The sequence below is a fragment of the Chenopodium album genome, chromosome 5 (genome assembly GCF_948465745.1).
Source record: "Chenopodium album chromosome 5, dcCheAlbu1.1, whole genome shotgun sequence".
In the NCBI taxonomy this organism is placed as follows: domain Eukaryota; kingdom Viridiplantae; phylum Streptophyta; class Magnoliopsida; order Caryophyllales; family Amaranthaceae; genus Chenopodium; species Chenopodium album.
Window position 1 is genome coordinate 27,542,603 of NC_137838.1, and position 144,179 is coordinate 27,686,781.

Consider the following 144,179-nt stretch of genomic DNA (forward strand, 5'->3'; position numbering starts at 1 on the left):
TGTGTGAAAAAATATATTGAAAAAAGTCAAATGGTGGTGACTCTTAGGCTAGGTAAGCTAATAATATAGGGATCAAGCCCCCAAGGTCTAGCTCTAAATGAATAGGGATGAGCATAGGGAATCTCTTGATATGATCATGGTGTAAGTGTGTGAATGTGAATATAAATGCATGTTTATTACGGCCGCACCTCGATGTGAGGTTGCCTACGTATCCGTTAAGAATCAGGCCGAACGTAGCTCTAGCCAAACCTCGCACAAGTGTGTATACCTCAAAAAGGTCTTTTTAAGGGTTGTAACGTGGTTAGGCTAAAGGTTTAAAGAAGAAGGGGATAAAGGCTCAAGACCCTAGATAAGCCCTCAAGGTGTGCTACCTTGCTTTTGAATCTTTATAATTTTATGCTTGAGTTTATACTCTTTTTAGCTCTTTTTGCTTTAGCATTTATTTTATTTTTATAAGTGTGAGCAATCTCGATCATGCGGTCTATCACTCACTTGGCATTCATGTTTCTCAGGCACGGTACCGAGCACTCGATAAAAGACGCAATCTGAGACGTGCTCATATCGAAGATATTTTCATATCAAAGACATTGGAACACTTGCCCTTTTGTACACTTTTATTTATTTTTTTTGCTTATTTTTGCTATTTTTTTAATTACTCAAGCTTTTTATGAAATTGAAAATTGCATAAGTTGCACACCATCCCATCCCAAGGTTAGATAGATGTAGGTTGAAAAAAGAAAGGTTTATCGTTAGACGAGGCTCAAAGGGTTTATGAAGAAAGGATCGTATAATTGAAGGGCAAAAGGAGATATGATGTGGCTACAAGAGGTGCCTCAAATCATTGGTATACCTTGTGCTTAATTCGACATGGATTTTTTTTTTTTTTTAATGAAATGATCATATGCAAGGAAATAAATGCTCATTTTATTAAAAAGGGAAAAGAAAAGAAAAACTACAAAATAATCTAAAGGAAAAGAAAAGGTGTCTATGCTAGACTTATTGGGGAAAGGAAAAAAAAGAAAAAAAAATAGACAAAAGAGGTCATGAAATCTTGTCATTGAAGCTCGCCTCTTGTGTTGTGTTGTTTGCTCCGACATCATCCAGTCTTCTCGCTAGCTAGAGGCAATGGGATCTTATTTGCTTCTATAAGATCTTGAATGAGATTTTGAAACCTGTAGCATTGATCGGTGGTATGACCGTTTCCTCGATGGTACTTGCAATAGGAATTTAGATTCCATCTCGAAGATCGATTTTCTGGTGTTGGATCCTCGGTAGGGCCAATAGGTTTGATTAATCCTCGATCATAGAGATGATTGAAAGCAACATCGTAGGTCATTCCAATGGATGTGAACTCTTGCCTGGGTTTCCTTTTAGATCCTTGATTGTCCACGGCTAAGACATCATTATGGTCAAAGGTACTAACATTATTACTAGAGTGGGCGCTTTCGGAAGAAGAAGGATTGTCGCTCTTCTTTCCTTTCCAGCCACCGTGGTTGCTATTGTTAGTAGCTTTTTGCTTTGCGAGGTCATCTTCGATCTCGATACCTACGTCATAGACGGCCTTGAAAGTATTCAGGTTGTGTTGATATTTTAAGTGCTTTGAATACTTTTCTTGGAGATTCTTGATAAACATCCTCACGGATTCTTTTTCAGTGGGGACCTCAATCATCTTGGCGGAAGTTTCCCTCCACTTATTAAAGAAAGAAGTAAAGTCTTCATTCTCTTTTTGTCTTAGCATCTCAAGTTGTCTATGGTCGGTTTCAACTTGGGTATTGCACTTGTACCTACCGACGAAAGCGTTCACTATCAATTCCCAGGTAGAGGTTTTCTCCTTGTCAAGGGAGAAGAACCATTGTTGGCAAACGGTTTCAAGAGATAGTGGGAACAGAGAGGGGAAATCCTTCTTATCGATACCCTTAATGCTCATTATAGTTTCAAAAGCTCTTAGATGGAAGTAAGGGTTATTTGTTGCCTTGAATTTAGGGATGTCAATGGCGTTGAACTTATGCGGAATAAGTTCTTTGTCCAGCGAGACCCCTTGCGAACTCATGCCCTGAAATTTATAGTCACTAGATAGCTTGCTTAGACTCTCTTGCATGAGATCCATCTGTTGTTGCTTCACGGGATTATCAACTTTGAGGGTGAGTAGTTTCAGTGTTTCAGTCATGGTAACCAATTGGTTCCTAAGCTCATTGACTTCTTCTTGAGTTGCCATTATCTTCTTAGCCTTCCTCTTTTGACAAATCGGTTTATCAAAAAGCGAGACTTGAATAAAGAAGTTGTCCTTGATTAATCGCCCTTCTCTCCTCGACCAAGTACTGTGGGAAAGGAATTTGGGGATACTTATCATTAATTATTTAACTCAAACTTTATTCAACATGCAATGGATGGAGGAATGAAGGAAAATTGGAATAAAATGTGAAAGAAGATTTAGATGGAGGGATATGAAGAATTAGGAATAGAATGTACCCCCCAACTCAAATGACGGAAAGATTGACTCATGCATGGACCTACGACATGGTCATGGTGACGTGTACTCAAAGTGTGTGCTAAGATTAGTGAGTGTAGATGACATGTTAAGGCTCGTGTCATGACCATGTGGCTAGACTATGTGACTAGACTCAAGCAAAGACTAAGTTAAGACTTCACGTATATGCATTAAACTGGACAAACTGTGGTATTTTAGTCATAACTTTTGATCTGCGACTCTGATTGGGATGAAACCAACGCCAAATTAAAGATAAAACTCGGGGCTACAGATCCATAGGTTGTACGACTCCAGCTATGACCGAAAAAAGTTGACGTTTGTGCAGTATACGGGAATAAAAATCCGGGTTGACTTAAAGGAACTTTGACTCGATTTTATGTTTATTTATTAGCTCAAATTAATTAATTAATTAATTAAACGAAGTCCTTTTGTCATTAATCAGTTTATTTAGTCTTAACACAAGTCAAACAAACGGTTAGGAAAAATCACATAGAGTATGCACAACAAATAATGCACAATTAGTCAAGTAGGCACAATATGATGCAATGAGTTTGCAACCTAACCATGGCTCTAGTTCTCTAAAGTTCGGGATATGGTTTAGTCAAATAGGGTCCATGGTTAATTGTCCAGATGCACCGCATAGAAGCCTAACCGTGAAGGGTTAACGCGTGTGGATAGGACACCGCGAGTTTTTAGAAAAAACTCACTTCCATGGTTTGGTGAATTCAACATCTCAGATGTACCCTTTGTTGCCAGGAGCGTTCAATCAGGTAGATAGAGCATGAATTCCCAGAGGGTTATGTCCATATGTAGAACACATATGGGTTTCAGAAAAGTGAGAAAAAAATTCAATCAGGAAGTAGGATCGAGCAAACAATACGAAAAACCGGTCGAAATTAGAACGCATATTTCTGGCTCGGTATTGGGGGAAATTGGCGCCAGCAAACAGAGACTGGCGCCAACTTTTAACTGTAGCGCCTGGCGCCAATACTGGCGTCTGGCGCTACGGCTAAAAGTATGGCGCCAAGCTCTGGCCCCTGACGCTACTTCCCACATGCCTCAGCAGCTTTCTGTCCTCAATAAAATCATCCAGTTTCGCGCGGTGTTAATTCAGTCCTAGTTGTGAAAGACATTTCTCAAATTTCCTACGTGTAAAATCCTTATGTTTTTGACTCATTACGGATGGTCTTTCCAATGAGAACCTTTTTATGCGTATGCCACAATGTTAATAAAAATTACGCACATGAAATACTTAGAACTTTTCGAGTCTCATCCACTCATTCTAAATCATTGCCGAAACAAATTCAGGAATTAAAATAGAAATCCTCCCCAGTGGAGTCGCCAAAAACTGTAGGGAATAGTTTCAAGCCTTTAAAATCCCACTAGCTTGAACCCCACTGTGATCATACACTAAAGTACGGTGGCGTCCAAAAGGGAAGAAGATAGAGCAACAGAGTCGCCAACAAGTTTTTAAGGAACTTGTAAACCGTTCACGAGGTGAAGGTTACACCCCTTAACGATCCAAGAGATCGTCAACTCCATAAGGTCATGAACCAAAATAGGGTTCGGGGATGATGGTACAAATCCAACCTAAAAGAGATTGAACCTGCCCTAATAATAGGCCTCTACTTTATTCTGCTCGTATTCATGTGCGCTTTCCTACTAACATGCAATCAATAGGATTAACCCTAAACCTGTTTAATCTATGTTGGTTGAATTTAATGCACAAATAAACTATTATTGAAGATCACTTGAATTATAATCACAATTAACCCTAAACAAGATTATTAATTATCTTATTAAGCGTGATTACAAGTACCAATTCCCTTTAACATACAATAAAGGTGATCAAGCAATAACAATATAAAAATATGCATATCAAGCAACATAATAAATAAATAATCAACATCATTAATAAAAAATAATATCAATCATAAATATAATAATCATAATCATGTTAAAGCATAGCAAGATCCTAAGCATGATACTAACAAGATTAATAACAAACCCTAGCATGTCACTAAGCAATAAAAATCAAATCTTTAACCCTAACATGATACTAACAATGAATAAATATAAGGAAGAGAATAAAAGGCATCATAGCAATCATATTTAATATTAAAAATACCCTAGACATGATACTAGGAATCATAACAACAATATAAACATGATTTCTACATCATAATATCAATAAATCAATTAAAGCACTTACTTGGATGCCTCGTACCTCTTTCTAATAACAAAATACACACGTTAGTAACTTCAAGGAAAATAATAAACAAAATAATTAAATTAAATAATTGAAAGAGAGATTTGGGACCAAACCCTCAGAAATTAAAACCTTTCACGTCTAGGGCGAAGGCAACTTCGAATATGGCTAGGTGTATCAAGATCTAATGAATGCGGAATTATTTATTTGAGAAAAGGCTAGTTTTAGAAAAAGAAAGAGAGAGAATAATCAAGAAAATCTTGATTAGAGTTGGTTAATGAATGAAGAAAGTTGATGATTGAAAACGGAGTTTATTAAAACTTAAGAATAAAGAGAATTGGTGAATCGATAGATGTAGATGAATGAATGGTGAATGAATATTGACAATCCGTGAATGAAAACGGAGTTTTTGATACGATATTTATAGAGAAAATCATCCAAAAAAGATAATTTATCAAAACAGAGTCTGAAGACCACAAATACACTTTGGCGCCAGCCCTGGCTCATTGGCGCCAGAACCAGTGGCTAGCGCCAGGCGCCAATGCTGGCGTCTGGCGCCAATCCCGATTCCAGGCGCCAAGGCCTGGGGTTGGACGCCAAACCGGCTTTTAACACGTTTTCAAAAATCTGATAATTTTACCGTACTGGAAGATAAAATAATATAATTTCAGTCGAAAATGCTATTTGATCTAATTAAAACTCTAAAGAACCCTAATTGAATTAAGAATGATAAGACCTTCTAGAATGTTCTAGAAGACCAAAACCATTCCTAATTACATTAGGAATGATAAATCATATTAGGCCCTCCCCTAGATCATTGGGCCGTACTTAAAACTCAAACCGGGCCCAGTCTAGTAAATTGGCCATAGCTTCCTCAATATTCATTGGAATTGGGCTTATAATATATCGTTGGAAAGGTCTTTGCAAGCCCCATGCAACTACACCATTATTGGACCCATATCATGGACCAACCAAACTGGATCGGCTGTTTTCCTAAAATGAAGTTTTCAAAAACAGAAAGAAGAGAAAAGAAAAGAAATAAAACTTTCCGCAACACTAGACCTTTCCACACTTTCGTTTCATTCGATTATGATTCGACGTGAAAGGTACTCATCACCGGGTTTGGTTTTGGGGAGACACAAATGGGTGTCTACAGAAGCCCCCACTTTGACTGAGTTTGGAGAAACGCAAGTTTCGAAAACGAAAGTCAAAGTATCGTTAGGGACGGAGAATGATTCAGAACGTTCTGCGATCCTAAATCAATCTTGTAACGCCGATACCTGCAAAACTAGCATTATTTAAACAAATAAAAGAGTTAAGAAACGCGTATCTTGCACTGTCGAGCAAACGTCTCTGAAAGTAACCGATTTGTTGTTGTATTGTTGTTTTGATGACCTCCTGCAAGCTAGAGAATGTCATCCCGCTTGAAAACCGCTACGCCCGTAACTGCTTCTAAATTAGAAGATTGCTTCGCCTGAAACTATCCTCCTTCGCTGTGATAGTCTTCGAAAAGATCACTGCTTTTTAATATTTGCTATGCCAGTACGTCGGCGCTTTGCTGCTTGTGAACCAGTATGTCGGTGCTTTTACTGTGATAACAATCCTCTTTTCTTTGGGAATAGTTGCCAACAATACTCTTGTATGATGTATGACAATCCGATTTAGGGAAAGTTGTCAATGCTTCGTAACAATCCATCCTTGGAAATGTTTCCACGATGAAGCGACAATCCGTATCTCAAAAAATTTGTCAAAATCCAATTTTTGGAAAAGTTACCAATGCTTCGTAACAATCTTTCATAAGAACTTTGCTACGATCGACAATCCACATCTTGGAATATAACTCTTGAAAGCAATCCACCTTGGAAATTTGCCAACGCTATGCGACAATCCTTTTAGGAAAATATTGCCACAATTGACAATCCGCGTCTTGGAACATTTGCAAAAAAGAGTCGACCGACAATCCAATTCGGGAAAATTTGCCACTTACTGAAATAAATGACAATCCACGTTGAGGAACTTTTGCCGATATTTATGATGAGTAGAAACCTACAACAATCCTTTGGGAAATTTTGCCATAGGGAACTGGGTGTATGACAATCCAATCTCGAAAAACTTGCCAGCGATGACAATCCGAACTTGGAAAAAATTGCCAAACAAAGAAGGAGCACGAAAATCCACGCTTGGAAACTTTGCCAGAGATGACAATCCAATCTTGGAAAAATTGTCATTAAAGAAGATGCACGACAATCCATTTTTGGAAATATTGTCAGTTGGGGATGACAATCCAATTTTTGGAAAACTTTGTCGTTTAATAAGAATGCGCGACAATCCATATTTATTCACTTTGCCACGACATGTTAGGACTCCATCACTCATATCGTTGAGTACAACCAAAACCAACTTGCATACCCGGTATGCCTTACTTCCTAGGAGAGGTAGTGATGCCTCGCTTTGACGTAGCCCACCACTACCCTCGTTTGGCCGGTAAGTGTTGTTTTGGAATGGCAAGTTTTTACTCAATATTTAGGGACCTAGGGTTTCTATGTTGGTTGATTTAAGTGAACTTAATTAATCATCACAACATTCAAAATCCTAAACATGCATCTAACATATAATTCATATACATAAACACACACACACACACACACACACACACACACACACATATATATATATATATATATATATATATATATATAGATATATATATATATCGAAAAACATAAATATAGATGCATTTGGAAACTAGCATGACCCCTTGAGATCTTCAAAAGGTCTTCATTTGCAACTTCATGGCTACATCTTCCAAGAAACTCCATCTTCAAGAATTCACCATAATTAAATGCAACTACTAGTATCTACGATTAGGACTAATCTAAATATTAAGGTACAAAAATACTCAACGGTACGCAGAGCGTATTTAGATTTACAAAAATACATAATGGATCGCAGTCCGTATTTTCTATCCTATTAGGGCCCCACTAGTTGCCATTTCATAAAACCTGTGAGAGAATATACATTCCATTCATCCATTCACTATTTGTGAATGGACCATGCATTTTACAATGATAAACAAATAACAATGCATAAACACGCGTGAACTAGTAACCAATCTGGGTGGTTAATCCAATTAACATGCCTAATTAAAACTAGTCAAAGTTGTTTTAACCGGTTATGTAAATAAGCACAATTTAATATTTGAAGCTCCCAATAAATTCCGCATCCAACTTAATTAATCCAATTAATTAAGCCGGTAAATCCCAAAATTTGTCAAAATAAATTTTGCCAATGCTGCTCATAACCGAGGCCTAGCCTCCAAAATTTATTAAAATAATTAAAACAAATTAGAATAATAAAATAATTAAAACGACAAATATTAAGCAAAAATACGTAGTCCAAAATGTCTAAGTGTCTAGTACTAAGACATGGAGTGCTCATATTTCGCACAACTGTTAGATGCTCAATGAACGTGGGAGTGGGCCCGATGTCGCTAAGCGTTATAACGCCCACATCAGCAAACTTTCACACGTCAAAACGTGGCCCTTGATGGCCATGTTGAACGAATTCATTGCACTACATTGCTTCGCAAGCAACGTCTACGCATACCCCTAATTACACAATGCATGAACCAAGTCCAAACGATGCACCATATCATGCCCCACATCACCGCACCACAACAGCCCCAAGTGCACGTAACACAGCACACACGCACGCACATGGCAACGTGCTGCTACTGTGCTACGTTTCTTGTGCTGCTGCTGCTTGCGGTACGCACCAGCCACACAATGGCTGCACGCACAGGGCATGGCAGCCCCTTGGCAGCCACATGCGGGCTGCTATGCAGCCCAGCTAACCAAGGGTGTTCATGCCTTGTTTTGCGTGCCATTAGCCTTGGGATTTGATCCCCAAAATTTTACGTGACTTTCAAAATTAATTCTAAATTAATTTTAGAACTAATTTAATGAGCAAATTAAAATATAAACAAGTCTAACTCAAATAAAAAATTTAAAGTGCATGCAACCAAAATAATTCCCAAGAACCATTCTTTAATTAAATTGGTTTAACTTGGTGCAACAAAAATAATTGGGCAAATACTCACTATTAATTTAATAAATATAAATTTACTTTGAGTTTTTGACAAAATAAAAGGAAGTTGGAAAAATGGACATAAATACAATAAAGATTCCAATTTTAATACTTGTGAATCCTTGAAAAATTATATCTTCCAATATGAAGATAAAAAAATTTTCTATCACAAAGTTTCAAACTTTATGATTCCAATCAACTAAAAAATGATTAAATCAATAAAGTTTAACAAAAATTCATGGATTACTACAAAGTTTAAAGTTTCAATCACTTAACATAATTAAAGATTAAATCTTTAATACTTAGAAGCCTCAAAGAACAACAATTTCACACTTAATGCAATTAGTTTGCAATTAAAATAAAACCAAACATTCAAGCACAAATTACTACAAAGTAACCATGCTTAAAGAGGTTTAAAATTGCATATAAAATATGTTTTGAACCAATTACATAACCACCATAAATATGCAATTAATTTTCAAGGTTAGAAAGACTTAAATTTTTTCGTAAAAACGAAAAAACCCTCAAAAATAGCATTTCTAGTCGTTTTTTGGCTAAAAACCGTTTCCTGGAAGGTCAAACCCTTTTCTTAAACACATTTTCCACCCAAAATTCACTTATTTTGGGTCGAAATCTGGGTTCGGGGCTGAAGGTAGCTTAAATACGAGGTTAAAATAGATAATATGAGCTACTAATATAATTAGCAACTTAAACCAAAAAAATTAAGCCATAAAAATCACCTTGAAAAATATTATGATTTTAAAAATAAATGAGCGTGGCTCCGATACCGCTGTTGGGGTTTGGTAAGTCCAACTTACCGTGGAAACGACCCCGACCCAAAGAACCACTCACTATTAATAAAACCATAAAGCATAACAAATAAATATAAAAGGATAGAATCGTAATTTACCTTTGATGCGTGCTTCGCCAGACCTAATGGGCTCTTACTTGAAAGCTTTAGCTCTGAAAATACCGAGCCTCCAACGGTTTCCACCCACAAAGGACGATCACCGACTTTTTAGGTCTGCTACCTTGGAGTTAGTAAGGTACGACCAAAACCCGAGTGATTAAATGAGTTCAAAGGTTTTCACAATGGTGATGCCTTTTTCAACTCTCACTCAAGTGATTTTCCCAATACCCCAACTTGGATATTTATAGGGAAAACAAGAGAGTGAAAAGGCTCTCCCATCAATGTGGGAGAATTTGATTTTTTTTTCATTTTATTTTAAAGCTAAAATAAAATAAATAATCAAACTAGTAATAAATCAACAAGTGGCAAACTCATGAAAGAGGTTAGGTGAGGACCATTTGGAGGAGGTGAACCAAACTTGCTCCCCACTCCCTCTCCAAAAATCGGCCACCTCATTCCTCAAGCCTCCCCTTACAATGCTCCACATGGCACCACACTTGGGCACCAAGGCACCCCAAGGTGGGCTGCCATGTGCGACTGCTAGCAGGCCCAGCACAAGCGTGCGAGCTGCTTGGCGCTGCTGGCCAGCAAGCCCAGCACAGCTTGTGCGGGCTGCTTGTGCACTCGGCCAGCAAGCCCCACATCAATGATGCGGGCTGCTGCTGAGTGTCGATGCTCCTTACACGCGTTGGCCAGCGTTGCTAGCATGCGATGCTAGAATTGGTGCGCTAGCACGCACCATCCAGCCTAGGCTCGGCTTGGTGCGCATGCTAGCCACAAATGCTATACCAAATGCCCCTAGCACTCGGTTTGCTCGGGGCATTCTGATGCTAGGGGTATTTTGGTCTTGTTGATTTATTATTTTCGTGTCTCGTCTTTTATTATTTTGACTCGACTTCCGACGCTCGGTTTTGATGCTCTAAGCTCAAATTTTTGACGTCTAAATATTTAATACTCGGGCGACGAATTAATTCGTCGATTCGGTTCGTATATTTGCTTGGGTGTGACCCGAAGGGTTCAGTCAAGATTAAGCTGTAATATTGATTATACATTAATATTATTGATCAGAAGCGGCCTCCACCCAGGCATTCCGATCACTTAACCTTGCTGAATATATTAGCTTTCTAATAATTCTGAACCCGCTATCAGAATAATACACTTGTTGGAAGGACACCATTCCTTTCATACCGCTCGCTTTGCCCGAGCAACATACTCCCCTTGCCCCTTGGCTACAAGACAACTTCGAGGGGCACTATGGTTGGCCACACGGTTACACCAGGATATGGGTTCTTTATGGTCCCCCATCTGGGTTTTCCTATGACAAGGATGACTATGATAGTGTCAGGCTAAGTGGTAGCTAGTTCCCCAATTTTGTGCCTTTTTCCACCATCCCTTATTTTTTGTGATACTTGCTTTGTATTGATGGGATGTTGGGATGTATTCATGTTTAGCTTGGGGGAACTTTATTTTATTAGGGGTTTGTCTCGGTGGCCAATACTGTTGTTGTGCATTGCCTTGTCTACTTTTTCCCTTGATGTTGGTAATTGCATGCCTTAGTCGATTATTGATGCTGTTTGATTGTTGTTTCTATGAGCTTTCCATGTCTTTTCTTTCTCTCTTGATAATGTTGTTGTTGTGATGATTTCTATGATGATGATGATGCATGTTGTTTGCTCCCATGAATCCAAAGCCCTATTATCCAAAACCCTTGAATTCAAATCCCTTAAATCAAAATCTTGTAGTTTAAGTGATTAGTATCTAGTTTAGTGTATAGTTCCTTTAGTTTTCTTTGCTTATTCTTACTTTTTGGTAGTTTAACTTGATTTTTTCTTTGTAGTTTATTTTTATTTAGTTTCGCTTTCTTTTATTTTGTTCTGAAGTTACTAACCATTTCATTTGCTCTATTTTATATTTTTCTTCTCACTTGGCTTTGATGATGATGCTATTGATTCTTGGAGCTTGATGAAGGTGGTTGATCTTTTGCCTTATTTTTATTAGCATTGCTTGGAAACTTGGTGAGATCCTTCTTATTTTCTTTCTTTTATTTCTTTACTTTTCTTGGATGCATAGACTAGGATTAGTTTTAAGAGAATTTGAACGGTTCGAGGATGTATGCTTGTAACACCTTAGAGTGTTTGGGATCATTAACGATGTTGTCAATTGATTTCTTGTATGACAATTGGGAATTACGTGTTATACTTGCATCTTTGTTCCTTTCTTTATTTTCCTACTATTCCTTTATCTTTGCTTTCATCTTTTCTTTATTTTTATTTTCTTTTCTTTCTTTACTTTTCTTTTCTTTTCTTCGTTTTCTTTTTATTTTTGGTTTGTATAAAGTTTTTGAGGCTTTATTTTTCTTTTTGAAATCTTTTTTGTGATTTGGACTACATACAAACGACTTTTTCCTTTGAATGAACATCTTCCTAAGTGGTAGTGGTATGTACGGTTTAGGAATATGCTTGGTTGATTGTAGGATGACGTATTCTAAGGTAGCGTGTCTAAGAACTAGGGGGTCATGAAATCCGATTCTTCTTTTTTGTGGCATGTTTGGTAGTTGCTTTCTATAGTCGATTTGACACCAATAGTGAGTTTTTGCTACATCCATGTGACGTTTACAATTTTTCAAGCCTTCTACACTTACTTACATGAGCAGCATGTATCCTTGACTATTATGGACCTAATCTAGAATCTTGACTCATAAATCTCAAGACTGAGACCGAACCATCTAGGGAGGACGAAGGCATCTTTTCGAGGTGGTAATTTTTCTTTTCGAGGATAGTCTTCATTATTTTTGGGTCGTAGGTTTACATTTGCCTTCTTGCTAACCATTTGAGCCTTTTCCCTTTCTTTTCAAGCCACATCTTTAGAATTTTGAGCCTTTTGTTTCATTTTTGTTCCATTTTTGGTTTTTGTGAAGCAAATGATCATGTTATTGGAGATTGTTGTATATGAGTTTGGGTATTGGTTCTTATTTGTAAGTGTAGACACTTAAAAATGTCTCCCCAAAACCAAACCCGATGATGAACAACCTTTCACCGCCACTATTGGTCGGGTTTAGTATTTAATCCCGAGAGTGCTTAAAAAATCGTATTTTATTAAATTCATATTTTTGAACAGTCCATGGATTAGTCTTGATGTTTGGTAAAAGCATAGTTTTAATTTCAGCCCAAACTTATTAATTAATTCTAGCCCAAACCTTTTTTATTTTATTGTTTTATTATTTATTTTTGGCCCAAACCCTTTATTTATTTTTATTTAATTATTTTCTTATTTTAGCCCGAATAATAAAAGTCAGAAAAGGCCCGAAATTATCAATCGGCACTTAAAAAGCCGAAGGAAATTAGGGTTAAAAATGTATTTAGACGGAAAATGGACTGGAAATTCCCGCGCCACGGCAGACTGCCACCGTGACACGGGAATCCTTCCCGTCTGACGGTGGGATTTCCCGTGACACGGGAGGTCTGCCGTGACACGGGACGTTCCGTGTCTTTTCCGCGTAAACCCTTGATGCGTTTTCTATCCCGTTTTCTGAATATTTCCCGCGTCACGCCAAAAGTGTACCGTGTCACGGGAAAGTGTACCGTCTGACGGTAGAGCTTCCCGTGTCACGGTACAGTCTGACCGTGTCACGGGATACGTTTTTAGGGTTTTTATCATTTTAGGGTTCCGTGTGCTCCCTTAGCACATTTTACCTATAAATACCCCCATCATTTCTGATGAACGGGGCACCGAGTAATTTTATTTATTTTATTTTCTCTCTTCTATGCTATTAGCCTAAACACTAGCCTACCCTTTTCACTTCAAAATTCCTTCTTCAAGCTCTCAAAGGAGTCCATATTTTACTCGAGGTTCTGTCCTTAAACCAAGGCGTGAAAGGTAGAATTGTTTGAGGGTTTCGTCCCAAAATCAACTTTGTTTTATTTAAATTAATTTAGTTATTGTTTTATTTATTTCCTTGAAGTTACTAACTCGTTTATTATTTTGTAGTTGCAAACAAACAGAATCAAAGTAAGAGTCATGCTCCTTTTATTTTTATTATTTTTCTAACGATTTTATGTTGTTGGAATTGTGATTAAATTGGTTTTAATATTAATGTTGTTTTATTATATTTATGATCACCATATTGCATGTTTAAAGGGAATATGTAATTGAAAATCACGCCTAATAAGATAATTTGGACAACCGGTTTAGGATCCTTTTTAATCTTATTATTAATTGAAGTGATCACTAATATTTTAGAATTATGTGTGCATTAATCTTAAACCAATTTAGTTAAATAATAGTTTGGAGCGAATTGAATTATTGTTTGTATGCCTTTGAGATCACAGGAATACTTTTTACTATAAGAATCGAGTAGAGGCCAATACGGGCGAATGTGACTCCATGACTCACTTCGTACCATCATCCCCGATCCTCCTTTCGTGGTTCTGAACCATATGGAGTTAGTAATCTCATGGATTATGAATGGGGTGTAACCTTCACGGGTCAATCGTTGTTGCCTATCGTTGTCCCTTTATCGTGGTTGCCTTTTTATGATCCGTGAACGGTTTACAAGTTCCTTAAAAACTTGTTGGCGGCTCCCTACTTTATTTGTCCCTAATCGTATTATGTCAATTCCCACTTCCTATGAGTGCCAAGCATATTCACAACATGCTTTAATATAGGCGCACTTCGAGCGACGCCTACAGTAAGCAAGCTTATATTTTGTATATTTTGTGAATAATGGCAAGTGAATAAATGAAAAAGGCGTCCATAGTTAAAAAAAAAGGCAAGGACATTCAAGTGCAAAATTGAAAAAGTCGTCCATAGTTGAAAAATGCAAGGACACGGTGCGCAGTTCCATGACCGAGGGATTTAATTCTCACATAGTTATTAGTACGGACCTAAAATCGATTAAAATCTGAAAAAATCACAAAACTGACCTGGAACTGCGCACCGTGTCACGGCATGTTCTGCCGCGCCACGGTGAACAGTGCCGTGACACGGGGAAGTCTACCGTCTGACGGTAGACTGCACCGTGTCACGATAGTCTGCACCGTGACACGGTGCCTAGGAAAGTGTCCTGACAGTCTTTTTCTCGATTTTTGTGCGAATGATGTGTCCAGTTTTGTGTCGTGTCTAGCTATACGGTCAAAACACGCGTCTATAACCTCACCTAATCACTCACATATCATGTTCACACACTTTATTTTTAGTCGTGCACCACTTTTTTACCGTATTGTAGAGAAGTCTCGTTTTTGTGTCGTTTTTTTTTCGGAGTAAGTCGGATGGTATCCTCCCATGTTTTTTTTTAAATAATAAGTAGAGTTTCAAAATTATAGATTTTTAATAAAAAAAAATTTCTTTTTAATCCGAATAGGTTAAGGTTAAGTTTGGTCATTAAAGGTGTGTTTGTTTCGGTGTCACAGCACTTGGACAAGAAGCAGGGGTAGATTGTTACGGTTCGAGTCCATACCTCAACAACCTCTTATACCAAAGAGGCGTACAAGGAAACAACCTCAATCATCTCCACAAGATCCATCTCCAGTCTACTTTCAACCAATGGCCACTAAGGAAGACATTGAGAACCTCAACAGGACAATCGAAAGATTGTCTGACATGATGCAGACACTCACCACTAGAGTCAGCACTGTAGAGAAAGACACTCAAAACAATGTCACTACTGTTGCAATGGACAAGATTAAGGAATAGATGAGCAAGATTTCTGAAGAGTTCACTTATGTGGAACAACCTGTCACCTCTTCGTCCATAAGAGAGAAGCTTCCTGAGAAGTTTTCCACTGCTGACATTCCCAAATTCAAGCCTACTGATAATCCGCTTTTCCATTTGAAGGCTTTTTCTGCAACTATGGCTCTTAAGGGAGTAGATGTGACACTTTTCCCTACTGTGTTTCCTCTTTCCTTAGAGCATGCCTATCAAGAGTGGTTCTATTATTTGGAATCCAAACATGTCGCGACCTGGGAGGATGTTGCTGAAAGATTTATGAATCGGTACAAGTGTAATATCCAGGCCAAGACTTCTGAACGTGAACTCTCCATTCTCAAACAGAAAGAGAATGAAGGCTTCACCACTTACTTAAGCAGGTGGAGAGAAACAGCTGCGCTCCTGGTGGATCCTCCCAAGGAGAAGGAAATGGTTCGCTTGTTCATTGCCAATCTGGCTCATAAGTACAAGCAACACTTGAAGTTTCTGCCTCTAAGTACCTTTGAAGCTGTATACGATATTGGAATCAATATCGAAGATGAACTGATGAAGTCTGTTGGTAGCAACAATAACAACAACACTTGAAAAAACAAGAAGAACGACACTCCTTCTTCTTCGTCTTCTAAGCCCAACAATGCTACCAACAATATCAACATCAATGATGTGCTGGCCCTTAATGCTCCTCCTCAAAGATTCCAAAGGCAAAGGACGGTTTATACGCCTTTGGGAATGACTTATGATGCTGCTTATGACCGTTTGCATGGTCAGGGACTGATTATGCCAATCGGACCATTTCCAGAACCTCGACCTGAGAATAGGACCGCTAGCTATGACCCCAATTCTTATTGCAAGTTTCATCAAGGCAAGGGTCATAACACTGAGAAGTGTTGGAGGCTGAAAGATGCAATCCAAGACCTGATTGATGCTAACCAACTTCCTGTCCCTCCAGGGGGCAAGAAGCCTAACATTCAAACAGGTGCTCTTTCTGATTCTTTGGCTATCATGGGAGATGAAGTCTCCTTTGATCCGTCAATACTCATTCAACCTGTGAATGAACCTCTGCCGGAAGTTGTATTTATCTCAAGTACTGAAGAAGTGAATGGGATTTGGGATAGTGATGATGAAGACGTCTATCTCAAAGACATAGCCTGTTCATCTCTTGGCACCAGTGAAGATGTTTGGGGGGACTTTGAGGTCAAGGTTCTCACCAGAAGTGGACGGTTACAACAACCTAACCCACTTTCACCTCCACCTCCACCACAATCACATCCAATAGTTGATCCCATCGACCCTGTGAACATCGATGTGGTCAAACAACTGCAAAAGACCAAGGTGGAGATGAATGTATGGAAGCTTTTGGCCACTTCCCAAGAGCATCGAAAGGCTGTGATGAATGCTCTGGTGAAAATAGGAGTCGATGATGACATGACTCCTCAAGGATTGGTCAACTTTCTTACTACTGAGTTGCCAAGTACTAGCAATCTGATTTCCTTTTCTGATAAGGATCTACCCCCGGAAGGGAACCAACATAATAAGGCCTTACACCTCACTGTAATGTGTAGGTAGATGAATGTTCCCATGAGCCTGGTTGATAATGGCTCTGCAATCAATGTGTGCCCACTCCGTACTGCAAAGAAGTTGGATATAAAGAATGAAGAATTGACTCCCTCCACTCAAGGGATTCGAGCTTATGATAATACTCGTCGTCAAGCCGTGGGTACTATCATACTGAATATAACTACTGGGGCAATTGAACGTTGCACCAAATTTCAGGTGGTGGACATTAAGGCCTCTTTCAATCTGTTGTTAGGACGCCCTTGGCTTCATGAGCTAAAGGCGATTCTGTCATCACTTCACCAGAAAGTGAAAGCCATAGTTGGAGGGGTTCCGATTACTATCGATGCTTCTCCTATGCGCATTCAAGTTATTGATACTCCTATCGTCCATGTTGAACATGACGAAGAAGATGAAGATCTTTGGGGGTTTTCACTAGATGATGTTCTCGTGATCGAAGAGGAGGAAAAGTGCCATCTCGACTTCGATCCCTATTCAAACACCAGTATCAATGCCATTCTGAAGAAGCAAGGTCATTTCCCTGGAAATGACCCTTGGACTCAAGAAGAAAATGGCTGAATCTTGGGGCCATCCTGGTGCGCTCAAGAAGGATACTTTTGGCTTGGGATTCAATCCAACAAAAGAAGATCTGAAACGAGCTGCATTGAAGATGAAGGCTCGCAATAACGCTCGAATCACGAAGACGGAAATGGCCATGGATCCGTATCCGTTCACCCTCAATGGCCAGTACATCAAAGAAGGGGAAGACTTCCCATGCTATGAATTCCCTGAGCCATTCGTCCATGATGGGATCCGTGAACCAGGATTCGAGGTGTTCCTCGATTGTGACTTCTTTGACGAAAACGAAGAGCTCTTCACAACCGAGAAGCCAGCTAGCCTGAACTCTGATGATCTAGGAATCAACCTTCTTTTTGGAATGGAGAAAAATGAGTCCAAGACGGTTCGCAATGATAACTCCGAGCTCGTTCAAGATGTCATCGCGAACAAGGATTTTGACCCCTCCGGGTTGTTCGTCCAAGCTGACAACATTTCAAGAGGATGGCGCAAGACATTGAGGATCACTACGCCGAGTGGAGAAAAGTTGGAAATAACCACTGGCGAGGGTCCTATGTTTGATGAGTCTGAGTCGTCTGGGTCCGAGTCTGAGTCTGAGTCTAAGTCTGTAGACGAGTCCTTAGAGTCTGAGGCCGACCCTCTTTCTGCTATAGAGTTCAACCCTAAGTTTCTTGTTGAGTCCTCTCTTTCTAGTCCTAATAATTCTTGTGAGGTCGCAGCCGACCTTGCCTCTCTTGATGTATTAGCCAGTGAATTCAATAAAATGAGTACCTTTGCTTACGATGCGTGCCATTCCCCTAGCCCTGATCAATATTGCTTTGCAATTGATAAAAATGACAAAGAAATAATAAAAGCAATGGAAGAACACGAAAATAAAACATCAGTTATTGAAGATACAGAAACAGTTAACATTTCCAATGATACGACTGTTAAAGAAGTAAAAATTGGATTAACATTAAGTCAAGATGAACGCAAAGAGCTAATTAACTTTCTTAGTGAATTTGTTGATGTATTTGCTTGGTTATACCAAGATATTCCAGGAATTGACAGGGATATAGCTCAGCATACGATACCACTCATTCCAGGTATGAAGCCTGTCAAACAAAAGTTGCGCCGAATGAAACCAGATGTGGCTCTCAAAATCAAGGAAGAAATCAGGAAGCAATTGGCCGCAGGTTTCATCAGAGTATCCAAGTATCCGGAATGGATAGCAAATGTGGTTCCAGTTCCAAAGAAGGATGGAAGGGTCATAATGTGTGTTGATTATAGGGATCTCAATAAAGCAAGCCCAAAAAATGGGTTCCCTCTACCTCACATTGACATTCTGGTCGATAATACAGCAAACCATGCACTCCTGTCATTCATGGATGGTTACGCCGGATATAATCAGGTATTGATGGCCGAAGAAGACATGGAGAAAACCACATTCATCACGCAATGGGGTACATATTGCTATACGGTAATGCCATTCGGGTTGAAAAACGCGGGTGCCACCTACCAAAGAGCAGCTACAGCATTGTTACATGACATGATGCACAAAGAGGTGGAGGTCTATGTCGATGATATGATCGTTAAGTCTAAAGATCGCCCAGGCCATATTATTGCCCTTCGCAAGTTTTTTGAAAGACTCCGCACGTACAGCATGAGATTAAATCCAGCAAAATGTGCATTCGGAGTCACGTCAGGCAAATTACTTGGATACGTAATCAGTTCTCGAGGGATTGAAATAGATCTTACAAAAGTAAAAGCGATCATGGCCATGCCACCACTTAAAAATGAGAAGGAGATTCGAGGCTTCATTGGAAGGTTGCAGTATATAAGTAGGTTCATATCAAAGCTCACAGCGATATGTGAACCTATATTCAAGAAGCTTAGAAAGAATGTCCCAGTCACATGAGATGATGACTGCCAAAAGGCTTTCGACAAGATCAAAGAGTATTTAGCAAACCCACCCGTGCTAGCGCCAGCAATACCTGACTTTCCTCTTCGACTCTACCTTACGGTCACAAGAGAAACGATGGGGGCAATGCTAGCTTAAGAAATCGAAAGCAAGGAGAATGCAATCTATTACTTGAGCAAGAAACTTCAAGGATATGAGACGCGATACACACCACTTGAGAAGTTGTGTCTCGCACTTGTATGGGCCGCACATAAACTAAGACATTACATGCTCACTCATACAGTGCATGTCGTGTCCAAGATGGACCCTCTCAAATACTTGTTCGAGAAAGCAACGCTCAATGGCAGATTATCAAGGTGGATAGTCAATCTGGCTCAATTTGACTTGAGATTTGTGCCACAAAAAGCCATCAAAGGTTCTGCAGTTTCTGACTTCTTAGCAGACTTTCCGCTAGAAGAAGCTGAAAAAGAAGAAGATGAGTACGATTTCCCTGACGAAGATTTACTCATGACCGAAGATGATAGCTGGACGCTCTATTTCAGTGGAGCTTCAAACCAAAAGGGATGTGGTGTAGGAGTCTTGCTCGTATCACCCAATGAAGAGCATATCCCAATTTCCATGAAGCTCGACTTTGATGTCACCAACAATGCCGCAGAATATGAAGCATGCATTTTAGGGTTAGAAACAGCTGTCGCCTTGGGAATTAAGAAACTCATAATCTACGGTGATTCTTCACTAATCATTAACCAAATCTCCAAGAGATGGAAAGTGAGAAGTGAAAGTCTCGCTACGTATCAAGCTCATTTAGAAACTCTCACGAAGCAACTAGATGAAGTGGAGTATACGTATTTGCCAAGAGAAGAAAACCAATTCGTCGACGCACTAGCTAAATTAGCATCAATGGTGCGAATTCCAACTGATACAATCAGAATGCCACTGACCATAGAAAGAAGATATGAGCCGGCTTATGTTCATGCACTTGACGATGAACAAGAACCACAAGAAGAAGATGAAGAGCCATGGTATATGGACATCTTTAATTATGTGACAAGAGGAGAATACCCTCCTAATACTGATAAAAGGGCACGCCGTGCTTTGAGGCTCCTGGCCTCACAGTATGTGCTCATCAGGGGAGAACTCCACAAGAGAACTGCAATGGGAAGAAATATCTTATGCATAGCCAAGAAAGAAGCACATAAAACCATGGAAAACCTTCATGCTGGTATATGTGGAACACACATGAATGCAAAGATGTTAGCCCAAAAGATTCAACGACAAGGTTACTATTGGACTACCATGGAGAGAGATTGTCACGAATACGTCAAGAAATGTATGAAGTGTCAAGTCTATGCAAACTTACAGCATGTTCCACCTTCGCTTCTTTACACGTATACTTCTCCATGGCCTTTCTCCACTTGGGGCATTGACATCATTGGAAAAATAACACCACCAGGACAAGGTGGGCATGAATTCATTCTTGTAGCAATCGACTACTTCACCAAATGGGTCGAGGCTGCCTCATATGCCAAGCTGACGGCAAAACACGTAGCTCAATTCATTGAGAAAAATATCATATGCCGCTATGGGGTACCACATGAGATGATCAGTGATAATGGAACACATTTCCAAGCCGAATGCGCGGAATTATTACAAAAATATCATATCAAGCATCACCGATCATCACCTTAAAGACCACAAACAAACAAAGCAGTCGAATCTGCCAACAAAAATGTGAAAACTATCATCGAAAAGATGACAGAAAATTACAAGGATTGGCCAAGTAAGCTACATTTTGCCTTTTGGGGTTATCGAACCTCTGTTCGTACATCAACAGGGGCTACCCCTTTCTCTTTGGTCTATGGAGTTGAAGCTGTACAACCAATCGAGCTCGAAATCCCTTCTCTTCGAATCGCATTGGAAAGCCGACTAGATTAAGTCGACTGGATTAGAGCAAGATACGACGAACTGGTCTTGCTTGATGAAAAACGCTTGGCAGCTTTGCATCATGTCCAAACCTACCAACATCGTATGGCACGACATTTTAATAAAAAAGTCAAGACCAGAAATATCAAAGAGGGTGACCTAGTGCTTAAGGCACTTCGTAAAAATGTGATAGATCCAAGAGGAAAATTCAGACCGAACTGGTCAGGCCCGTACATTGTTAAAGCCATCCTGTCTGGCGGAGCGGCACAATTGGTAGACATGGACGGTAACGGCTTCCATAATTTAACCAACTTGGATCAACTCAAGAAATTCTATGCCTAGTCACATGGGTTCATGACCCAATAGAGCTACGTTTGGCCTGATTCCTTTTCAGGATACGTAGGCAACCCCTCAAGGGGGCCCGGCCACTTTAAAATAAAAAATCCTCCCTGTGTTGATCAAATATGCGCGTCGGTTCAGCATTGCGTCACGACCACCAAAAAAAAAAGGAAAATTGTCGCGACACGGGACATCCCACCGTGTCACGGTACTGTTCACCGTGACACGGTGGGCCTGAACAAAAAAAAGGGGGGAGGGAAATTCCCGTGACACGGGATTTTATCCCGTCTGACGGGAGACGTTCCCGTGCCACGTCACATTTTGTCGGCCACAAAAAAAAAAAAAAAAAAGGAAAAATTGTCGTGACGCTGGAATTTGTACCGTGTCACGGGACCCTTTCACCGTGACACGGTGGAATTTCAGTTTTTCCGTTTTATTTTTAGAATAGTAGAGCATTCGTTGCGAATTCATTGTTCGAGTTTTTATTTTCGTTCTTCCATTGCGTCCGACTCCTTGACTCGGATAAATAAATAATAAATAAAAGTCATTGTAATTTTTATTTTTAAGGCTGAAATAAATGTGCTATTATTAAAATAAATGCGACTACAAGTATTGGCATCATATGCCTTATTTTAAATAAAAATTATAAATCATAAAAAGCAAAGCACTATTGATCTAATCTCTCTTCTCTTTAGGAACATCCTTCTCTTGGTCAATTAGGTCGGCCTTCACCATTAATGTGTCTTTCGTAGCCCGAACCGTCACACCCCTAGTCGAACTTTCACCCCTTTCACCTTTCTTGAATTTTTTCGGTTGTTTCTCCCTATAGACCATCTTTTCTTTACCCTTCCCTTTCACATAATTCTTCTTTCTTGGCATTATAGGAGTCTTAAACTCAATCCCTTGTGTTCTCGGACCTAGACGATCTTTAGGAGGAGCTTTCTTATTTCTAAGACGACTCTTCACATCAGACTTGCGTGATCCGAATCGTTCCCTCCTACTTCTAGGGTTCAACCATGCCTTGTATTCACTAGATAAAGGAGGAGGAGCTTGGTCACTTGCAGAAACGGTCCACAAAGGTCTTCCAATCCAATAAGCCTCGTACTTGTGAACGTTACTTTCATGCAACGATACTTCACGAGGACTATCGTTATAGCGTGGATTACTTGTTCAAGTCCATACTGCCGCATCAGTCGAGAGGGACAATAAAAGGTCAGTTTGGAGATACTAGGAATATATACGGCAATATGGAGTTTCATTCGTGCCAACCATCCTAGTAAGCCTCCACCAAGGCACCACCCAACGAATGGAAAATTCCCTTTTTGCAAAGAAATTTTTCCAATCTTCATACGACATGTTCGCAGAGTAATTCTTTATCCTGCGGACTAGGTCGTTAGGGCCATATTCCCGTGTCACGGCAGCAAAAAAAAATAAAAAATAAATAAAAAATAAATAAAATAAATAAAATTATCAAGCAGATTCCCGTGACACGGCAGGTTTTTCCGTGTCACGGCAGACACCCACCGTGACACGGTGCCTGTTTTGTGTCACGGGGGCTACTCGGAGCGTATTTTTACCTGCAGTAGTACCAAAGAGCCCTTCTTGATGGCTTTCCGGTCAGCTTTTGCCTCGTCAAGGCCACGAAATGTCTCTCCAAGGCACGTCGGCATAGGAGATCTTCCATATTCGACATGTTCAAGCACAGACGCTAGACAAGCATGTCCTACCCTACCGTTTGCAAATAGAAGCTTGCTAAACATGCAAAAAATATATGCCCTTCTACGATATACATGATAAGACTTAGAGATAGGGCGATTAAAATATAAATTAGCATGTTTTTCTAAGTCTACTTCATTACCACAAACAATTCTATTCAAATTTGGATCTGTTAGATTCAGATGGCGTTCAAAATCTTGGTAATAATATTCACGTAGGGTAGGCATGGAAATAAGATTTCTAGCAGGAAATCCAAAGATTGCGCCGAATTCCTCCGGCAAGGGACAGATTTCATCATAATCAAATTTGAAACAGTGTGTTTATGGACTCCAATAATTTAATGCTGCCCTAAAAAAATCATGTTCAATAGCTACGTGTCGCAGGGCTAGCAAACCCCTGACATGAAATAATTCTAACTCTCTTTTTTCAGCATTGGTCAAAGAATAAGACCAATCGCGCAATGTATTATCAAAATTATGAGACATGATTATTGAAATATGAAATTCTAAATTATTTTGTGTTTCGTAATTATGCATATCATGAATAAACTGGTCTTATTTTATAGTAAAAGCGCTCGAAACTGCCCAGAATTTATCTCTTCATACACGTAAAACACACCGCTGAGTAATACGCGTCCCGTGACACGAGAAGTTCCACCGCGTCACGGGAACTTTTGCCGTAACACGGCAAGTTCTGCCGTGACACGGTACACAGTGCCGTGTCACGGCACTTCACGCGTTTTCTTTTTTCATCTTTTCCGGTATCTACCTGGATTTTTATAGTATTTTATCTTCACCTCTATTTTTCAGTTTTTCTGAGAGTTCTATTTCTAATAAAATTCTCACTTTTTTTTTTATCTATATTCTTGTTATTATTATTATATTTATTTTATTTATTTATTTATTCATCACTTTAAGATTTTATTTCTTTATCACTTTATTTATTTTTTGTCTTTTTATTTATTTTTATTTTGGGGAAGGTAATTTCACTTATTTTATTTCTTTATCATTTTATTTTTTGTCTTGGGGAAGGTAATTTCATTTATTTTATTTCTTTATCATTTTATTTTTATTTCTTTTTCTTTTGGGGAAGGTAATTTTATTTTGCTTGTCTTTTTATTTCTTTTTCTTTTGGGGAAGGTCGGTACCCTCCATTACTCCACTTATGTTTTTTCGTCGCGTCATTAATAAATACACAATCACACACAAGGAGTCTCAAACACACACTAACACACAATAATAAATACATAAACCGTAAATAATGTACAAAGAGTCGTAATAAATAAACATGTCAAGTGTCTAGTATGTACAAATAAAAACCCTCGGTCAAAAGTCTCTAGAGCCAGAATCAGTATCATCTCCACCCTGCGCATATGGGAACTGTGAGCCGAAGAGTCCCTCCACCATCCGAGTACGGGAGTAGTGTCCCTACTAGTCCCTGTAACCCCAGCAGTAGTCAAGCTCAAGGCAGGACCCGTCCAGCCGGAAAACGGTGTAGACTGGCCCAAAGACACTGGAATCGTCGGTGAAGGCATCGTCCCATACATCGGAACTGAGAACAAGCCCGACACCAGTGGAGGAATCCCGGACAATGGAGCTGAAAATGAACCAGGATCCAAGGGAGTCAAAACAGACCCAAGCTCAGGCTGCGGAGGCTGTGAAAACAGTTGTCGCTGCCCCTGACTCTGGCCTGGAAAGCGCTGGGAAGACTGAGGCTGCTGCCACTGAGCCTCCTGAAATGGCTGAGTAGTATGAGGCTCTCGCTGAGAATGAGAACGCTGGCGAATCTCAGGAGATCATCTACCACGACCAAGCTCCTCCTCGTCCGAGCCTCTAGGCCTCGAGCGCGAGCGGGACCTCCTTTGCTCCTGAAAGATACAAAATCAAAAGGTGTCAATAATACAAAATAAAACAAATGGTAGAAGTAAAAAATGAATGATACCTCAAGAACGTCGCTAGAGCTCCGATAACTCGCACCACGCCGAAGCTTGATGATGCAATACTTCAGGGCGTCAACCAGCTTCATGAGTCCCATCATCTCCGGGCGGTTAGGCTGAGGATAAAACAAAGAAAAGTCAGTAACAAGTAGTGTTAAAAGGGTGAATAATGCATCGAATAAAACTCACCGGCTCGAAGACCTCGGGCAGAGACTCCTGCGCCTGTCTGTAACCCTCTGGCGCGTCAGCAATATGGTCCTCGGTGATACCAATCAGCCCGGGATAGCGGACAGACTGAGGAGGAATCTCGATCCTCCCCACAGGGAGAATAGTCGTCTGAAAATATGATCGAATAATCAAGTTATTCGACTAGTTAAAATAGAGACTAATAAAGAAGATCCTCAAAAGAAATCATACCTTAGGAAGAGGGGGTGGAGGAGCCAGAGAGGGAAGCAAATCCCGCGCATAGTCACTCTCCATGTGTACAAGCTCCTGCCATGGAAAAGTATAGCGCTCTCCCCTGTTGATCAACTCTCTGATCAAGCGTGAGTCCAGCATCGACTCTGGTGGAGATGAGGGCACCACAAAACGATCGCCGCTATGCTGACGAACAACTCGCTCCCCCAAATACAAGACAAAGCGTCCGGTACCAACCAAAATGGTGCGGTGCGCAGAAAGACGCAAGGCCTCAGGTAGATCAGTCATCTCGGCCCAAGGACGATACTGGACATCAATGGCAACCTGAAAACCATAAAAAGTCGGCATGAAACAACGGAAACAACGTTAGAGGGAAAATAACGGCAACAAAACTGAGTCTTACGCCGACAGAAGAGGTGCCTCGGCGTAGCAGCCCACGCAGTGCAGGGATCGACTCCACCCGCGACTCTCCTCGATCACGCCAGCTGGCCCCGACAGGGAAATCATGGACCGCTCCATGACGCCGGCGAGGGGCCAAGCCTGGGAAGTACTCGTAGAACCATAGCTGCGATGAAAAGTAATCTTTAGCACATGAGTCGAACAAGTTAAAGTGAAATAAAAAGGGAAAAGATCATCACCTCTACGACTCTCCACAGACCATAGACGGTGATGGGAGACTCGTCATTCAGCTGCCGACAGCCATGACGTAGCGATAAGAGGAGATCGGCGTATCCAAGACTGGCCCAGCTATAGGATCCTATCTCATGGATCCTGACCAGAGCGGGGAGCTAGCAAAGGAGTACACGTGAACTCATATCGGGAGAAAGGGTCATAGAGATCAGGATCAGGATGAAGATCCGCACTCGCTGCTCAGCCGTCGTATCCTCCATGTCGAAGTCACGAGCTAAAACTGAAGCCAGCTCCGATCGTCCGCTCCTAGGACCACCTCGAGACACTGGTCGGGTCCTGATGTGCTGAACGATCGGACCCAACAAATCAGCTGTCTCAGCCGATCCCCATGACAGATCAGACATCTGAGCTACAGCCCGGTCGGTGAAGCGCAACCCGCTGATCATACTGAAGTCTAGGGGGGTCACCGTCATCTCCCCCCAAGCAAAATGAAAAGTGTTGGTAGTATCCCAGAAATACTCCAACAATGCGCGAACGACCGTCGCACCGCAACCCCGGGGGCTGCAAAACCCTAAAACCGCCGCATAGAAGTCTACTAAACCAGCTGACTCCCATAGGGAGTTCGTAGCAGGATCCCTCGTAATGATCTGGTGAAGTTGAGGGATCAAATCGCCGGCTCCAGAACCGTGATGGCGAAGCGTGCCATCAACTATGCCGGAGAGTGGGCGATGAGAGACATGGTTTTCACGGCAGAAAACTGGAACCCACCTACCCCTACTCGTAGAAGTCCGAGGCTCGGACTCTAAGATATCGTCGTCCATGCCCTCAGGAATGGTGGGAGTGTCCTCCCGAAAAGCCCGACGCCGGCCGTGGGTAGAAAGATCGCAATCTCGTCGTCTAGGCATGCTATTATAAAAAATCTAAATGATTAGCATCATTTCCTAAGACATTTAATTCAAGTTGCATATTTATAAAAATAAAAATCTAAATACTTAGCATCATTTCCTAAGTTATTTAGTTATTTATTGAATTATATGCTAAATTTTTACCTCCAGGCTAAAAATTAGCAAAATTATGGTATTTAGTTTCTTCATGACAAACTAATACTACAGTTCGTTATTTATTGAATTACATGCTAAATTTTTACCTCCAGGCTAAAAATTGGCAAAATTATGGTATCTAGTTTCTTCATGACAAACTAATACTACAGTTCTCCTAGCCGCATGATACTATGTTCTCCATGACAATATAGTACATATGCAAAACATGAATCAATACATCGTTTCACAAGGTTCACCACCATTTTTTTCACCATGAACATCCTTTCACAAAGTAGTACCCAAAAATGGTGATTTACTCAATTCTCCATCAAATCATGCAATTTTTGTCTCAAATTTCTCACAAACACACATACATACATATACAAGTAAAATCATGGCAAGAATTTCAACATAAAACCTCAAAATCAAAAATCCCCAAATTGATTTTTAAGGGTTTTTCATGAAATTACTTATGTGAAGCAAAATTCAAGACAAAAATCAAAGGAAACTTACATGAATGCTTGTAGAGGGTCAAAAATGAGGAAGATAGCAAGAAATTACAGCAAAATTAGTGAAAATTCGAACTCCAAAAGCTCGAAAAAAGCTCCGGCCACCAACAGACCGCCGCGACACGGCCAGCAGAATCCGTGACACGGAAAGGCTGTCCCGTGTCACGGTAAGCTCAAAAGGCGACGGAGCTCCGGTGACCCCGACGGCAGCTCCGGCGGAAGACAGCAACAGCAGCAGCAAAAATTAGCAGCAGCAACCCGCAACAAAAAGCAAGAAAATTAAAAAAAGAAAAAGAGGAGAGAGAGAGAATGCAGGAAGATCGCGACACGGTGGTGGAAACCGGCCGACGGGAAGACAAACCGAGCACCGATAAGCACTCGACGAAACACGGCAACCCAAGGAAAATTTTTGAACTTTTTAGAGTGAGAATCAGATGAGAAATGGCGAAATGGTGAAGACAAAACGTGAATATAAAGCAAAAAAGTAGCCGTTACAAACCCCGTTCACCGTGCCACAGTTACCGTTATTGTGTAACGGTACACTGCCGACGTGGCGCGCTGATTCACGTTGACCAATTCAAACAACAACAAAAAAAAAACAAAAAAAGCAGAAAAAAATATTCCTGTCACACGGGATTTTACCCCGTCTGACGGGAGGAGTTCCCGTGTCACGGCAAAGTGGTGACGTGGCACGGCAGACTCTGTGCATTGTCAGCGAATATTCATGACATTTTTTACCAGTTTGAATGATTTTTCGAGCTTATTGGGCGATTATTTTTTGCTAGAATTACGCGGAAAATTCTAACTGATATTTAAGGGGGACTAAAATTACCATTTTGCCCCTAGCAAACATCAAAGTCTATTTTTCGGCATTTTAAGCACTTAATATGGTCGGATAAATGGCTTAAAATTGTGAAACATCTGCGGCCCACATTCGGGGATAATCGAACCATCATAGACTTACAAATTTCAGCAATACTCGGCTTTCCTCAGGTTTGGAAAGCGTTATCGGTGGATTTTTCTTCAAGTATAGAAAACCGCCAAGTCGGCTTTCCTCAGGCTTGGAAAGCGTTATCGGTGGATTTTTCTTCAAGTATAGAAAACCGCCAAGTCGGCTTTCCTCAGGCTTGGAAAGCGTTATCGGTGGATTTTTCTTTAAGTATAGAAAACCGCCAAGTCGGCTTGGAAAACGTTATCGGTGGATTTTTCTTCAAGTATAGAAAACCGCCAAGTCGGCTTGGAAAGCGTTATCGATGGATTTTTCTTCGAGTATAGAAAACCGCCAAGTCGGCTTTCCTCAGGCTTGGAAAGCGTTATCGGTGGATTTTTCTTCGAGTATAGAAAACCGCCAAATTCTTTTGTCGGCTTTCCTCGAGCATGGAAGGCATTATCGGTGGATTTCTTCAAGCATAGAATGACACCAAATTCGTTCGTCGACTTTCCTCAGGCATGGAAAGTATTATCCGGTAACTTTCTTCAGGCTTAGAAAGGTACCAAACTCTTCAGTCGGCTTTCCTCAAGCGTGGAAAGCATTTCAACGAATGTCACTTGGTGAATTCCTTCAAGCTTAGGAAGCTGCCAAATTCGTTTGTCACCGATACACTGGTGCCAGATACGTATTCTATCCCTTTACTCTTTTATCTGTGGAATTAACATCTTTCTACAGGTATCGGCATATGCAAAGTGATTTAGGATCGCAGAACGTCTTAAATCATTCTCCGTTCCTATCGGCTACTTTGACTATCGTTTTCGAAACTGACGTTTCTACAAACTCAGTCAAAGTGGGGGCTTCTGTAGACACCTAAAAATGTCTCCCCAAAACCAAACCCGATGATGAACAACCTTTCACCGCCACTATTGGTCGGGTTTAGTATTTAATCCCGAGAGTGCTTAAAAAATCGTATTTTATTAAATTCATATTTTTGAACAGTCCATGGATTAGTCTTAATGTTTGGTAAAAGCATAGTTTTAATTTTAGCCCAAACTTATTAATTAATTCTAGCCCAAACCTTTTTTATTTTATTGTTTTATTATTTATTTTTGGCCCAAACCCTTTATTTATTTTTATTTAATTATTTTCTTATTTTAGCCCGAATAATAAAAGTCAAAAAGGCTCGAAATTATCAATCGGCACTTAAAAAGCCGAAGGAAATTAGGGTTAAAAATGTATTTAGACGAAAAATGGACTGGAAATTCCCGCACCACGGCAGACTGCCACCGTCTCACGGGAATCCTTCCCGTCTGAGGGTGGGATTTCCCGTGACACGGGAGGTCTGCCGTGACACAGGACGTTCCGTGTCTTTTCTGCGTAAACCCTTGACGCGTTTTCTATCCCGTTTTCTGAATATTTCCCGCGTCACGCCAAAAATGTACCGTGTCACGGGAAAGTGTACCGTTTGACGGTAGAGCTTCCCGTGTCACGGTACAGTCTGACCGTGTCACGGGATACATTTTTAGGGATTTTATCATTTTAGGGTTCTGTGTGCTCCCTCAGCACATTTTCCCTATAAATACCCCCTCATTTATGATGAACGGGGCACCGAGTAATTTTATTTATTTTATTTTCTCTCTTCTATGCTATTAGCCTAAACACTAGCCTACCCTTTTCACTTCAAAATTCCTTCTTCAAGCTCTCAAAGGAGTCCATATTTTACTCGAGGTTCTGTCCTTAAACCAAGGCGTGAAAGGTAGAATTGTTTGAGGGTTTCGTCCCAAAATCAACTTTATTTTATTTAAATTAATTTAGTTATTGTTTTATTTATTTCCTTGAAGTTACTAACTCGTTTATTATTTTGTAGTTGCAAACAAACAGAATCAAAGTAAGAGTCATGCTCCTTTTATTTTTATTATTTTTCTAACGATTTTATGTTGTTGGAATTGTGATTAAATTGGTTTTAATATTAATGTTGTTTTATTATATTTATGATCACCATATTGCATGTTTAAAGGGAATATGTAATTGAAAATCACGCCTAATAAGATAATTTGGACAACCGGTTTAGGATCCTTTTTAATCTTATTATTAATTGAAGTGATCACTAATATTTTAGAATTATGTGTGCATTAATCTTAAACCAAATTAGTTAAATAATAGTTTGGAGCGAATTGAATTATTGTTTTTATGCCTTTGAGATCACAGGAATACTTTTCACTATAAGAATCGAGTAGAGGCCAATACGGGTGAATGTGACTCCATGACTCACTTCGTACCATCATCCCCGATCCTCCTTTTGTGGTTCCGAACCATATGGAGTTAGTAATCTCATTGATTATGAATGGGGTGTAACCTTCACGGGTCAATCGTTGTTGCCTATCGTTGTCCCTTTATCGTGGTTGCCTTTTTATGATCCGTGAACGGTTTACAAGTTCCTTAAAAACTTGTTGGCGGCTCCCTACTTTATTTGTCCCTAATTGTATTATGTCAATTCCCACTTCCTATGAGTGCCAAGCATATTCACAACATGCTTTAATGTAGGCGCACTTCGAGCGACGCCTACAGTAAGCAAGCTTATATTTTGTATATTTTGTGAATAATGGCAAGTGAATAAATGAAAAAGGCGTCCATAGTTAAAAAAAAGGCAAGGACATTCAAGTGCAAAATTGAAAAAGTCGTCCATAGTTGAAAGAGGCAAGGACAATTGTTGTGAATTTGAAAAATGCAAAAATATAAAAGTAAAAAAATGAGAAACTGCAAAAACATTTTGATGTGAATCTTTTCTCCCTTTTAAGCATTGAGGACAATGCCTACCCTCACCCTTTTTGCCCTTACGTTGCAATCTTGGAAAGTCCTTTTGACGTAGAGGTTGAGTCACATATTGGGGGAGAGAATTATGAGTTATAGCCTATGGAGAGGGAATGCATAGTCAAGACGTCGAGTAGTCTAAAATATGTTCTTTTCCGGCTCTTTCGAAGAACTATTAAGATGTTCACTAGAGAGAGATTTGAGACTAGTAGAGAGAACGCGGTAAGATTAAATGGGATGAAGGTGGATTGTGATTACTAGTTCTCTACGCTTAGCATATTCTATGTTTCAATCAACCTCGGATATCTTGGAACGTGCATACCCTTATTTGCTTAAGAAAGTTGTTTATTCATTTGAAGTGTAGTCATTTTGTAAAGTCCAATTTGTAAAGGTTATGATTTTACTTTTCTTTTATTTTCTTTTACTTTTGTGATTTTCCTCATCATTGTTTGTTGAGAGTTGTGAGTTCATCTCTTAGGAAACCTTTACGAGACCTCACTCGTCCTCATAGGCGACTTTAGGGTTTAAAGGGCTTGTTGTAGCTAACAACAACCGTGATTCCTACGATAGTGAGTCTTAGTGTATATTTTCATCTCATGTCTTTCTTTTTCCTTTTTGAATAAGTCTTTCATCCTTTTCTTGCTTGGTTGGTTTTGCTCGAGGACGAAAAAAAATTTAGCTTGGGGGAATTTGATTATTGTATATTTTCATCTCATGATTTTAGATTGCTTTTATAGCTCTTTTTATTCCTTTTTCCTTTAGTTTTTCTCTTTATTTCTGTAGTTTGCACTTTCCTTAGTTGATTTTCCATTTTCGTGTATTTCTTACTTTATTTTGTCTTTTTCCCTTTTATTTGTTCGCTTTCTTTCATTTTCAGGTTAAGATTGTTGTCCAAGGATTCCCGAGGTTTCTTCCCCGGTATTACATTAATTGGGATACTTAGTGTCTTCCATTTGAAGCCCAGGTATTGATATGTGCAAGTTCCAAGTTTCCTAGGCCTTGCATTCAAGTCGTGGGGGCATCAATTTTGGTTTTGAACCCACCGTCAACGTGTTTAGAATCTGCCATGTTCCGTGTTCATCAAGCACACCAAGTGGAGCGCACAAGGAGCGTCAAGTTGAAGGGGAAGAGAGATACCCTGCTCTCAGGCGCGACTGCGCCCGTTGCTCCCCCTGCTCCGTACCCTCTTTTACGCAGCCGCGCATCTTCTTGAAGAAGGTCGCGCCTTTACAAGTCTATTTTGGACGATTTAACTAACTTCTCTTTGTTAGTTTTACTATATATAGTTTTTTCTTGTATTTTTAGAGAGAGAATTTTTAGATTACAGATTTTCAGAGAGAGAATTGATTGAAGAATTTTTCATTAGATAATTCATTAAAGAAGAATTAGAGAATACTTTAGATAGAAAAACTCATGATTGATGATTGATTCTAAGCACATTTCTTTTGATTTCATCAAAGTTTGTAAGGATTTCTTTTACTTTAATGCAATCTTTAGCTTTTGATTTCAATTGTTTTGTTGATTGTTCAAGTTTAGTGATTAGTTGATTGAATTTGTTTGGTTGAAATGATGATGGTGAATTTTTTAAATTCCTTAGTTTTGATCTTGATTTCTTCCATAGATAGTGAGTAGTTTATTTGCTATGGATGTGGTGAAGCATGTTTGATTGATGGATCATAGCTAATTGGGGGTTTTTTTATTGATTTAGCATTGTGATTAAATTGGTTGATTGATTATGTGCATGTGTGTGATTAGTTAAAGAGTAGCTAACTTTATTTGTCATACTAGATTGCATTGTACTGTGTGCCTACATTGATACGGACAATTGATTTGTAACTCGCATTTGTCGATTGAGCTTGGTTAGTGTTGTTCCTAGTTAGAATCTTTAGTAGTTGGCGCTAGCGAGACCTCTAGGAGATATCTTGTCGAGCTCTTTTGATTGCATTGTCTATCTTCCCTCGCAATACTCGAATTAATCAATCTCCAACCCGATTATTGTGTGTCCATTGCAAGTACATATGGATCCTATATCCCTAGTTTCTTGATATATTGATTTAATTGGTTTGATTAGTTGAATTAGATAACGTAGACTACCATCTTACCTTTCGAAGTAGCTTGACATTGGCCGTAGAAAACTTCTCCCCGTTCCTAGTGGTTCGACCCAAGCTTGTCCTGTAATACCCCATATTTTCATACGTATTTTCTAATTAATTAATTCATAATTATTTTATAAAAAGGGTATTTTGGTAAATTCATTATTTGGAGCCAAAATAATATTTGAATTTTGGCGTCAAATATAAGTATTTAATCATTTGAATAATTAATTATTTTTGGATTTCTAAATATCTAATATACATTATGTATTTAACTAATTTTGATATTATCTAAATATTTATTTATTCAATTATTTTATTATGATTTTCGTTTTTATTAAAAAAAAATGAACGTGAGCTTATCATGTTTTTAAGAGTGATTTTATCACCTTAGTTTGTTAATAATTATTTACCTTAACCTCTAATTCTCTATCTCATTTTGTTCCTTTCTTCCTTCTCCCAACCATATGTGTATCCATTTAATTTTTCTTATCTTTTAACCAACCTACTAATCTAGACCAAATGTTACTCAAATTCATTCAACAAACTTAAACTTATCATGTTCTTATTCTAATCTCATTCCACCTTAAGCTCTATCCTTTCTACACCCTCAACACCTATAAATAGACCCTAAATTCTTCCCACTTATTCACACCAATTCTCTACTTTTCTTCTCCTCTTTTTACACAAATTATCCCGTTTATCTTTGAACCCAATTTTCGGGCACTTCTGGTCAGTTAGGGAGTATTGAAGTTTCACAAAATATTGTTCCTCTCGAAAAATGCTTGAGGTTAGGCTCAAGAATCACCCAATTCGAAGTTATATCAAAGGAGTTATAACCTATGCAAGTTCTGCCTATTCTTTCCAACACAAATCCAATTCTTCTCTTTTCCTTGGTTTCTTATCTTTTCTTATTCTCTTCTCTTATTCAATTATTATTATTATTATTATTATTATTATTATTATTATTATTATTATTATTATTATTATTATTATTATTATTATTATTATTATTATTATTATTATTATTATTATTATTATTATGGGGGATTTATAAATAATTATTATGAGTAGTTTTAATTATATAAAATCAGATTTTTAATAATATTTATGTTGAAAGGTTCATGTACATATAGCTGGGAGGTTTTAATTTAATTATTTGTGAACCTTATATTGATTAAGGTTATATTTATTTGTAGGGAGTGTTCAATCAAGGTTCTTGAGGTTCTTTTTGTGTGGTTTTTCTAACAAGGATCAAGGTACGTGTAGGTGGATAGATACCTTTGAAAGTAATTGGTTTGAATAACATGTTTTACATGATTTAATTGGTGATTGAATTAAATTGATTTTGAAATAAATTATGTTTGAAGGTAATTATTTTAATAAAAGTATTTGTATAATTGATTTTTAAATCATGTTTTGAATGGTTTGGATTACTTATCGTGTTTAAAAAATATTGGGAACTATTGGATATTAAAAGGATTTATTGAACCATTGAATTATTATTATTATTAATGCTTTATAAGCATGTTATTAATCCCACTATGCGGATTTGGTTTATTGATAAGGCCTTGGACTTTGTATGACCGGGTCTTTCCTCAAGAATAGTCTTGTAATATAAGGAGACTAGCTTGGGGGGTGTGCACACTTGGGTGAGGAATTGGATTAAAAGGAATTGGTTCTTAATAAAGGTTTTATTAACAATTATTTTGAATATTGAATCATTGGAATCGGTTTGGAATAATGAGTTTTGAATTTATTGGATTAATTATTGGAATTGATTTTAAAAGCATGTTTGCGAATAAATTGAGTTTACACTTATCGTACTTAGCATATTTTGCTAATCCATATTTCTTATTTGTTTTGGTTCGCCCTGTTTACCGTAATGGTAAGTAGTGTTGACTATTTTCAGGTGGAGTCATGGATGAGCATATGGGAGTCTAGGGATTTGCTTCACCTAGTTTAGGAATGTTGATCTTGTCTTTGATTTAAAGCACTCATAACAATGTTACTATTTTTTTTATAAGTATTAATAAAAGAAAGTTGAGTTTCCACTGCAAGTTTTGTTGTTGAGTTAAGTATTTTGAGTAGCCTTGCGTAATTGCGCGGTGGTAATACGCCCAAGTCTATCTCTACGATATAATTATACGTATTATAATGGTATTTCCGTAGAGAGAGATTTAGGGGTGTTACAAAGTTGTATCAGTTTCAACGGTCCTAAAAAGATTAAAATTGGAGTAATAATAAAAATTGTGGGTAGACTTAAGAAGGGCATATATGATAGATAGAGTTTCGCATTTGTGTGAGAGTCAAAATCATTATTTTTATATAAAACTATTTTCCTATTTGTGGAAAGATGAATGAGAAAGGTATGCTCGAGTTCTCTACGGAGGCCTATAATGGGTACGACTCTCTGTCTAGGAAAGGCTCAACTCAACGTCGTAGGTAACTATAGGCACCCATTTGTGTCTCCCCAAAACCAAACCCGGTGATAAGTACCTTTCACGTCGAATCATCATCGAATGAAGTGAAAGTGTGGAAAGTCTAGTGTTGCGGATAGTTTTAATTTCTTTTCTTTTCTCTCCGTTTTTGAAAATCTATTTTAAGAAAACAGTCAATCCAGTTTGTTTGGTCCATGATATGGGTCCAATAGTAGTGTAGTTGGATGGGGCTTGAAAAGAGCTTTCCAACGATATATTATAAGCCCAATTCCAATGAATATTGAGGAAGTTATGGCCAGATTACTAAACTGGGCCCAGTTTGAACATTATATGCGGCCCAATGATCTAGAGGAGGGCCTAATATGGATTTATCATTCCTAATGCAATTAGGAATGGTTTTAGTCTTCTAGATTCTTCTAGAAGGTTCTTTTCATTCCTAATTCAATTAGCATTGATAAATTGACTTTTGTTGACTTTTTAGAGTTTTAATCAGAATAAAAGAGTGTTTTTGAGGAAAATACGATTTTATCCTCCTGTACGGTTAATTTCTATCTGATTTTAGAAAACACGTCAAAAACCTGATTAGCGCCTGGCGCTAAGCTTGGCGCCTGGCGCTAAAATTAGCGTCCGGCGCTAATGACAGCGTCTGGCACTAACTCTGTTTTTTCACGTCAGGACTCTGGTTCTATTTTTTATCTTTTTGGCTGATTTTTGTCTATAAATAGCCTCCTAAAAACTCCGTTTTGAATCATCTAGAATCATCAACTCTCTAATTCTTTCTCTCTCTAAGTTAAAGCTTCTCTCTCTCTCTTTTCTAAACTTACCCCTCTTTTTTACAAAATTCCGCATTCACAAGACCTAGATACACCTAGCATTATTCGAAGTTGTCTTCGCCCTAGACGTGAAAGGTTTTAATTTCTGAGGGTTTGGTCCCGAATCTCTCTTTCAATTATTTAATTTAATTGTTGTTTAATACTTTCCTTGAAGTTACTAACGTGTGTATTTTGTTATTAGAAAGAGGTACGAGGCATCCAAGTAAGTGCTTTAATTGTTTAATTGATATTATGATGTAGAAATCATGCTTAGATTGTTATTATGATTCCTAGTATCATGTTAGGATGTTTTTCTTAATTTGATGTTTAGGGTGACAACAATAAATTCTTAGTATCATGTTTAGGGTAAAGAATATAATGTCAATTATGATTTCTATGATGCTTCCTATTTTCTTTCCTAATATTCATGTTAGTATCATGTTAGGGCTATATATTTGATCTTTATAGTTTAGTGACATGCTAGAGTTTGTTATTAATCTTGTTGGTATCTCGCCTAGGATCTTGCTATTATTATTATGCTTTAACATGATTATGACTATTTTTATGATTTATGATTATAATTGTTATAATTATTATTATGATATGATGATTATTATTATGATATGATTATTATTATTATGATTATTGTTGCGATTATTATTATGTTGCTTGATATTTATTGTTATTGCTTTATCACACCTTTTATGCATCTTTAAAGGGAATTTGATACTTGTAATCACTCTTAATAAGATAATTAATAATCTTGTTTAGGGTTAATATGATTATAATTCAAGTGATCACCAATAATAGTTTTATTTGTGCATTAACATTCAACCAATATAGATTAAACAGGTTTAGGGTTAATCCTACTGATTGCATGTTAGTTAGAAAGCGCACATGAATACGATCAGAATAAAGTAGAGGCCTATTATTAGGGCAGGTCCAATCTCTTTTAGGTTGGATTTGTACCTTCTTTCCCGAACTACCAGTCATGGTTCAAGACCTATTGGAGTTGACGATCTCCTGGATCATTAAGGGGTGTAACCTTCACCCTGTGAACGGTTTACAAGTTCCTAAAACTTGTTGGCGACTCTTTTGCTCTATCTTCTTTCTCTTTGGACGCTACCTTAGTTTAGTGTATGATCACAGTGGGGTTCAAGCTAGGGATAATGCTTGGAATATTCCCTACAGTAACTTTCCTGGGAGACGAGGGCTCCACCGTCCTATAATCATGATTCAAGTACATATCTATTATTTTCGAAAATTAAAAGAATTGAAATTATTTGAAACTTTAGTATGCGATTATGTGTGCATTAAAGTTGGTGTTAAAACACCTTAGGGAATGGTCAAGGGATCCAAAAATTTTGAGTTATTACCCATGGTTGGGTGATCTCGAGTTATGCTTGGTTTATTGAGTTATGAATTGCTTATTGCAAATATATTTTTGAATTTAATTGTTTGTGTGATTCGAAATTGAATTAATTGTTTTGCATGTGTGTGTGAAACAAATGGAAATAATTAATAAAATGAGACAGAATTACTTTAACTTGCATAACTTGAAAGATAATGGAGTCACAGTTAGTGAGTTCATAACTGGAATTGTCACTCTGGCCTTAACCCTATATGAGAAGTATAATTTGGATATGTGATATGTGGCAAGTATTTGGATCATACTAGTGTTACATGTGGTCAATATGGTTGATTTGTTATTTTGTGATTAAAGGATTTGATGACTTCTATGGGATAAATGGGGAGTTATTTTGGATTGTTATTTGGAGGATTTGTGTTATCAAGTCTTTCCTAATTTTTGGAATATGATTTATGTTAATCAAGGAAATATTATTTGTGGTATTGATGAGTTGAACTAGTCCTGAATAAGTGTTGGAGTAAGGTATGTATTTTTTTTTTTGGGATATACAAATTGGATATTAGCATTAATTTATGATAGTTTGTATCTAATGGTGGAAAGTATCCATATGGTGTGAGGTGAGTATTGTGGTTACTATTCAAAGCAAAATGGATGATGGTTGAATCTTTGAAGAAACTTAATACAAAAGTTAGAGGGTTTTGAGTCAATTCAAGTGAAAGGATGTATTTGAGATAAAAGGTATTTGTTTTAAATCGAAGTTTATTTTGAAGAAATAATATCTTGTGAAGGGATTTATTGAAGTTAGTTAAAAGAATTATTGTTTGGATGGTTACTTAAAGGATTTTACTCTAAGGGATTGACGACAAAGTTAATTGATATAGAGAAGTTATTAATGATGGAATAAGCAATGATTGCATTGAGATATTAATGAATTGCCTTAAAGATGAGTTATGGATTATAGCAACAAAATTAAGGAATTTGAAGTTATGAGAAAAGATGATCGAGCTTTTAAATGTTTAAAACGAAGTATTATGAAGTAACCAAGAGTTAATGACTACGATTTAAGGATGTAGTACCAGGATTTATGAATGTGTTTGGGAAGTTGTTAATACGTTTGGAGGATACCTTGAGACAAGTTGCTAATCTACGAGCAATAAGAGGTTCAAGATAAGATGTGTTCCTTTTATGCTTAGTACCCATAACAGTGTTTGCTATGATTTTGAATATGTGATTATTGAGTTTCTTTATGAAAAAGTAAGACTTTTATTTAAACAAGTATTTTATTACAAGTATGCAAAATGAATTTTCAAATACACAATTTTCAAAATAAAGTTTTGTATTATTTGTTTCTAAAGAGTTGTTTGGATTAAAAACTTTCATAGATCTTTTAAAATCTTTTATTAAATAATTTTATTTCAATTCATACTTTGTAATTATACGAGACTTTTACAATAATTTCTCCTAATGTAAGTATTTTAAATTATTTTTCGAATGACTTATAAAAATATTTTTCGAGTTTACTCACTACATGTAATCGTATTCAAATCATTTTAACTTAAGCTCTTTGGATGTTTGAAACTTTCTGGTTTTCCTTATTTTGATTGTTGATTGTTGATAAATTGTTAATATAGTTGATTTATTTAGTGAGTTACAGTGTTAATCGAGTTACGGGGGCGTAACTCTTTTTAAGGGGGGTAGGGGGCGATAGAATTTCGCGCGTTTGCTATTTGAGTCATTTTTGATGATTTTGAGTCTTACTTGAGTTTGGTTGGAGTCTTGAGTCAAGTTAGGATTGTGCATTAACCAATAATTACAAAATGATTTTCGTTTCTTCTGGCTAAGTTTCGGGTCGAAACTTATTTTAAGGGGGGTAGACTGTAATACCCCATATTTTCATACGTATTTTCTAATTAATTAATTAAGAATTATTTTATAAAAAGGGTATTTTGGTAAATTCATTATTTGGAGCCAAAATAATATTTGAACTTTGGCGTCAAATATAAGTATTTAATCATTTGAATAATTAATTATTTTTGGATTTCTAAATATCTAATATACATTATGTATTTAACTAATTTTGATATTATCTAAAATATTTATTTATTCAATTATTTTATTATGATTTTCGTTTTTATTTTTTTAAAAAAAATGAACGTGAGCTTATCATGTTTTTAAGAGTGATTTTATCACCTTAGTTTGTTAATAATTATTTAACTTAACCTCTAATTCTCTTTCTCATTTTGTTCCTATCTTTCTTCTCCCAACCATATGTGTATCCATTTAATTTTTCTTATCTTTTAACCAACCTACTAATCTAGACCAAATGTTACTCAAATTCATTCAACAAACTTAAACTTATCATGTTCTTATTCTAATCTCATTCCACCTTAAGCTCTATCCTTTCTACACCCTCAACACTATAAATAGACCCTAAATTCTTCCCACTTATTCACACCAATTCTCTACTTTTCTTCTCCTCTTTTTACACAAATCATCCTGTTTATTTTTGAAGCCAATTTTCAGGCACTTATGGTCAGTTTTGGGGTATTGACGTTTCACAAAATATTGTTCCTCTCAAAAAATTCTTGAGGTTAGGCTCAAGAATCACCCAATTCGGAGTTATATCAAAGTTATGCCTATTCTTTCCAACGCAAATCCAATTCTTCTGTTTTCCTTGGTTTCTTATCTTTTCTTGTTCTCTTCTCTTATTCAATTATTATTATTATTATTATTATTATTATTATTATTATTATTATTATTATTATTATTATTATTATTATTATTATTATTATTATTATTATTATTATTATTATTATTATTATTATTATTATTATTATTATTATTATTATTATTATTATTATTATTATTATTATTATTATTATTATTATTATTATTATTATTATTATTATGGGGGATTTATAAATAATTATTATGAGTATTTTTAATTATATAAAATCAGATTTTTAATAATATTTATGTTGAAAGGTTCATGTACATATAGTTGAGAGGTTTTAATTTAATTATTTGTGAACCTTATATTGATTAAGGTTATATTTATTTGTAGGGTGTGTTCAATCAAGGTTCTTGAGGTTCTTTTTGTGTGGTTTTTCTAGCAAGGATCAAGGTACGTGTAGGTGGCTAGATACCTTTGAAAGTAATTGGTTTGAATAACATGTTTTACATGATTTAATTGGTGATTGAATTAAATTGATTTTGAAATAAATTATGTTTGAAGGTAATTATTTTAATAAAAGTATTTGATTAATTGATTTTAAAATCATGTTTTGAATAGTTTGGATTACTTATCGTGTTTAAAAAATATTGGGAACTATTGGATATTAAAAGGATTTATTGGATTAATTATTGGAATCGGTTTTAAAAGCATGTTTGCAAATTAATTGAGTTTACACTATCTTGCACTTATCGTACTTAGCATATTTTGCTAATCCGTATTTCTTATTTGTTTTGGTTCGCTCTGTTTACCGTAATGGTAAGCAGTGTTGACTATTTTCAGGTGGAGTCATGGATGAGCATATGTGAGTTTAGGGATTTGTTTCACCTAGTGTAGGAATGTTGGTCTTGTATTTATTTTTGAGCACTCATAACAATGTTACTATTTTTTTTTAATAAGTATTAATAAAAGAAAGTTGAGTTTCCGCTGCAAGTTTTTTTGTTGAGTTAAGTATTTTGAGTAGCCTTGCGTAATCGCGCGGCGGTAATACGCCCAAGTCTATCTCTATGATATAATTATACGTATTATAATGGTATTTCCATAGAGGGAGATTTGGGGGTGTTACATGCCCTATTACTAGGTGTGGGTTTTGTTATAAAATTTGTTTGATTGGAGGAATTTTAATTTCCAACAACCTAGAATCCACCTTCCGTCAAGTTTGCAAAGGGGAGTTTCATCTATAGACCATCTCTAATGGTGAGACATATTGAAGTTCTTTTTTTCAAGAGAGAGTGTTTTATGTAAAGAATATCAATAAGTTACTAGCAAAGACAAACCTAATAACTAAAGAGCTCTACAACCTTATCATAATGTTTTTGGACCAACAATTAACACCTGATTGTAAAATTTAAACTCAATTGTTTACGAATATCGTTTGAAAATTTATTATGACAAAATTAAAGTCATCTTACTCAGTAGCTACCACAATGGTACAGAGTAAACTTCATGCTTCAATGGAGAAATCTCATTGTTCTTTAAGGGCAAAAAGAGGGGTGAGAAATTAGGATGAAAATGGTGAAAATTGTTAAGGGGAAAAGAGAAATAAAATTACATCATTATCCCAAACTAAATTGATTGAAAAGAGAATTTTAACCCTTGAGTAACTTTTATTGTTACTCTTATTGAGTAACTTGGATTTTCCCCAACTAATATGATCCCAAGTGTTGAGCTTTACTTTTTTGACAAATACAAGTTTATCTGTAAGACAAACAAAAATTTTTGTTAATCTGATGACAATGCTGTAAATATATTGAAAAAGTGTGGTAATTTGTTCAGTACTTTTGGTGAGGTGTCCAATTACTTTTTTCAACTTGATTTTACTATTTGGTGAAAAAATTACACATGTACCCCTCAATTAGTACATGAAAAGATGCATGAACCCCACCCCCCAAGTGGTACTTGAAAAGACGATTATACCCCTAAATAAACAAATTTTGTTTATTTGGAGAATTAACTGGCCACATCTCTTACTTTCATCTTCCCCAAATATAAGTCAGCTATGAGTAAAACATAAGTTGTAGCTACACAAATTATACTAGTATTTGGTATCAACAAACATGTAGTATCACCTTTTTTTCCCCTCAACAACAAATGAATTATGTAACCCAAAATAATAAAACAAATAAATTCATAAAAAATAATGCATAAATGATGTTTCACCATATTTATTAATTCATTGAATGAATTCTGCTCTCAAGTGAGATAAAAGAAATTAGGCTTTTTTTTTTTTTTTTTTTTTTGAACTATATTGAATTTTGCCATTTTTCTCAATTAATCAAGTATTAGTTCCACAATTGCTTAAGGCATTGTACCAATTTAATGATCCAACCAAAGCAAAATGCAAACAATTCTAGTTATATCAATACATACAACATTGCATGGAGATTGGCAAGAAATTTTTTGTGTTGAAAACTATTTTGTTACAGCTTTAACATTGCATTAATCAAAATTAGTAACACCTAGGTTTTAACTTGCCAGTAGATATTTGGTTTCCATTGGCAAATCATAAAAAAATGAAATTAATAAAACTTAGAGTCAAAGTTGGATGTGGTTCATTGAAGGAAAAAATGGGACATTCTATCTAAATTAAGTGGAGATTAATGTTTGTGCAAAATTGATCCTGTGTTTTAAAGTTTAGTCTTTAAAATTTTCATGCATATTTTGTTTAGAGCCTATATTTAATGTTTTTTTATGTAGCAAATTTAGCATTTTTTGGTAGTAAGTTCAATCAACATGAAAGAAATTACGAAAGTTAACATATTATCTTTCTCATATTAAACAATTCAATGTTAAATATATTATTATTTATTCATCTGTTAAATATTTGTAATCAAAATGTTTTTTAAAAAATAAACAGGATCAATTGGCCTCATCACCTTAAATTTTATTTGCCCCAATTATTTAAAAGAGTTGAGAGTTAAGTATAACATTAGGTCTAAATTTTTGTATTTTTTTTACCTTTTGGGACTTCATAGTTTTTTTTTTCATTTTTTGGGATGCGTGGTTAACAATCTGGCCAAATAACTAAATTTTATCCCATGGAATCAAAATTTAGGTCCTTCAATTAATAAATTGTGCAAAAAACATAGATTCTTCAATTAGTATCATGTTAATTAACAAAAACATAAGTCTCAAATTAATAATATTCTTACCTTTTTCATTTTTTTCACTAACTCACAACTATTTTTTTTTTTTTTTGAAACTCTTCATACTGTTAAATGACGAATTGGATTAGCAACAACGATGAATTAATATAGTGGAGAGGAAAATGGTGTCTCCTAGTTGTCATCATCTACTTTCTTGTATTGTTAGGGATTTTATAACAATGGCATATGCTCAAATTTCAACCTATTTTGAGTTTTGTTTTTGAACCAGCAAATTTTAAGCAACCTTTAAATTTTCTCTTCTATTTGTGAATTAATCCACATTGTCTATTCGCATTAAGAATATAATTTATATCCTAGTTATAAATGGCATCTTTCTAACAATCTGATGTATATGCGCCATTAATTTGATTTTTGTGTAATGATTCCTTAATGTATCTATAATTATTGCTCCATATTAATTTTTTTTTTTTTTTTTTTTTTTTTTTTTTTTTTTTTGTGTGTGTGTAATAATCCTAACGAAGCTTCTACTGTAGTCGTCAACTACGGTCGACTACGAACGACTATGGTTGACTACGATAAGATATAAAATCTGAATCGTTGATTTTGATAATTAATTAATCTTAGAAGTTTATCATTATAATTTTAAAAAAATGAAATTTTTTATTACACCTCACAAAATGTCATAGCAAAGTCCAATTTGTTTTTCTTTCTTTTATAGGATAAATTTTTTTTCTCAAAACATTCCCCCATATAAATTATAATACTATCAACATTAATCCAAATTATAATTAAAAAAAAAACACATTTGTATAGCTCCATCTCCATCCTATTTTGATAGATTCAACCATCTGCAATAGCGTACTTTCTATTATTCATCCAAAACACAATCATAAATTACTAAAATTTATATGAAATCAATGGATTATCACTTACACGCTTCCATTTTTTTCATTAATTTAGAATTTTGTAATCAATTTAATTATTTGTATAAAAGTTCATTTGATTACGGTTTTTTTAATTATTATTATTATTATTTCCAGCTTCAACCTTCTTCAATGGTTCACTTCATTTTCAACTTTCATTCTTCTTCCAAAGTTAATCCATAAATTACCAAAGTATATATGAAATCAATAAAGTATGCTTCAATTTAAATTTTTTTCAAATATTGTAATTTATATCATGATACTTTAGTTTAATTATTCATACGATTTCATGAGTAAACCAGTCATTGTTGAAGGTGAGCGTGATTTCAGGTTGAAGATGAATATTAGATATATTTTTTTGTAAAAAAAAATAAAGTGAACTAAGTGCAGCTATTTTCAGTACCCTCAAGAAAAAAAGAAAAAACTGCAGTGATTATAGGCGTGTAATTTTTTTTAATGTTTTTTATTTTTTTAATTTTTTTTTTGAAAAATAAAATTAGAGAGCATTATTCTTTAAAAAAAAAACTAAATAAGAGCGTTATTATTTAGGGTGTAATATCCCTCAAAAAAAAAATTAGGGTGTAATATATATCTTTTCCTAAATTTAATTATTCAAAAAAAAAAATCAGAAATAATAAAAAATAAAATTTAATGTATAATTACCGTGAATTAAGGACCAATTTGTGACAAAACTTATCTTCAATTATCTTAGACTACCTCTTGTCAAAAAAAAAAAAATAATAAAAAAAAAATTATCTTAGACTAAAATAGATAAGCCTAAAGGCTTGAAGCATGCCTTTGATTTGCATTCACTATATTTATAATACAAGATCATATAAAAAAGATATGGAAAATCTAAATATGTCAAATATACTACTCTGTATTATATGAATCTTCTATATAATTTTGTTGTCAAAAATAATTACTTCAATATAAAGCACTAAATTTAAAGTTTATTTTGGTCACATGTAGTACAGTTCCATTAGACTACTTTGTATTCTTTTTTTTTTTTCTACAAGTATTAATTACTAGAAAAAGAAAATGTCAATGTCAACAAACAATATATTGTCTCAACTTAAACCTACAATAAAATTAACAATGACAATGTCGACAATCACTTTAATACGTATTTTAAAAAAAAAATAAATAAAAAAATTAAGGCATGTTCACATTTACAGAATTAAGCTGAACTAAACTGAACTGAACTGATTGGAGCTGAACTGAACTGAGCTGAATTAAATATTTGATGAGAGAGGGAAATTAGGAACTGAACTGAACTGAACTGATTGGAGCTTAATTGAACCGAACTCAACAAGTACATCTTTAAAATCCATTATAGGATCAAAATCGGCCAAGTCAGAGCAGCTACATTCTCTCCATAGGTCCCTAACAGTAGGGAAAGCAAAGAAGACATGATGGAAGGTCTCAGGCACATTCGGACACCAAGGACAGGAGATAGTATCCGTCATATGCCTATGATGCAACAAGGTCCTGGTGGCCAGAGTGTTGGTACAAGCATGCCAGAGAAAAAGCTTTACCTTAGGTATTGTGGCTATATTACAAACATCCACCCACGCTTGATGAAAGGCATCAAAATTGCATGACATTCCAAGTATATAAGTAGACTTAACTGAGTAATGTCCATTCGAGGAGAACGCCCAAGTGAGCAGATCATTTGCACTTCTATCGCCCCGATGAACAACAAGGATGCATTTCACATCTCGCTCAACAAAATTGGCAGATATCAACTCATAATTCCAGTCATTCGTACTGTCATCTATAAGGTCACAGACACGGTTAAGACCATCGATCTTAGCCGTGTGCATAAATCTGCCCCCTTCATCAGAAAGCCACGGGCCTTCAAAAATGTCAATGGTCTTGCCATCCCCAACTCGCCAAATTAATCCTTCTTTCACTAGAGCCTTCGATCCCCAAATGCTACTCCATGAGTAACTTCCATTAAGACCAAGCGTAGCATTGAGAAAATCAGTATGGGGAAAGTATTTTGCTTTCATAACCTTCCCAAAGAGTGAATTTGGTGCTGAGATGAGCCTCCAAGATTGCTTGCCGAGAAGGGCTTCATTGAAGACCTTTAAGTCGCGAAAACCAAGCCCACCCAGACACTTTGGTTTGCACATTTTATCCCAACTCAACTAATGGACCTTCCTCTTTGATTCAGCGTTGCCCCACCATAATTTTGCTGTCAACGAACGAATCTCTTCAAGCACACTATTAGGCAGCCTAAAGACCCCCATTAAATAGGTGGGAATTGCTTGTATAACTGATTTAACAAGAATTTCCTTCCTCACTCTTGAAAGCAACTTCTTTTTCAAACCTTGTAGTTTCTTCCAAATTCTCTCCTTAAGAGCCGTAAAGACCACCCTCTTGGACCTACCAAGCACATTGGGAATACCAAGGTATTTATCATGTTCCCCAACTGCTCGCATTTTCAACAAATCAATCAACTCTCCCTGCTTCGACAAACAAACGCCTTTGCTAAAAGAAACCTCCGATTTTTCATAGTTAATTTTCTGTACGGAAGCTGATTCGTATATGCTGAGAATTTCAACAAATTTTGAGCATTCTTCACGGTTGGCTCTTGCAAAGAGCAAACTGTCATCTGCAAAGAAAAGATGAGTGATTTTTGGCCCTCTCCGACTAGCTCCCGCCCCATGTATAAGGCGGTCATCCGACGCTTTCCTGATCAAAGCTGAGAAAGCATCTGCAACCATAATAAACAAATACGGGGATAAAGGATCCCCTTGCCTCAAACCCCTAAAAGGAGTCACATAGCCCTGGACACACCGATTAATTATGAAAGAGTAAGAAACAGTTGAAACACAACTCATAACAACTTTGACCCAATTGGCAGCAAACCCCATTTTCAACAACAGTTTCTCTAAGAAGCACCATTCTACTCTATCATAGGCCTTACTCATATCAAGTTTCATGGCAATAGTCCCTTTCCTACCTTTTCTTCTCTTTTTCATAGTATGAAATAGTTCCATAGCTATCAAGGCATTGTCAGTAATAAGTCTCCCTGGGACAAAAGCACTCTGATTTTCGGAAATAACATCCGGGAGGATAGATTTTAGGCGCATCACAATAGCCTTTTGAAGCAATTTTATGTAGCACATTACATAAAGCAATAGGACGAAATTCTTACATAGAAGTGGGAGATTTAACCTTCGGGATCAGTGCTATGTTGGTGTTATTGATCGACTCTGGAGAGCAAACTCCGGTAAGGATGCCGCTAACATATGCAAAGACGTCATCACCAACTATGTGCCAAAATTTCTGGTAGAAGATAGCATGGAGACCATCAGGACCCGGTGCCTTGCAAGGGTGTAGTGCACTAATTGCATCGAAAATTTCATCTTTGCTAAACGGCCTCATGAGCAGTTCATTATCCTCCCTCGAAATGCATGGAGCTACGACCTCTAAGACCTTGTCACAGTAAAAATTTGAAGGACCCAAGGAGGTAAAAAGATTCTCATAAAAATTTTGCACAATGACTTCGAAGTCTTCTTCCTCCTCCCTCCAAATACCATCCGCATCAAACAACCCCCGAATCTCATTGCGCTTCCGTCTTTGAAAGGCCTTATGGTGAAAATATTTGGTATTTTTGTCACCATCTTTTATTTCTGACACCCTAGACCGAAGATAACAATACGCCTCCTGTTTGTCACAAAGATCATCAAATTTTGCCTCAAGAGATGAACAAAGCTCAAGATTTTCCTTCGACGCTGCTCCACTTTGTGCCAACTTGAGGTTTTTCTCAGTTTCATCAATCTGCCTATCTAAGTCCTTGAACTTATCACCACTCCATCCTCTAAGAACTCCAAGCAAAATTTCGAGCCTCATAACAGTTGGGCTCCCAGCAGTTGCAGACCACACATCTCAAACAACTTTCTCACAAGCTATGTCCAACAACCAAGCTGTCTCAAATTTAAAATTTTTCTTCCTGCTCTTGCGCTTCTTCTTAGGTCTTTTGAGACGAGCCAAAATCGGGGCATGGTCCGATTTAATGCGAACTAAGTGCTCCACCATTGCGCCTGGGAAAGTACGCAGCCACTCCTCATTACCACAATATCTATCCAAACGCTCACGGATCATCGTCTCTTCGGTTAACCCCTTTTCCCAAGTGAACCATGGACCCACATAGCCCAAGTCTCTTAGGTGACAGTCATCTAAAGCCTCTCTAAACTCCACGATCCCCCTTCTCTCAACATCAGCCCCCATTGCTTCTCTTTATAACTCAAAATTTTGTTATAATCTCCACCAATCAGAAGAGGTCCATCAAAGGAAGAACATAAGTCACGAAGAAGCATCCACGTTTTCCACTTGTTCCCCAACTCCGGCCATCCATACAACCCAACAAATCTCCAAGAAATACCTCCCATGACAACGTCACCACAAATATGATTTTGTGATAACGAAAGAAGCAAAAAAGAAAGAGCATCACTCTTCCAAAATAAACACAAACCACCTACTAGTCCAACACTACTTACTCCAATAGCACAGTCAAAGCCGAATTTATTTAAAGTTTTTTGGATTCAATTTTATTTATTTTAGTTTTCGAGATGAATAATAAATCCGGGGCAAAGGAAAGACACCACCTTCGAAGTGTCCTAACTGCTCGGGGGTTGCCAATCCCCCGACAGTTCCAACATAAGAGACTCATGGTTGTTCGCGGGGTTGGGTTACACCAACTCCCGCTACTTCATCATTGTAAAAAGACACAAACAGACGAGCATGCTTTGAAACCTCATCCACTTCCATGTCATCCCCTGCTGCTAACTCCTTTATTTTCCCCCCAATGCTACACTTACTGCCCCCTCCTCCCTTCTCTCTACCAACTCCCTCTTTTTTTAATTTCACTCCTTTTCTGACTTGCCCTTTATTTGACTCCAAAGATGATGAGAAAACAAGAGTTCCCAAACTATCTAAAGCATTCCCTCCCCCCTTCACCTTTTCTATAGCTCCAATATTATTCCCTTCCAAGACTGGAACTTTTTTCGTCAGATTATTATCATTTATGAGTCCGACTGAATCTTGTGATTGAACCTCCATCTCCCTCACATCAATCCCCTTCCCTCCTTCCTTCTCAGTCTCACAAAGTTGAGTACTCACAGAATGATCACTAGTGTGCTCCTTCACCTCTACTGTCTTTTTGCTCACAAACAAAACTTTCCTACATAACTTCACTTCTTCAACTTCCTCCATAAGTTTTTGTCTCCCTTTGCGAGGAGTAGCTCTGAGACGCAAACTCCATCCTAGTCCCTGATTTTGATCATCATCCGCAACATTTAAACATCCCTTCTCAATATGGCCAATGACACCACATGATCCGTGCCATTTATGGCACCTTTAGGCTATGTTTTCTTTTTATTTCTATGCTCCTTTGTAGTCGTTTATGTTGTGTTTTTAGAGAATAATGCTGGATTCGCGTGTTTTTGTGTTAGTTTAGAGAAATGCATGCTTTTAATGGCTTTCTTATCATTTTATTCATTTCTCGGCTATTTCTCTTGCTTTTCCGTTTCTTTGTCTTTTTTTGTAGGTACGTCGCGGGATATATGCATGAGAATTGAAAATAGCACCCACTAGGATCAATATGCACTTTTCGGAATTGAATTTGAGTTTGAAACAAAGGAAAACGAAGGATTGCAAAGTATCAAATAGAAACTTTGTGCATTGTTTTAGTCATAACTCAAGTTCTACATATCTGATTAGGGTGATTCAAGTTGGGTTGGAAACTACACTTGAAGATATTTCCAATGATAGGTCGCACGCCTTCATAAGATTCTTAGATCGAAAGTTACAGCCTTCTGAAGTTGGCCCTGGAAAACTGCCGCGGGCGCGGGCTATAGTACCCGCGGGCACGGGGTTGCTACAGCTCCAAAACTGCCGTATTTGGGCAGTAAGCACCCGCGGTTGTCCCGAGGGCTCCCCGAGGGCGCGGGCCTTGGCCTTGCGGGCGCAGGCTTGGGCCGCGGGTGCGGCTATCGGGGTGTCCGTTCCCCTCCGCGGGCGCGGCCGATTTCTCCGCGGGCGCGGGTTTCTGGGTCTTTTACGATTTTAAGCTTCTTTTCTCCTTTTGTTTATATAGTTTTTGGTTTTCTTTATTCTTCATCTATGTATTTATTTAGTTTTAGAATAGTTTTCTCTCTCTTAGGTTGAGAGCTTCTCTCTCTAGATTAGGCTAGATTAGGAGTAGTTTTAGAGAGAGAAAGTGAGGAATTTCAATGGTGATTGAGAGATTGAAGATGCAAGTGTGACAATTGTGTTCAAGATCTTCTCTATTATCAATGAGCATTCTTAACTCTATCTCACCTTATTTCTTTGTTTAATTTCATGTTTGTTTGGTTTAATTTTGATGTTTGATGCTTGATTAGTGTAATTGTTCTTGGTATTTTGTTGATTCTTGATTTCCATAGTTGTTAGTTGATAGATGATGATTCTTGAATAGTTTTTTGGCTAGGAATTGGGTGAAACTTGTATGATTGATTAATTGTGATTAATTTGGGTATTGTGTTGATTGATTGTTGAGATTAAAGTGATTAGTGAAGGTTTGCATGTGTGTAATTCAATTTGGCCTTGAGAATTATGCTAGATTGCATTGTAATTGCTAATGACATGAACAATTGATTTAGGAATTGCAATTATCAATTGGTTTTGATTGTGATTCTCTTAGTTTGTTATTCATAGTGAACCCTAGCTTAACAATTAGGAGATAGCTCTTTGATTCATATTGATTGCTCTTATCATTAGTCCTCACAACCTTTGATTGGCATGCTCTTCCCATGTTGTTGCAATTGAGATGATTACTTGTTGATCCCCGTTCCTAGTGTTTTATTTCCTTGGTGACTTGTTTTGTTAGTTGTTAGTATTCTCTCTTACCTTCGTCTTCGACCTAGCTTAGGCGCATAATTGAAAGTGCTTGAACATTACCGTTCCTTTGGGTTCGACCCTTGAATTGCCTCTATACTCGTATTTAGGTTTGTTAAGTGTTTATAAATTTAGTTTGACCGAGGGAAGATTAGATAACGACCTAGTTTTCCCCTCGTCAAAATGGCGCCGTTGCCGGGGAACGGTGTCTATGTTTGAGTGTTTTTGATTGCTTGAGTCTTGGTCTTTGTGTATACTTTACTTTTACTTGATTTTTTTTTGTTTATTTTGTATAAAATGGAAAATACCTCTTTTCCTCAATTAGAGGATGAACCATTTTGGGTGTACTTTAATAGACTAGCGAACTTTATTAGTTACCATGGTTGTCATATTTGGGAGGCTTGCGAGATTTGTTATCATAATTTGAATGAGCAAACTAGAGACATTGTTGAAAGCATGTTTAATGGTGGATTTCGGGCATTGTCAATCGATGATGCTTGGGACTTTTATGTATGGTTTGCTAGAGATAGTTGTGATCGTGGTCATGGTTATTCAAATGCTTCCATTGATGATTGTTATGGTCCATGTTCCATGAATGATGAACCTTGTATGCCTACTTGTGCCCCCATTCCCCAATTTGATGATGCCACTCATATCTCTAATGTTGATCCTTTCATGCTTGCACATAATTTTTTCCCCAATGATGCTCCTCAATGCTCTTCATCTTTCCAATCTTTAGATCCTACCTCTGAGTCTTCTTATAATCAAATTGGTGGTTCTTTGAGAAAATTGGAGATGAATTCTAATTTGGAACCAAATGAGATGAGATATTTGGAGATCATGAGAAGCCAAATAGAAATGTTGAAAAAGTTGGAAGAGAGTGATGAGGGTGTTTTTAGGAAGAATGAGGAGATGGAGAGTCAATTGTCATCAATATTGAATGTAAATGAAGTTTCTACCACATTGGTAGGTATGGAAGACGATGATGATGATTGTTTTGAGAGCTCCAAAGTATGTGAGGAGGATGTAAGAGAGCCCATGAGTGAGGAAAAGGGTGTAGAGATGGATGTTCCTAAAGAGTGTTTGCATTTTAAACCTCCTTCCAAATTTGAATTTCGTTCCATTGAGCCTTTAGATGGAGTTGAAGAGAAACTAAAAATGTTGGCCTCTCTTAATTTTGAGGAAATGGTAATTCAAGTTATGAAGGATGGGACATTGCAATTTTTGAAGCGTGAAGAAGTTGTGAGGAAAGAGAGTAAGGACGAAGAGGATGATGTAGTCTCCATGGGAGATTGGATGTTTGAGGGTGATGAGGACCAAGAGGTTTTGAGTGTTGAAAAACCAATTGGTGAGTCAATTCTCCCACCCACCTCCCTTGATTGTGATTTCATTCATCCATTCCTTAATTTTGAAAACCAACCTTCTTCCACCCCATCTCCTTTAATTAATAACCATGGTTTCTTTGAGGGTGAGGCCTTGAGCTTAGACGATTTTGATGAAGAAAAGGTCCCTTATGATAAGGTTGAGGAGGTAGAGCTTCCTTTTGATGATTATGAAGATGAGAGTGAAGGGTTTGGTGAGGTTGAGTCTCCAATTCCCATCTCAAATCTTAAACCATTGCTTTCTTCTTTCACCTTTGATGATCATTTCTCTTCTACATTTTCCACCATTGAGAATGGTGAGGCCTTTTTAGAGGGAGATTGTTCTTCTCATGTTTATTTTGAGCTACCTCCCAAGTTTGACCCTCAACCCTTTGATGAGCTTCCTTTGAACCTTGATGATGATTTAAAGCTTTTGAGAGCTCATTTAGGGTGTGAAGTTTTTGAGGAGGGTGTGATTGAGAATAAGCTAAATTTTAATAATGACGAGTTGGAGAAGAGCTCTTTGGATGTGAGTTCATTGGATGAGAGAGTTTGTGTTTCAATAGATAGTGGTGTAAGTGAACAACCAATTCCTATTTCTTTACCTTGCACCTCATTTTCAAGAAAGCTTGATCTTATTCCCTCCTATCCCATGTCATTACCTTCTTTTCTCATATCCCCTCCTCTTGAAAACCGTTTAGTCCCCCAAGTGCCTCATTTGATGACTTTTGAGGAAGATGGTGGGATTTCCAACCAAAAATATTTTGTTGAGAAGAGTATGCCTTCTTCTTTTTCTTTTATTTCTCTTCCTTTTTCTTATATTCTTGTTTTTCCCTTCTCTCTTTCTTCTTCTTGGCATACTTCTTCTCAACTCCATAGGTGTGCACTAATCTTGTTGCATACCTTTATTTTTTCATGTGCATACTTACTTTCCTATGAAATGTGTAGTAGTGCGTTTGACAAGCTCTTGCGCGCGTTGAATTATTATTTTCTAGAGCGGTCAAGCTTGGACCTTAAGCAAGCCTTTCTCGGGAAGTAACCCGTGTTTTATTGCTTTCATTTTCTTTTCTTTTTAGAATAGATTTTATCTCATGGAAATTTTTGTGTTCCTTTTTCTAGGTACATGACTTGATATACATTGGTGCTTCTATTTGGATCAAGAATCAAAGAAGATTAGCACCACATTTGCTAGCATATAGAAGGCAAGATTCAATAATAGAGGTTGTTAGCTTTGAAAGGTTAAAATTGGGTCATTTGCGGGTGTTTACACCCACCTAATATCCGGTAATATCCTTCCTTGCTCTTTCTCTAGTGGATGATGACTTGTTGGACATATGTTGGTTTGTTGGATTAATCTCCTTGTTTCCCCCTCCCATGGTTTCTATGCCTTATGATTGAGCATGTTGTCTCATTCAAGCTTGGGGGAGGGTATTCTATCATGTTTGATGGGATGTTGATTCGTATATGCTATGCACCTTTGTATATGCTTTTCCATGTTCTATTATTTTGAAAAACTCCAAAAAGAATTTTGTTTTTATCAAGGCAAATTTGCAATGTGTTTTGTTTTGTTCTTGCTTTGGACATAGTAACATTTGGACTTGTAAACTTGAATGCTTTTATTCCTAAATGGTAGTGGTGTGCACGGTTTGAGATACGTTTGGTTGATTCTAGGATAAAGCATGCTAAGGTAGTTGTCTAGAACTAGGGGGATCATGAAGCCGGATTCTACTTGTTTGTGGCATGTTTGGTAGTTGCTCCCTATCTTCGATTTGACAACCTTAGTGAGTTTTTTGCTACAACCATGTGAGATTTATATTTGTTCGAGCTTTCAATATTTTCTTGCATGAGTGGCGTGGATCCTTGACTTTCGCAAACCTAATCTTGAATCTTAACGTATGATTCCTAAGACTGAGACCGAACCATCTAGGGAGGAAAAAGACATCTTTTCGAGGTGGTACTTTTTCTTTTCTAGGATAGTTTTCATTTTCTTCGGTTTTTGGGTTTACATTTGCCTACTTGCTAACCCTTTGAGCCTTTTTCCCTTCTTTTCAAGCCACATTTCTAGATCTTGAGCCTTTTGTTTCATTTTCGTTTCCATTCTTGGTTTTTGTGAAGCAATTGTTCATTATTGTTGGAGTTTGTGGTGGAGGAGTTTGGATATTTGGTTCTCTTGAAAGCAAGTTTGTGTTGTGTATATTTTGTGAATAATGGCAAGTGAATAAATGAAAAAGCTGTCTAAAGTAAAAAAAAAGGCAAGGACAAAGCAAGTGCAAATTTGAAAAAGCCATCCATAGTTAAAAGAGGTGAGGACTAAGCACTAATAAAGAATTATGAAAAAAAAAAGAAAAAAAGTGAAAAATGCAAAAATATTTTTATGTGAGTTTTCTTCCTTTTTGAGCATTGAGGACAATGCTCCATTTAAGCTTGGGGGGAAGCGTTCTCACGCTTTTTGTGTATATGTTTGTGATCTTAGCTTTGAATAAGCTTGGGGGTGTTGGTATTTTTGTTTAGTGATTACTTGGTTATGGTGTAAAGAATTGCGCAATCTTTGCTTCACAATTTAGGTTAACAACCAAATTTTAACTTTAGCCTACCTTAACCCTTTTTGCCTTACGTTACAACCTTTGGGAAGACCTTTTGACCTAGGGGTTGAGTCATTCATCGGTGGAGGGAATCATGGGTTATAGCCTAAGGAAAGGGGATGCGAATTCAAGATGTCGAGTAAGCCAAAAATTTGATCTTTTTCCGGTTCCTTCGCGGAATCTATGAGATGCTCACTATGGGGAGATATGATATTAGTAGGGGGAACGCGGTAAGACCGTTTGGGATGAAAGTGGAGTGTGATAACTAGTTCCTATGCTTAGCATTTTTATGTTTCAATCAACCTTAGGTATCTTATAGCGTGCACTCCCTTACTTGTTTAGAAATATTTGCATTCATTGTGCTTGTACATTTGCAAAAGTCCTTTCATGAACATTTGTTTGCTTTTCTTGTATTTTGTTTTCTTTTTCATGCTTTGCCTTGTTTGTATTATTATGAGAGTTATGGGTAAACTCTTAGGATACCCTTACGAGAGCATCACTCGTCCTCTAGGGCGATCTAGGGGTTTAAATGGCTTGTCTTTAGTTGCTAAAATTGACCGTGATTCCTACAAAAGTGAGTTAGTTTATATTCCCATCTTCTCTAGTTTTCTCGTTTCTTTCTTTGCTTGAATAATGTCATCATTTTTCCCTTGGGTTGGATTTTGTTTTGCTCGAGGACGAGCAAAAGTTTAGCTTGGGGGAATTTGATCCGTGCCATTTATGGCACCTTTAGGCTATGTTTTCTTTATATTTTTATGCTCCTTTGTAGTCGTTTATGTCGTGTTTTTAGAGAATAATGCTGGATTCGCGTGTTTTTGTGTTAGTTTAGAGAAATGCATGCTTTTAATGGCTTTCTTATCATTTTATTCATTTCTCGGCTATTTCTCTTGCTTCTCCGTTTCTTTGTCTTGTTTTGTAGGTACGTCGCGGGCTATATGCATGAGAATTGAAAATAGCACCCACTAGGATCAATATGCACTTTTCGGAATTGAATTTGAGTTTGAAACAAAGGAAAACGAAGGATTGCAAAGTATCAAATAGGAACTTTGTGCATTGTTTTAGTCATATCTAAAGTTCTACAGATCGGATTAGGGTGATTCAAGTTGGGTTGGAAACTACACTTGAAGAGCTTTCCAATGATAGGTCGCACGCCTTCATACAATTCTTAGATCGGAAGTTACAGCCTTCTGAAGTTGGCCCTGGAAAACTGCCGCGGGCGCGGGGTTGCTACAGCTCCAAAACTGTCGTATTTGGGCAGTAAGCACCCGCGGTTGTCCCGAGGGCTCCCCGAGGGCGCGGGCCTTGGCCCCGCGGGAGCAGGCTTGGGCCGCGGGCGCGGCTATCGGGGTGTCCGTTCCCCTCTGCGGGCGCGGCCGATTTCTCCGCGGGCGCGGGTTTCTGGGTCTTTTACGATTTTAAGCTTCTTTTCTCCTTTTGTTTATATAGTTTTTGGTTTTCTTTATTCTTCATTCATGTATTTCTTTAGTTTTAGAATAGTTTTCTCTCTCTTAGGTTGAGAGCTTTTCTCTCTAGATTAGGCTAGATTAAGAGTAGTTTTAGAGAGAGAAAGTGAGGAATTTCAATGGTGATTGAGAGATTGAAGATGCAAGTGTGACAATTGTGTTCAAGATCTTCTCTATTATCAATGAGCATTCTTAACTCTATCTCACCTTATTTCTTTGTTTAATTTCATGTTTGTTTGGTTTAATTTTGATGTTTGATGCTTGATTAGTGTAATTGTTCTTGGTATTTTGTTGATTCTTGATTTCCATAGTTGTTAGTTGATAGATGATGATTCTTGAATAGTTTTTTGGCTAGGAATTGGGTGAAACTTTTATGATTGATTAATTGTATTAATTTGGGTATTGTGTTGATTGATTGTTGAGATTAAAGTGATTAGTGAAGGTTTGCATGTGTGTAATTCAATTTGGCCTTGAGAATTATGCTAGATTGCATTGTAATTGCTAATGACATGAACAATTGATTTAGGAATTGCAATTATCAATTGGTTTTGATTGTGATTCTCTTAGTTTGTTATTCATAGTGAACCCTAGCTTAACAATTAGGAGATAGCTCTTTGATTCATATTGATTGCTCTTATCATTAGTCCTCACAACCTTTGATTGGCATGCTCTTCCCATGTTGTTGCAATTGAGATGATTACTTGTTGATCCCCGTTCCTAGTGTTTTATTTCCTTGGTAACTTGTTTTGTTAGTTGCTAGTATTCTCTCTTACCTTCGTCTTCGACCTAGCTTAGGCGCATAATTGAAAGTGCTTGAACATTATCGTTCCTTTGGGTTCGACCCTTGAATTGCCTCTATACTCGTATTTAGGTTTGTTAAGTGTTTATAAATTTAGTTTGACCGAGGGAAGATTAGATAACGACCTAGTTTTCCCCTCGTCACCACACATCAAGCAAAAGAAAGGAAGCCTTTCGTATTTAAGTCCTACACGAATGATTTTTCCGTCTCGCCCTTTCTTGTTCACAAAGCGCCGCAAAGGTTTGGTAATGTTAAGGTTCAGTTTCACTCTCCTGTAGGTATCAAGCCTAAAGTCATCCTGTTCAATGTCCAAACAGTCACCAATTGAAGCTGTAAGAGTTTTAACAGCTTCATCGGATCGACGATTAAAGGGAAGATTTTCCAGGCGAACCCAGAATGGAGAGTGAGTAAGCAAAACGTCAATAGGTTATTCATCCCCTGCCACTTCGCTAAAAATCAGCAAGTTATTTTCAAAACACCAAGGCCGACCCTCCAAGACCTTATCTTTATCCTTCCAATGAAAGAGTTGGAAGATGAACATATTTGTACCAATAGCCCTTATTACAGTCCTCTTTGAAACTGACCATGCTTGGATCATGGTTCGCTTGAAAGCATCAATATTAAAATTCCGATCAGAAATTAATTTCCCCACCAACATTAGGGAAATACGATCCTCTGAAACTAAGTCCTCCACCTCGCCAACATCAACAATTTCGTTCTTTGGATCTGAAATTCTCAGGTTTAGGTATTGATTTGCAAGTTCATCGGCCGCCATGGCTAGCCGGAGAACCACTTCTCTCGCAAAGTAGGGTTTCCTATCGTTCAAGGAAACTCTCGCCCTCTCTCTCAAGGGAGTCCATACTTATTTAGACTTATTAGGCCTCAAATAAGTAAAAACTAGTTTAGCCTCGTGCGTTGCATAGAGTAAATAGTTATTAATTGTTTAAAATAGCTATCAATATTCTTTATTCGAAAACGAGTAATCATAATCTCATAAATTAATTTTGAAAAAAGTATTGTATTAAGGGTCTGTTCACATTTTACTAAATTGAGCTGAACTAAATGGAGCTGAACTGAACTGAATTGAACTGAGATGAATATTTTATAAGTGAAGCAAATTAGGAGCTGAAGTGAATAGAACTGAAATTAAGCTAAAGTGAACATACCCTTATTTAGTCTTAAAACTTAGGAGGAAAAAATAGAGAGAGAAAAAATAATGATGTCTAAAATAGTTTTGGCGGGAAAAATATACATTATAATCTTAACAAGAAAGAATATTCTTGTAAAGTTATAACAATCCATATTACATAAATTAATTACATGTATACAAAAAAAAAAAAAAAAGGTACGTCTATACTTGTACCTGTACACCCTCCCCAATTTATAAAAACTAAATATTGCTAATGAAACTATTTATTGTTGATAAAATATTAAATGAAATTTAATTAACATATTTTTTAGGATGATACTTATCTATAGAAAAAATTCCTCCCTCTTATATATTAAGATTCTATTTTAATTATTTACATATTTTTAATTTTGAAAAAAAATTATTTACATAATTGAAATAATAAAAATATAAGGAAAGATTTTGTCCTGATACCCTCCTCAAGTCACGCCTATTTAAACAACAAATGAAGCTAAAATCATGGAAACACCTTATGATCAGTTTTTTTTTTTATTTTTAATATCTTGTTTTATTTTATTTTTATTTACTTTCAATCTAAAATCATGCCCATAACTTCAACATTCAACAATGGCGGATAATTTTCATGAATTCATGCGACTAATCAAAGTTAAACACAAAATAATACGACTAATTCAGAAATTAATCCTAAAATCATTAAATATATAAAAAATCTAAAAATTAATTCTTAACATACGTATTAATCTTGAATCGTACGACTGATCAAATTTTAACACATAATTATAATAAGTGATACGAGTAATACAAATAAATAATTGATTTTAATTTACAAAATTAAATTAAATACAAGAATTTAATTTTATTAAAAATTAAATCAGAATTATGATGAATAGACATTGATTTTCTTGGTTTCATATATACTTCGGTAATTATGGACAAGTTGTAGATGAAGGATGAAGGTTTGAGGTTGAAGATGAAAGTTTTAGATGATATAGGTACGGTTGAAGATGATGTTGAAAACCATATGAAGGTTATTGAAGGTTTATTATGATATAGGTTGAGGATGAAATATCTATTATTTAGAAAATATTTTTATTCAATTTTATAAAAGAACAAAAAAAAACTGGTTTGAACAAAAAAAAATTATCCAAACAAGACTTGATGACTGTTTTTTTGAGGTGTTGGATTGGACGATTAGGATTAGACATATAATACATTAACGGTTCAGATTTAATATCTTATCGTAGTCGACCATAGTCGTCCGTAGCTGACGACTACGGTAGAATTTTTATAATCCTAATTAGAGAATATTATAAATTAGTCCACCTCTACAAATAAAATAAAAGGAAAATATTTTTGCCCGTTATTATGATTTTTTTTTTTTTTGGAAAGAATGGCCCGTTAGTATAATTAAATCCACATGTTTTAGGCTTTTAGCAATTTATATTTTCATCCAAATTTATAATCCTAATTAAAGAATATTATAAATTGATCCACGTCCATAATCTAGCGAAGGCTTCAGCCAAACATACAGGTTTTGGTTTAGTTGTTGGAGAATTGGAGATATCCCGCGGCTGTTTTGTTAAGAGGTTTGGGAACCATGCATGTGGCTCATAGTATAACTAGATTAAGTGTATAACATATATAAGCTTTAAAGGTTAGTTTAGGTTAGGTAAAAAGTGTATAACATATATAAGCTAATTTCCCTCCTTCCTAATAATACAACAGGTTTTTTGTTAAAAAAAATAATAATAATAAAATTGATCCCTCAGTATGAAATCCAATTGTTTTGTTTTTTTTTTTTTTTATGTACATCTATCTTTGAAGGAAAAATATAAAGATCAATAATATTAATACCGAATATTGTTTGGATTGGGGGTAGTAAATTAAGGGGTAATAAAAGTCAAACTTGAAAAAACATAAGTAATTAAAGGTGTTGTTGTACCAAACGAAATAAGATAGTTGTTGCATGAGGAAAAGACAGAGATGGAGGAATTATTACCCTCATAATGAGGGTAAAAGTTACACTAGGGGAGGGAGTATTATCATATAAATACAAACAATATTATCTTTTGACATTAGGAATAATTAAATAAATGCAATAAAAATTATGGGATGAAAATAGGATAAATTATATCAAAGAGTGGGAGAATACTTCAGATTATAAAGTATTATCTTTTTTAAAAGTGTGAAAAAGAATAAATTTTATTATTGCAAAATGAGTTGTACCCCGTTGATCTCCTAGATAAACTTGGGATGTTTTTCTAGGGTTATTAATGTCATTTCCAGCTATTAGTAAGGGGTATGACAGTAATTTAACAGCTGAAGAGAATATTGTCTTATAACTGTTGTTAGTCCTAAAAACGAATGTCGTTAGGTTCCAAACCTTAACCATAGTTAATTTTCTCAGTAATTTCAATAACTTGGTTGTTGATATTGTTTTGGGTATTTTATACCCTGCCAAGTGGCCCAATCAGAGTTTGACATGTGTCACTGGAAGGGGCGCCAACTCGGACCTTCCAGATGGTGACACGTGACGAGCTCATGAAATTCATGAGTAGCCTCAGGGTGAAATCAAAGGACTAATCAACAAGCGGACGGCTGCCCCTAGAAAGGAGCAGTCGACCACAAGGCCTGCCAAGTCTGGGCAGCAGAAGTCGGTCCGAGACCGACAACCGACTCTTCACCCGGAGAAGGCTCAGCCTCTGTTCGACCTGTCAAGACTCCGTTTCCCTAAAACGGTGAAAAGGAAAGCCATCCGGCATGTTCAACTGGATGGTAGCAAACAAACATTTACAGATGCTCGTCAGTACCTCGACCAGTTAAGGAATCAGCAGCTGTAAGGAGGGTGATCCCATCGTAAAGGGGTACTCTCCTTAAATGCCCTTGGCCACTTAAAAGCCTAGGACTTTACACTTGTGAGGGTGTATTAGGATTTGAATTCCTGACTGTTTGGGGGACCTTGAATTAGAATTGATTCTATCATCACGCTTTTTTGTAAGAAATAAGTAGGAATCGCCAATGAGTTTTAGGAAAAACTCATAAACCTCGTTCATGCCTTTCTTCAATGTGGAGTTCATGGAATAATTAGCACAAATCATAAGTTTACCCATGCCCAAATTGGTCTATAAACCAGAAATGAGTTCGGGAGCGAGGGTACTAAGATAACGTTCCTTTTAGAAGGGAATCGTCATCCTAGCCCTAGTACCACCTCTACTAGCTCTTCCTTTTTCACAATTTCATCACCAAACAATATATGCAACGCGATACCTAAAACTATGTTAGTTGATTTTATTTACAAGCATTAATTCACGTAGGAATTTACATCCAAAAGTCGTTATTCTTATTTAATAATACTCGTGAAAGAACAATAAATGAACAAGATTCGCCTTGGCTTAAGTGATCAACCAACAATTAATTAATTCAATTTTAGTCTTTATTTAATGCAAGATACTATGTGAAATTAATTAATTAATTATTTTAAAAGTGATCAAACAACACTAATTAATTAATTAATTAATTAGAGTCCTTTTAAATAAGAAAATAAAGGTGATTCAACTAAGTGCTCGGATTTTACCACTTCTCTTTGCTAGATCTCCGTTTAGAATACTTCTGGACACCTTCTTATTGGGGAACCTCCACCGTAGTAACAAGGTATCGAAAGGGTGAGTGTTTAGGACAAGAGGTCTAGGTTGCACAAGTTCACAAGTTATTTTGCCAGAGTTTTAGGTTAATTTCTGTCTGTTGAAGCCTCGCTTTAAGCTTCTATTTATAGAGAAGGATTAGGTTTAGAGTTTTAGGTGTCGTGCGCAACACATGAAGTTGCGCGCGGCAACCTAGTGCAAGTTTTAGAGTTGCGCTGCTATGTGCAGCGCAACTATTGTTCTTGCGCGCGGCTTTATGGTAAGATTCGATTTTATATTTTCCGTATAATTTTCGAATAATTACAAATCTTCCGCAGCGCAACTCTGAAAGTTGCGCTGGGTGTCGTGCACAACTGAAATAGTTGCGTGCGGCATCCCAGCGCGACTTTTTTAGTTTCGCGCGAATTTTTCTGCGGCAGCACTAAGTTTTAACCTAGGCGCTCCTAAATCCATATTATTAGGGTTTAAGCATGGGCTTAAGCCTAATTATGATCGGGTTTAGTCAATTGAACCTTTATTTTGGGTTTTTTCTTTATTTTGGGCTAATCTTTTATGTTTTGTGGCTTAACCAGTTATCCATAAGTATTCTTCACATTGATTCAAGAAGAAGACGGCTTTATTTATCGTCATTGCACTTCCTGTATGGATAGGAGGCCAAAAGTAGATGTCTACAGTTAGCCCCCACTTTGATCAAGTCTAGAATAGACGATGATCAAAGTAGTCAAGGAAATAAATCCGAGACTCATTTTTCAAAGTTCTCTAAGGATAGAGAATCTTTCAGTAATGTTTAAGGATGTCGAAATAGTCCTTGGTTCACTAAGTGTTTAAAACAAGTAGTTATTAAGGCTAGAAAAGGTCCTTCCTAGTCTTAACGCGCTAAAGAATCTAGATTGATCCTTTGCAATTGTAGAATGCTCTTACAAGTAAAAGTATTCTAGGTGATGTCAGGTCATAAAAAGAAATCGGCTTTAAAAGAATGAAAAGGGAGGATTTCCTCTCAACCGCGTCATCGTTGGTCTAAAGTCCCTCGATATGTCATTGAAACTTTAGCTTGACTTTAACAAAGTAAAAGATGAAAAAAGGGGTTTTCGGTATTCGAGCCGAAATGGTCCGGTATTCGAGCCGGGTCCGATATTCGAGCCGGACGTCCACAAGATAGAAATAGATGTCTCAAGGCTAGAGGCATGTATCCAAATTCAGTGAGAGGGAAGAAAGTCAACAACGCTCTCATAAGTTTTGTCCACAAGATGAGTACACGTGTCTCAAGATTGGGGGCACGTGACTACAAAGGCGCGACATCGTCTCGTCGCTTCTTTATACATGGGGCGGATTCGACACCCTAACTGTCCGGTAAGTTAGTAAGCGCACTAATTACCGTATTTGCTCCCATTCAAGAAGTTCTTGTTCCTGAAGGTTCGGTGCGCCTATCGACTAGTTAAGCTGACGCGTACTGTAATTCTCTACCTATTAGTTCCGAGAGGTAGATCTCGCAAAGTTTGGGCTGAGTGAAATTTTACGCATCACCTACGCAGTACAATTTTGCGCCATACGATACGCCATTTGCATTTTTACGCTGCATGAAAACGCCTTCCTTTTTTCTTCGAACGTGAAAACAGAAGAAAACCCGGACATTTGTAACGTCAGTACAGTAAAATGACAAACCTGTCTATGGGTGCTCTTATGTAAAGCACCACCACGGAACGTCTTAAGGCACTATTACGAAAAACGTTCAAGACGTATGCTTGGGGAAGGCATAAAGCACGGTGTGCATGCAATATGATGCAAAAAACTAACAAAAAAGAAAACAAACTACAATATGCAAAGCAATTAAAAAATATTTTGATGATTTGCGCGCGATTACGTCTAATAACGAGCAAAAACCGTTCAAAAATGATCAAACGGATCAAAATAAAAAATCCGGCCTTTTAGTGATTTGCGCACAACTCAGAGGTCGCGCTGGCCAGGTGCGCTCATCTTTCTGAGTTGCGCTGGTATGTCATGTGCAATATCTAAAGTTGCGCGCGACATTTATGTCAGTAAAATGACATTTCACCATTTTTCCTTCCTTTGCCATTTTTGACTCTTTCTCTCTCTAAAAAGCTCGGTTTTTTACAAATTTTGAAGCTAAAGGAAGCTAATCTCGTTCTCAACTCATATTTGTCGTAATCCAATGTAAGTTTTTTGCTAAAATTTGCTCTTTTTTGGCTGAATTCGAACGATTTTCGAATCTTTGAACCCCAAATTTCGAATTTGGGGGTTTTCGATTCAGCTTATTTTTCTTGAAATTGTTTGCTTAGTGTTGTTATGCTATGTTTAAGGAGTGTTGTGCAATAAATTTCATGAAAAATTGTTAAGTATTAAACCTTGTATGCGCATTTCTTGTTTCAAGTTCGTTCTTGCTTCTCTTTTCGAATTTTGCTTGATTTTCGGTTATTTTGTTTGCCCATTTTGGTTATACTTGTAAATTATGCAACAATTGTAGTATATCCACAATTATCATTTTAAAAATTTTTAATCCGAAAAAATGGCGCGAAGTGTATACTTAGTTTATTTTCACCATATTCGAACTCCAAAATTGTTTGGTAGACGATAATCATGTTTATATTACTATTATTCGTCTAGAATTAGTTGATTCTTTGAGATTTTAGAATATAATATGTTGAATGCTTAGTTAAAACTAGTATAGGATGGCTTTTGTCGGTGTTAAAAGCCCCCATTTACTAAGTTTAATTGCAGGTATCGTAGTCCCCAAGTATAGGTGGCATTCGATTTTCGTGTTTTGCCCTATCAGTAGCCGTTATGCTGCCAAAATGGGTCTAAAATACGTATATTAGGTTAGTTTAGGAAATAAATTAAACTAATTAAAGAAATTTTATCCATCATAGCATGGACTCGCCTCCGTTTGTCGATGCCGAGGAGGTTCTTGGAGGTCCGGACGAGGCGGTTCGCCCTCGGAAGAGGGTAACCCGTCTTCGAGAGGAGGTTCAAGAGCGACGTGTCGCAGCCGATCGACGTTGCAAGGAGGAGGTGGTTTGGGAGGCTCCTCCCAACTAGGACCCTAGGGTCCTTAAGTGGGACCCAGACCACCACGTTTCGATCCGAGGGTGGCGCGGCATCGTGAGTTTTCCGCGCCTTCGTCTCTTTTCTTTTCCTTTGTTTCTTCTCCTTTTTAAACCATAACCGTCGTTTTATTTTTAAAGGGAGCCTGGCATGCGTTTGTACGGCTCCAGTGACCTGCGAGCCCGTTTTGAGCGTTTGCCCGAGGTGGAAAAGGAGATTGTAGCACTTTCTGGGATTGACTCCCAGCTGGCGGCTCTTCGGGATTTATCGAGTCAGTCTGCTTGGTCAACTTTCCTCCGTGGATTGCTGGAGTTTTGGTGGGATTACACCAACACTTTTCACTTTCCATGGGGAGAGATGACGGTTACCCCTTTCGATTTCTCTATGATTACGGATTTTTCTTTCGGAGGCGAGCCTGTAGTTATAGAGCCCATAAAGGGGTCAAACGAGAGATTGCGCGACCTTATCGGGGACCGTCTTGCGTCGGCCCTTCACGTGTACGCGCAATCTTGTCCGTACTCGGTTCTTACTGACGAGTTGTCGGCTGATGAGCTTGACCGGTAGTGTACACCTGAGCAGCTGGCTCGGATATACATTGCCCACGTTCTTTCCGTCACCATCTTGAGTGATCGAGAAGAGCGTTTCGCTATTGGGTTACTTATTTGCCTCGGCGATTTACGGCAAATAGGTAACTTGAGTTGGGCGGAGGTGTCGTATGCCCGTATGCTTACGGCTATGGGCAAGGCAACCCGGGTTTTGGATTCTGCGGCAGCTACTTAGGTGCCTCGGATCTCGCTTACATGGCATGGTCGTATCCTTGAGGTATTTATTTTAAGCTTTTCCTGTTATTACTTTCATTTTTTCCTTTAGGCTTATCTTTTCTCGGTTTTAGGCTTGGGGATACTCGTACCTGCCTTTCTTAGCCCCCAGGGTGCTTGGGGCTACTGGTTTCCCTATCGGCCATCGATTGGTCAAGATTAAGAGGAGACGAGCTACTTTTGCCGGGGACTTTCGCTAGAGGATTCTTTCGGCAACTCGTGCGTCGGTGATTATTCCAAACTACATGTTTTCTTTTCGTTTTTATATTTTACTCATTTTCTAACGATTTTCATGTGGTTGTGTTTTATAGATCGATCTCCGTCCTTGGAGTTTGATCGTCGGAGTCCCTGAGGCTATTCGGTCTGGCATGGTTCGTTGCCGTTTCTGGGCCCTCTATACAGGACTCTCGGTGTTCCAGAGGACCGACGCTTGGTTTTTAGGTGAGCGTGTTCTCTAGCAGTTTTCGACCGAGGAGCCTTTGGTTCCTGCGGATCCTCCGATCCGGATGCTGCGTCCGGACCTGCTGTCTACCAAGGATCGAGCTCAGGCGATCCTTGGTTATCCAGCGGGGCAGCTGGTGCTTCCGGATGCTTCTTATCCGGCTTTTATAGCATCCAGGCTGACTCCTTTTTCGGCGTTTATTCCAGTTAGTTTTCTATCTCTCTTTTTTCGTGTTTCTATTTATTTTTCGGAATTTTGACCCTTTTATCGTTTTTTTTGTCACATGTAATTTTAGCGAGTCGAGCTAGGTGGTTGAGTGCCTCCTACTGCGGAGATCACGTATACCGATGCTGCTAGATCGGTAATTCGTGAGACCCTTCCAGCGGCCGAGGATGATGAGGGGATACCGTTCGTACCTGAGACGGTTGAGTCGGTATGCCTTTTATGTATATGTACTTAAATATTTCTATTTATTTTTTGTTTCATATTCATTTGTTTACTAACTGTCCTTGTATTCTTGGAACTGGTTCCGCGAGAGACCGTGAACGACATGGTAAGGACTTTACGTGCTTTCCGAGCTGCTTATCGGAGAGCCCTCGTGACTTTGTCATGTCGTGATCATCGGATGATCGCGGTAAGTTTTATATATTACTTCTTTTTGCAACGAAGTTATTACATTTCATGTATTAATCTTCGTCTTTGGATTTTGCAGGATGTGCAGCTACCGTCTAGTAGTCGCCGAGCACCCTGATTCCTCCTGTACACATTTATATATATTTTCTTTTTAGGAAACTTATGTATATATATATTTTTTGGATACATGACAAATTTGTATATATGTCATCATTATTATTATTATTATTATTTTGTTTCCATGTGTACATTAATGCAAATAATTTTCGAGGGAGGGAAAGGGTTCCCGACTTACCCCCCTCGAAAAAATAAACAAACTCCAAAAAAGAAGGCAAAAAAAAGAATGTAAAAGAAAAAAGAAAAGTAGGAAAATAATAAAAAAAATAAAAAGAAAAAGAAAGTAGTAAAACAATGAAAAAAAAGAAAACAAGAAAATAAGAAAATAATAAAATAATAAAAAAAAATAAAAAAAAAAAGAAAAAAGAAAATAAAAAGTACGTAAGAAAAGAGACATAAAGTGTTAGAAGGCAAGCGTATGATTGGTCTTAAGATCTCGTGAAGATTCCGTTATTATATGAGCCAAAATACGAAAATTAACCATAATTACATGCCGCGTCAGGGGAGTCACGCGCAACTTCGTAATTCCGCGGGCTGTCGCGCGCATGTAATTTTGTTGCGCGTGGGTGTCGCGCGCAACTTAGGAGTTGCGCGCGCCACCTGTTAGTGAACTTTCCTTTAAGCCGAATTTGCCGAAAATTTACCCCTCTTGGGTCTATTTAAACGTGGTTTTTGTGTTGGCTTTTGATCATCTCGCATTCATTCGCTTAGTAACATAAGAAATTAAAAAGAATTAATTTCTCTAAAATCTTATTCTATCTCTCTTTTTTTTAACAATGGTGAAGACCTTTGAACAACGTTTGAAGCAATGGGTCACCTCTATTTCAACCGAGGACAAACTAGCTTTCAAAATTTACCACTTAGACCCTTTATTGAATTATATGCAACTAGTGGTTAACTTTGATTTTCTTCATGCCGCCGTCAACCATTGGGACTCTAACCACCATATTTTCTTGTTTAGAGGGGATGAAATTGTCCCCCTTCCTGGTGAGTTCAAGGCCTTGCTAGGTTTCCCTACAAACACTCTCCCTGTGACTTATTCGCCTACCTTGTCGGATCCCAAGCCTATATTCCAAAGATATTTTGGTTTGTCCGACAATGATATGACCAACATAGGAACTGAAGAAGATGTGAATTTAATTCAATTTATTGAACACTTCGTCGCCCCTCGTGACAACATGACTAAACAATGGTTTAAAATTCGTGCTTTATGTTATTGTCTTGTTGTTAATTGTTTACTTAGGACAGGCAAAGAATACGGAGATTATTCAATGGTGTCCATAGTAGAGCAAATAGAGGGATGTCATTCACCCACTCCTTTGGTTTTGGCGGAAACCGTTCTGTGCTTGAATTGCCTTAGAGGAGATCCTAACGAAAACGGTTTCACGAGAAGTCCACTCCTATTACACGTACGCTTTCTTTTTTTCGGTGTTTATCTGCGCAAGTCAAGAAGTTACGCTGGCATGAACAACGCAATCTTCTGAGTTGCGCGCGGAGGGTGCGCACAACTAATTTAGTTGCGCGCGCCACCTGCTCATGTAATAAATCGCAAAATAATTTTTTTTGTTTTTTTCATATTTGGATCATGGAGCGTTTGCGAATTGTTAATCAGCCTCATAACCTTAAGGCTAATGGAGTAAAGACCTTTCCTGGACATCGAATCCTTTATAAACATAAGAATGAAGAGGAATGGACGTCGTTTTTCTGCCATGGAGTTCCTAACATACGGTTTGTGATTCCTTGGTGGAACATAAATAGTATGATTGGGAATAGTCTCATTGCCCTTCCATTAGGCTTTTAGGCCTATCTAGTACTACTTATATTTTTCCTTGTAGGGTGATGAGACAATACGGGATGAGGCAATATATTCCTCCGCAAGATTGTGATGCCCCTAAAGATGTGACTTTTAAACCCGAAAGGATTGCTCGTTGGATGGAATATTGGTCAAGTCTTCCTAAATGGGTAATACAAAATCCTCCTGCGGGTGTCATATTATCTTCCTTTTACAAGGCTTGGATGAATGCGGCGGATAAGGGTGAGTTAAACAAGGCTCGATTTCAACTTCAAGCCGCCACCGCTACTACTCCTCCTAGTGGTCAAAACAAAGGAGTGAGAAGAAAGTTAGACTTCTCATCCCCTAAGGCTCGTTCGAAGGAAACAAAAAGAAAGGCTCCTTCCAAACCCGCGCAACAAGGTGTGAAAATTAAAGAACCTTCACCAAATAATCACAAGAAAGCTCCAATAGTCAAAGGGAAAGGAAAACAAGTTGCAAAGGCCCCAATCCCAAAATTAAAAAACAATATATGTTTGGGTGAAAAAGAAGAGTGTGGGGGAAAGCTACAAGGTTTCTGAAAATGCTGCGATGAAAACTACTCCTCCATCATCTGTGACAAACGAGGACATAGTAAAACCTTAGAGTGTTACACAATTTTACCGTTAGTTTTTTTTTAATAAAGTGTAATCACTACTATGTTTTTTTTTCGTTTACTATCTAGTTAAATAATGTCTCTCTTTTGAATTTTTAATGAAATAAAATGAGCTTCATATTTTTATATTTTGATATGACCGAATCATAAAGATTGCCTACGTATTCGCTTTGCAAAATCAGTTCTTTGAGTAGCTCTATTTTTTTTTATATTATTATGCATTTTATTATTTTCATTTTTTCTTTAATCTCTTAGATAGAAATTAGATGAAAAAAAATTAATCAAACCTTGTTTAAACGAATTAAATCAAAGTTTAATTTTGTTTTCCGAGTATATGTTATTTTTAAGAAACACCCTCTTTCTATCGTAAGTAGAAATCGTAATTTCATTCAAATGCAAAAAATCGGGTTCGCAGTTCATCATCAGGTGGCGCACGCAACTTCTTGAGTTGCACGAGCCTGTCGCGTGCAACAAAATTAGTTGCGTGTGACATCCGTGTGCAACTATTCCAGTTGCGCGCGACACCTGTGCTACGAATGTCTCGAAAAAAATTATTTTAAAAAATTCGTATTATTACCCCCCAAGTGTGAAGATTTTTTTCGTAATGTTCGAAAAAATTTGAACACTTAGAATGGTTTATTATTCTAAATTACCCCCCCCCCCAAGTGTTATGTTTTTTACCGTGTTATTCGGTAAAATGTATAACACTTAGAACCTTTCAATCGAATGCTAATTAAAGTTGGTTGTATGAGTGAACGAGTTTTATCCGAATTTCATATGTAATATTTCTTAAGGCGATCAATGTTTATTAATTGGCGAATTTCATCTCCTCCAATATCCATTAATCTGACGGATCCTCCTGATAGGATTTCAATTACGAGGTAGGGACCTATCCAATTAGGTTTGAATTTCACTCTTGGATCGGTTGGTGGACCCCTAACCTCCTCTTGCACAAAGTCACCTTCTTTTATATTTCTAGGCTTTACCCTTTTATTAAAAGGACGCACAATGCCCCTTTGGTAGACTTGTACATGATGCAAAGCTCTTAATCGTCGCTCATCGAGGAATAAAAGCTCTTCATACCTTGCTCTTACCCATTCAGCTTGTGGTAGCTTACTTTCGAGTACGATGCGTAGGGATGGTATTTTAAGTTCGACTGGTTGAACTGCGTCCATTCCAAAAACTAAGGAGTATGGAGTTACCCCTATTGATGTTCGTATAGACGTTCTATAACTCCATAATGCGAAGTGTAGTTTATTCGACCAGTCTTTGTAATTTTCTAACATTTTCTTAATGATGACCGTTATATTTTTATTCGCCGACTCTACAGCTCCATTCATTTGAGGTCTGTATGGGGATGAGTGATGATGTTTTACTTTATAACGAGTTAAGAGGGTCTCGACTTCAGCTTTGAATTAAGATCCCTGATCACTAATTAGTTCATGTGGAACTCCATATCTACAAAATATGTTTCGTTTGAGAAACTTTGCGACATGTTTAGAAATGATATTCACGTATGAAGCAGCCTCAATCCACTTAGAAAAGTAATCAATGGCAACTAATACATACTCGTGCCCTCCTGATCCTGTTGGAGAGATTTTTCCAATTATGTCAATTCCCCAAGTCGAAAAAGGCCAAGGGGAAGTGAGATTGTATAGTTCGGATGGTGGAAGGTGTTGTAAATTAGCGAACATTTGGCACTGTGGACATTTTTTAACATATTATATGCAATCATGTTTCATAGTGGACCAATAGTACCCTTGCTGTAAAATTATTTTTGAAAGCATTTTACCATTCATGTGAGGTCCACTAACACCTTTGTGAGTATTTTCCATAAGGGGTGTGGCTTTCGGTTGGCCTGTACATAATAATCTTTGACCATTAGGTCCTTTTTTGCATAATTGACTATTTATTAGACCATGTTGGTCCGCAAGTGTTCGTAAGGCTCGTTGGTCTTTCGATGAAGTATTTTCGGGATATGTGTCATGAGTAATATATTGGAGGATATGATCATACCAAGGATTGTCTCCTTCAATGTCATTTATTTCCTTTATTGCGTTACAATACGCTGCTTCTTCTCTTCTATCAACGCATAATGGCATCATATTTAAGTGATCTGGAATGTTGATCATTGAGGCTAATTTTGCTAGCGCATCAGCAAATTGATTGTCATTCCTTGGGAGATATTTAAAATCAATATGTTCAAAATGCTTGATGAGTTGCTCTAGGTGTGCTGGGTATAATATCATTGTGGAGTTCTTTATTTTCCATTTTTTTAATATATGATTTATAGTCAAACTGGAGTCTCCATATACCTCTAATTTTTGCACACCTATGCTAGCTGCTGCTTCTAATCCAATAATGCATGCTTTGCATTCTGCAACATTATTAGTAACCTCAAAATCTAATTGAACAGAGATTGGAGTATGTTCTCCCTCTGGACTTATGAGTAACACTCCTACGCCACATCCTTTTTGATTAGACGCACCGTTAAAGTACATTACCCATTTGTCATCTTGTGTCATGAGAATATCTTCATCTGGAAGATGAGTAGTTTCTGCATGACTTGTTTGAATTGGATGTTGTGCCAGGAAGTCAGAGATAACTTTTCCTTTCATTGATTTTTTAGGAATATATTTTAGCTCAAATTCAGCCAACATCATCAACCACTTCGATATCCTTCCTTATATGGGTGGTTGTTCAAACAAATACTTTATCAAATTTTGTTAAGAAATCACATGAGTAGTGTGTGGTAACATATAATGTCATAACTTATTGGTTGCCCACACTAATGCTAGGCTTGTCTTTTCCAAAGTGCTATATTTTGTTTCGTGTTGGATGAATTTTTTGCTTATATAATATATTGCACGTTCGACTTTTTCTACCTCTTGTGCTAACATTTCTCTCGCTTTTTTGTTTTTTTGTCTTGTTTTGTAGGTATGTCGCAGGCTATATGCATGGGAATGGAAAATAGCACCCACTAGGATCCATATGCACTTTTCGGAATTGAATTTGAGTTTGAAACAAAGGAAAACGAAGGCTTGCAAAGTATCAAATAGGACCTTTGTGCGTTGTTTGAGCCATATCTTGAGTTCTAAAGATTGTATTGGGGTGATTTAAGTTGGGTTGGAAACTAAACTTGAAGAGCTTTCCAATGATAGGTTGCACGCCTTCATACGATTCCTAGATTGTGAGTTATAGCCTTTCAAATTTGGCCCTGCAAATCTGCCGCGGGCGCAGGCTATAGTACCCGCGGGCGCGGGTTTGCTGCTGCTCAAAACTGCAAAATTTGGGCAGTAAGCCCCCGAGGGCTTGCCGCGGGCTCCCCGCGGGCGCGGGATTTTGCCGCGGACGCGGGTCTTTAGGTCTTCTACGATTTTAAGTTTCTTTTCTCCTATTGTTTTTATATTATTTTGGTTTTCTTTATTCTTGAGGGATGTAATTCTTAGTTTTAGAGTAGTTTTCTCTCTCTAGAATTAGGTTAGATTAGGAGGTTCTCTCTCTAGATTAGGAGTAGTTTTAGAGAGAGCAAGTGAGGAATTTCAATGGTGATTGAGAGATTGAAGATGCAAGTGTGACAATTGTGTTAGAGATCTTCTTAATTATCAATGAGCATTTCTAACTCTATCTCATTTTATTGCTTTGTCCATTTCATGTTTATTTGGATTGATGTTGATGATTTGATGTTTGATTAGAGTAATTGTTCTTGATATTTTGTTGATTCTTGATTCCTTTAGTTGATTGTTTAAATATGATGATATTTGAGTAGTTGTTGCTTAGGAATTGGGTGAAACTTGTATGATTGATTAATTGTGATTAATTTTTGAATTGTGTTGATTGATTGTTGAGATTAAAGTGATTAATTATGGTTTGCATGTGTGTAATTTGATTAGGCCTTGAGAATTATGCTAGATTGCATTGTAATTGCTAATTATACGAACAATTGATTTAGGGATTGCAATTATCTATTGGTTTTGATTGTGGTTCTCTTGATTTGTTTTTCATAGTGAACCCTAGCTTAACAATTAGAATATAGCTCTTTAATTCCAATTAATTGCTCTTATCATTAGTCCTAATAACCTTTTATTGGCATGCTCATCAAAGTTGTTGCAATTGACATGATTACTTGTTGATCCCCGTTCCTAGTGTTTTATTTCCTTGTTTACTTGTTTTTTTAGTTGTTAGTATTCTCTCTTACCTTTGTCTTTGACCTAGCTTAGGCGCAATAATTGAAAGTGCTTGAACATAACCGTTCCTAGTGGTTCGACCCCTGACTTACCTCTATACTTGTATTTAAGTTAGTTGAGTGTTTATAAATTTGTTTGACCGTAGGGAGGATTATTTCAACGGCCTAGTTTTCCCCACGTCACTGCCACGTGGCACGCTCCTATTGGGCGCGCTTTTCTAGCCTTTCGCGTGGCAAGGATTTTACTTGTTACATGAAGCATTTTCCCGTCTCGCCAAATCCTAAATTTTGGCTCGACATTTAAGATTCTCCGACACTCCAAGCTCGAATTTCCGATGTCTAAACATTTAATACTCGGGCAACGAATTAATTTATTCCGAATTAATTCATCGAGTCGGTTCGTTTACTGCTAAGGGTGTGACCCGAAGGGTTCAGTCAAGATTAAGCTGTAATATTAATTATGCATTAATATTACTGATCGAAAGCGGCCTCCACCTAGGCATTCCGATTACTTGACCTTACTGAATATATTAGCTTTCTAATAATTCTGAACCCACTAACGAAATAGTACACTTGTTCGAAGGACACCATTCCTTTCATGTTTCACTTTCATTCGATTCAAAAAGCATTGTTTGAATGTGTATTACTTTCATTTGATTCAAAAAGCTTTGTTTGAGTGTGTTTGACTTTCATTCGATTAAAAAAGCTTTGATTGAATGTGTTTAACTTTCATTTCATTCAATAAACTATATTGAATGCATTTGACTTTATTCGATTAAAAAAGCTGTGTTTGAATGTTTTTTACCCTGATTTGATTAAAAAAGATTTGTTTCAAAGTGTTTGACTTTCATTTGATTCAAAAACCTTTGTTTGAATGTGTTTGGCTTTCATTTGATTCAATTAGCTTCTTTAAATGCATATGACCTTCATTCGATTAAAAAAGCTTTGTTTGAATGTGTAAGACTTTCATTTGATTCAAAAAACTTTGTTTGAATGTGTTTGGCTTCCATTTGATTAAAAAAGCTTTGTCTGAATGTTCATTACTTTCATTTGATTCAAAAAGCTTTGTTTGAATGTTTATTACTTTCATTTTATAAAGAAAACTTTGTTTGAATGTGTTAAACTTTCATTTGATTCAAAAAACATTGTTTGAATGAGTTTGATTTTCATATGATTCACAAAGTTTTGTTTGAATCTGTTCGACTATTATTCGATTCAAAAAGCTTTGTTTGTATGTGTTTGACTTTCATTCAATTCAAAAAGCTTAGTTTGAATGTGTTTGACTTTCATTTGATTCAAAAAGCTTTGTTTGAATGTGTTTGACTTTTATTCGATTCAAAAAGCATGGTTTCAATGTGTTTGATTTTCATTTGATTCAAAAAACTTTGTTTTAATGTGTTCGACTTTCATTCGATTCAAAAAGCTTTGTTTGAATGTGTATGACTTTCATTTGATTCAAAAAACTTTTTTTGAATGTGTTTGACTTTCCTTTGATTAAAAACGCTTTGTTTGAATGTGTTTGACTTTCATTTATTCACAAAGATTTGTTTAAATGTGTTCGACTATCATTCGATTCAAAAAGCATAGTTAAATGTGTTTAACTTTAATTCGATTCAAAAAGTTTCGTTAGAATCTGTTTGATCATCATTTGATTCAAAAGGCTTTGTTTGAATGTGTTAGATTTTCATTTAATTTAAAAAGCTTTGTTTGTATGCGTATAACTTTCAATAGTTTTAAAAACCTTTAATTTGTTTGAATGTGTATTACTTTGATTTGATTCATAAAACATTTTTTGAATGTGTTTGACTTTCATTTGATTTAAAAAGCTTTGTTTGTGTGTGTTTGACTTTCATTCGATTCAAAAATCTTTGTTTGAATATGTATTACTTTAATTTGATTCAAAAAGCATTGTTTGAATGTGTTTGACTTTCATTTAATTCAAAAAGCTTTGTTTGAATGTGTTTAACTTCCATTTGATTAAAAAAGCATGGTTTAAATGTGTTTGACTTTCATTTGTTTCTAAAAGCTTTTTTTAATGTGTTTGACTTTCATTAGATTCAAAAATCATTGTTTGAATGTGTTGAGTTTCATTCGATTCAAAAAGCTTTGTTTGAATATGTTTATCTTTCATTTGATTCAAAATTCTTTGATTGAATGTATTTTACTTACATTCGATTCAAAAAGCTTTGTTTGAATGTGTTTAACTTTCATTTTATTCCAAAAGCTTTGTTTGAATGTGTTTGACTTTCATTCGATTCAAAAGGCTTTGTTTTAATGTGTTTGAAATTCATTTGATTCAAAAATCTTTGTTTGAATGTGTTTGACTATTATTTGATTCAATTAGTTTTGTTGAATGCATTTGACTTTCATTTGATTCAAAAAGCTTTGTTTGAATGTGTTTGACTTTGATTTGGTTCAAAAAGCTTTGTTTGAATGTGTTTGAATTTCTTTGATTAATTAAGCTTTGGTTATGCATTTGACTTTCTTTCCATTCCAAAAGCTTTATTTGAATGTGTTTAACTTTCATATCGTCAAAAAGCTTTTTTTTAATGTGTTTGACTTTCATTTGATTCAAAAAGCTTTGTTTGAATGTTTTTGAATTTAATTTGATTTAAAAAGCTTTGTTTAAATGTATTTGAATTTCCTTTGATTCAAAATGCTTGGTTTGAATGTGTTAGACTTTCATTTAATTCAAAAAACTTTGTTTGAATGTGTTTGACTTTCTTTTAATTCAAAAAGCTTTGCTTGAAAGCAATTAACTTTCAATCGTTTCAAAAAGCTTTGTTTGAATGTATTTGACTTTGATTCGATTCAAAAAGATTTTTTTTTTGTGTTTAGCTTTCATTTGATTCAATTAGCTTCTTTGAATGCATGTGACTTTCATTCCAAGCTTTGATTGAATGTGTTTGAATTTCATTAGCTTCAAAAAGTTTTGTTTGAATGTGTTTAACTTTAATTTCATTCGATAAACAATGTTGAATGCATTTGACTTTATTAGATCGAAAAATTTGTGTTTGAATGTTTTTTACTTTCATTTAATTCAAAAAGCTTTGTTTTGATGTGTTTGACTCTTATTTGATTCAATTAGCTTTGTTCAATGCATTTGACTTTCATTTGATTCAAAAAGCTTTGCTTGAATGTTTTTTACTTTCATTTGATTCAAAAAGCTTTGTTTGAATGTGTTTAGAGCTCATTTGATTCAAATAGCTTTGTTAAATGCATTTGACTTTCATGCGATTCAAAAAGCTTTGTTTGAATGTTTTTTACTTTCATTTGATTCAAAAAGCTTTGTTTCAATGTGTTTAGAGCTCATTTGATTCAAATAACTTTGTTAAATGCATTTGACTTTCATGCGATTCAAAAAGCTTTGTTTGAATGTGTTTAACTTTGATTTGATTCAAAAAGCTTTGTTTGAATGTGTTCGACTATCATTCTATTTTAAAAGATTTTTTTGAATGTGTTTGACTTTCATTCGATTCAAAAAGTTTTGTTTGAATGTGTTTGACTTTCATTTCATTAAAAAAGCTATGTTTGAATGTGTTTGCCTTTCATTCTATTCAAAAAGCATGGTTTGAATGTGTTTGACTTTCATTTGATTCAAAAAACTTTGTTTTAATTTGTTTGCCTTTCATTCGATTCAAAAAGCTTTTTTTGAATGTGTATGACTTTCATTTGATTCCAAAATTTTTTTTTGAATGTGTTTGACTTTCATTTGATTAAAAACGCTTTGTGGGAATGTGTTTGACTTTTATTTGATTCACAAAGCTTTGTTTTAATGTGTTCAACTATCATTCGATTCAAAACGCTTTGTTTGAATATGTTTGACATTTATTTGATTCAAAAAGTTTCGTTAAAATGTGTTTGACAATCATTTAATTCAAAAGGCTTTGTTTGAATTTGTTAGATTTTCATTTGATTTAAAAAGCTTTGTTTTTGTGTGTTTAACTTTCATTCGATTCAAAAACCTTTGTTTGAATGTGTATTACTTTCATTTGATTCAAAAAACATTTTTTGAATGTGTTTGACTTTCATTTGATTTAAAAAGCTTTGTTTGTGTGTTTTTCACTTTCATTCGATTCAAAAAGCTTTGTTTGAATAAGTATTACTTTCATTTGATTCAAAAAGCATTGTTTGAATGTGTTTGTCTTTTATTTGATTCAAAAAACTTTGTTTGAATGTATTTAACTTTCACCCGATTTAAAAAGCATGGTTTAAATGTGTTTTACTTTTATTTGATTTAAAAAGCTTTGTTTTAATGTGTTTGACTTTCATTTGTTTCTAAAAGCTTTTTCTAATTTGTTTGACTTTCATTTGTTTCAAAAATCTTTGTTTCAATGTGTTTTACTATCATTTGATTCAAAAAGCATTATTTGAATGTGTTGGAGTTTCATTCGATTCAAAAAGCTTTGTTTGAATGTGTTTATTTTTCATTTGATTCAAAATGCTTTGATTGAATGCATTTGACTTACATTCTATTCAAAAAGTTTTGTTTGAATGTGTTTAATTTTCATTTTATTCCAAAAGCTTTGTTTCAATATGTTTGACTTTCATTCGATTCAAAGAGCTTTGTTTCAATATTGTTTGACTTTCATTTGATTCAAAAATAATTGTTTGAATGTGTTTGACTTTTATTTGATTAAATTAGCTTTGTTGAATGCATTTGACTTTCATTCGATTCAAAAAGCTTTGTTTGAATGTGTTTGACTATGATTTTATTCAAAAAGCTTTGTTTGAATGTGTTTGACTTTCTTTGATTAATTTAGCTTCAGTTATGCATTTTACTTTCATCCCATTCCAAAAGCTTTATTTGAATGTGTTTAACTTTCATATCGTCAAAAAGCCTTTTTTTTTTTAATGTGTTTGACTTTCATTTGATTCAAAAAGCTTTGTTCGAATGTTTTTCAATTTAATTTGATTTAAAAAGCTTTGTTTAAATGTATTTGACTTTCCTTTGATTCAAAAAGCTTTGTTTGAATGTGTTAGACTTTCATTTAATTCAAAATACTTTGTTTGAATGAGTTTGACTTTCTTTAAATTTTAAAAGCTTTGTTTGAATGCATATGACTTTCAATCGGTTTAAAAAGCTTTGTTTGAAGTATTTAACTTTTATTCGATTCAAAAAGATTTGTTTTATTGTTTTTAGCTTTCATTTGATTCAATTAGCTTATTTGAATGCATGTGACATTCATTCGATATCAAAAGCTTTGATTGAATGTGTTTAACTTTCATTAGCTTTAAAAAGATTTGTTTGATATGTTTAACTTTAATTTCATTCAATACACTATGTTGAATGCATTTGACTTTATTGGATTGAGAAAGTTGTATTCGAATGTTTTTTACTTTCATTTGATTCAAAAATCTTCGTTTGAATGTGTTTGACTTTCATTTGACTAAAAATCTTTGTTTTAATGTGTTTGACTCTTATTTGATTCAATTAGCTTTGTTGAATGCATTTGACATTCATTTGATTCAAAAAGCTTTGTTTGAATGTTTTTTACTTTCGTTTGATTCAAAAAGCTTTTTTTGTATGTGTATATCTTTCATTTGATTCAAAAAGCTTCGTTTGAATGTGTTTGACTATCATTTGATTTAAAAAACTTCGTTTGAATGTGTATAACATTCATTTGATTCAAAAAACTTTGTTTGAATGTATTTGACTTTCGTTTGATACAAAAAGCTTCGTTTGAATGTTTATTATCTTTATTTGATTCTAAAAACTTTTTTTTTTAATGTGATTAACTTTCATTTGATATTCAAAAAAGCTTTGTTTAAATGTGTTAGATTTTCATTTGATTCACAAAGCTTTGCTTGAATGTGTTCGACTATCATTCGATTTTAAAAGATTTGTTTGAATGTGTTTGACTTTTATTCAATTCAAAAAGCTTTGTTTGAATGTGTTTGACTTTTATTTTATTTAAAAAGCTATGTTTGAATGTGTTTGCCTTTCATTCTATTCAAAATGCATGGTTTGAATGTGTTTGACTTCCATTTGATTCAAAAAACATTGTTTTAATGTGTTTGAATTTCATTCGATTCAAAAAGATTTGTTTTAATGTGTTTGACTTTCATTTGATTCAAAAATCTTTGGTTGAATCTGTTTGACTTTCATTTGATTCAAAAAGCTTGGTTTGAATGTGTTAGACTTTCATTTGATTTAAAAAACTTTGTTTGAATGTGTTTAACTTTCATTTAATTCAAAAAACTTTGTTTGAATGCATTTGACTTTCATTCGGTTCAAAAAGCTTTGTTTGAATGTGTTTGACTTTCATTTAATTCAAAAAGATTTGTTCTATTGCGTTTATCTTTCATTTGATTCAATTAGCTTCTTTGAATGCATATAACTTTCATTCGATTCAAAAGGCTTTGATTGAATGTATTTGACTTTCATTAGATTCAATAAACTATGTTGAATGCATTTGACTTTATTCGATTCAAAAAGTTGTGGTCGAATGTTTTTGACTTTCATTTTATTCAAAAAGCTTTATTTGAATGTGTTTGACTTTCATTTGATTCTAAAACCTTTGTTTGAATGTTTTTGGATTTTATTTGATTCAAATAGCTTCTTTAAATTTATATGACTTTTATTCAATTAATAAAGCTTTGTTTGAAAGTGTATGACTTTCATTTGTTTAAAAAAACTTTGTTTGAATGTGTTTGACTATTATTTGATTCAAAAAGCTTTGTTTGAATGTTTATTACTTTCATTTGATTCTAAAAACTTTGTTTTAATGTGTTTAACTTTTATTTGATTTAAAAAGCTTTTTCTGAATGTGTTTGATTTTCATTTGATTCTAAAAGCTTTGTTTGAATGTGTTCGACTATCATTCGATTCAAAAAGCTTTGTTTGAATGTGTTTCCTTTCATTCTATTCAAAAAGCATGGTTTGAATGAGTTTGACTTTCCTTTGATTAAAAAAATTTTTCTTTAATGTGTTTGACTTTCATTCGATTCAAAAAGCTTTGTTTTCATGTGTTTCACTTTCATTTGATTTAAAAATCTTCGTAGAATGTGTTTGACTTTCATTTGATTCGAAAAGCTTTGTTTGAATGTGTTTGAGTTTCATTCGATTCAAAAAGCTTTGTATGAATGTGTTTGACTTTCATTTGTTTGAAAATCTTTGTTTGAATGTGTTTGACTTTCATTTGATTCAAAATGCTTTTAATAAATTCATTTGATTTACATACAATTCAAAATTTTTGTTTGAATTTGTTTAACTTTCATTTTATTCCAAAATCTTTGTATGAATGTGTTTGACTTTCATTCGATTCAAAAGGCTTTGTTTTAATGTGTTTGACTTACATTTGATTCAAAAATCTTTGTCTGAATGTGATTTACTTTTATTTAATTCAATTAGCTTTGTTAAATGCATTTGAATTTCATTTAATTCAAAAAGCTTTGTTTGAATGTGTTTGACTTTGATTTGATTTAAAAAGCTTTGTTTGAATGTGTTTGAATTTCTTTGATTATTTTAGCTTCGGTTATTGTAGGGAATAATTTCAAGCCTTTAAAATCCCACTAGCTTGAACCCCACTGTGATCATACACTAAAGTACGGTGGCGTCCAAAAGGGAAGAAGATAGAGCAAAAGAGTCGCCAACAAGTTTTTTAGGAACTTGTAAACCATTCACGAGGTGAAGGTTACACCCCTTAACGATCCAAGAGATCGTCAACTCCATAAGGTCATGAACCAAATAAGGGTTCGGGGATGATGGTACAAATCCAACCTAAAAGAGATTGAATCTGCCCTAATAATAGGCCTCTACTTTATTCTGATCGTATTCATGTGCGCTTTCTGACTAACATACAATCAATAGGATTAACCCTAAACCTGTTTAATCTATGTTGGTTGAATTTAATGCACAGATAAACTGTTATTGGCGATCACTTGAATTATAATCAAAATTAACCTAACAAGATTATTAATTATCTTATTAAGCGCGATTACAAGTACCAATTCCCTTTAACATGCAATAAAGGTGATCAAGCAATAAATATAAATAATATGCATATCAAGCAACATAATAAATAATCAACATCATTAATAACAATAATAATCATAATCATGTTAACGCATAGCAAGATCCTAGGCATGATACTAACAAGATTAATAACAAACCCTAGCATGATACTAAGCAATAAAAATCAAATCTTTAACCCTAACATGATACTAACATGAATAAATATTAAAAAGAAAATAAAAGGCATCATAGCAATCATATTTAATATTAAAATTAACCTAGACATGATACTAGGAATATCATAATAATAATCTAAACATGATTTCTACATCATAATATCAATAAATCAATTAAAGTACTTACTTGGATGCCTCGTACCTCTTTCTAATAACAAAATACACACGTTAGTAACTTCAAGGAAAATAATAATCAAAGCAATTAAATTAAATAGTTGAAAGAGAGATTTGGGACCAAACCCTCAGAAATTAAAACCTTTCACGTCTAGGGCGAAGGCAACTTCGAATATGGCTAGGTGTTTCAAGATCTTGTGAATGCGGAATTTTGTATGTGAAAAAGCAAGAAAGAATTGAAAAGAATGCTAAAAGAAAGAATGTTTTTAATTAAGAATCGATGAAAGATGATGAATGAAGAGAGTTGATATTAGGCCCTCCCCTAGATCATTAGGCCGTACTTAAAGCTCAAACCGGGCCCAGTTTAATAAATTGGCCATAATTTCCTCAATATTCATCGGAATTGGGCTTATAATATATCGTTGGAAAGGTCTTTGCAAGCCCTATCCAACTACACCACTATTGGACCCATATCATGGACCAACCAAACTGTATTGGCTGTTTTATTAAAATAAAGTTTTCAAAAACAGGGAGAAGAGAAAAGAAATAAATCTTTCCGCAACGCTAGACCTTTCCACGCTTCGTTTCATTCGATTATGATTCGACGTGAAATGAACTCATCACTGGGTTTGGTTTTGGGGAGACACAAATGGGTGTCTACAGAAGCCCCCACTTTGACTGAGTTTGGAGAAACGCAAGTTTCGAAAACAAAAGTCAAAGTTTCGATAGGGACGGAGAATGATTAAGAACGTTCTGCGATCCTAAATCAATCTTGTAACGCCGATACCTGCAAAACTAGCATTAGTTAAACAGATAAAAGAGTTAAGAAACGCGTATCTTGCACCGTCGAGCACACGTCTCTGAAAGTAACCGATTTGCTGCTGCTGTTGTTTTGATGACCTCCTGCAAGCTAGAGAACGACATCCCGCTTGAAAACCGCTACGCCTTGTAACTGCTTCCAAATTAGAAGATTGCTTCGCCCGAAACTATCCTCCCCGCTTTGACAATATTCCACGTCCAAGGGAATATCATCGAAAATTATTTCTCATGAAATAATTCTCATCCGCATTATGATCATCTTCCATGCCTCAGGAACTATGATCGAAGACAACTTCGCCCGAAATTACCTTCAGTTGTTGTAGGCGTCGTTCGAACTGCGCCTACGTTAAGCATATTGTGAATATGCTTGGCACTCATAGGAAGTGGGAATTGACATTACAATTAGGGACAACGATTAGGGACAAATAAAGTAGGGAGCCGCCAACAAGTTTTTAAGGAACTTGTAAACCGTTCACGGATCATAAAAAGGCAACCACGAATAAGGGACAAAGAAGGCAACAACGATTGACCCGTGAAGGTTACACCCTATTCATAATCAATGAGATTACTAACTCCATATGGTTCGGAACCACGAAAGGAGGATCGGGGATGATGGTACGAAGTGAATCATGGAGTCACATTCGCCCGTATTGGCCTCTACTCGATTCTTATAGTGAAAAGCATTCCTGTGATCTCAAAAGCATACAAACAATAATTCAATTCGCTCCAAACTATTATTTAACTAAATTGGTTCAAAATTAATGCACACATTATTCTAAAATATTGGTGATCACTTCAATTAATAACAAGATTAAAAAGGATCCTAAACCGGTTGTCCAAATTATCTTATTAGTCGCGATTTTCAATTACATATTCCCTTTAAACATGCAATATGGTGATCATAAAAATAATAATAGAATCAATATTAATATAAAAACCAATTTAATCGTAATTCCAACAACATAAAATTGTTAGAAAAATAATAATAAAAGAGCATGATCCTTACTTTGAATCTGTTTGCTTGCAACTACAAAATAATAAACGAGTTAGTAACTTCAAGGAAATAATAAAACAACAATTTAATTAAATCAAGTAAAACAAGGTTGATTTTGGGGCCAAACCCTCAAACGATTCTACCTTTCACGCCTTGGCTTAAGGACAGAACCTCGAGTATAATATGGACTCCTTTGAGTGCTTGAAGAAGGAATTTTGAAGTGAAAAGGGTAGGCTAGTGTTTAGGTTAAGAGCATAGAAGAGAGAAAATAAGAATAATAAAATTCTCGTTGCCCCGTATATCAGAAATGAGGGGGTATTTATAGGGAAATGTGCTGAGGGAGCACACGGAACCCTAAAATGACAAAAACCCTAAAAACGTATCCCGTGACACGGTCAGACTGTACCGTGACACGGTTATACTGTACCGTCAGACGGTACACATTCCCGTGACATGGTCAGTTTTGGAGTGACGCGGGAAATTTTCAGAAAACGGAACAGAAAACGCGTTAAGGGTTTACGCGGAAAGGACACGGAACATCCCGTGTCACGGCAGACTTCCCGTGTCACGGGAAGTCCCACCGTCAGACGGGAAGGGTTCCCGTGACACGGTTAGACTGTACCGTGACACGGTCAGTTCCAGTTCATTTTTTCGTCTAAATTCATTTTTAACCCTAATTTCTTTCGGCTTTTAAGTGCCGATTGATAATTTCGGGCTTTTTTCTGACTTTTATTATTCGGGCTAAAATAAGAAAATAATAAAATAAAAATAAATAAAATATTTGGGCCAAAAATAAATAATAAAATAATACAATAAAAAGGTTTGGGTTTAAAATTAATTAACAAGCTTGGGCTAAAATTAAAACTATACTTTTACCAAACACTAAGACTGATCCATAGACCTTTCAAAAATATGAATTTAATAAAATACGATTTTTTAAGCACTCTCGGGATTAAATACTAAACCCGACCAACAGTGGCGGTGAAAGGTTATTTATCATCGGGTTTGGTTTTGGGGAGACATTTTTAGGTGTCTACAGAAGCCCCCACTTTGACTGAGTTTGTAGAAACGCTAGTTTTGATTTAAGACGTTCTGCGATCCTAAATCACTCTGTATACGCCGATACCTGCAGAAAAACGTTAGTTCTACAGATAAAAGAGTAAAGGGATAGAATACGTATCTGGCACCAGTGTGTCGGTGACAAACAAGTTCGGTATTTTCCTATGCTTGAAGGAATCTACCGAGTGACATTGATTGAAACGCTTTCCATGCTTGAGGAAAGCCGACTGAAGAGTTTGGCAGTTTTCTAAGCATGAAGAAAGCTACCGGATAATACTTTCCATGCCTGAGGAAAGTCGACGAACGAATTTGGTGTCATTCTATGCTTGAAGAAATCTACCGCTAATGCCTTCCATACTTGAGGAAAGCCGACAAAGGAATTTTGTGGTTTTCTATACTTGAAGAAAAATCCACTAATGATGCTTTCCATGCCTGAGGAAAGCCGACTTGGCGGTTTTATACTTGAAGAAAAATCCACCGATAACGCTTTCCAAGCCTGAGGAAAGCCGACTTGGCGGTTTTCTATACTTGAAGAAAAATCCACCGATAACGCTTTCCAAGCCTGAGGAAAGCCGACTTGGCGGTTTTCTATACTTGAAGAAAAATCCACCGATAATGCTTTCCAAACCTGAGGAAAGCCGACTTGCTGAAAATTGATAAGTGTATGGTGGTTCGATTATCCCCGAACGTGGGCCGCAGATAATTCACAATTTTAAGCCGATTATCCGACCATGCTTAAAATGCCGAAAAATAGGCTTTGACGCTTGCCAGGGGTAAAATGGTAATTTTAGCCCCCCTTAAATATCAGTTGGGATTTTCCGCGTAACTGTAGCGAAAAATAATCGCCCAATAAATTCGGAAAGTCAGCCAAACTGGTCAAAAAGCTAATAATATTCCCTGACCAGGCTCAGTTTTGCCGCGCCACGTCATCAGGTTCCCGTGACACGGTCAAGGATTCCCGTCAGACGGGACTAGTATCCCACGTCACGGGACACCTATTTTTTCTCTCTTTTTTTTTTTTCGACGCATTATCCGCTCTTTTAATGCTGCTTATTACTGATTTTTCTTTGTTTTATCCTCAGCCTAACCGCCCGGAGGTGATGGGAATTGTGAAGCTGGTGGACGCGCTGAAGTATTGCATCATCAAGCTTCGGCGTGGTGCGAGTTGTCGGAGCTCTAGCGACGTTCTTGAGGTATCACTTATTTTTTCATTTCTGCCATTTGTTTTATTTTGCATCATTGACACCTTTTGATTTTGTGTTTTTGAAGAGCGACGGAGGTCCCGCTCGCGCTCGAGGCCCAGAGGCTCGGACGAGGAGGAGCTTGGTCGTGGTAGACGATTTCCCGAGGCTCACCGGCGTTCTCAGCGAGAGTCTCAGACTACTCAGCCATTCCAAGAGGCTTAGTGGCAGCAGGGTCAGTCTTCTCAGCGTCCGTCATTTTCACAGCCTCCAGTTCCCGAGTTTGGGTCTCCTTTGGATCCTGGTTCATTCTCGGCCCCATTATCCGGGATTCCTCCACCGCTGTCGGGCTTGTTCTCGGTTCCGATGTATGGGACGATGCCTTCGCCGACGATTCCCGTATCTTTGGGCCAGTCTACTCCATTTTCCGGTTAGACGGGTCCTGCCTTGAGCTTGGCTACTGCCGGGCCTACGGGGACTAGTAGGGACGCTACTCCCCGTACTCGGATGGTCGAGGGACTCTTCGGTTCGCCGTTCCCATACACACAGGGTGGACCACATGCACAGGGTCAAGATGAGACTGATTCTGATTCTAGAGATTTTTGACCGAGGGTTTTTGTACATGTTATGATGACACTTGAAACATTTATGTATTACGACTCCTTGTACATTATTTACAGTTTATATATCTACTATTGTGTGTGTTAGTGTGTGTTTGAGACTCTTTGTGTGTGATTGTGTACTTATTAATGACACGACGAAAAAACATAAGTGGAGTAATGGTGGGTACCGACCTTCCCCAAAAGAAAAGAAATAAAAAAAAGACACTCAAAATAAAATTCTCACCTTTTTTATTTTTATCTTTATTTTATTTCCAGATTTTATTTCTTTTGTTAGAAATAAAATTCTCAGAGAAGACTGAAAAATAAACGCTAAAGATACGAAAATAAAAAAAATCCGGACAGATACGGAAAAGATGAAAAAAAAAGCGCGTAAAGTGTCGTGACACGGCACTGTTCACCGTGTCACGGCAAAACCTGCCGTGTCACGGCAAAGGTTCCCGTGACACGGTGGAATTTCCCGTGTCACGGGAAGCGTATTATTCAGCGGTTTGTTTTACGTGTGTGAAAAGATGAATTCTGGGCAGTTTCGAGCGCTTTTGCTATAAAATAAGACCAGATTATTCATGATATGCATAATTACGAAACAAAAATAATTTAGAATTTCATATTTCAATAATCATGTCTCAGAATTTTGATAATACATTGCGCGACTGGTCTTATTCTTTGACCAATGCTGAAAAAAGAGAGTTAAAATTATTTCATGTCAGGGGTTTGCTAGCCCTGCGACATGTAGCTATTGAACATGATTTTCTTAGAGCAGCATTAGATTATTGGAGTCCAGAAACACACTGTTTCAAATTTGATTATGATGAAATATGTCCTCTGCCAGAGGAATTTGGTGCAATCTTTGGATTTCCTGCTAGGAATCTTATAGCCATGCTTACCTTACGTGAATATTATTACCAAGACTTTGAACGCCATCTGAATCTAACAGATCCAGATTTAAATAGAATTGTTTGTGGTAATGAAGTAGACTTAGAAAAACTTGCTAACTTATATTTTAATCGCCCCATCTCTGAGTCTTATCATGTATATCGTAGAAGGGCATATATTTTTTGCATGTTTAGCAAGCTAATATTTGCAAACGGTAGGGTAGGACATGCTTGTCTAGCGTCTGTGCTTGAGCATGTTCAATACAGAAGATCTCTTATGCCGACGTGCCTTGGAGAAACATTTCGTGGCCTTGACGAGGCGAAAGCTGACCGGAAAGCCATCAGGAAGGGCTCTCTGGTACTATTACAGGTAAAATACGCTCCGAATAGCCCCCGTGACACAAAACAGGCACCGTGTCACGGTTGGGGTCTGCCGTGACACGGTTAAAGCTGCCGTGTCACGGGAATCTGCAGTACTTTTTTTTTTTTTTTTTTTTTTTTGTTTTGCCGTGACGCAATGCTGAACCGACGCACATATTAGATCAATAGAGGGAGGATTTTTTTTTATATTTTAAAGTGGCCGGGCCCCCTTGAGGGGTTGCCTACGTATCCTAAAAGGAATCAGGCCAGACGTAGCTCTATTGGGTCATGAACCCATGCGACTAGGCGTAGAATTTCTTGAGTTGATCCAAGTTGGTTAAATTATGGAAGTCGTTACCGTCCATGTCTACCAATTGTGCCGCTCCGCTAGGCAGGATGGCTTTAACAATGTACGGGCCTGACCAGTTCGGTCTGAATTTTCCTCTTGGATCTAACACATTTTTGCGAAGTGCCTTAAGCACTAGGTCACCCTCTTTGATGTTCCTGGTCTTGACTTTTTTATTAAAATGTTGTGCCATACGCTGTTGGTAGGTTTGGACATGATGCAAAGCTGCCAAGCGTTTTTCATCAAGCAAGACCAGTTCGTCGTATCTTGCTCTAATCTAGTCGACTTCATCTAGCTGGCTTTCCAATGCGATTCGGAGAGAAGGTATCTCGAGCTCGATTGGTTGTACAGCTTCGACGCCATAGACTAAAGAGAAAGGGGTAGCCCCTGTCGACGTACGAACAGAGGTTCGATAACCCCAAAGGGCGAAATGTAGCTTACTTGGCCAATCCTTATAATTTTCCGTCATCTTTTCGATGATGGTCTTCACATTTTTGTTGGCCGATTCGACTGCTCCGTTCGTTTGTGGTCTGTAAGGTGATGATCGATGATGTTTGATATGATATTTCTGCAACAATTCCGCGCATTCGGCTTGGAAATGTGTTCCATTGTCACTGATCATCTCATGTGGTACCCCATAGCGGCATATAATATTTTTCTCAATGAATTGAGCTACATGTTTTGCCGTCAGCTTGGCATACGAAGCTGCCTCGACCTATTTGGTGAAGTAGTCGATTGCTACGAGAATGAATTCATGCCCCCCTTGTCCTGGTGGTGTGATTTTTCCAATGATGTCAATGCCCCAAGTGGAGAAAGGCCATGGAGAAGTATACGTGTAGAGAAGCGAAGGTGGAACATGCTGTAAGTTTCCATAGATTTGACACTTCATACATTTCTTGACGTACTCGTGACAATCTTTCTCCATAGTAGTCCAATAGTAACCTTGTCGTTGGATCTTTGCATTCATGTGAGTTCCACATATACCAGCATGAAGATTTTCCATGGTTTTATGCGCTTCTTTCTTGGCTATACATAAGAGATTCCTTCCCGTTGCGGTTCTCTTGTGGAGTTCTCCCCTGATGAGTACATACTGTGAGGCCAGGAGCTTCAAAGAACGGCGTGCCCTTTTATCAGTATTAGGAGGATATTCTGCTCTTGTCACATAATTAAGGATGTCTGTATACCATGGCTCTTCATCTTCCTCCTGTGGTTCTTGTTCATCATCAAGTGCATGAACATAAGTTGGTTCATATCTTCTCTCTATGGTCAGTGGCATTCTGATCGTGTCAGCTGGAATTCGCATCATTGATGCTAACTTAGCTAGTGCGTCGGCGAACTGGTTTTCTTCTCTTGGCAAATACGTATATTCTACTTCATCTAGTTGCTCCGTGAGAGTTTCCAGATGAGCTTGATACGTATCGAGACTTTCACTCCTCACTTTCCATCTCTTAGAGATTTGGTTAATGATTAGTGAAGAGTCACCGTAGATTATGAGTTTCTTGATTCCCAAGGCGACAGCTGTTTCTAATCCCAAAATGCATGCTTCATATTCTGCGGCATTGTTGGTGACATCAAAGTCGAGCTTCATGGAAATTGGGATGTGTTCTTCATTGGGCGATACGAGCAAGACTCCCACACCACATCCTTTTTGGTTTGAAGCTCCATCGAAATAGAGCGTCCAACTATCGTCTTCGGTCATGAGTAAATCTTCGTCAGGGAAATCGTACTCATCTTCTTCTTTTTCAGCTTCTTCTAACGGGAAGTCTGCTAAGAAGTCAGAAACTGCGGAACCTTTGATGGCTTTTTGTGGCACAAATCTCAAGTCAAATTGAGCCAGATTGACTATCCACCTTAATAATCTGCCGTTGAGGGTTGCTTTCTCGAACAGGTATTTGAGAGGATCCATCTTAGACACGACATGCACCGTATGAGTGAGCATGTAATGTCTTAGTTTCTGTGCGGCCCATAAAAGTGCGAGACACAACTTCTCGAGAGGCGTGTATCGCGTCTCATATCCTTGGAGTTTCTTGCTCAGGTAATAAATTGCATTCTCCTTGCTTTGATCTCTTGTGCTAGCATTGCCCCCATCGTTTCTCTTGTGACCGTAAGGTAGAGTCGAAGAGGAAAGTCAGGTATTGCCGGCGCTAGCACAGGTGGGTTTGCCAAATACTCTTTGATTTTGTCGAAAGCCTTTTGGCAATCATCATCCCATGTGACTGGGACATTCTTCTTAAGCTTCTTGAATATAGGTTCACATATTGTTGTGAGCTTTGATATGAACCTACTTATATACTGCAACCTTCCAATGAAGCCTCGAATCTCCTTCTCATTTTTGGGTGGTGGCATGGCCATAATCGCTTTTATTTTTGAAGGATCTATTTCAATCCCTCGAGAACTGATCACATATCCAAGTAATTTTCCTGACGTGACTCCGAATGCACATTTTGCTGGATTTAATCTCATGTTGTACTTACGGAGTCTTTTAAAAAACTTGCGAAGTGCGACGATATGGCCTGGGCGATCCTTAGACTTGACAATCATATCATCGACATAGACCTCCACTTCTTTGTGCATCATGTTGACAAGGGAATAAACGCGTCGTCAATTGTCTATCCCTAGATCAAATACAATTTATACAACCTAAACAAACCTAATACGAGTATAAGGCAAGCATAGGGGTCGAACCACAGAGAACGGTAAACACCACCAAATGTTATCGACAATTAAGCTAGTCCGGAATAGGGGATAAATAAACTAAAGTCTAAAAATGCTAAAACAAGAAATAAAACATTAAGGGAAATGGTTTAGGTATAGCATTCACTTGAACATAAACAAAGGCATAGAAATTGAATTAATTATGAACTAAACATGCTCGAATATCGAAATTAAGAATCCAATCTAGCCGCCTTCCGGGGTCAATTGGCTTCTCCTAACATAGCCTCTATGCTTCCACATTAGAACCATATACTAGGAGGTACTATTAAATAACAATCGATAGTAATGAACCTTAACTAAGTCAACTTCCGTTTCTTGTTAGCAAAGATTCACCTTTAATCAACCAACAATGTGCACTTGCAAGAAGATTAAAGAATATCAAGCATATAAAGACTTTAATCACAAATAAGTCAATTCTAAACCCTAGAACATGCTTAAGGTCCAACTACACCACAACCATCCCCTTAATGGGGAAATTACTCACTAATCATGATAATAACAAGATTAATCAACAAATAATAAAGAATCAACATGATCAACAAGTAATACCAACAACTAAAATAATATTCAAAATAAACAAATAAAAATAGAGGAGAGAGAGTAAGAAATTGCTCATTAATTGAAGATGAAGGTCTACAAAGGATTGAACAAGCTCCTTCTTCAAAATCCAAGTTCATTAATGAAGAAAACCTCACTTTCTCTCTCTACCAAACAAGACTAATCCTAACCTAACCTAAAACTAATTAGAGAGATGAATAGATAGTTATTCCCCTAGGTTGGTTCGGTCTCGATCTTGGGTAGATTAAGCCAAATTCTCGATATAAGCTAGCAATGTCAAGGATCCAAACGCCACACAAGCAAGAAATGTAGAAGGCTAGAACAAAATAGACACATCCTCACAAAAATGACGGTAGTGGAGTAGCAAAAATCACCTTTAAAGCTTCAACTAGCTAGAGAGCGACAACCGTCTTACCACAAACCAAGTGAGCTAAGGTCTCATAGCCCTTAAGTTCTACTACCTTGGCAATGTTATATGTGTGAACCAACCTCGACATTCAAGTGCACAAAAACCTCTAACAACTAGCAAAGAGGGTATTCTAGGTGATAAAGCCCAATTATGTCCAAGTTTAAAACAAAACATTTTGAAACTTGCCTTGAATGCCATGGAAAGACACTATACACACAAATATTCACAAAACCAACAATACTCAAGAATGCATATACAATAGTGCAATATGAAAGCATGATCAATCAAAACTACATATACCAAAAGTCAACTCAATAAGGCGCTCATGGCCATCCAAACATAGAAAACCAATCTCAATAATAGACTTTGGCAAGTATGAGAGAAATAAATCAAGCAATCATGAGACTATGGATTAAGAAACCACCAAGAGATATAGATAACCCCCCCAAGCTAGCGAATAGCTACTCCCCCAAGCTAGAATGGAGCATTTTCCTCAATGCTCAAAATAAAGGCACAAAGGGTGGGTGGGAGGGGAAGGAAGAAAACTCATTCACACAACAATTCATAATCATTCAATCCAAATGCAATTAAGAAAGCGAATCCAAGATGAGGGAAGAAGGAAAGAGTAAACCAAATGTGAGGTGGGTGTTGAAACCCGCAATTGAGCACATTGTCCACAATTTCATCTAATTCCTCGTCTTTGTTGCTTTTCCAAATGCAATCAATCATTGGTGTGCTTCTTCTCAAGGAGCTCAATCCAAAATCCTTGCACATGAGTATATGCATCGAGTACCTATACACATAGACAAGAGAGTAAACAAAAATGAGAAATACAAAAGAAAGAAAAAGAAAGCAATAAAACACGGGTTACTTCCCGCAAAGGCTTGCTTAACGTCCAAGTATGACCAATCTAGTAAATAACCCGACAAAGAACGCAATATCTTGTCATATGCACCGGCAAGCATATCAAGAAATAGAGCATACGCGATGCTCATATGACAAGCAAACATAAAGTACAAGGAGACTTTATGCTTGAGAGAAGGGAGAAAAGAAAAAGTAAAAGAATCAAAAGAAAAATCAAGAAAATAAGAAGAAAAAGTAGAAGAAGAAAAAGAAAAATCCTCACAAAAATCTTTTTGGTTGGCATTATAACTCTTTTCCTCATCAACAATGAAAGAGTTTGGGGCTTCGGAAGCATGAAAAGGAAGAGGATCCCTAAGAGGTTCTTTGAGAAAAGAAGGGAGGAAGATAGGATAGTAGGAGATATGGTTAAACCTTTGGGAAAAAGGTGTATGAGAAAGGCAAAAAGGGGTAGCTAATCCCTCATCACAAGATTTCACATCACTAATGAGGGAATGAAAATCAATCATGGAATCCTCAAATGAAGAACCCTCATGTTCTACATCTCCCTCAAGCTCAAAAACTCCAAGGTAATCAACCTTATCCTCCTTTTCAACACAATAAACATCCTTTCCTTCTACTATCTCAAAATCAAGAGTGAATGGGGGCAAATTTCTATCAAACTCATCTCTTTCTAATGAAGCCTTATCAATGAACTCACTCATAAGGTTATGGGCTACCGTTTGAAACTCAAGAAATATTTGGGCCATAATCTCAAATGAGTCCAAATCATCATGGATAGACGAGTCAAAAGCTTGCTAATTGGAGTCATCTAGGGGACTATGGGGCACACCTTTAGAATTCATGCAAAAATCGGATGCAAAATGAGAAAGAGCATGCACTTCATCATCATTAGAATGTACCTCATTACATTGAGCTATAGAGAGAGGGGAGTTGAAATCATGCATTACATGGTCACTATGGGGAGCATCAAGCACATCATGGGAATTCATATTAGACAAATCATGACAATTAGCATCAACATTAAAAGCATGAGAATCCCGAACATAAGTCTCATGATTGGCCCTCTCCCAATCATAATTATCCCTAGCTAACCATGAATAGAAATCCCAAGCTTCATCCGAAGACATGTCTTGAAATTTACCATTTAACATATTATCAACTACTCCTCTAAAATTCTCATTTAATCTCAAATTGATGATTTCACAATAATCACCCTTGGTTAAACCTTTAACACCATCTAGGAAATCCTCAAGTCTATTGAAATACACCCAAAACGGTTCATTATCAAATTGAGGAATAGAAATATAAGCCATTTTTTCTCAAACTAAACAAAGAGAACAAAAACAAATCAAAAGAAAATATAAACAATGGACTAGTCTCAATAAGATAACATGACGGTAATGGAAGTCGTTCCCCGGCAACGGCGCCAATTTGACAAGGGAATAAACGCGTCGTCAATTGTCTATCCCTAGATCAAATCCAATTTATACAACCTAAACAAACCTAATACGAGTATAAGGCAAGAATAGGGAACGAACCACAGAGAACGGTAAACACCACCAAATGTTATCGATAATTAAGCTAGTCCGGAATAGGGGATAAATAAACTAAAGTCTAAAAATGCTAAAACAAGAAATAAAACATTAAGGGAAATGGTTTAGGTATAGCATTCACTTGAACATAAACAAAGGCATAGAAATTGAATTAATTATGAACTAAACATGCTCGAATATCGAAATTAAGAATCCAATCTAGCCGCCTTCCGGGGTCAATTGGCTTCTCCTAACATAGCCTCTATGTTTCCACATTAGAACCATATACTAGGAGGTACTATTAAATAACAATCGATAGTAATGAACCTTAACTAAGTCAACTTCCGTTTCTTGTTAGCAAAGATTCACCTTTAATCAACCAACAATGTGCACTTGCAAGAAGATTAAAGAATATCAAGCATATAAAGACTTTAATCACAAATAAATCAATTCTAAACCCTAGAACATGCTCAAGGTCCAACTACACCACAACCATCCCCTTAATGGGGAAATTACTCACTAATCATGATAATAACAAGATTAATCAACAAATAATCAAGAATCAACATGATCAACAAGCAATACCAACAACTAAAATAATAATCAAAATAAACAAATAAAAATAGAGGAGAGAGAGTAAGAAATTGCTCATTAATTGAAGATGAAGGTCTACAAAGGATTGAACAAGCTCCTTCTTCAAAATCCAAGTTCATTAATGAAGAAAACCTCACTTTCTCTCTCTACCAAAGAAGACTAATCCTAACCTAACCTAAAACTAATTAGAGAGAGGAATAGATAGTTATTCAATTCTCCTTCTAATTACCCCAAAATTGGGTATTTATACTAAGATAATAAAACTAGGAAAAGAAAATAAAAATAAAAAGGAAATAAAATAAAGAAAGAAAAGGAAAATAAAAAGAAAATAAAAATAGAAAAAGAAAACAAAAGAGAAAAGAAAATAAGAAAAGGAAAAGGAAAAGAAAGTAAAAAATAAAAGAAAAAGAAAAAGGAAACCAAAACCATCCAAACATCAGCTCCCCGATTTTCATTCATCACCATCACCACGCATCAAAATAATCAATCATCACCGCTTATCATCATCATCTTCATCAAGCACCCAAGGTCGTGGCCATCCAATTTTCATTAAAACTCGCGTGCATAGCTCGTGAAGCGGTTCGGTTGAACCATGGGTTAGTGCGGCCGAACTACGGGGTTGGTTCGGTCGAACCATGGGTATGTTCGACCACTCCTCTTCGATTAACGAAACCCACAAAGTCTCTGACTCGAACTTCGACTGAACCACAAACGGTATGCTCGAACTTGATTAAAATCAAAATTTAATCTGATTTTTGCTTAATTGAGGGGCCGAAATGCTTGTGTGAATTGGTGGATTGATGTTGCTGGTTTAGGTGCGGCTGATTGCGTTGGTGTTGGTGGTGTTGGGGATTGCGTTGGTGTTGTTGCGGATTGCGTTGGTGTTCTTGCGGGGTGAAGCAGGGGATGTGCGGTGCTAGGTGGCTGGTGCAGTGGGCGCGTGAATTGGTGGGTGATTGTGGTTGCTGTGGCGGTCAGGTGGTTGTTGGCTGGTGGTTGGAAGTTGGACTGGTGGTGAGTGGTGTGAGGGGTTGCAGCGGGTGAGTGAATTGGTGGTTGAAGGTTGGACTGGTGGCGTTGCGGGGTGATGCGGGCTGTTGTGAGGCTGGGTTGCGGTTTGTTTGTGTTGGTGCTGCTGCGGCTCGTGTGTGTTGGTTGTGATGTGGTCAGGTGGTTTGGTGGTGGCTGGTGCTGCGGGGTGAAGTACGTGGTGGCTGTTGGTGATGGTAAATGGGTTGGTGGTAATTGTTGTTGGCTGATTGGATGGGAAAGAGGAGCAGGGGAATTGTTATTGTTGCTGATGGTGTGGTGTAGGATAATGAAGGGTGGTGTAGTTTAAGCTGGCAGCAACAGGGCAACAGCTTTAGAACAAATTTGCACCTCGAATCCCGGACTTTGAACTCGAACAAGACTTTAAAACCCAAAACACCAAACTCGACCTACAACAAAAACACGAGGGCATTATCAAAAGACAAAAAAAAAATAAAATAAATAAAATAGAGATAAATAAAATAAAATAGAAAATAAGGGACATAAAACTAAACTAATAAAAATAAAACAAAAACTATACAAGCAAACAAAGTAAAATAAAATACGAAAATAAACTAAAGAAAATAAACTAAAACGCTCCAAAATTACCGAATAAACAAGAAACTTTATTAAAAAGAAAACAAGAGAAAGAAAGGGAAAATAAGATAAAATAAACACGAAAATGACTCTAAAACTACTCCCTAAGAGTGACATAAATGTCACTCATCACATGTCATGTAAGAGTGCTGTTGCTGCTCTTTGGTAGGTGGCACCCGCATTTTTCAACCCGAATGGCATTACCGTATAGCAATATGTACCCCACTGTGTGATGAATGTGGTTTTCTCCATGTCTTCTTCGGCCATCAATACTTGATTATATCCGGCGTAACCATCCATGAATGACAGGAGTGCATGGTTTGCTGTATTATCGACCAGAATGTCAATGTGAGGTAGAGGGAACCCATCTTTTGGGCTTGCTTTATTGAGATCCATGTAATCAACACACATTCTGACCCTTCCATCCTTCTTAGGAACTGGAACCACATTTGTTATCCATTCCGGATATTTGGATATCAGATGAAACCTGCGGCCAATTGCTTCCTGATTTCTTCCTTGATTTTGAGAGCCACATTTGGTTTCATTCGGCGCAGCTTTTATTTGACAGGCTTCATACCTGGAATGAGTGGTATCGTATGCTGAGCTATATCCCTGTCAATTCCTGGCATATCTTGGTACGACCAAGCAAATACATCAACAAATTCACTAAGCATGTTAATTAGCTCTTTGCGTTCATCTTGACTTAGTGTTAATCCAATTTTTACTTCTTTAACAGCCGTATCATTGGAAATGTTAATTGTTTCTGTATCTTCAATAACTGAAGTTTTATTTTCATGTTCTTCCATTGCTTTTATTATTTCTTTGTCATTTTTATCATTAGCAAAGAAATATTGATCAGGGCTAGGGGAATGGCACACATCGTAAGCAAAGGTATTCATTTCATTGAATTCACTGGCTAATACATCAAGAGAGGCAAGGTCAGCTGCGACCTTACCAGAATTATTAGGACTAGAAGGATAGGGCTTGACAAGAGACTCAGGGTTGAACTCTATAGCAGAAAGAGGGTCAGCCTCAGACTCTAAGGAATCATCTACAGACTTAGACTCAGACTCAAACTCGGACCCTGACGATTCAGACTCATCAAACATAGGACCCTCGCCAGCGGTTATTTCCAACTTCTCTCCACTCGGCGTAGTGATCCTCAATGTCTTGCGCCATCCCCTTGAAATGTTGTCAGCTTGGACGATTAACTCGGAGGGGTCAAAATCCTTGTTTGCTATGACGGCTTGAACGAGCTTAGAGTTATCATTGCAGACCGGCTTGGATTCATTCTTCTACATTCCAAAAAGGAGGTTGATTCCCAGATCATCAGAATTCAGGCTAGCTGACTTCTCGACTGTGGAGAGCTCTTCATCGATGAAGTCACAATCGAGGAACACCTCGAATCCCGGTTCACAGATCCCATCATGGACAAATTGTTCGGGGAATTCATAGCATGGGAAGTCTTCCCCTTCTTTGATGTACTGGCCGTTGAGAGTGAACGGATATGGATCCATGGTCATTTCCGTTTTCGTGATTCGAGCGTTGTTGCGAGCTTTCATTTTCAACGCAGCTTGTTTCAGATCTTCCTTTATCGGCTCGAATCCTAAGCCGAAAGTATCCTTCTTGAGCGCACCAGGATGGCCCCAAGATTTAGCCATTTTCTTCTTGAGCCCAAGGGTCATTCCAGGAAAGTGACCTTGCTTCTTCAAAATGGCGTTGATACTGGTGTTTGAATAAGGATCGAAGTCGAGATGACACTTTTCCTCTTCTTCGATCGCAAGAACATCATCTAAAGAAAACCCCCACAGATCTTCATCTTCCTCGTCGTGTTCAACATGGACGATAGGGGTATCAATAACTTGAATGCGCATAGGAGAAGCATCGATGGTAATCGGAACCCCTCCAACTATGGCTTTCACTTTCTGATGAAGCGATGATGGAATCGCCTTTAGCTCATGAAGCCAAGGGCGTCCTAATAACAGATTGAAAGAGGCTTTAATGTCCACCACCTGAAATTTGGTGCGACGTTCAATAGCCCAGTAGTTATATTTAGTACGATAGTACCCACGGCTTGACGGCGAGTATTATCGTAAGCTTGAATCCCTTGAGTGGAGGGAGTCAACTCTTCATTCTTTATACCCAACTTCCTTGCAGTACGGAGTGGGCACACATTGATTGCAGAGCCATTATCAACCAGGCTCATAGGAACATTCATCTGCCTACACACTACAGTGAGGTGTAAGGCCTTATTATGTTGGTCCCCTTCCGGGGGTAAATCCTTATCAGAAAAGGAGATCAGATTGCTAGTGCTCGGCAGCTCAGTAGTAAGAAAATTGACCAATCCTTGAGGAGTCATGGCATCATCAACTCCTATCTTCACCAGAGCATTCATTACAGCCTTTCGATGCTCGTGGGAAGTGGCCAAAAGCTTCCATACATTCATCTCCACCTTGGTCTTTTGCAGCTGTTTGACCACATCGCTATTCACAGGGTCGACGGGATCAACTATCGGATTTGATTGTGGTGGAGGTGGAGGTGGGTTAGGTTGTTACAACCGTCCATTTCTGGTGAGAACCTTGACCTCAAGGTCCCCCCTAACATCTTCACTGATGCCGAGAGATGAACAGGCTATGTCTTTGAGATAGACGTCTTCATCATCGCTATCCCAAATCCCATTCACTTTTTCAGTGCTTGAGATAAATACAACTTCCGGCAGAGGTTTATTCACAGGTTGAATGAGTATTGACGGATCAAAGGAGAATTCATATCCCATGATAGCCAAAGCATCAGAAAGAGGGCCTGTTTGAATGTTAGGCTTCTTGCCCCCTGGAGGGACAGGAAGTTGGTTAGCATCAATCAGGTCCTGGATTGCGTCTTTCAGCCTCCAACACTTCTCAGTGTTATGACCCTTGCCTTGATGATACTTGCAATAAGCGTTAGGGTCATAGTTAGCGGTCCTATTCTCAGGTCGAGGTTCTGGAAATGGTCCGATTGGCATAATCAGTCCCTGACCATGAAGACGGTCATAAGCAGCATCATAAGTCATTCCCAAAGGCGTATAAACCCTCCTTTGCCTTTGGAATCTTTGAGGAGGAGCATTAAGGGCCCGCACATCATTGATGTTGATATTGTTGGTAGCATTATTAGGCTTAGAAGACAAAGAAGAAGGAGTGTCGTTCTTCTTGTTTTTCCAAGTGCTGTTGTTATTGTTGCTACCAACAGACTTCATCAGTTCGTCTTCGATATTGATTCCAATATCGTATACAGCATCAAAGGTACTTAGAGGCAGAAACTTTAGGTGTTGCTTGTACTTATGAGTCAAGTTGGCAATGAACAAGCGAACCATTTCCTTCTCCTTGGGAGGATCCACCAAGAGCGCAACTGTTTCTCTCCACCTGCTTAGGTAAGTGGTGAAGCCTTAATTTTCTTTCTGTTTGAGAATGGAGAGTTCACGTTCAGAAGTCTTGGCTTGGATGTTACACTTGTACCGATTCATAAAGCTTTCAGTAACATCCTCCAGGTCGCGACATGCTTGGATTCCAGAGAATAGAACCACTGTTGACAGGCATGCTCTAAGGAAAGAGGAAACACCGTAGGGAAAAGTGTCACATCTACTCCCTTAAGAGCCATAGTTGCAGAAAAAGCCTTCAAATGGAAAAGCGGGTTATCAGTAGGCTTGAACTTGGGAATATCAGCAGTGGAAAACTTCTCAGGAAGCTTCTCTCTTATAGACGAGGAGGTGATAGGCTGTTCCACATAAGTGAACTCTTCGAAAATCTTGCTTATTTGTTCCTTGATCTTGTCCATCGCAGCAGTAGTGACACTGATTTGCTTGTCTTGCTCTACAGTGCTGACTCTAGTAGTGAGTATCTGCATCATGTCAGACAATCTTTCGATTGTCCTGTTGAGGTTTTCGATGTCTTCCTTAGTGGCCATTGGTTGAAAGTAGACTGAAGACGGATCTTGTGGAGATGACTGAGGTGGTTTCCTTGTACGCCTCTTTGGTATAAGAGGTTGTTGAGGTATGGACTCGAACTGTAACAATCTACCCTTGCTTCTTGCCCAAGTGCTGGACACCGAAACAAACACACCTTTAATGACCAAACTTGACCTTAACCTATCCGGATTAAAAAAAAGATTTTTTTTTTTTTTTAATTATTGAAGCTCTACTCATTAAAAAAAAGAAAACATGGGAGGATACCATCTGACTTACTCCGAAAAAAAAAACGACACAAAAAACGAAACTTCCCTAAAATACGGTCAAAAGTGGTGCATGACGAAAAAAAAAGTGTGTGGACATAATATGTGAGCGATTAGGTGAGGTTATAGACGCGTGTTTTGACCGTATAGCTAGACACGACTCAATACTGGACGCAAAAATCGAGAAAAAAGACTGACGGGACACATTCCTGGGCACCGTGTCACGGTGCAGATTGTCGTGACACGGTGCAGTCTACTGTCAGACGGTAGACATTCCCGTGTCACGGCACTGTTCACCGTGACACGGCAGAACATGCCGTGACACGGTGCGCAGTTCCAGGTCAGTTTTTGTGATTTTTCAGATTTTAATCGATTTTAAGTCCGTACTAATTACTATGTGAGAATAAAAACCCTCGGTCATGGGTTAAACAAAAAGAGCAAACACATGAGGGTTATCACCAAAACAACACATAGCATTTAGGCACGATGATGTAAAAAAGTTCGCAACCTAAAGTCAAGATCTATGTTCAACTATTGGTCAAGCTTTGGGTGTCAAAAGGGTACCATGGTTAAGAGTTTGGATGCGTTAGCAAGGCAGCCTCCCTTGAGGGTGTATGCCAACAGGCGGCTCCGCGAGTTCGTGATGAAATCGAACTCGACTCCATGGTTTGGGTGGATTTAATGACTCGGATGAAACCTTATTGCCATGAGCGTTTTTGGGTTGATAGAGCTTAAATCCCCTGGGGCTAAGACGCATGTAGAACACATACGTTTTTTCAGAAAAATCGAAGGAAGTCGACTGTGAGAAAAGAAAATAAACCACCGGTCAGATTTTAGGACTGCCGTGACACGGCAGTCAGAAAATCTGACTGGTGCCTTGTTTGCTTTTGCGCGCAACCGAATTATCCAATTTTTCCTACGGGACAGACCTGAATGCGACGTTAAAACGTCTATGCAGATGCAAAAATGCCAAATTAATCACAGGAATATTTTTTCAAGAATCTTTCAAGTCTCATCCACTCATCTTAATTAAATACCAATCACTCAAATCGATAAATAATTAAGAATCCTTCCCAGTGGAGTCGCCAAATTGTAGGCGTCGTTCGAACTGCGCCTACGTTAAGCATATTGTGAATATACTTGGCACTCATAGGAAGTGGGAATTGACATTACAATTAGGGACAACGATTAGGGACAAATAAAGTAGGGAGCCGCCAACAAGTTTTTAAGGAACTTGTAAACCGTTCACGGATCATAAAAAGGCAACCACGAATAAGGGACAAAGAAGGCAACAATGATTGACCCGTGAAGGTTACACCCCATTCATAATCCATGAGATTACTAACTCCATATGGTTCGGAACCACGAAAGGAGGATCGGGGATGATGGTACGAAGTGAATCATGGAGTCACATTCGCCCGTATTGGCCTCTACTCGATTCTTATAGTGAAAAGCATTCCTGTGATCTCAAAGGCATACAAACAATAATTCAATTCGCTCCAAACTATTATTTAACTAAATTGGTTCAAAATTAATGCACACATTATTCTAAAATATTGGTGATCACTTCAATTAATAACAAGATTAAAAAGGATCCTAAACCGGTTGTCCAAATTATCTTATTAGTCGCGATTTTCAATTACATATTCCCTTTAAACATGCAATATGGTGATCATAAAAATAATAATAGAATCAATATTAATATAAAAACCAATTTAATCGTAATTCCAACAACATAAAATTGTTAGAAAAATAATAATAAAAGAGCATGATCCTTACTTTGAATCTGTTTGCTTGCAACTACAAAATAATAAACGAGTTAGTAACTTCAAGGAAATAATAAAACAACAATTAAATTAAATCAAGTAAAACAAGGTTGATTTTGGGGCCAAACCCTCAAACGATTCTACCTTTCACGCCTTGGCTTAAGGACAGAACCTCGAGTAAAATATGGACTCCTTTGAGTGCTTAAAGAAGGAATTTTGAAGTGAAAAGGGTAGGCTAGTGTTTAGGTTAAGAGCATAGAAGAGAGAAAATAAGAATAATAAAATTCTCGTTGCCCCGTATATCAGAATTGAGGGGGTATTTATAGGGAAATGTGCTGAGGGAGCACACGGAACCCTAAAATGACAAAAACCCTAAAAAAGTATCCCGTGACACGGTCAGACTGTACCGTGACGCGGTTAGACTGTACCGTCAGACGGTACACATTCCCGTGACACGGTCAGTTTTGGAGTGACGCGAGAAATTTTCAGAAAACGGAACAGAAAACGCGTTAAGGGTTTACGCGGAAAGGACATGGAACATCCCGTGTCACGGCAGACTTCCCGTGTCACGGGAAGTCCCACCGTCAGACGGGAAGGGTTCCCGTGACATGGTTAGACTGTACCGTGACACGGTCAGTTCCAGTTCATTTTTCCGTCTAAATTCATTTTTAACCCTAATTTCTTTCGGCTTTTAAGTGCCGATTGATAATTTCGGGCTTTTTTCTGACTTTTATTATTCGGGCTAAAATTAGAAAATAAAAAATAAAAATAAATAAAATATTTGGGCCAACAATAAATAATAAAATAATAAAATAAAAAGGTTTGGGTTTAAAATTAATTAACAAGCTTGGGCTAAAATTAAAACTATACTTTTACCAAACACTAAGACTGATCCATAGACCTTTCAAAAATATGAATTTAATAAAATACGATTTTTTAAGCACTCTCGGGATTAAATACTAAACCCGACCAACAGTGGCAGTGAAAGGTTATTTATCATCGGGTTTGGTTTTGGGGAGACATTTTTAGGTGTCTACAGAAGCCCCCACTTTGACTGAGTTTGTAGAAACGCTAGTTTCGAAAACGATAGTCAAAGTAGTCGATAGGGACGGAGAATGATTTAAGACGTTCTGCGATCCTAAATCACTCTGTATACGCCGATACCTGCAGAAAAATGTTAGTTCTACAGATAAAAGAGTAAAGGGATAGAATACGTATCTGGCACCAGTGTGTCGGTGACAAACAAGTTCGGTATTTTCCTATGCTTGAAGGAATCTACCGAGTGACATTGATTGAAACGCCTTCCATGCTTGAGGAAAGCCGACTGAAGAGTTTGGCAGTTTTCTAAGCCTGAAGAAAGCTACCGGATAATACTTTCCATGCCTGAGGAAAGTCGACGAACGAATTTGGTGTCATTCTATGCTTGAAGAAATCTACCGCTAATGCCTTCCATACTTGAGGAAAGCCAACAAAGGAATTTTGTGGTTTTCTATACTTGAAGAAAAATCCACTAATGATGCTTTCCATGCCTGAGGAAAGCCGACTTGGCGGTTTTATACTTGAAGAAAAATCCACCGATAACGCTTTCCAAGCCTGAGGAAAGCCGACTTGGCGGTTTTCTATACTTGAAGAAAAATCCACCGATAACGCTTTCCAAGCCTGAGGAAAGCCGACTTGGCGGTTTTCTATACTTGAAGAAAAATCCACCGATAACGCTTTCCAAACCTGAGGAAAGCCGACTTGCTGAAAATTGATAAGTGTATGGTGGTTCGATTATCCCCAAACGTGGGCCGCAGACGGGAAGGGTTCCCGTGACACGGGAAGTCCCACCGTCAGACGGGAAGGGTTCCAATGCCATTGATAGTTGGAGAGACTATGATTAGTCTAGATGAATTGAAAAGGGACCCAAAAGCACCTCTTCGCGGTTCTCCAATTTTATTACAGGAAGAAAAATAATATTTTTAATTACAGAAATCAAAAAAATATATTTTTGTATTGTAATATTAATTTATTTGCATTGCAATTTTTTACAGAAGTGGCTAATGGAGAGGCTAGGATTAATTAGCCCTCCGGACGACATTGAAAATTATACGCCCACTTGCCTTGTGAGAAGGAAGAAACGCATTCCTAAAATTAGGCGCCATGGGTGGAGAAAAGTCTTTGAATCACGTGATTTTGCTATCAAGTGGGTCATCCCATGGTGGAAAATAAAAAGGATGGTTGGTGTTACCAAGAAACCTTTCTGCCGTCTCCCAAGCTTGTCTCGCGTAACATATTATTATCCCTGCAGGGTAAAGAGACAATATGGCTTGCTTCAAAATATTCCTTCCGGGGATCTTCGTCCTCCCTATGAGTACCCTGTATCTCAAGAAGTGGATAAATTTGACACTTACTGGAGCGCTAGACCTTTATGGGAAGTGATTACCCAAAAGGTTCCCCCTTCTTTACCTAATGATGTAAAGAAGTGGTTGTTGAAGAAGTCTACAATTGATCAGGGTAGAACCGATGTGAAGAATTGTCTAGGTGACAGGGTGACACCGGCCAAAGAACGCTTAGGTGCAAGAATTGAGTTCAAAACACCTACAATGCCTAAGAAGAAGAATACTACTAAAGACAAGGGGAAAAGGAAAGCGACAGACAAAAAAGTTTGGGTGGAAAAGAAGCATGGGGTGCTAGCTGAAGGAGAAACAATTTATTCTAAAATTGAATGTAGGTCCTCTAAAGGATGCCTACTAGCTAAAGTAATGGATGAAGAGGAGGAAACAGAAAAGAATTGGAAAAGAGCAAAGAAGGAGAAGAAAGATTAGAACATTGCTTAGATTTAGATTTATTAGATTGTTAATTTTTATTTAAAGTTAATTTATTTCAGCCTTATTTAAATTCCATTAACAATGTAATTTTGTTTTATTAATGAAATTTCAGCTTTCAATTAAATTGTCACTTTAAATTTATTTTATTAAAGCAATGAAAAACCGAAAAAGAATTGATTTTCCAAAAATCATTCGAGTACGGAAGTCGAAAATTTTCTGAAAAAACACCGAAATTCTCCCAGATTTTATGACTGATTTGGCGTCAGTAATTGCAGATTGGCGCCAGCTATTGAGGTCTGGCGCCAGGCGCCAATTGCAATGTCTGGCGTTAATGGCTTTTGGCTGGCGCCAGATTCTGTTCTGTGACGCCAATAATTTTCCGATTTTTTGTTGACTTTTTGTTGATTCTGGAACGCGGAGATGTCGAAAAATAAAGTGGCCGCACCCGTAATGGGTTGCCTACGTATCCTTTCCTAAGGAATCAGGCCGAACGTAGCTCTCTTGAGTGTCCTACTCAAGTAATTATGGGTAATATTTTTTAAGTTGGTCAAGATTGGTCGTGTTTGAGAATTCATTGCCATTCATGTCAGTTAATTTTGCTGCACCACCTGACAGGATTGTTTTGACAATGTAGGGACCAGACCAATTAGGTCTAAACTTTCCCCTTGGATCTAAAACATTTTTCCTTAACGCTTTTAATACCAAATCTCCTACTTTGATATTTCTTGCCTTGACCTTCTTATTAAAATGTCTAGCCATACGAGTTTGATAGCATTGAGTGTAATGTAGAGCTTCTAGTCGTTTTTCATCGAGTAGGATCAATTCTTCATATCGTACCCTGGTCCATTCGACGTCATCGAGTTTACTTTCTAGCGCAATACGTAGAGATGGTATTTCTAGTTCGACAGGTTGTACGGCGTCCATTCCATATACCAAAGAAAATGGTGTATTTCCTGTTGACGTACGGATTGACGTGCGATATCCCCACAATGCAAAGTGAAGCTTGTCAGGCCAATCCTTATAATTTTCTGTCATTTTCTCGATGATAGTCTTTAAATTCTTATTAGCTGCCTCGACTGCTCCGTTTTCTTGAGGTCTATAAGGGGACGAAAGATGATGTTGGATACCATATTTATGTAGCAATTCTTCACATTCGCCTTGAAAGTGAGTTCCATTGTCACTTATCATTTCATGTGGGACTCCGTATCGACAAATGATATTTCTCTCGATAAAGAGTGCTACATGTTTTGCAGTAAGTTTAGTATATGATTGCGCTTCAACCCACTTCGTAAAGTAATCAATTGCTACTAGAATAATTTCGTGGCCTCCTATCCCTCGGGGAGTGATCTTGCCGATTATGTCAATTCCCCATGTAGAGAATGGTCATGGTGATGTGTAGGTGTAGAGAAAAGATGGAGGAACGTGTTGTAAATTGGCATAAATTTGACACTTAGGACATCTTTTCACGTATTGATGACGGTCCGTATTCATGGTAGTCCAATAATACCCTTCTCGCATTATTTTCTGGACTAACATTTTGCCAATTACATGAGTTCCACATATTCCTTCGTGGACCATTTTCATTATTCTTTGTGCATCCACCTTCCCTACGTATAGGAGAGCTCGACCTTTAGGTACCCTTTTATGTAGCTCGCTGTCTATGAGTACATATTGAGAAGCCAAAAGTCTTAAGGCTCGTTTTGCTCTTTTGTCAGCATGAGGAGGGTATTCTCCATTGGTGACATAGTTGAGAATGTCTGTGTACCATGGTTCTTCTTCTTGTTCTTCTTCTTCGTCTTGGACTGGGTCGTCGTCTTCTATAGCCTATATATATGCTGGTTTGTGCCTTTTTTCGATAGTTAGAGGCATTTGCTCGATATCCGTGGGAATCCTAACAATTGAGGCTAATCTTTCCAAGGCATAAGCAAATTGGTTTTCTTCTCTAGGTAGATATGTGTATTCTACCTTCTCTAACTGATCAGTAAGAGTTTCCAGATAAGTTTGGTAAGGGGCTAGGCTTTCGCTCCTTACTTTCCACCTTTTAGATATTTGATTGATAATCAAAGAAGAGTCTCCGAATATCCTTAACTTCTTTGCTCCCAATGCCAGAGTTGTTTCAAGGCCTACCACACATGCTTCATATTCAGCAGCATTGTTGGTAACGTCGAAATCGAGCTTTATTGAGATTGGGACGTGTTCTTCTTTAGGTGATACTAGTAGCACTCCGACACCACATCCCTTTTGGTTTGAGGCTCCATCAAAATACAAGGTCCAAGTATCATCTTCGGTGACCATCAAATCTTCATCTGGAAATTCATTGTCCTGTATTGGTGTCGAATCTTCTATTGGAAAGTCTGCCAGAAAGTCTGACACCACAGATCCTTTAATAGCTTTTTGTGGCATAAACCGCACATCGAACTGGGCTAAGTTGACTATCCATCTTGAAATACGTCCATTGAGTGTTGATTTCTCGAACAGATATTTGAGTGGATCCAATCGAGATACCACGAAAACGGTATGCACCAACATGTAATGTCTTAACTTAGTTGTGGCCCACACCAAAGCAAGGCACAATTTCTCGAGTGGCGTATAGCGTATTTCGTATTCGAGCATCTTCTTACTTAAGTAATAGATTGCATTCTCTTTGTTTTCTACTTCTTGCGCTAGCATGGCTCCCATTGTCTCTTTGGTAACCGTCAGATATAACCTAAGAGGTAATCCGGGAAGTGTTGTCGCTAATACGGGAGGATTTGCGAGATAGGCTTTGATCCGGTCAAAGGCTTTTTGACACTCATCATCCCATATTACTGGTACATTTTTCTTGAGTTTTTTGAAGATTGGTTCACATATCGTTGTCAGTTTTGATATGAACCTACTTATGTATTGCAACCGACCAATGAATCCTCGAATCTGTTTCTCGGTCTTGGGCGGTGGCATTGACATGATCGCTTTAATCTTGGTTAGATCTATCTCTATTCCTCTAGATCTTATGACGTACCCCAAGAGCTTGCCTGAGGTGACTCCAAAAGCACATTTTGATGGATTCAACCTCATATTGTATTTTCTTAGCCTTTCGAAAAATTTCCTCAAGGCTACTTGATGGCCTGGACGGTCCTTTGATTTCACAATCATGTCGTCGACATATACTTCAACTTCTTTGTGCATCATGTCATGGAGTAAGGCAGTTGCTGCACGTTGGTAAGTAGCACCTGCGTTTTTCAACCCAAATGGCATTACCGTGTAACATTAAGTGCCCCATGGTGTGATAAAGGTCGTTTTCTCCATGTCTTCTTCCGCCATGAGAATCTGATTGTACCCCGCGTATCCGTCCATGATTGAGAGAAGCGCGTGATTTGCCGTGTTGTCTACCAGAATATCGATGTGTGGCAAAGGGAAGTCGTCCTTTGGACTTGCCTTATTTAGATCTTGATAGTCGACACACATCCTTACCCTTCTGTCTTTCTTTGGAACTGGGACGACGTTGGCGACCCATTCGGGGTATTTGGATACCTTGATGAAACCTGCAGTTATTTGTTTTTGAACTTCTTCTTTTATTTTAAGTGCTACGTCGGGTTTCATTCGACGCAACTTTTGTTTTACAGGTTTCATTCCTGGTATTAATGGTATGGTGTGTTGAGCTATTTCTCTGTTAATGCCTGGCATATCTTCATATGACCAAGCAAATACATCGATAAACTCTTTAAGCAAGTTAATTAAATCGGTTCTTTCTTGTTTATTTAATGTTAGTCTTATTTTAACTTCTCTTTTATGAGTTGAATCATTTGAGATGTCAACTGTTTCAGTCTCTTCAATTACTGGTGTTTTCTTTTCAAGTGTTTCCATTGCTTTAATAATTTCTTTATCTTTTTCATCGTTAGCTAAGCAATGTTCGTCATCTTGGGTTAGGGAAGAACACGAGAACTAAGAAGAATGAGTGATATTATTTACTCTGAGATCATTACATCAAAGAGTGATATGTCCACAGGGACTGGATCACTAACTATCCTAGGAGAAGAAATAGGAAGGGGAGGTATTATAGCTAAAGACTTAGAAGATTCTAAAGGGAAAGACTCTGACTCAGACTCTGACGATTCTTCAAACATTGGCCCTTGTCCTGTCGTGATTGATATCTTTCTTCCACTCGGAGTAGTCACCTTGATAGTCTTGCGCCACCCTTGCAGTGATCCTTCAGCTGGAGTAATTAGCTTTGAGGGGTCGAAGTTTTCGCTTTGTAGGACCGTTTGAATGAGTGAGGAGTTATCTTCCTCATAAACTGGCTCATTCTTTTCTCGCCCAAACAGTAATCCCATGACGTTAAAGTCAAAGCATGGGGGTGCTTTCTCCTTATGTACGGGAGTTGGGATTTCATCAGTGAAATAGCAATCCAAGAAAATCTCGAATCCTGGTTGTCGTATGCCATTTACAACAAATGGTTCGGGAAATTCATGGCATGGATAGTCCTCTCCTTCTTTTATAAACTGACCATTAAGCATAAGAGGGTACTGATCCATTGGAATTGCTTTCTTTTGAATGCGAGCGTCCCTACGTGCTTTCAATTTGTCCTGGGCTCGCTTGAGATCTTTCCGAGTCGGTTCGAAACCAAGTCCGAAAGTATCTAGTTTAGGGAGGCCAAGTGACTCTATCGATTTTGCTATCCCCTTCTTCTTTCCTAAGGTCATCCCAGGGAAGTGTCCTTGTTTCTTCAGCATAGTGTTGATAATCATGTTGGAATGGGGGTCGTGGCAAACAAATGTCCTTTCATCCTCTTTGATTAAGGAGACTTCTTCGTTAAAGCCCCATAGGTCTTCATCATTTTCGTCGTGCTCCACGTTGATGATTGGATTTTCTATTGATTTGATCCTCATCGGCGAAGCGTCAATAGTGATGGGGATTCCTCCAACTATGGCTTTCACTTGTTGGTGGAGAGATGAAGGGACGGCCTTTAGATCATGGAGCCAAGGGCGTCCTAACAACAGATTGAATGAGGCATTGATGTCTACCACTTGAAAAGTAGTAGCATGTTCTATTTCTCCTGCCGTCACGTTTAGGGTTATTTTGCCAAGAGCTTGACGACGAGTATTATCGTAAGCTCTTATTCCTTGTGTGGACGGAGTTAAATCCTCATCTTTTACGCCGAGCATCCTCGCAGTCCTAAGTGGACAGACATTAATGGCCGATCCATTGTCTACAAGAGTCATGGGAACATTCATTCTTTTGCAGACTACCGTGAGGTTTAACGCTTTGTAGTGCTTGTCACCTTCCGGGGGTAAATCTTTGTCAGAGAAGGTAATTAGATTAATTGGACTAGGGAGATCACTCGTGAGGAAGTTAGCTAGTCCCTCAGGAGTGGTGTCAGAATCTATCCCGATTTTATCCAAAGCATTCATCACAACCAACCTATGTTCTCGTGATGTTGCTAAAAGCTTCCATACGTTCATCTCAACTTTTGTCTTCTTGAATTTTTTAACGATGTCATTGTCTTCGATGACGGGTATGGGAATTTGTTGTACAGTAGGCATAGGTTGTGTTGAAACGGGAGGTTGCATTCTCCCGGATCTTGTGAGGACGTCTATTGATGAATCTTCTTGAGCCCAAATGTCGTCCGTGGTGTATGATAAAGAAGGTGAAGGCCCTACTATGTCTTTTAGGTAGACATCTTCTTCATCACTGTCCCATACTCCATTGACAGTTATGTCCTCTTCTCGTTGAACTTGGACTAATTCCTTTTTATCAATCATTTTCTGCTCAAAATTCTTGAACTTGAAGCAGTTTTCTAGGGTGTGCCCTTCTGACTGATGGTACTGACAGTAATACCTATCTGTCCTTTTTAATGATTAAAATGGTCTTGGTTCGAGAGGTTTGACCTTACCACTATTGGAGAGCATTTCAAACATTTGTGCATACAAGATCCCAATTGGAGTATAAATTTTATTGCTCTTCTTGGGTCTTTCGGTGACTTGTAAGGGAAAGTATTTTGCCTCATAAGTCGTTTTTACTGGTGTGAACTCTCTCTTAGGTTCTTCATCATATTTCTTGTGAAGTTCATTCATAATTTTGAGAGTTTCACGTAACAGTTGCGATGTCTCCCTCATAAACAGCGTGAGCACTCGTTTGTCTTTCTCGTTTGCTGGTTCTGGAAGGTTATCTTCGACATCGAAAAAGATCTCTTCTTCTTCTTCTTCGACATTGGTTGCTTTGACAGGCTTAATGAGAGACGAAGGGTCAACTTCACTTTCTTCATCGGAAATAGCCAGAGTATGAGCTAGAGGTGCATTGTCGATGCTTGGCTTTTTACTGACAGGGGGAAACGGCAGCTTGTTACTGTCAATTAGGTCTTGGATAGCTTCCTTAAGCTTCCAACAGCTTTCTGTAGAATGGCCCCTACCTTGATGATATTTGCAATGTGCATTGGGGTTCCAATTAGGCGACCTCTTCTCAACTGGTGGATCTCCAAATGGTCCAATGAGAGTTATAAGACCTTTTGCATTTAATCCATCAAATGCGGTGTCATAACTCATGCCAATAGGAGTGAAGTTTCTCCTAAATGGTTTCTTTTGTCCTTGGTTGTTCATAGCGAGGACTTCTCCTAGATTAAAGGTGTTAACGTTATTTGAGTGAGCGGTTTTGGAAGAAGAAGGATTGTCGCTCTTCTTTCCTTTCCAGCCGCTGTTGGAGCTATTGTTGGCAGCTTTAGATTTAGCCAAGTCATCTTCAATATTAATCCCAATATCATAAACAGCCTTAAAGGTATGAAGGTTATTCTGATATTTAAGATGTTTTGAATATTTTTCTTGAAGGTTTTTAATGAACAGTCTCACGGACTCTTTTTCACTTGGTACCTCAATCATTTTAGCTGAGGTTTCTCTCCACTTGTTAAAGAAAGCAGTGAAGCCTTCATTCTCCTTTTGTTTGAGGATTTCAAGTTCTCTATGGTCAGTTTCGACTTGAATGTTGCACTTGTACCTATCAACGAAAGCGTTTGCTATGGATTCCCAGGTAGAGGTCTTTTCTTTTTCAAGAGAAAAGAACCATTGTTGGCAAACGGTCTCGAGAGACAGCGAGAACAGAGAAGGGAAGACTTTCTTATCGATACCCTTGATGCTCATTATTGTTTCAAATGCTCTTAGGTGGAAGTAGGGGTTGTCGATTGCCCTAAATTTTGGGATTTCGTTGGCACTGAACTTCTGCGGAAGAAGATCTTTATCCACTGAGACCCCTTGGGATGTGAGTTCTTGAAACTTGAAGTCGCTGGACAACTTGCTTAGGCTCTCTTGCATGAGGTCCATTTGTTGTTGCTTCACGGGATCCTCGATCTTAAGTGCGAGAAGCTTCAGTGTCTCAGTTACAGTAGCCAGTTGGTTCTTGAGATCATTGACTTCTTCTTGAGTTGCCATTATGACTCTTGCTTTCCTCTTGCGGGCTATAGGTTTGTCGAAAAGTTGGACTTGTACGAAGAGGTTATCTTTGATTAATCGTCCTTCCTTTCTTGACCACGCGCTGTAAATTAAGCCAATTTGCGTTTTAATTACTTGACTCGAATCATCTTGACTTTATGGTTTTTATTTATTAAAAAAAAGTATGCGTAATTTTAGGGAGCAATAATGTACATGTGTTTAGGGAACTTAAGTATTATTGTTTATTGGAGGATTAATATCCGACTTACCCCCCTAAAAAAAATGACGAAAAAAAACGCGCGCACACAAGACTCCCTTAATCATGGTCAAGACATGTGTATTGGTGTGTGTATTGAGTGTAAGTGACATGCTTGGACTCTTATGTAAGACCATGGGACTTAGTGCCTAAACTCGAACATTAATTTAATTAAGCAAAGTTAATCGAGTTAAACGGAAAACTGACTAAATAGACGTTAAGTGATGACTCGACAAATAATCCGAACTGTCGGCCAAGCGACAGAACTGGCGTCACAATATGGTGATTGGCGCTAGACTTTTTAGTAAATGTCTGGCGCTACACACCATACAGTGGCGCTACAGCTCAGATTTTGGCACCAATATTGGAGCCTTGGCCTAAGACTGTTTTCGGTATTATTAGTTAACTGGGGTATGCCTAAAGTCGTACTAGGTCAATTCCGATTAAAAGAAGAAAAAACTTAATTGACTCAAATTGATTAATTAATTAATTAATTAGGCAAAGTTCTTTAAGTCGTTAATTTTAACCTCAACACAAATCAACAAACGGTTAAGAGGAGCATAGGATATATATGCACAACAAATAATGCACACAAGTAGGCACAATATGATGCAATGAGTTCGCAACCTAACCATGGCTCTAGTTCTCTAAAGTTTGGGATATGGTTTAGTCAAATAGGGTCCATGGTTAATTGTCCAGATGCACCGCGTAGAAGCCTAACCGTGAAGGGTTAACGCGTGTGGCGCTACGGCTAAAAGTTTGGCGCCAAGCTCTGGCCCCTGACGCTACTTCCCACATGCCTCAGCAGCTTTCTGTGCTCAATAAAATCATCCAGTTTCGCGCGGTGTTATTTCAGTCCTAGTTGTGAAAGACATTTCTCAAATTTCCTACATGTAAAATCCTATGTTTTTGACTCATTACGGATGGTCTTTCCAATGAGAACCTTTTTATGCATATGACACAATGTTAATCAAAATTACGCACATGAAATACTTAGAACTTTTCGAGTCTCATCCACTCATTCTAAATAATTGCCGAAACAAATTCAGGAATTAAATAGAAATCCTCCCCAGTGGAGTCGCCAAAAACTGTAGGGAATAATTTCAAGCCTTTAAAATCCCACTAGCTTGAACCCCACTGTGATCATACACTAAAGTACGGTGGCGTCCAAAAGGGAAGAAAGTAGAGCAAAAGAGTCGCCAACAAGTTTTTTAGGAACTTGTAAACCATTCACAAGGTGAAGGTTACACCCCTTAACGATCCAAGAGATCGTCAACTCCATAAGGTCATAAACCAAATAAGGGTTCGGGGATGATGGTACAAATCCAACCTAAAAGAGATTGAATCTGCCCTAATAATAGGCCTCTACTTTATTCTGATCGTATTCATGTGCGCTTTCTGACTAACATACAATCAATAGGATTAACCCTAAACCTGTTTAATCTATGCTGGTTGAATTTAATGCACAGATAAACTATTATTGGCGATCACTTGAATTATAATCAAAATTAACCTAACAAGATTATTAATTATCTTATTAAGCGCGATTACAAGTACCAATTCCCTTTAACATGCAATATAGGTGATCAAGCAATAAATATAAATAATATGCATATCAAGCAACATAATAAATAATCAACATCATTAATAACAATAATAATCATAATCATGTTAAAGCATAGCAAGATCCTAGGCATGATACTAACAAGATTAATAACAAACCCTAGCATGATACTAAACAATAAAAATCAAATCTTTAACCCTAACATGATACTAACATGAATAAATATTAAAAAGAAAATAAAAGGCATCATAGCAATCATATTTAATATTAAAATTAACCTAGACATGATACTAGGAATATCATAATAATAATCTAAACATGATTTCTACATCATAATATCAATAAATCAATTAAAGTACTTACTTGGATGCCTTGTACCTCTTTCTAATAACAAAATACACACGTTAATAACTTCAAGGAAAATAATAATCAAAGCAATTAAATTAAATAGTTGAAAGAGAGATTTGGGACCAAACCCTCAGAAATTAAAACCTTTCACGTCTAGGGCGAAGGCAACTTCGAATATGGCTAGGTGTTTCAAGATCTTGTGAATGCGGAATTTTGTATGTGAAAAAGCAAGAAAGAATTGAAAAGAATGCTAAAAGAAAGAATGTTTTTAATTAAGAATCGATGAAAGATGATGAATGAAGAGAGTTGATGAATGAAAGATGTAGATGATGAAGATAATTTGTGAATGAAAAGAGTTGATGAAAGAATATTGATAATTGGTGAATCTTGGTCCATCAAAACGGAGTTTTTGATACGATATTTATAGAGAAAATCAGCCAAAAAAGATAATTTAACAAAACAGAGCCTGAAGATTACAAAAACACCTTGGCGCCAGCCCTAGCTAGTTGGCGCCAGGACCAATGGCTAGCGCCAGGCGCCAATGGCTAGCGCCTGGCGCCAATCCTGGTTCTAGGCGCCAAGGCCTGGGGTCAGACGCCAAACTGATTTTCCACGCGTTTTCGAAAATCTGATAAATTTCCTGTACTGGAAGATAAAATAATATAATTTTAGTCGAAAATGCTATTTGATCTTGATTAAAACTCTGAAGAGTCCTAATTGAATTAGGAATGATAAGAACCTTCTAGAATGTTCTAGAAGACTAAAACCATTCCTAATTACATTAGGAATGATAAATTATATTAGGCCCTCCCCTAGATCATTAGGCCGTACTTAAAGCTCAAACCGGGCCCAGTTTAATAAATTGGCCATAATTTCCTCAATATTCATCGAAATTGGGCTTATAATATATCGTTGGAAAGGTCTTTGCAAGACCTATCCAACTACACCACTATTGGACCCATATCATGGACCAACCAAACTGGATTGGCTGTTTTCTTAAAATAAAGTTTTCAAAAATAGGGAGAAGAGAAAAGAAATAAAACTTTCCGCAACGCTAGACCTTTCCACACTTCGTTTCATTCGATTATGATTCGACGTGAAAGGCACTCATCACTGGGTTTGGTTTTGGGGAGACACAAATGGGTGTCTACAGTTATGCATTTGACTTTCATTCCATTCCAAAAGCTTTGTTTGAATGTGTTTAACTTTCATTTTATTCCAAAAGCTTTGTATGAATGTGTTTGACTTTCATTCGATTCAAAAGGATTTGTTTTAATGTGTTTGACTTTCATTTGATTCAAAAATCTTTGTCTGAATGTGTTTTACTTTTATTTAATTTAATTAGCTTTGTTAAATGCATTTGATTTTCATTCGATTCAAAAAGCTTTGTTTAAATGTGTTTGACTTTTATTTGATTCAAAAAGCTTTGTTTTAAAACTTTGTTTTAATGTGTTTGACTTTCATTCGATTCAAAAAGCTTTGTTTTCATGTGTTTCACTTTCATTTGATTTAAAAATCTTCGTAGAATGTGTTTGACTTTCATTTGATTCGAAAAGCTTTGTTTGAATGTGTTTGAGTTTCATTCGATTCAAAAAGCTTTGTATGAATGTGTTTGACTTTCATTTGTTTGAAAATCTTTGTTTGAATGTGTTTGACTTTCATTTGATTCAAAATGCTTTGAATAAATTCATTTGACTTACATACAATTCAAAATTTTTGTTTGAATGTGTTTAACTTTCATTTTATTCTAAAAGCTTTGTATGAATGTGTTTGACTTTCATTCGATTCAAAAGGCTTTGTTTTAATGTGTTTGACTTACATTTGATTCAAAAATCTTTGTCTGAATGTGTTTTACTTTTATTTAATTCAATTAGCTTTGTTAAATGCATTTGACTTTCATTCAATTCAAAAAGCTTTGTTTGAATGTGTTTGATTTTGATTTGATTCAAAAAGTTTTGTTTGAATGTGTTTGAATTTCTTTGATTATTTTAGCTTCGGTTATGCATTTAACTTTCATTCCATTCCAAAAGCTTTGTTTGAATGTGTTTAACTTTCATTTTATTCCAAAAGCTTTGTATGAATATGTTTGACTTTCATTCGGTTCAAAAGGCTTTGTTTTAATGTGTTTGATTTTCATTTGATTCAAAAATCTTTGTCTGAATGTGTTTTACTTTTATTTAATTCAATTAGCTTTGTTAAATGCATTTGATTTTCATTCGATTCAAAAAGCTTTGTTTAAATGTGTTTGACTTTTATTTGATTCAAAAAGCTTTGTTTTAATGTTTTTGACTTTCATTTGTTTCTAAAAGCTTTTTCTAATGTCTTTGACTTTTATTTGATTAAAAAATCTTTGTTTCAATGTGTTTGACTATCATTTGATTCAAAAAGCATTATTTGAATGTGTTTGAGTTTCATACGATTCAAAAATCTTTGTTTGAAAGTGTTTATTTTTCTTTAGATTAAAAAAGCCTTGATTGAATGCGTTTGACTTACATTCGATTCAAAAAGTTTTGTTTAAATGTGTTTATTTTTTATTTTATTCCAAAAGCTTTGTTTGAATGTGTTTGACTTTCATTCGATTAAAAAGGCTTTGTTTTAATGTGTTTGACTTTCATTTGATTCAAAAATATTTGTTTGAATGTGTTTGACTTTTATTTGATTCAATTAGCTTTGTTGAATGCATTTGACTTTCATTCAATTCAAAAAGCTTTGTTTGAATGAGTTTGACTTTGATTTTATTCAAAAAGCTTTGTTTGAATGTGTTTGACTTTATTTGATTAATTAGGCTTCGGTTATTACTTTCCTTTGTTTCTAAAAACTTTTTTTTAATGTGTTTTGTTGAGGGTAAAATTACCCCGTACACGTGGACCAGTCCCATTGCGACACGTGGCCTAGTTAGAGGATGACACGTGTCACTATAAGAAGATGCCACGCATTCAGCTTAAAATCACTTAAGAGCTCAGGCCAATCCTGTAGCGACACGTGGCCCAATGAGAGGGTGACAAGTGTCGCTACAGGAAGATACCACTTGTTTAGGGCATATATGACCCCTGAAATCAGCACGCAAAAGAGGCCTAATTACATCAGGGACCAAATCCCGAGAGATATTATTGAAAGCCGCAAAGCGGCGCCCCCAAAACAACACGTGGCTTTCTCCGATTGCGCAGCCAATCACGTCACGCAAGGTATAAACCCTAAAAAGGACACAAACTCCACCCCTATAAATACCCCAATCATTTTTGATGGGAGGGGTGGATTAAGACATTACAAGAAAAAGAGCATTAATAGCTCCCACTTCTCTCTACTTTCTCTCTCTAGCCTTTTCCGTTTCCGATCACTGACTTGATCGTCGGAGACGAATATTCTGACAACGAAATATTCGTTGTTTTGCAGGTGTCTTAGTCTCGTTGCTAGAACAGCGTGACCAGTATCCGAGGAAATCCTAAAAACACTCGAAACATTTGGCGCCGTCTGTGGAGATACTCGTCCGTTATGGCAATAGACGGTCAGACACCTAATCTAGGCGAGGACGGACATGTAGAGGATATAATATAATTCCTACAATTCATACCAGCGATCCGCTGATTGCCACATTTGAAGAAGCTGATGACCCTTTTGTTATCGCAGCCTCTCTGAAGGCCGCACTAAACAAGCTGCGGAAGGAGTTTGAGAGCAACAGAGCCTCTACCTCTAGGCAACCGCCCAGGAGAGAGGGGGAGAGGGCTCCAAAGAAAGCACAAAGGAAAGAGGCCAATGCAACGCACGCTGGGAAAACCCCATTTTGTAGGCCGAGTGGAAGGTCCCCAAGGGTACCGCGGAAAAATTTTTCTCATCTGTTGGCGAAAACACAGTCAGCTAGGGGTAGGAGTAGGCAGCCTCGAAGAGAAGGGCCTGAGCCGTCTAGACGATGGAAGGACGCAAGGGATTACTTTCGGCATAAGCAGCGGGAACGTGCCGCTTACTCGGCCACGACCTCAACCCCAACTATGCCGGATGATTTCAAATCATTCTCTCCCCCAGCATACCAACACGGCCATCTCCAGCAGAAGTCAAGATGTCCGCACTCCAACTTCTATTCCAGTTGTCCGCACTCCAACTCCTATTCCAGTTCAATCACTTCAATATCAACCTCCCCAGGGTTTCAATGGCTTGATGCTGCCGAATCCCCAAGTCTTCGGACAATATGGGCCATACGAACATACTTATGGTCAGGCTCCCTTCCTGGCTGGACCGTCCGTGCAGCCACATCCAATTGACTGACAGATGCGCCTGCTAACCCTGGGAGATAAGCCGCCTCCGTTTTCGCAAGATATTTTAACTGCCCCTCAGCCGCGGAAGGTGAAGAGTGTACTTGTGGGAGCTTATGATGATACGGGCAACCCAGAAGAACACATCACCTCGTACAGAAACCTAATGTACTTGCAAAGTGTAGATGATGCTACCTGGTGCAAATGCTTTCCGGCCACTTTGAAGGGTGTGGCACAGGATTGGTTCAATAGCCTCACGGCCGGATGTATCAATTGCTTCACTACTCTTAGTTTGCTGTATGTGGGAAATTTTTTATACAACATACCGCCTCAAAAGACTAGCCTTAATTTGGAAACAATTGTTAAAGGGAAGAATGAGAGCTTACAGTCGTACGTCCAGCGATTTAACCAAGAAAAAGCCTAAATTCATAATCTGCCGGATGAAATGGCTTACTCTGAATTTCTCCGAGGATTAAGGCATAATGGTTTTAAATTTGACCTGGTAAGAAAAAAGATTCGGACATACGCAGGTGTTTTGCGAGAAGCCGTAGCTTATATTGAAGCGGCGAACTTTTGTTCGCTCACAAAATCAGATTCGCCGGTCAAGGGGGCTGAGAAGAAACAATCTTCTTTGAAAGACTCGGCCGGCCAAAAGAAAGAAGGAAAAAAGTGGAAAGAAGTCTGGGTGGCCGATGGCCAGCCGCAGAAGTATAAGATGAGTTCAACAAGGACTGTTACTCCATCTTGATCGAAATCAAGGATAAGTTTGAGTTTGAAAAGCCACAACCACTGAGAGGACCGACTCAATACAGGAACAAGAACAAGTACTGTCATTACCACAAGGACGTCGGACATGACACGAACGATTTCATCAATTTGAAGAGATTGTTGGACAAGCTAGCCGAGAAGGGCATGCTGAACTCTTATGTGATGATGTTCAAATTCACTTACACACGGAAAAACAACACGTCCGAGAAGAGGCAGAAAAATGATAAGAACAAAGACAAGGAAGATGATGGGAATAACACTGATTCAGGCTTTGTGGCCGTGATGTCAAGAGGTTTTGCCTCAGACGGCCCAACCATGAAAGGGATCAAGCAGGACGCCTGGAACTTGAGAAAGGTGATACAAGAGGATGCAGTAAAGGCCGAACCCTTTCCCAAAGTAATCATTAGCGAGGCTGACCAGGGGGAGGTCAAAGCCCTACACAATGATCCCATGGTATTCATTATGAAGATAGCCAATTTGAAGGTCGGACGAATATTGATTGATACGGGTAGCTCGGCTGACATCATCAGCCTGGCCGCCTTGAAGAATCTAAGCTTCCCAGAGGATGCTATTAAGGACATCACTCACCCATTGGTAGGATTTGGGGGGAATGTTATCAACCCGGTCGGGCGGATAGACCTAACCGTTCGCTTTGGGCAATAAGGGGAAGGAAGAGATATGGTTGTCCGCTTCCTGGTTGTAAAAGAACTGACTGGATATAATGTCATATTTGGTCGTCCTACACTGAATGCAGCCAAAGCAGTCATTGTACCTCATCTAATGCTTCTAAAGTTCGAGAAGACGGACGGAAAAATTGGGACGATCCAGGGGAGTCAGAAAATGGCTAAGGAATGTAATCAATTGGTCGTTAAGCCTACGGCCCGCGGACCAGATTGGACGTCACTCCCAGCATACCAGGTCGGTCAGAAGCGTACGGTGCCAAGATAGAGCAAGCATAGCAGCTAATGACTGTCGGTTGACCAGCAGAGTTAAGGCCCCAACCGGCTGGCAGTCACCAAGATATAGTGCTTGACACCGATCAACTAGATCGGACGGTTAGTGTGGGAATTATAGTTTTAGGTATGCTTGGGGATGAGTTAGTTCAACTGTTGAGACATTTTAAAGATGTATTTGCATTTGACGTTGGTGAGATGCCAGGAATAAGTCTTGACCTGGCCGTGCACAGGCTGGCTGTGAACCCAGCCATTAAACCTGTCCGCCAGAAGAAAAGAAATCATGGAGAAGAGAGGAATCAGGCCGCCGCAGCTGAGGTAAAAAAGCTGCTGGACGCTGGTTTCATTCGGCAATGTTATTACTCAGACTGGGTAGCTAATGTAGTTCTCGTGAAGAAGCCGAATGGAACTTGGAGAATGTGTGTGGATTACACCGATCTGAACAAGGCATGCCCTAAGGATAGCGTTCCCTATCCCAAAATTGACCGCCTGGTTGATTCAACAGCCGGGCATGCCCTGATGAATTTCCTGGACGCATACTCCGAATTCCATCAAATTCCCTTATGGGAAGAAGATCAAGAGAAAACAGCGTTCGTAACTGAGCAGGGGTTGTACTGTTACAAAGTTATGCCATTCGGCCTCAAGAATGCCCCTGCTACCTTTCCACGACTTGTTAATACAGTCTTCAGAGATCAGCTCGGCCGGAATATGGAGGCATACATCGATGACATTGATCGGGATTAGATAGGTCGTTAAGCTACCACCCTAACCAAATTAATCATTTATAAAGCCTAAACTTACACTAAACTAGTTAGTGGCAAGTAAAGGGTCGAACCCAAAAGAACTAAGTGTATCAATTTGTACTAATTAGACTACTAGGAAAGCTTGTGAGATAAAGAGAGGTCAAACTAAACACAACTAAGAACAAATAACTAAAACTAGGGAAAGTGGAATCCAATTACATCAATACATTCAATAACATCATACAATTAGATGAAAATGACCTTGATTAGGAACAATAAACACATTTTACTCATTCTCGCACAATTAAGCATGTTAATTATCCTACTAAACTAATTCACTCTCGTGCAACTAGCCTAGCAAAGGTATGGAAGAAATTAGGGCTCTCAACCAACTCACTCTCGCACAATCGATTGAAAGCACAATTAAGAACATAGAATCAATTAGTTAGAAAGATTCTAATCCATAAAAGCATCATCCATACACAATAATCAAGGAACAATTCCATACTAATCACAATTAATCATTCAATTTATTAACATAACCTTCATCCATTTACCTAGAACAAAATCTAAGCTAACATAATGAAGAAAGACATGGAAAACAAGGTAAAATAAGAATAAAAACAAGATTAAACAAATAAACTAATTAATCTACTCAAATCAATAAACAAAAAGCAAAAACTAAAAATTAAGCAAGAAATAAAGATGAGAGAAAGTTAGAAAATGCTCATTGAATAAATGAGAAGAAGTTCCACAAAGTTGCTTCTTCAACCTCTTAAAAACTCCATGGAAATCCAAGCTTTCTCTCTCTACACTACTCCTAAACTAACCTTAAGAGAGAGAAAGTAAAGGCTAAACTAATCTAATCTAAAATAAAAATGTTGATTGATAAGTTCTTTTGAAAATAACCCCAAAGGGGGTATTTATAATACAAGTTAAATAAAAAAAATAAAATAAAAGAAAGAAACTAAAAAGAAATAAAACTAAATAAAACAAATAAAATAACTAAACTTAAAACCAATAAAAACAAAACTTACAATAAAATAAAATAAAATAAAATGAAAATGGGAAAAGAAACCCCCAAAACCCAATAAATTCCCCCCAAAACACAAAACATCAGACTACCCCTTTCCCCTTCACTTTCGAATTTGGTTGATTTCAAACTTTCATCACCAGGAATCATAATCACCACCGTAAATCAACATCATCATCATCTATCGTGGCCGTCCAATTTTCATTAAAAATCAGGTGAAAAGCTCGTGATTGACCCACAATTGCGCGCCCGCACAGAAGATGCGCACAGGTCGCGCAAAGCTTCTGCCTCGACTCTGATTTTGGACCCCAATTTGCGCGCTTTCTAACAGGGCTGCACGGCCGCGGTGGATGCTTGAGATGGTGAGTTTGGGTGTTGTGAGTTGCGCGGCTATTAGGTGAGTAATTGTGTGGTGATTTGGGTGGTTGGTTGTGGGTGAAAGGCTGGTGGTTTAATTGGTGTTGTGGGGGTCGAATTGAGGTGGTAATTGCTGGCGGTTTGGTGGCGAAATGGGAGGTGACGGCGGAACAGAGGGTGTGAAATGGTGATTAATTTGTTATTGTGGGTAATTGATTGGGTTGCTGGTGGTGTTATGTTTGTTGTTGTAGCTGTTGGCGGACGGTGGTTTGGGTGGTTGATTGTGAAGGTGGTTGTGGTTGGAAGGTGCGGTTTATGGGAGTAGGGGAATTGGTGGTTTAGGTGGCGAAATGGGAGGTGCGTGGCTGGAGATTGGTGAGCGCGGCTGTTGCTGCAATTATTGTTTTGGTGGCTGACGGTGGTTGCGGCACTGTGGGAGCAGGGGATTGTGGTAATTTGCTGCGACTGGGTTGGTAATTGGTGGTGATGTGCGTGGTTGTGTTAGTGGTTGATTATGACGGTGGATGGCAGCAGGGGAATGTTGGTGAGGTGGTGAATTGGTTGCGGCAGGCAGCAGGGCTGCTGTAGGAGGCTGATTTGTGTGAGGTTGATGTGGTGGTGTTGGTTTGGTTGTGGCTGAAGGTGTTGGCTGTTGGTGTTGTTTGGTGATGTTGTTGATGCGTGAGGTGTGGGTGTGAGAAGGAGGAGCAGGGGCTGCCGGCGCGAATTGCCTCGAACCTCGGACCCCGAACACGATTTGAACTTGAAACCCGGAACACCTACAACCAAAAACACGAGGGTATTACCACGAAATAAAATAAAATAAAGATAAAATAAAATAAAATAAAAATAAAATAAGATAAATAAAATAAAATAAGATAAGACAGATAAAGTAAAATAAAAAGCTAAAACTAAATAAATAATAAAATAAAATGAAATAAAATAAAATAAAATAAAACAAACTAATAACTAAAAGAAAATAAATAAAATGAGATAAGCGGGAAATTAATAACTAAAACTACAAAAATAAACTAAAAACTAATAAAAATGCAAAAATACTCAAAATAAAGGTAAAAGGCGAGAATAAGCGAATAATAGAAATAAAGGATAAATAGGGTTAAATTATTTGAAAATAAGCCAGAAAACTACTCAATAAACACCATAAAAGTGACATAAAAGTCACTTATCAGACATGATTGTAAAGTCAAAAGAGCCGGGCAACCACCTGAAAGATCTCGAGAAACTTTTACCAAATTCAAGCGGCATAAGATGATGTTAAATCAAAAGAAATGTGTCTTTGGTGTTGAGTCCGGTAAATTTCTCGGATTTTTTTTATTAATCAACGTAGAATTGAGGCCAACCCTGAAAAGATTCAAGCTGTCCTGGACATGAAGTCACCAAGGACGATTAAGGAAGTACAAAGACTGACTGGCTGTTTAGCAGCACTTGGTAGACTTCTGTCAAGGTCAGGGGATAAGTGTCGTTAGTTCTTTCAAACCATCAAGAAGAAAGCCATGTTCGAATGGACAGAGGAGGCCGAGGAAGCACTCGTACAGCTAAAAAGCCATTTGCATACGCTGCCTCGGCTTGTCAGTCCACTCAAGAATGAGAAGCTATTTATCTATATCTCCATCTTTGAACACTCTCTAAGTGTCGTCCTACTTGCTGAAAGGGACGGCCACCAGGTCCCAGTCTATTTTAACTGCCATGTACTTCACAACGCCGAGCTGAGTTACCCCTATTGAAAATTTTGGCTTAGCATTGTACATGACATCAGAAAAGCTGCGGCCGTACTTCTTGGCACATTCAATTGTGGTATAAACAGACCAACCTCTGAAGAAGCCATTTACAACCTTAGAGGCCAGTGGCCGTATGCTCAAGTGGGCCTTGGAAATGAGAGGCTTTGACATTACGTTTGAGCCAAGAAAAGCAATCAAGGGACAAGCCTTTACTGATTTCTTAGCTGAGATGACTCGGCCTGATCTTCAGCCGGCCGGAGATCAGATCTGGAAGGTGTTTGTTGATGGTAGTGCAACGACAACCGGATGTGGTGCTAGAGTCATTTGTCAATCTCCAGAGGGGGATAATTTTGAATATGCTTTGAGATTTCAGTTCCAATTTTCTAATAACGAGGCTGAGTATGAAGCTCTCCTGGCTGGCCTTAGAATGTGTAAGGCGGCAGGAGCAACAAAAATGGATGTAAGCTCGGACTCCCTACTTGTAGTCGGCCAGGTAAATGGAGATTTTGAGGCAAGGGAGCCGGCTTTGATGAAATATTTGAAGATTGTCAAAGAGGAGGCCAAGGGCCTAGATCATTTTACTCTACAACAAGTTCCTCGTTCGTCCAATCATCAGGCGGACGCCCTCTCTAAGTTAGCATCCTCAACATCATGTGATACTCCCAGATCAGTATTTTCAGAGGTAAAAGAAAGAAGGAGTATTGATGTCGAGCAAGTACAAATCATTGATAGAAGCTCCACTGGGATGGACGGGATCATTTCTTATTTAAGGGATGGTTTACTTTCAAGTTTCGGCTGATCCTAAAGAGAGTTGGCTGATGAAGAAGAGAGCGGCCTGGTTCGAAATGAAGCAGAGGAGTTGTTTAAAAAGGCATTTGTGAAGCCGTACTTGAAATGTGTTACCCCCGAGAAGGGGCATGATGTCCTTAACGACCTCCACCAGGGGCAGTGCGGCTCTCATATTGGAGGGCGAGCCTTGGCTAAAAAGGCTGCCCATCTGGGATACTACTGGCCGAGCTTAAAGTCGGACGCCACGGAAATGGTGAAACAATGTGACAAGTGCTAGAGATTTGCAACCTTGATTCATTGCCCTACTAAAAGTTTGTCGGCCATAAGTAGTCCGCTCCTCTTTGCCAAATGGGGGATGGATATCTTAGGACCGTACACGCCAGCATCTGGTCAAAGGCGTTATGTGTTTGTAGCAGTAGACTACTTCACAAAATGGGTGGAGGCTGAGGCTGTCCTGGACATCAAGTGGACGGATATTTCAGCCTTCATATGGAAGAGTATCATTACACGTTTTAGCGTTCCTCAGTCTATGGTGTTCGACACTAGACTCTAGTCTGAAACTCCTCAACTCAAGGAATGATTGGAAGACCAGGGCATAGTACATTGCTTTGCTTCGATCGGCCGACCAAAAGCCAATGGCCAGGTAGAAGCATACAACAAGTTGATCTCCAATGGTATCAAGCGCAAACTTGAAAAGGCAGGCGGTCTATGGGCTGATGATTTGGTCAATGTATTGTGGTCCATACGAAAAACGGCCAAGAGATCCACAGGGGAAACCCCATTCTTTTTTGTATACGGCGCTGAGGCTGTTCTCCCAATTGAGATGTATGAGCCCACTCTTAGAGTGATGTTATATGATGAAGCGGCTAATTAGTAGGCCATGAAGACTTCCCTAGACTTCCTTCCAGAAGCTAGGGGATATGCGGCGCTTAGGCACGAAATTTATCGCCTAAGGACGACAAGGGAATAGAATCGTCGAGTATCAAAGCGTCCGCTAAAAATGGGAGATCAAGTCCTAAGGAAAATGGAGGCTTTGGGTCGGGCAAATGAAGACGGAAAGCTAACCCCAAACTGGGAAGGGTCGTATCGAATCAGTGAAGAAGTCTGAGATGGTACTTACCGTCTCGAAGCCATGATCGGCCGTTTGATTCCGCATACATGGAACGCTGACAACCTGAAGAAATATTATGTTTAAGTCTTTTCTTAGTACTGAGCCATAAAGCTGTATATACAGCTAGGTCTGTTGACTAAGCAATGTAATTAAAGCCGTACAGCCACAACAATGTAATTTTGACAAATTAATGAAAAGTCATACAATGTTATATTATTTTCCATTCTATTTATGCTTATTTGCACTTTCATAGTCTAAGTAGAAACGCCGCGTGGAACTTGTAACTAGGTTGCTTGCAACACAGCAACCCGGTCGTAAAAAAAAATGAGTGACTTGACCTTAAGTCACATGTATATGTCCGTTCCTCATTTAGACGGACGGAAAAGGTAAGGTATCCTATGTAACCCCTCAAATGGGGCAAGGGCATACCTAGGCATTCTAGCCCAGCCAAACTTAGAAATTTTAAGTTGAGATAATACTTGAAAATTTTTGAGCATGTTCGAGCGATATTTTCAACGGACAGCTCACATAAAGCCAACCAAACGGCCGAATAATATGTTGATTCGGCATATCACCTAGTCCAAGGGCAATCATTACTGTGACTTTATTAACTTGCTAGTAGTCATACCCCTTAAGGTATAAACTCTAACAAGTCATTCAAACCATTCAAAATATGGACTAGGCGAACGCCGAATAAAGGGGCATACCCCCCAATTGTACGAAAACGTAAAAACGTCCAAAAAAGTACGCATACGAAAATGCAAAAAACATGCTAAAAGTATGTGAAATTTGCTAAGTATGAAATAAATGAAAAGAAGAGCTTGAATTAATTAAAGACCGCTCAAAGGGAGGCTAAATGTCTTATAAAAACCGCTAAAAAAGGCGGAAAATAAGGAAAATAAAAATTAGTTAAATAAGGCAGAACAAAGGGCTGATATCATGGGACGGCTGGGGCTCTAAAGAGCATGATCCTGGCCTTGGACGGGCTCTTGATAGGTGGGAAGGGAAGCGTCCTCAGCAGGCGTCTTCTTGCTCTTCTCCTCTCCATCATTGTCGGTCGCCACTTCTTCATTTCCCTCATTCTCTGAGGTAGATGGTGTGACGTCCAACTCAGGAGAAGGCTGCCCGGCCTTCTTAGCCTCTTCCCTATGGCAGACGAAGTTGAGGTGTTTAGTGAAGCGCTCTTGATAAAAGGTCGCCTCGCCATCGTCCACCATGAGCTCGAACGCCTCGAAGAAGTTGCTCTTCAGCCTATCCTCAGCATTCCGTTCAATGCAGACGACCTTGTCTGCGCTAGGGGACCGAGGTGTTTTCAACTGTAGAGTTAAGTCCTCAACGAACTTCTTTAAAGATTCCACCTCGGACTTAAGTGCGTCCGCCTCGTCCAAGGCCTCCTTCAAGTGTTTTTGGGCTAAGGCCACCTCACTCTTAAGCTTTTCAGAGGCCTCGAACCCTTCTTTACAACGCTGGCCGTCCAGGAGGGATTGATCCCTCTCCTGTCTTATGGTGTCCCTAGTCACGGACTTTTGCTCCAGTGCCTGGCCCGGCTTTACCAAATCTTCAGCTTGTGCGCTGCCTTGTCGGACAGCGCTTTGATTTGGGTTTCAAAGTATCGACGCTGGACGACTGTTTCCCCGGTAATGGCATCCTAGGTTTTCTGAATCAGATCCCAGGCATGCTTCAGCTTTTCATTCTCCTTGTCTTTCCATTCAAGGAAGGCATTCAATCACAGGAAGAGTTGCGTACAGGAAAAACATGTTAGCAAAATGAGAGTGAAAAACTAACTAAGTATGAAAGTTAAAAGAAAAATTACCTTAGCACTGCAATTGATCACTAGGCCAAGGAAGCCCTCATGAATCCCCCACAGCTTGTCTCGCTGCTCAGTGGGAACAGCCCTTGCCATGGCCTCCGTCATGGATTTCCTGTCCGCGCCAGTAAGAAATTGGCCGGGCAGCTTCATGTGTAGCTCCTCTGCAATATCTGCACACAGGCGCAAAAAGTTTAGCTTAAGCTTAATCGGGTTATATAAAACAAAACACAAAATAAAATATGCAAAGTTACTCAAACTGACCGTCAGAGAAGCTCGGAGCGTTAAAGGGATTGAAAGTGAATCACGGAGGCGGCGCAGGCTCGTCACCCCCCTCACCCGTGCTGCCAGGCTGGTCGCCGACCGACTGAAAGGCTTCAAGCCAATAAGATTCTTGGACTCTTTGTACGGGCGGAGTCACTTCTGGCCCAGTCGATTTTTCCGGGGTCGACTTACCCCTACTGTCCAATCTCTCGGACTTATCATGGACCGGCGTGGCGGCCGGATCCATGGACTGAGAGGCCCCGCTATCACCCAGCCACGGTTTTCTCCTTTGGACTGCTTGGAGACAGTCCGCGATGTAGTCTTTGCTGCAGTGGTGGAAGTGGTCTTAGAGGCGACCGTCTTTCTTTGCTTAGACGCCTTCTCGTCCTAGTCCGTCTTGGAAGCAGGGGACGACTGCTTTCAATTGGACCTTGGGGTCGGAGTCGATAGCTGAAGAGAGGCGAAAGTTAGGGAAAAATGAGCAGGATAATACATTAGTGTCCGTGTCTAGCTAGGAAGGAGATCCCTTCCATCATGTCAACACGGACGCAATGATACGCCCATGAGAACCCAGAAAGGAGGACCTTCCCAGCATCCCAGCACGGACAAAAAGAAGAAATGGAGACGGAAAGGATGTTCTTACCCCCTTAGATTGCTCGTACAGCTTCTGACGAGCCTTGTAGCGGGCCAAGTCGATTTCAGACATGTTGACCTCCCCCTTCTATTCTGAGTCCAGCATCTTATACGCCTCAGCTGTAAAAGAAAAAAGAAGAAAGTGTTAGAAAATTTTTCAATTTCAAATAACCTATGTACATGCAAAAAACTATATATGTCCAAGCCTCCACTTTGGGGCAAGTTCTTGTACATGCCGTAGGCCGACATGAACGTAGAGTCCCAAAGCCAACTTGATAAAGGGACCCAGTTACTCGGAACGCACTCAGTTTTGTCGTTCCTCTTCACCCTCTTGACTTTGAAGTATTCAAGCTGATGCTCTTGGCTGGGGTGGACGGGTGGCTTATCAGGCTTGAGGTCCAAGCATCCAAGCTGAATTGGTTCAGCGTTAAACTAATTCATCCGCAAATTAAATTCAACATCTTTAGTCTTGATGCGGTAGAATCGGTGCTTCCAATCACGCCATTTGGAGACGCGGTCAACCACCACCATGTAGTCCCTGTTGGAACTCAGAATGAGCCAGCCGTTCGTGTCTGCATCCAGCTTGGTTAGTGAGTGCGTCTCACAGAAGACTGCAAAATCCGGCTTGAAGCCTTTGCAGATTCACGTCACTAAATACCCAAATATGTTCAACCAGCTGTTCGGCATCAGCTGGAAGAGAGCGATTTCATATTCGTCCAAAATGGTGCGGATGAAGAGGTGGAGAGGGAAGCGCAGTCCAACGTCTAAGGCCGCCCTATAAACGCTGAAGGACCTTTGAAGCGACCTCTCTTCCTCCCAAGTAGCCAATGCACGTGAATTCCTTAGAGGTTAAATCTCAAATCCCTCCCCAAGGTGGAGGAATGCCTTGTATGTCTCAAACTTGTAATTTAGGTAGCCTAAGGCTGTGCTACCCACCGTACAGGTGTACGGATCTTTAAAGTTTTCAATGTTGGCGACGTCCTCCTCTGCCGCCGCCTCGCCCTCGGCCGCTTTTTTGACCTCTTCATCTTCCTCTTGTTGAGGAGCACTCCCAAACTCTGAACACAACACTCTATCCAGATCGGTTGCCTCTGCTGAGCTGCGGCCCCTAGAACTACGACCGCCCCTGGATGAGGGAATGTCTTCAAGAATTAAGGGGCTTTTTCCCTTGTCTTTGGCAGTGGCCGCCTGAATCCTTGTAGGTGGGGCACTGCGAGGAGGCAGGTCGGACGGTTCATTAATCAAGATCCCAGTCCTTGGCCTGTCCGACCTGCCATATCAGAGATAGAGCTTAGAAGGGGTTGGGACGGACGGATCAGCGTCCGCTTGGGAAGAGGAAGGAGGTCCTTCACGAAGTAGCAACTCGGCCTCATCCATGACCGAGTTGGCATATTGGGGGAACATGAATCCCGAATTTTGCCTGGACGTTCCCACCGCGGCAGAAGCACCCTGAGTTCTTTGGCGCTCCTCGAAGAAAGAAGTAACTTCCACGGCCGAGCAATGGGTGCCCGTGGAGGCGGTTGTCCGGGTAGTGGATTCGGTCTCAATGTCAGTATTGTTTGGGTCATAGGGGACCCTAAGATTTACCAGACTGCCGTCCGGATTTCTGGCCGCGTGACGATCATGCGTTTGCATGGTTCTCGCCATGTTCGACTGTAGGGACAGAGAAGAGGAGGTGGAGGTGAGTTGGTACGCACTAGAAATGGACCCACTCCATGAATGAGAAAACTCGTCTCCGTCCATTCTAGACTCCTTAGTCCCAGGCGAACGGTCAGCCTCATGAGGTGAAACGGACGAAGCTGAGTGTTGAGCCAGTTTACAAAAATAAATAAATCAATAATACAAGAAGAAGAAAACAGGCGGCCTACCTCTGTCCGTGTTGAAAGTTTGAAGTTCTTGAAGATCTTGGAAGATTAACCGGAAAACTCCAAAAAGTCACCGGGAAACTCAAATTGCGCGGAAGAGCTCTAAAAGATTCAGGGGAAATCACTTTCTCTCTCTATAAATGCTCTGACTTCTCTCTAGAATTCTCAAGAATGTAAAGTGCCAAAATGAAGTCAAACCCCTTATATTTATAGGCAAAATTTATGAGGGTAAGATGGTAAATTCATCTTTCCCGCCTAAAAAAGTTAAACAGTTATAATTTTAAAATTTAACCTAGAATTTGAAGGGGCGAAGGACAACGCCGTTAGAATAGGTGGAAAAGAAGACGACCTAATAACGGCACGTCCAGAAATAAACGGATAAGAAGACGGAGCTAAAGCTCCTCCGCAATGGATAGACGGCTGATTTTTCCAAAAACGAGACGGCCTGCTATTGTCCGCTCCCTCAGCAAAGATGGGCGTTCGCTTAAAATTTTATAGGCAAACAAAAGCAATCTGTGAAAACCCTAATGTACTCGTACGCACTAAGGCTAGTTAAGATCAAAGGAGGCGACCTGTAAGCGTACGAGCCACCCCCTCTGAGGAGCAAATGTTGAGGGTAAAAATACCCCGTACACGTGGACCAGTCCCGTAGCGACACGTGGCCCAACTAGAGGGTAACACGTGTCAATATGGGAAGATGCCACACATTTAGCTTAAAAGCACTCAAGAGCTCAGGCCAATCCTGTAGCGACACGTGGCCCAATGATAGGGTGACACGTGTCGCTATAGGAAGATGCCACGTATTTAGGGCATGTATGACCCCTGAAATCAACACGCAAAAGAGGCCTAATTACATCAGGGCCCAAATCAAGAGAAATATCATTGAAAGCCGCAAAGCGACGCCCCCAAAAGAACACGTGGCATTCTCCGATTGCGCAGCTAATCACGTCATGCAATTTTAGGTTACAAACCTTAAAAAGGACACAAACTCCACCCCTATAAATACCCTAATCATTTATGATGGGAGGGGTGGATTAAGACATTACAAGAAAAAGAGCATTAATAGCTCCAACTTCTCTCTACTTTCTCTCTCTAGCCTTTTCCGTTTCCGATCACTAACTTAATCGTCGGAGGCGAATATTCCGACAATGGAATATTCGTTGTTTTGTAGGTGTCTCAGTCTCGTTGCCAGACACTAGGTGAAAAAACTGCTTTGGCAGCGGTTCAAACCCGGTCTAAGACATCGGTTTAAACCGCTGCTTATGTGGGGGGTGCCAAATACTCCCCTTTTTAGCACCGGCTCAAAATCGGTGCCTTATACCCATTTAGGCACCGGTTAACCGGTGCCTTTGACTGCTCTCCCGCCATTTTTTTTTGGGTGGTAGCTATCTTAGGCACCGGTTAACCGGTGCCTATTTACCCAATAATTTTTTATTATTTTTTTCCCCAATTTTCGTGCAATAATTTTTTTAAAAAAAAAAACCCATTTTCAGCAATAATAATAACCTGTAATTCCAGCTAAATAAAATAATTAATAATATTATTATTATAATTACTAATAATAATAATATTATTAATTATTATTACAATAAGATACAAAAATAATATTAAAAACAAGAATTCAATTATATATATAGATATAAATATTCCCAAACGCAATACATTAAAAAAAAAGTTGCTTACATTTATATACAAATAATAGTATGTAAATATATAATGAATAATAATATATATAGTTCAAAAGTTAACATAAATAATTTACAATTACAATGCCATTTACATGTTGAAGGTGATAAAAGACGCCAACATGTCACGAACTTCATTAAGCTCCTTAATTGTCAATGGACCATCATTTTGGACCTTGCAAAACTTGAAATACAAAAACATTATGTTAAAATTAATTAATTAGGCAAAACAATATGTATTTTATCAAATATTACCTATATGATTCTATGTAGCCCATTTCCTACATTACTTATCAAATGAACTATTTCTTTCTCATAACATGTCAATGTTGGGTAGTTGTATGAGTGTAAGCCCTAAAATTGTATAGGAGAGCATTTTATTAAGATTTATGACGCTTTTTACTCAAAATGGCCCGAATATGGCCTATATGACTTTACTTTGCCCATTTCCTCAATTTCTTATTAAATGAACTTTATTTATCTCATAACATGTCAATATTATCTAGTTATAGGTGTATAAGGAAAGAAATCACATTAAAAGAGCATATTAACACAAAATGGCCCTAATATGGCCCATATGACTTCTATTCGGCCCGTTTTCTACCTTTCTTGTCAAATCACCTTTTTGTTTCTCATAACATGTCATTGTTGGGTAATATTAGGTGTCTAAGGCTAGAAACTACATCAATATATCATTTCAATAAGTTTAACAACGCATTTTACTCAACATGGCCCAAATAGGGCCTATATGACTTTTATGTAGCCCATTTCCTACATTACTTATCAAATGAACTATTTCTTTCTCATAACATGTCAATGTTGGGTAGTTGTATGTGTCTTAGCCCTAAAATTGAATCAAAAGAGCCTTTTAATATGGTTTTTGACGCTTTTTACTCAAAATGGCCCGAATATGGCCTATATGACTTTACTTTGCCCATTTCCTACTTTTCTTATTAAATGAACTTTATTTATCACATAACATGTCAATATTATCTAGTTATAGGTGTATAAGGAAATAAATCACATCAAAAGAGCATATTAACACAAAATGGCCCAAATATGGCCCATATGACTTCTATTCAGCCCATTTTCTACCTTTCTTGTCAAATCACCTTTTTAATTCTCATAACATGTCAGTGTTGGGTAATATTAGGTGTCTAAGGCTAAAAATCACATTAATATAGCATTTCATTAAGTTTTAGGACTTACCTCTTCAAGTTGTTGAGTGTCCGTACAATGAGTCACAATGTCAAGCATGAATCTCATCACATACAAAGCACAATCAAGTCCATTCTCTTGTTGTGCGCACTAGCATATGACAAACAAATCACATCAGTGAAACATGCAAAGGAAATTAGCAAATATTTACTAACATAGATTTTGAAGATAAATCACAATATCATGTAAATTACCAACGGTGACTTCCATTTTGGACCCTTTGGAGCACGACAATGTAGCTTCTTCATAACACTGTAGTAAAAAAAGTACATTCAAATTTGATTAGTCGTATGAATACTAAATTAGTTATTATTAGCAATAATCATCACTAGGGATCTATATATATTTACTTTTGCAATATAGACTTCACGAGCCACTTCTCCGATGATCGAGCTGAATCAAGGTGATAAATTGTGTTATTGGAATTACAAATCACCATGAGGCTCCAATTCTCCCTACATAAGTTCACAATAGACAAGCAAATTAATATTTAGGATTCAACATATAATGAGGCCAAATCGATTGAATTTGACATGGTTAGACTTACTCTCTATAACATGGGGCGAATATGAACTTGTCTCCCGCACACACTGATTCCCTAATACTCTGTTCAACATAGTACAACACGTCATGAGGGTTGCCTATGATTCTAGTAGTGGATAACTTCTCGGGGCATAACCACCAAACTTTACAAGGAGAATCAGTTTCAGTTAAGTGCTCCTGTAGTGCTCTACGTGCATGAACATTGAATAATGATAATCACCATCAATTTGAATAACATGGAAAAAAGTTTAGATTATGTGGGCATTGAAGTTCCTCATGAATTTTTGAATGAGGGAAATGTTAAGATTTGCACCACGTTGAAATTCCTTCACATCTTCTTTGCTGATCCATGCAACTGCATCCTCATCATAGTGGAACATTGCCTTAGGAAGTGCAACTTCCATGGGATCGACCAAATGACAAGCACGGTTTTGAAGAAAGGTCATGTCAGCAGAGAGCGATTGAAGAACAATGTCTTCAACTAGTGGAGTAAGTTGCATGGGTGAACCTTTCGAAGAGTGCAACTTCGACGCTTGTTCACTCTTGGACCTTTGTTCACTTAGCTTCTTCTTAGGTTGATCAATGCTTTTAGGTTTGTCCACCCTCAACACATAATCACTTATAAATATGTTATTATGATATGGTTTGAAAATGAATAAGTTTGCAAGTTGAGAAATGAAGAAAATAGGCAAGTGAGAAGCCATTTCGGCTCAAAATGGCTTTATTATGATGAATTGGACCCAAAACCTTAGAAGTTAGCGATTTTTATGTAATTTCAACTGAGAACCACTTATAAATATGTGATTCTGAGATGTTTTGAGATGCAAGGAGTTTATAAGTTGAGAAATGAAGAAAATAGGCAAGTGAGTAGCCATTTCGGCTCAAAATGGCTTTATTTTGATGAAATGCGGCAACAAACTTAGAACTTTGCTTATTTTATGCAATTTCAACTCACAATCACTTATACATATGTAATTATGATATGTTTTGAGAATGAATAAGTTTGCAAATTGAGAAATGAAGAAAATAGGCAAGTGAGAAGCCATTTCGGCTCAAAATGGCTTTATTTTGATGAATTGGACACAAAACCTTAGAACTTAGCGATTTTTATGTAATTTCAAATGACAACCACTTATAAATATGTTATTATGAGATTTTTTGAGATGCAAGGAGTTTATAAGTTGAAAAATGAAGAAAATATGCAAGTGAGTAGCCATTTCGGCTTTAAATGGCTTTATTTTGATGAAATGCGCCAAAAAACTTAGAACTTTGCTTCTTTTAAGCAATTTAAACTCACAATCACTTATACATATGTAATTATTAGATGTTTTGTTATGCAAGGAGTTTATAAGTTCAGAACTGAAAAAAATAGGCATGCGAAAAGCGATTCCGCAGAGTTTTTTTTAAAAAAAATAAAATAAAATTGCTCAAATTTTTTTTTAAAAAAATATTCAAGTTCCGCCAAACCGGAACACTCGAGGGAGCCGCCCCCGATGCCGGAACAGCAAAGGCAGCCCGCACCGAGGCCACATCAGCCCTGGCAGCCGCCTGCCAAGGTAGTAGCAGCCTCGGCAGGCGGCTGTCATGGCTATTGCAGTCGCCTGCCGAGGCTGCAGCAGCCATGGCAGGGGCTGCCGCGGCTGCAGCAGCCTAGGAAGGGGCTGTCGCAGATGCAGCAGCCCAGGCAGCCGCTGCCGGGGCGGCTTCAACCACTACAGCCGCTCCCATGGCTGCATGGTTCCAATGCCGGAGCAGCCCCGGAAGCGGCTGCCGAGTCCGGAGCTGCTCGGGCAGCGGCTACTGAGGTCTAAGCTGCCCGGGCAGCCGCTTCGGATGCTGGAGCAGCGTAGGGAGCACCAGCCGAGGTCGCCGCTGCCTCGGCATCGGAGATGGGGGCCGGGGAGTCGTGCTATTTTGGCGGTTTTATTTTTAGAGTGCCTAACGGTTCTTTAACACTTACAAAAATTGAGAAATAAATAATTTACCTCCTTATTAATCAACTTGACCCATGCACGTGGCCAATCAACGAAGCTACCTACAACTTGCCAAAGCATTGTTATCTCAACCTCTTTTATCGGTACGGGTAGTGGGATGTCTTCGAACTCAGCAACCACTGAATCAATCCCAACCGAGTAATGATGTGGCCCCGCCGTAGCATCCGTCGTCGGTTGGGCACTACCATACGCCACCCAACTCAACGCCGTACTATTTGGATTGCCCGGGGCTAGAAGTGCACATCGGGTGTCTTCCTATACAAGTATATATATAAAAAGAAGATAGTTAAATAGGACTTTTACAACAGCATAGATAATATAACAAACTTCATTAAGGTAGAGGGTTACAAATCACTTGTAACTCTGGAAATTCATGCGGTGTTGGATTTTCAAGCTCCCTCGAGTCCGCATGTGTAGGAGTAGGAACCTGCAACAGTACATCAATCATTGCACCTCAAATCTCAATTAACTCAGTATTTTAAAACTTTTAATAACCCAATTGATTTTACCTCAGGTGGCACATCTTCACCACGTATCTCATCTCCTCCATGTCTATCACCTTCTCCTTGTCCTTTTGGTTGAGAACATGAGTCGACAGGGGTACTCGTGAGGAACGGCAAAGTCGGCAAGTTCATCAGCTTCGCCAAAGCATTTAATTCACCAACTAACTCGTTGCGTACTTGTTCCTTAATTGATGCCACCTTGGCATCCAACTCCCCCGGTGTTATTCGGGACCCATCACCTTTTTCCATCCAAGCAATGACCCTCCCGAACCTACTACTCGTCCTGGATGGTATGGCCTTCCTAAAGCCATGGTGAAAGGGTCATTCTTCACACTTGGTTCAAATTTTCCCTCCACCAGCTCTTGAGTGTGATCAAGCTATAGCATAAGGAAAAATGAGGTCAGTAAAACAGTTAATGGTTTGTAGAGTGATTTAGATGCAAAAGTGACTTAAATTCAACAATTCAAGGTAACTTACAAGCTTATCTGCAAGTTTTTTAGCTTCTAGACCCTTGATGACCCATTTTCCGGTTTCCTTATCAAACGTATGGAGAGAACAAAAGAAACCACCGGCACGACTCACCAATGTACTGATCGTGGAACTAGAGCGTTCCTTCGATGCCACTAGAAGCGATTTAGGGTATAAACCCGAATCGACCCATTTAGGTCTCTTTTCACCAAAAGTCTTAGGACCCATACGATGGACATATTCCTTCTTTTCTGCATTCTTTTTATTTTTCTCTCAAAGTTCCTACAAAACTAAAAATGTTGGTATCATTGCCACAAAAGAGTCAAGCTATTATTCAATTGAGATCAGATTTACACAAACTTACAATGGATTTCTTTTGAGTCTTCATTCTAATGAACTCTTCCCAATCATCTTTTGACACGGTCGACCATATTTGCCACGGGAGAAGGTCATCCTCATCAGCTTTCTTCTTCTTTGATTTCTTCTTCTTCTTGTAGATCCACCCATTAGTCAAGTTGGTCTTAAAGCCTCTGAATCTTTCAGCTAATAAAGATTCAAACACCCTTCATTTCTCGGGATCATTAGGAATAGAAAACAGCCTCTGCAAGCACAAATTAAAACCGATTATTAGTTTCTATTTAGTAACAACTAAAAGGTTAAGGTATCTTAAATTGTCTAAATGTGCCAAAAACACACTTACCCTTGTATCATCCCAAAATGTTTGAATCAAAACCAGAGGTACTTGCCGCATTACAAGTGTAATGGGGATTTTCCGCACACATATGCTAACTTGATTAGCATATTGTCGACGCCATTTGGGCCCAGGTTGGCCGTTGTTGTCATACTCCAAGACCATGGGACCTTCCGGTTTCTTAAAGCTTCTCGCCGGACCCCTTCTTTTTCTTTGAGCCGGTGCCTTTTCCCCCCCTCCACCACCTGTGTTGTTTTGATCTTGTCCTTGGCCATGAGTTTCAGGAGTCGGGTTCTCACCAACAATCTCACGTGATGCATTTACAATAGGCGGTGCACGTTCAGATGAAATTTTAAATTCTTCAAGCCTACGCTCGAACTCATCTTGAGCCTGATCCTCTGGCTCACCCAAGTCATCCTCCTTATTCACATCATAAGGCTCATCATCGTCCTCGTCCTCATCCTCGTACTCGTCCTCATACTCATCATCGTCAATGTCCTCTACACAATGAAGATCATGATCGTCCGGCATGAGATATAAGCACCTGTCAAAGCAATCATAAAACAATATTAGTGTATAGTAAAGTATATGCATGATAGTTCATACACAAAACAAAGGAGTTGGGTTAAGTAGAAGCTATTTAAGCCATTCACCTACTTATGGTCCTATAACCATGTATTGATCGAGAATAAAAGTAAATCGTTGGGACTACTAACCCTAACCAAATTAGAAATTTATAATACCTAAACTTACACTAAACTAGTTAGTGGCAAGTAAAGGGTCGAACCCAAAAGGACTAAGTGTATTAATTTGTGCCAACTAGACTACTAGGAATGGTCGTGAGATATAGAGAGGTTAAACAAAATACTACTAAGAGAAAAAAACTAAAACTAGGGAAAGTGGAATCCAATCACATCAATGTATTAAACAACATCATACAAATAGATGAAAATGACCTTGCATGATTAGGAACATCAACACATTTAACTCACTCTCGCACAATTAAGCATGTTAATTATCCTACTAAACTAATTCACTCTCGTGCAACTACCCTAGCAAAGGTATGGAAGAATTTAGGGCTCTCAACCAACTCACTTTCGCACAATTGATTGAAAGCACAATTAAGAGCATAGAATATATTAGCTAGAAAGATTCTAATCCATAGAAGCATCACCCATACACAATAATCAAGAAACAATTTCAAACTAATCACAATCAATCATTCAATTCATTAATATAACATTCATCCAATTCCCTAGAACAAAACCTAAGCTAACATAATAAAGAAAGACATGGAAAACAAGGTAGAATAAGAATAAAAACAAGATTAAACAAACAAACTAATTAATATACTAAAATCAACAAACAAAAAGCCAAAAAAACTAAGAATTAAGCAAAGAAATAAAGATGAGAGAAAGTTAGAAAATGCTCATTGAATAGATGAGAAAAAGTTCCACAAACTTGCTTCTTCAACCTCTCAAAAACTCCATGGAAATCCAAGCTTTCTCTCTCTACAACTACTCCTAAAACTAGAGAGAGAAAATCCTAATCTAACCCTAAGAGAGAGAAAATATATGCTAAACTAATCTAATCTATCTAAAATAAAATGTTGATTGAAAAGTTATGAGAAAATAACCCCAAAAGGGGTATTTATAATACAAGGCTTAAAATAAAACAAAAGAAAATAAAATGAAAATAAAACTAAATAAAATAATTAAAATATCAAAACTAAAATAAATAAAAAGGAAATAAAAATGAAAACAAAACACAAAAAACCCCCCAAATCCCATCAGACCCACGAAATCCATATACCCCCTTCAATCCCTTTTCTCTTCGTGGCTGCTCTGAACTTTCATTACCCATTCCCGCATCATCATCACCGTTCATACTCCATCATCATCAGCAATCAACACTCAATCACCACCGTTCATCAACATTATTATCATCTAGCATCACCAAATTCTCGGCCTTTGGATTAATTGAAGGGATCGTGGCCGTCTGATCTTCAGTAAAATCACGTGAAAAGATCGTGATTGACCCACATTTGTGCGCCCGCACAGAAGTCGCGCACAGGTCGCGCAAAGATACTGCCTCAACTCGATTTTGGACTCCAATTTGTGCGCTTTCTGACAGGGCTGCGCGGCCGCAAATTGGCTTCTTTGTAAGTTTTGGTGTTAGGCGATTGTGGCTGCAATTGTTGAGTAATTGGGTTGGAGTTTGGTGGGCGATTGTGGGTAAATTACGTGGGGTGATGTGGGCTGGAATTGGTGCGCCAAGGTGGTTGGAGTTGATTGGGTTAGTAATTGGTGGTTGCGTGAGGTGAGAAGAGGAGAGGGAAATCAGAGGATTGGTTGTTTCGCGGTGTTGGTGGTTTGGGTGGCTGTTGGAGTCGAATTGAAGGTGGTAATTGCTGGCGGTTTTGGTGGCGAAATGGGAGGTGTGGCTGAGTTGAGTGACGGAGTAGGGTGATGTGGCTGGTGGTTTGCGTGGTGGGGCAGTGCTGCTGTAGGAGGCTGGTGGTTTGCGTGGTGGTGATTGGAGGTGTGGGAATACGTTAGGAAGCTAGGAGCAGAGGAAGTGAGGTGAAGAGTGTGTGGTGTAGGTTTAGGTGATGGTGGGGTGTATGATAAGCTGGCAGCAGTAGGTTAGTTAGGGGCAGCAGCTTGTGAATGATGTTTGGCTTGGATTTCGAGACTCCATTTATGACTCAAAACTTGAGACACGTATATTGAACCTCGAACCTTGGACCTCCGAGCACAATCCTACACAAACCAAGAAAACTGAGAGAAATAGGGACAAAAACTAAAATAAAATAATATAAAATAAAACAAGATAAATAAAATAAAATAAAATGCTAAAACTAAATAAATAATAAAATAAAATGAAATAAGATAAAATAAAATAAAACAAACTAGAAACTAAAAGAAAATAAATAAAACGAGAGAAGCGGGAAATTATTAACTAAAACTACAAAAATAAACTAAAAACTAATAAAAATGCAAAAATACTCAAAATAGAGAACGAATAAGGAAAATAAGAAAATAAGTGAATAAAAGAAATAAAGAACAAAATAGGCTAAATTATTGTAAAATAAGCCGGAAAGCGTCTCAATAAACACCCTAAAAGTGATATAAAAGTCACTTATCAAACTCCCCCAAGCTAAACTTTTGCTCGTCCTCGAGCAAATTAACATGAAAAACGGGAGAAGGAGAGTGATTTATTCAAGCAAATCTAAGACACTAAAGGAGACAAGAATGTACACTAACTCACTTTCGTAGGAATCACGGTCAATTTTAGCAACTAAAGATAAGCCCTTTAAACCCCTAGATCGCCCTAGAGAACGAGTGTGCTCTTGTGAGGGTGTCCTAAGAGTTTAACCCACAACTCTAAACAAAAACCAAGGCAAGGCAATAAAAAGAAAAGAAAAAGAAACATAAAAATAGAAAGAAAACACAAAGTTCATATTTGGACGAGAGATAGGAACAAGCACTAATAAATGCAAACCTTTCTAAATAGACAAATTTATGCACGTTCCAAGATGTCAATGGTTGATTGAAATATAACATATGCTAAGCATAGATAACTAATGGGGACACAATCCACCCTAGCCCCAACCAATCGGGCCGCGTTCTCTCCACTAGGTTCAAATCAACCCTTAAGCTAGCTTCTTATGATCCCACGAAGGAAGCGGAAAAAGATAAAGAAATGAAAAACATTGAGAAGGTAATCCCGACATCTCAACTATGCATACTCTCTCCATAGGTTTGAAGTCTATCTCCCTCCACCGTTCTTTGACCTAACCCCACTAAAGTCTAAGGGTCTTTTATTGGGTTGTAACGTAAGGCTAAGGGTTAAGTCGGGGTAAAAATTTTAAATTTTTTGTGATATTTCCTAAGTGAAGCAAAAGAGTGGCCTACTCTCAAAAACAAACTCAAGAAGTCACAAAATATCAAACAAAAATACCAATAATGCCATCTCCGCCAGTCAACACTAACGCAATATATACCAAAACCGAAGTAACGCTCCTCCCCAAGCTTGAACGAAGCATTGTCCTCAATGCTTAAACTAGGGAAGAAAACGAAACCAAAGTAAAATATTTTTGTGTTTTTTGTTTCTTTTTCATTTTTTTTTTGTAGCTCTTATTTGGTGTCCTTGCCTTTTTTTTTTTAACTATGGACGACTTTTTCTTGAAACTTCATTTGATTTTCTTGAATTGCATCTTTCTTCTCAAACTTTTTTGCATTTTCTTTTCAAGCTCAACTTTCAATACCGTACTTAAACCAATTCACAAAATGTCTTGTTCAATTTGAACACTCTCAAACCTCACATGCCAATGCTTCACTAACTAAAAGGGTTGGTAAACATAGGCCATTAGGTTTGTAACGCGGTTTAAACAAGAGCGGGAAACATTAGGCTCAAATTGGTTAATAAGTAGGTCGATGCAAAATAGAAAACCAAATTTGTAACAAAACTAAAAGAAGATAAAGAAAAATGAGAAAAGGTGCCCTTTTCCTCCCCTAGAGTGGCTCGGTCACGATCTTGGGAGCTAGAGGTCAAAACAAGGATTAAGACATGCATAGTCAAGGATCCTAAATAGCCGCTCAACAAGGTGATGAAGGCTAGAACAAATGAAGCTCACAAGGGATTATAACCAAACAAATAACAACCAAGGGTTTCAAATCCACTATAGATAGCAACTCCATCTTACCACATTCCCAAGAAATAAGGTTTCATGGACCCCTAAAAGTTCTTAACCCAGCTACCTTAGCATATAGTATCCTAGAGTCAACCAATGACACTCTCAAACCGTGTATACATTTACCACTTAGGAAGAAAATCATTCAAGGA

At 38.0% G+C, this 144,179-nt stretch overlaps 1 protein-coding gene across 1 annotated transcript; it reads right to left on the reverse strand.

Annotated features, from left to right (window-relative positions):
• Positions 1-49,054: 49,054 nt before the first annotated feature.
• On the reverse strand, positions 49,055-49,396 carry LOC145632772 (uncharacterized). The gene has a single exon (XM_081685110.1). The coding sequence runs from the start codon at positions 49,394-49,396 to the stop codon at positions 49,055-49,057; it is 342 nt and encodes a 113-aa protein (XP_081541236.1).
• Positions 49,397-144,179: the final 94,783 nt, after the last annotated feature.

Coding starts and splice junctions, on each gene's coding strand:
- LOC145632772 (XM_081685110.1), bottom strand. CDS start 49,396: ATGGGGGCTGATGTTGAGAGAAGGGGGATCGTGGAGTTTAGAGAGGCT.